The sequence below is a fragment of the Furipterus horrens genome, unplaced genomic scaffold, assembly GCF_987537825.1.
Source record: "Furipterus horrens unplaced genomic scaffold, mFurHor1.1.pri manual_scaffold_7, whole genome shotgun sequence".
Lineage (NCBI taxonomy): Eukaryota > Metazoa > Chordata > Mammalia > Chiroptera > Furipteridae > Furipterus > Furipterus horrens.
Window position 1 is genome coordinate 15,359,636 of NW_028327177.1, and position 144,179 is coordinate 15,503,814.

Below are 144,179 nucleotides of genomic sequence, written 5' to 3' on the forward strand. Positions count from 1 at the left end.
AACTACACTTGTTCTAAAAATAATGTTTCATAGGTAACAGAGTGTACATGCACGCAATCTCTCTCTTCTCTCCCCTTTCCCTCTCCCTCTCCCCCTCCCTCCTTCTCTCTCTCTCTCCATATGTACACATATTCAGATAACCCAACCCTCCATCAGAATAACTCATAGAAGAGAGTGATGAGAAAAGTAGTAAATAATTTTTAGAGGCAGACGATGTTAACAATATTTCAGTTAGGATGTAACAGTAGAAATTTATAACAGTGGGAAATTGTAACTCACCCCACCATTCTTTTGACATTGTTTCTGTAAGTGTAGACTCTGATTAATATGTAGCTTGTAGATGAATAGCATATTTGTCTAAGAATCCTAGGAATTACAGTAACTTCAAAAGACATAGACCTCAACCTTCAGGCATCTCAGCTGCTGAAGATTTGCTGACCTCCAGCCATGGAGCCAGGATGATGTGAAGCTGGGATGACTAAACCTAGAGGATGCACACAGGACCATCACCTGCCTAATCGGAATGGACTGTGCAAGTCTGCCTGTAGAGAACTTTGCAACCCCTTCCCTTGATCTCATTGTTCTGTTCCCTTCTCCCTCCTTATAAAAATCTCTGTCTCCAATGAGAGGTGGAGATTGGCTTTGTGACAGGAGTCTCCCATCTTCTGGGTGGCCAGCATCTGCAAATAAACTACTTTCCTTTACATCAGTACCTGCCTGTCAGGTATTGGCTTTCGTAGCAGCAGGCAGCTGGGCCTGAATTCAGTTACAAGGATGCATGATAGTTTGCCAGCCAACATATTTCTAAATATTTCTTCCTTTTCACCAAAATGTACAATTCTTTTTCCTAGCTGCTCGTTATTTTCAAATGCCCAAATGCTCAAGAAATCAAGTTTTGAGCACTGTGTGGGCAGCATTGGCAAGCAAAGTTAGATGGCCCCTATTCTGTCATACGTAAAAGAAACAGAATGATATAACAGTCATGAGTTAGGAAGGCTGGAGACCCTGTGATAGGTGATAATGATAGAGTTCATTTCATGCAATTCAATTCATTCACTCACTCATTCAACATTTAGTAAGCACCTAGGTGCCAGAAATGGCACCAAGCACTACTAGAAAACAAGGGTGAAATAAAACAAGGTCTTTGAACCCTACCCAAAGAAAAGCCCAGTGACAGCTCTAAATTGTTGTTTCAGGTCATAATGATGAGAGAGAAAAACCCAGAAGCTGTCACGATTAGGGCTGCTACCTCCCTGACCAGCTCTCTGGACTCACCACCATTCTAAGGGGCTGCAAATGTGGACAATAGGGGCTGACACATGGATCTTCTACAATCCACGCCATTCTCTGAGTTTCCCTTTAGTCCCTGCTCTTTCTGAATGTGGACGACTCTCCAGCAGCCGGTATGAATGTTACTTTGTCATATAGCTAAACAGCACCTGCTCCTGTTGCTTACCACATTAAAGATTTACATTTGTTAATTCAGTTTTGGAGATGAAAATATCTCATTACACAGGGATTATCATTTTCACACAAGCAACAAAACATCATTGTAAATAGCTATGCAAAGTGATGAACATTTGGAAGATTTACCTTTTTAGCATTTACTACCTGTGGGAAGGTTTAGACAACTTGTAACGTTTTGGAAACTAAAGGGAACAGATGGCATCTTTCTGGCTGCATCAGGGAGTGGACAGTGAGCTGGTAAGATCTTCTTGGGATTAATTTGTGGGAGAAAAATAAATAAAGCATTAGCACCAAAATAGTTTGTCAGTAATATTTTTCCTTTAAAGAAACTGGAATCAATTGCATACCATTTCTTCTAATACATCTAAACTGCAGAAGTATATTTTGTTCAATCCACTTGGTTACATGAATAATTCATGAATATGTACTGTATACCAACTGAATGTATAAATACTTTTTAAAAAACCACTTTATTGAGATAAAGTTTACATAACACAATTCACCCATTCAAGTGTACAAATTGACTTCCGGCCAAGATGGAGGCATAGACAGACACGCTGCATCTCCCTCCACAACTAAGAAGGAATACAACTACCTCAAAACTAGAAACAAACATAAGTTCCAGAAAATCAAACTGCATGGAAGTCCAACAAACAAAGATATACTCATCCAGGCAGGTAGGAGGGGTGGAGCCGGGGCAGAGAGGATGCAGTGTGGTGGTGGCAGCAGCGGTGGCAGTGGCAAGCCAGTGGAGAGGATAATTAGATGTTTTAAAAAGCCAGGAGGGACACCTGGGGAGCATTCCCAGCTCCTCACTGGACCTCGAAGCTCACAGTTCCAGAACCAGGGAAAATCAAGCCTCATTCCTTCTGACTGTGCAAATCAGTGAGGGTTGGAATGGAGGCAGAAACTGCTGGTCTCTCAGCAGTGTCCACTTGTTTAAAGGGCCCCCATGGTCCTAGAACATCCACAGACTCACCCACTCTGGGAACGATGGCCAGGGCAGCAGCTAGAGGGTCGCGAGTCTAGTGTGGAAGTGGGACAAGCGCCTGGAAAAGGGGCGAGTGCTGGGCTGGCAGCATTGTTCCCTCTCGGACCCCTCCCCCACATATAGTGCCACAACGTGGTGAAACAGGTTGCCTGTGCTGATGAATCCCTAAGGCTCTGTCCCTTATAACAGGAGTGACAGTTCTACCCAAGACACAGAGGCAAACAAGCACAGGAACCTGTCAAGATAAGGAGACAGAGAAGTATGGCTCAAAAGAGGGAACGGATCAAGGTTCCAGTGGGAGAACTAAGTGACGAGGAGATAGCCAGCTTAACAGATGAGGAGATAGCCAACCTAACAGACACAGAATTCAAAACACTGGTGATAAAGATGCTCACAGGCTTGACAGATATGCTTGAGTACAGCAGACGCATAAGAGAAGAAGTGAAGGCTATGCTAAGTGAAATGAAGGAAAATCCACACAAAACCAATGGTGAAGGGAAGGAAACCGTGGTTCAAATCAATGATTTGGAACATAAGGAAGAAAAAAACAGTCAACCAGTACAGAATGATGAAACAAGAATTGAAAAAAATGAGGAGAGGCTTGAGAACCTCTGGGACAATTTTAAATGTGCCAACATCTAAATCATGGGGGTGCCAGAAGGAGAAGAGGAAGAGCAAGAAATTAAAAACTTATGTGAAAAAATAATGGAGGAAAACTTCCCAAATTTTGCAAAGGAAATAGACATACAAGTCCAGGAAGCACAGAGAGTCCTGGACGAGCTGGACCCAGAGGGGACCACACCAAGACACATCGTGATTAAAATGCCAAAGGTGAAAGATAAAAAGAGAATCCTAAAAGCAGCAAGAGAGGAGTGGAGAGTTGCCTACAAAGGTGTGCCTATAAGACTATCAGCTGATTTCTCAAAAGACACTTTGCAGGCAAGAAGGGACTGGCAAGAAGTATTCAATGTGATGAAAAGCAAGGACATACAACCAAGATTGCTCTATCCAGCAAAGCTATCATTTAGAATGGAAGGACAGATGAAGTGCTTCCCAGACAAGGTAAAGCTAAAGGAGTTCATCATCACCAAGCCATTATTATATGAAATGTCAAAGGGACTTACTTAAGAAAAAGAAGATCAAAACTATGAACACTAAAATGACAACAAACTCACAACTATCAACAACTGAATCTAAAAAATAAAAAAAAATCCAACTAAGCAAACCAGAATAGGAACAGAATCATAGGTATGGGGATCATTTGGAGGGTTATCAGCTGGGAGGGGGAAGGGAGAGAAATGGGGAAATGGTGCGGGGACTAAGAAGCATAATCGGTTGGCACAAAATAGACAGGGGGAAGTTAAGAATAATATAGGAAAGGGTGAAGCCAAAGAATTTGCATGCATGACTCATGGACATGAACTAAGGGGGTGGGATTGCTGAAGGGAAGGGGGGTACTGGGCAGAGGGGAGCAAAGGGAAAGAAATTGGGACCACTGTAACAACATAATCAATAAAATATACTTAAAAAAATGAAGTGTACAAATTAAATGGTTTTATATATTCGCATTGTTGTATGTCCACTGTATGGTCACAATCAATTTAGAAATTTTGTATTACCTTGGAAACCCTACACTCTTTCCCCCTGCTACCCAGTGTGAGATATACATTAACCTACTTTCTGTCTCTATAGATTTGCCCATTTCGAACACTTCTTGTAAAATGGACTCGAACATGATCACTTGTGACTATTTTCACTTAGCATAATGCTTTCAAAGCTTATCCATGCCATCGTATCAATAGTTCATTTCTTTTTAATTGACAAATAATATTCCATTATATGTCTATACCACATTTTTATATCCTTTCATCAGTTAATGGACATTTGGTTTGTCTCCACTTTTTGGTGTTATAAATAATGCTGTTGAAAATTTTTGTGTATAAATTTTGTGGACATATGTTTTCATTTCTCTCAGGTATACAAATACACCTAGGGATGAAACAGATAGATAATATGAGGCAACTCTATGCTTCTTAAAAAATATTTCTGTATTTACTTTAAGAGAAAGGGGAAGGGACAGAGAAAGAGAGAGAGAGATACATCCACGTGAGAAACATTGATCAGTTGTCTCTTGCATGTCCCCGAACGGGGGACCAAACTGCAACCCAGGTATGTGCCCTGACTGGGAATTCAATTGGTGACCTTTTGGTTCTCGTCCGACGCTCAACCAAGCCATACCCGCCATGGTTCACTTCTACGTTTAAGCATTTGAGAAACAGCCAGACTATTTTTTGAAGCAGCTGCACCATCTCACATCCTCAGTAGCACTGTGTGCGGCTTCCAATTTCTCCACATCCTTGACAACACTCGATATATGCCTTTTTGTCTAATTATAACCATCACAGTGGTGTGATGTCTTTTCACCTTCCCAATAATTTTAGTAGGAATGTTTTAGAAAGAAGAGAAAGAAGATGGGTGAGACAGTGTTTTATAATGTTTAAAAATTATCTTAATGCTTACGAGGCTTTTTTTCTTTTTTGTTTGTTTGCCTGATCCCTCCTTAACTCTCTTTTGAATAGTACCCCATTTTGTCCCCTTCTATAAATTGTCTTTTATCCAGTATCGGTCTGCATAATTTGAGTAGAGCCGACGCCTTCCTGCTAGCTCCAGAAAGGACACGAGTCAGGCCTGGCTAATTAGGACCCTTAGATCAGGGTCTAGTTGGGAAAGAAAAGGCACACCAGTTATGTGAAGAGGGAGAAGTCAATGTAAACAAGTATTAATTAGGTACCAAGCTGTTAATGGGTAACTAAATAGGTAAAAAGAAAACTCTTAAGAACTCTGGCGGTAGCGACTGTGGGAAGCAAGGGAAGGGAAGAGGTTAGAATTCTAAAACCTGGAAGCCTGGACAAGGAGCCCCGTGGAGCTGAAACCTTTGAGGAGGCAGGCTCTAATCCATTCGTGTTAATGTGTCTCAGCTCAGAGGGGCCCCGTGGGTCTGGTACCCAGACAGAGCTCAGGGGGAAAAAAAAAAAAAAAAAAAAAGGCTCCAGCCAGCTAGGGCTGCTGTCTGGTTCTCTGTTGGGGGTGGGGAGGTAATAAAGCTGTTTCTGTTACAAATTGGCTTTAGAGACCATTGGTAAGTAACTGCTACTGCTGGAGTGAAGAAGTGACGCTCACAGGAACCGCTAGCTGTCAAGGAGTCTCCCGTAAGCTCCCGGGAAGAAGCACGTCCTCCTTTCTCCCTCCACCCTCCTTCCAGGTCCTGTCTCTGGCGCCTCTCATTGGCAGCACCTAAGAGACAGCAGCTGCCACCAGAGAAGCGTGGTTGAGTTCCAGCTCCAGCATCACCATGGAGTACAGAAAAGCAGGCTTAAGAGCTGGCATGATGTGCCCCTCCGGCTACTCAGCATCCTTATGCAACGTTCTATACATTATTAACTTTCATGCAACAACTTGTTTCACCGAGCAAGATGCAACTCCTTCATACAAAGGAAGATATCCTCACCTTCACAAAATGAGATGCAAAGTTAACCTCAAGTTTTTTTAAAAGGACTTGTATAAAATAACTAAGGAAAAAGGAGCAATAACAGTATGTATGCATAATGATTCTATATTATATTGTGTATTATGTATATGTATGTTTATTTGTATCACATTAATACCTAAATTTTATGCATTTTACCATATTGAAGTATCACCTGTGTATATTTCACCTGCTTTTACCACTTTGATTTGTTAATCCTAACTCTTGCCATTATTGACAAATGTTCTTTCCTCACAGGAACTACAGAACTATATGTATTCACTTTTTTCTCCAGTACCTTTACCTGCCTTTAAAAAAATGTTCTCACTGTTCAGAATTCATAACAGAATCATGAAATGACAATCCAAACACTAACCTGGCTTGCCAGGTAATAGCCTGTGTTTTATTCCTGGTGTAAAGCTCTAACTCCTCTTTCACCATAAAAGCATCTCTGAATTAAACTGAGAATGACATTTCCCTACAAATAAATTTGAATTGTCTCAAATATTTAAAAAGTCATTCATTTAAGCCATTAATTAAGAATTTAGTCATGATGTACTTCATAGCTGATCATATTTTGAATGGTCCAGATTAAGAACCGCTGCTTGAAGGTGGCTCGAAATCAGGAGCTACTAATCAGTTTCCACTTTTCAACAACTTTATAGGTCAATCTTATAGTGCAAAAACAATGTAATTTTGGCTCGATGAATGCTTAAAACAATTGCAGAAGGGGCTGAAAAAGACAAGTTTGACCATTCAATTCCTAATTGAATTGACTCTTTAGACACTTTTTAAGTAACATATTCATAGTCCATCTTAAATAGTATTTTGTAGTTTTTGCAAGTTAACATTTACATCTAAAAGAAAATCCTCATTAGACAAATGGAACTCCAAAAAAACAAATAGCCCCTCCCCCCACCCCCCACTAAACAATTAAGTTCTCCAGGGAAACTGAAATGATTTTCAACCAAGAATTCATCATCTTGCTAGGTTATCAGTCCAACAAATATAAAGGCAGACACACTAGTTAAGCCTCAAGAAAATGTACTTCCTACACACTCTGCTCCACTAGAGGAAAAGAGAAAAAACCAAGAAGAATCTAGGAAACAAAAGTGAAAAGGTACGTCTCTGGATAAGGGCAAGGAGTACTTCAATGAAAGCTGAGCAACATGCAAAGAAGAAAAACTTTCAACATTGGAAGATAAAAGGCTCCAGAAGTATCTCCAGGGGTAAGAAATGACTTGATATTATATGGAAAACTATACTTTGAGGTCCTTTACGGAGTTATTCAAGTATGTGGCAAGATCAAGTCAGATACTAAAATTGGTTATTATGAACTTCTGGAATAACAAAAAACAGTATAAGAAAGAAATCCAATCACAGCAAGCTACTTGGTTCAGTGGATTATAAGGTGTATAGTCACAATAATAAAAATATTGAATTTAGTATATATTATATTGGAAAAATGGTTGAGTAACATAAGCAAAACTTCCCTTCTTTCTGGTAGAAAGTCAATAACGGATGGATCAAAAGGTAGCAGCCTATTCATACCATTTGGACATATAAAAGTAAATTCTATAACCCCTACATGAATTGAAAGAGGAAGTTTCCTCTGAATGTGAAAGGGGGACAACTACTTTTTTATTTTTTGTCACAAGCCTTCTGACACTATTGGATTGTTTAAACTATTTATATGTAATGTTGCGGGGTGAGGGGTGATGATGAGACAGAAAGATACAACAGTTCTACATCAGCAAACAATCTCCTAAACCCATTCATTGCTTTGTTTTTTATTTACAGATAATTTTAGGCAAAGGCTATAAATCAATATTCATTTACAAAAATAAGTTGTTTTTTTATCCTAAGCATTCCAGTTTTAAAAAGAAATTTACTTTTCATGTTTGAATGTCTTTCAAAGTACCCAAAGGATTCCTTATCCCTCTGCAGTCTCCTTTCCAGAAAGCACTTTTGAGGTCGATCTGGTCCGTATTCTTTTTCTTTTTCTTTTCTTTTCAGAGGCAGAGGGTTTTGTATCCTGTGCTTTTTTCTTTTTCTTCAAACAGCTAAGAGGATTGGGGCCACTTATTTTCTTGCGCTTTTTTCTTCTTCTCTGTTCAGGGTTTTTTACTAAACCCTGTTCCTCTTTGAGTTGCTTGATACTTTGCTTCTCATGAACGGAGACAAGCTGACCTGACTCTACTGCTTTAACAAAGGCGACCGTTTTGGGAGAAGGTTTGTCCAAAACTATAGTGTTCTGAATAATAAACATAAGAGGAACCCCAGGCCTTTTCTTTACGTTCATGGACAAATTCTGATCCTATTAAAAAGAAAAACAGAATTATTTAGTTCGAATATATCAGTTAAATTAGATGCCTTAAATAGGTTTCTAAGAACATCAAGAGTTATATTAAAAATAAAAGAGATCACAGGTTCTATTTTTCAAATTTTTATCTCTCACTAGTAGTACAATATATTTTATAACAAATAAGGGAAGAGAAACAAAAAGTATTTTTTCTGCTGATCTGAGCAAGAAAAATAAGTATAATTTTGACTGATTTACAAAAAAATAATAACATTAGTACTCACTATCCTTTTGCTCCGAAGTCACTTGTTAAAAAAAAAAAATCAGGTGCCTACACTTGTACATAAGGATTTCTCGTACCAAGAATTAACCAGTCAAATGCAACTTTATTATGCAATGTGACCAATAACATGCAACTCTATTATATAACCTATATATTTATGGTTCAAGACAGGGCATTCACACTGGACAGCTATTGTTGTGTGGGCTGCTGTCATTTTTTAAATCTGACAATCTAAAGGAAAAGAGGTCAGTGTCCCTGACTAAATAGTCAGATATTGCAACGGTTGAAAATTGCTCTTCTGGGACCTAGAATTACAAACTAATGCAAAGGTCATCATGGTGGGTGGTGTCCCTTGCTTCTGCTCTAAGATGTGCTCCAGAGAGGGTTAAGAATGCTCACAGAGGTTGAAGTAATAGAAATAAGGTAGGCATTAGCTGACTCAGGTTCTAGATTCAGCTTTGCCTTTAATTATGTAATGTTAAAGTTCTGAAAGCATATTTAAGCAAATCTGTATGAAAGTGAACTTCTTCATTAATAGCAGCCCCGAGGGTCTCTCTTCCGCTGCCTCCAGGTCATTTTAAAGGCCTGAAACAGGTCCATGTTGCTGGTACAGTTTCAAATAATATGGGACATGACTTGTTAAAAACCAGTAAGAAATGCAGAAAGGGGAAAAAACATTTATGAACATAGAACACAAAATCTTTGCTCTACTCATCTTCCCTTCGCAAACCCAAAAACCTATCATCACATCTCTATACCGATAGTTTTTATTTTTAAACAGGGAACTCCAGCAATTAAGAAGAAAATCAATATGCTTAAAGCTTTCAAATTCTCTAATGACAAATGCTTTTATTGACTGCAAATTAACTTAAAAGCTAGTAATTTAATAAAGTCACAACACTTTAACAAACCACTTCCACTATCTTTTTTTCTGATTATAAATAGCTCCATATGAAGTATAAATAGAAATTATTAGGGTGAAGATGGCATAGGCAAGCCTCTTTGCACAACATCAAAATTACAATTGAAATATAGAACGACCATCACTCAGAACCACCAGAAATAGAGTTGAATAGAAGTCTGACAACTATGGAATTAAAGAAACTATATTCATCTAGACTGGAAGGAGGGGTGCAGACGCAGCACAGGCTGGTCCCACACCCTTGTGTGCTGGACAAAAATTCAGGAGGGGTATCTCGGGGGCGAGGTACCAGGCCCCCCAGCCCAGGGTTCCAGTGCCAGGAACCAGCAGGGATTGAGTCAGTGGAAGAAACTGCTGGAGCCCCAGGCATTTCCTCTTAAAGAACCCACACACGGACTTATCTACTCAGACTCACTCCCTCTGAGCTCCCGCACTGGGGTAGCAGCTTGAAAGGCACCAGTGGTGTCCAGAGAGAAATGGAAGTGTCTGGCATCAAGGTGATAGGAGGCCATTGTCCCTTTTCTAAACAATCCCCGCACAGAGCCAGCAAGCTGCTGCCATACCTTAGACTCCATCAACCTGGCTAACACTGTTTGACTGGTTTCGGAGATCCCCAGACACTCTGCACCACCGAACTTACTGGTCCACCCAAGTCACTTTTCCATATGAATGGCTGATCTTGGCTCATGCTTCACAACTTTCTAAACCCTATCAAATAGGCAACCTTCTAAATCCTATCAAATAGGCAAGTGCCAGCCTCAGTGAACTCTCAGCCCCTGTACCACTTGCTAAGTGGCCCCAGGCCGAGCACTAGCAGCAGCCAGCCTAGACTCACAGCTTGGCTTTACCTGGGACTCTCCAAGCCTAGCAAAAGTAGCAGCCATCTCAGATTGATTTATAGCTCAGGCAGGGTGGCCCCAGGCAAAGGACAGGTGGAGGCTGACCTTGGTCTGCACTACCTGGGAAACCCCAGGGCCAGCACACCCAGTGGACAGCTATAGGCCACGTCAGAGCACCAACACCCTGCCTCTGTACAGCTGATCCTCCATGGAAGGCAAAGGTTGGTGTTCAGTGCTCATAGGTGGACAGTCCTTGGAGCTGACTGGCTTGGGTAAATGCCTCCCATTGATCTGCCAACAGCAACCAAGGCTCAACTCTAAGAGTAGGGTGTAATCAGCCCACACAAAGGAAACACCTCAAGTACCCAGCTTGGGTGATAGGAGAGACTGTACCAAAGGACCTTACAGGACACCCACTACATTATGCCAAACTCCCAAGACACAGAGTCACAGCAGCTCTACCTAATACATAGAAACAAACACAGGGAGGCTGCCAAAACGAAGAGACAAAGAAACATGGCCCAAATGAAAGAAAAGATCAAAACTCCAGGAAAGGAGCTAAACAAAATGGAGATAAGCTAACTATCAGATGCAGAATTCAAAACACTGGTTATAACAATGCTCAAGGAACTTAGTGAGGACCTCAGCAGCATAAAAAAGATCCAGGCAGAAACGAAGGATACACTAACTGAAATAAAGAACAATTTACAGTGTTCCCTCACTTATTGCGGGCATTACGTTCTAGACGCCCCACCCCCACCCCGCACGAAGTTGGAACCTTACATTTATTCTACACTCTTAAACCTACGTAACTTTAACAACATACGTATACAGTACTGCAAAATCCCGCGATACAGTGAGGCCACAATAAATGAACCGCGATACAGAGAGGGACTTCTGTATAGGGAAACAACAGTCGAGTGAGTGAAGCCAAGAATCAAATCAATAAGAAACATGAGGAAGCAAAAAACAAATCAGAACAATAAGAAAAAAGAATCCAAAAAAACTGATAGTGTAAGCAACCTCTGGGACAGCTTTAAGAGGTCCAACATTTACATCATAGGGGTGCTGGAAGAAGAAAAAGAGCAAGAAATTGGAAATCTATTTGAAAAAATAGTGGAAGAAAACTTCCTGAATTTGGTGAAGGAAATAAACATGCAAGTCCAGGAAGCACAGAGTCCCAAACAAGCAAAATACAAAGAGGACTACACCAAGACACATCATAATTTAAATGCCAAAGGTTAAAGCTAGAGACCTGGCTGGTTTGGCTCAGTGGATTGAGCGTCGGCCTGCGAGCTAAGTGTCGCTGGTTTGATCTTCCAGTCAGGGCACATCAGAGAAGGAAAACTCTGACTCCAAAAAACCTCCGCTGCCTTGCGGCATACCTCTTCAGGGGAAAGGCTAAGGGAATAAACCCCGACAGAAAATCCAGAGCTGGAGTCCCTAAGGCGGTTTGATGTTGTAGTCAACACCGGCAACTCCTGCGGCGCACCTGAAGCCAAGCTGTATTGACTCCGTCTTTCCCTTGGACCCTTCAGCTGCGAAGAGAGGGGGGGTCTGCTGCATGGGCAACAGCAGACCCTCCATATCACCCTGCCCAGGCTCTGTAGCTTCAGCTTCACTGGAGAGGACACTCCAGCGTCATTGCAAGATGTCGATTCAACACGGGAGGAGACAGATACCGTGTCACTCCCGAGTCGGACTGCACAGCCATTCTCGGCGGTGCAGATAGACTCTTAAGAAGCTACACCATCGTCTCTCGAGACGGACGGCTGCCGATGACGACGAAAGCTAGAGAATCTTAAAAGCAGCAAGAGTAAAGAAGTTAGTTGCCTACAAAGGAGTACCCATAACACTCTCAGCTGAATTCTCAAAAGAAACTTTGCAGGCTAGAAGGGACTGGCAAGAAGTATTCAAAGTCATAAAAGCAGGGACCTACAGCCAAGATTGCTCTACCCAGCAAGGCTAGCATTTAGAATCGAAGGGCAGATAGAGCTTCCCAGATAAGAAAAAACTAAAAGATTTCATCATCACCAAACTATTATTATATAAAGTGTTAAAGGGACTTAAGAAAAAGAAGATCAAAACTATAAACAATAAAATGGCAAAAATACAAATCAACAATCAAATCTAAAAAAGACTAAGCAAACAGGTATAACAGAGACAGAATCATGGATATGGGGAGGGTTTTGATGGTTGCCAGGTGGGAGGGGTTGTGGGGAATGGGTGAAGAGGTGAGGGGATTAAGTACAAATAGGTAGTTACAGAATAGCCTTGGGGATGTCAAGTGCAATGTAGGAAATGGAGCAGCCAGAGAATTTATACAAATGACCCATGGACATGAACAATGGTGTGGGGATTGCCTGAGGGAGTAGGGGGTTGCTGGGTGGAGGGGGGCAAAGGGGAAAAATTAGGACAACTATAATAGCATATTCAATAAAATATAATTTTAAAAAAAGGAATGATTAAAAATTGACTCATGTTAATAGTATCACCTGTGATGCCACAAAATAATGATGAGGATTTCCATCTTCAACCATGGAAAGCAGACATTCTGATCCACACACTGCATTCTTGAAGTGGGAACAATTTCGAGTCTGGCATTTCTGTGCAATCAATTTTGCCCCATACAAGTCCTTTCCCAAGGTTTCTAACTCTTTTAACACACACCTGAAAAAGAAAATGTTATTAGCAGGTCATTATTTTAACAGAAACATATTGCTTACATAAAGCAAGTATAAAAAATAATATTAATATTTTTTAAAAATAAAACTATACCAATACAATCTGGCTTTGGTTGCCAGAAGTCATATAGTAGTCATTCATTTTTAAAAGACTTGGAAAATTCATAGACCAAGTGAAAACAATAAAAATAAGATTAAAATTTACTGAGTGTCTATTATGTGCCAGGCAGCACGCTACTCGATCTTTACTTAATTTCTTGCTTAATCTCAAAACGGTCATACGAAGTTAGGCAGCTTACTTTAAAATTATACTGATTACAGAGTACCCAATTCTGTGAGATTTCGAGTAATATGCCCAAATTCAAATTAATAAGTGATAAAGCTGAAATGTGAATCCAAGTATTGGGCTGACCAAAAAGTCTATTATGTTTTTTCTGTACAATGGCTCTTGGAGTGCTTAGATGCCTTTAACTTTATTTGAAACAATTTTGTTAGCTTGTATTGTCATATCACCATTCTTTAAAAAAACTTATCAAGCCCTGACTGGTGTGGCTCAATGGAATGAGCGCTGGCCTGAGAACCAAAGGGTCACCAATTTGATTCCCAGTCAGGGCACATGCCTGGGTTGCGAGCCGGGTCCCCAGTTGAGGGTGTGCGAGAGGCAACCACACACTGATATTTCTCTCCCTTTCTTTCTCTCTCTCTTCCCCTCTCTCTAAAAATAAATATTTTTTTAAAAAAAGCCTTCTTTATCTGTTAATGATTCACAACAAGAATTGACAGACTATGCTTTAAAATAAACCACCAATAAGGAAGGGAAAGGATAAATGAAACAAGGCTGTCCGTGTTGATAATTGTAAACACTAGATGAGACATTTCATTATACTCTTCTACTTTTGTGTATGTGTGAAATGTTTCAGAAGTTAAGTTCTTTAGGAAAAAAATGCTATAGAATATCATTTCCCGCAGTACTTCTCAACCTTTTCTGTATCATAGCACGCTATTAAAAATGCTCCTGTTTCTATGGCACACGGGGATAAACGGACAGACAAGCTGCTTATAGCCAGAAGCAAGCAACTCAGGGGCCCCGGCTCCCCACAGACGCGTCTGGCAGCCCTGGACACTAAGGGGATCAAACATGTGGGGTACCTATGACCGAGGGAGCACCGCCTGAGGTCGTGAATATGGAAAGCTGCTCCCAGGGCCGCGTTAGGGGAGAAGCACAGGCCAGTGACACGCGGTGCACCGCGAGAGCGCGTTCTCCTGCCTTTGTGTGTATCTGTAAAGAACTGAGTGTACGACACAGCACGTGTTAGCAGTGGCTCCTCACTGGGGCAGGGATTATGGGTCAGTTGAACTTTCTTTTCTTCACGTAAATATTTCTTAAAGTAACATTCTACAATGAAAAAGAAACCTACTAAATTTTAAAAACAATGTCCTTCATGATCTAGCCTCAATTGACCCTTTCACCATCTTCATTTCCAAATACACTCTGTACCCTAATAATCCCTTTCCCACGCACTTCACAACTCCATTCCTTTGTTCCAAAGGTCCTCACCACAGGGAATGTCACTTACCTCTTTTCTGTCACCCAACATAGCCCTTCCCCTGGGAACTGAACGGTGGCTGGACTCAGATGCTACGTCCTCTGGGAAACCTTCCCGACGACAACCTCTCTCCCTCCCACACGCACCAGGTTCTGTCCTAAGTGTTTGCACACTGAGGAAATGTGGAAGTGAGACCTGGGCTCAAAGCTCACCGACTGCAGGCTGACAGGTGCACTTTCTGGGCCGAGAGGGCTGCGAGTTTGTCCTGCTCACCAAGTTATCCTCAGTGGCTACAGCATATGGTTGGTAACTTAAAAAACACAGACGAATACACGAATGGCCTTGGGCAGTCGTCATCTCAAGGCCTGACTCATCTTTTTGAGAAACAAAGGTGTCACCTCACAGGGCAGTTGTGAAGCTTGAAAATTTTAAATTTAAATGAGGAAGAGCCTTGCAAATAACCACCACCATTTAAAAGGAGTAGGTTTCGGATCCCAGCAAATGCTCCAGAGCCAGCAGACCTCCTCATTTGATACTTCAGTGACCTTATAAGTAGTTATGGTCTCTTTTTTGCAGATGAGAAATCCAAAGCTCAGAGGTTAAAAAAGTCGCCCAAAATAACAGAGCCAGTAGGACTGGGACTAAGTCTTAAGTCATAGCCGCGGACTACAAAGCACGTGGTCTTAGTCGCCAGGCTAACGACAAGGGACTATTCCAGGACACTGTATAGTGCCTTCCGCCTACATTGTAGCTATCACTCCCCTGACCTCCCTAGAGCAACAACTTGCCTGTCAACTCCTCGTGGACGGGGCGCCTTGCACCTCGTGGGCTCGCCAGGAGGCCTGTGAGCTGCGGGCTGGCCTCTACCACACCCGCGGATCCCCCCAGCCCCCGTCCCAGCCCCTGTCCCTGCCGGGCGGGCCCACCTGGTGGTGCACAGCTGTGTCTCCCCCATGAGGTAGCGGGGCAACTGCTCTCGCAGCTGGATGCGGCCCCGTAGCGCCGCCTGGCAGAAGGTACCATCTAGCAGGATCTGGTACGGCTCACGGACTCCGAAATTGTTGCGGAAGAAGCCGAGATGCTTCTTGGCATGTTTCTGCCTCGTGATCTTCATGCTTGGCTTCCCCGGACTGAAGCCACGGGATCACTAAAGGCCGCAAACACTCCCTTCACCGTAGGTACCAGCGATGCCGGCTCCTACCGGAAATGAAGCTCCCCTGGCCCCGGAAGCAAACGCCCCTACTCGCGGGCCTTGCACCCACTTTACATCACGATCAGATGAGCGCGCGCCTCACCATGTCTTCCGCGCTTTAAGGGGCGTGCCCTGGAGGGCGGAGCTTGCGCCTAGGCAGGAAGTTCATTGTGCGCACGAGCTCTCTTGGGGGCGATAGTGCGTAGTAGTGGACCAAAGAAGATTTAGGCTGCGTTTAGCGCATTAGCTAGTGAGCAGTGAGCCTGTCGAAGATTGGCTGTGTAACAGTAGTTAGTGATAATATTAAGCCTTAACTTGTTACAGGCACTATTCTATGTTATTTCCCCTATATTAGTACCTTTAATGATTATAATTCCCAAGTGAGGGAAGAAAAAGGATCAAAGTAAGATGGACAACTATGACTGCACAGGTTTGTACTGATTACCTGCCTATAAAGAAGTTAAATATTAAGTACCTTTACAAAGAGCATGTGGTTGTGGAACTCAAGTCTCTTGCCGTAAGTTCAAATGTTCTTGCTAACTCGGCCCCACCGGTCCCCCATCGGACCTACCCTCAATCAGGAGTCAAATGTCAGGGCAGTTCCACTGCTTTGCATCTCCCCCTCCACTTAAGACCAGCCTAAATCTCTCACACTGGGTATTCTGAGAGGACCTCTCAAGAACTTCGTTTTCTGAGTCAGAATCCTTAAACTAGAGCCCTAGATCTGCCCCTAACCCAAGCCATTTTGATTTTGAACAATTCCCCAGGAAAGCTGGGTTCAGTTTTCCAAGTGTCAAATTGTTAAGAACACTTTTTACGTCTATAGTTTCTGAGGCAGGAAGACTACATACTGGGTTAGCAACAGGAAGGTACAGAGCTGATTGAAAGTCTAGAAATTAGTTGGTCAACTTGATTAATGAAGAGAGAGAATCAAAATTTCGAGTTCCCCAGTGTCTAACTGCCAAGTACCCACTTCAATTCAAGGCAAAATAACCGAAGAATGGGGAGTATGGAATTTTGCAGTTTTGTTCTGGCCTGGAATCTGTCCCAGATCTAGTTTTGGCTAAAGATTGAGAAAAGAAACCAACATAGAAAAATGATTTACAGAGTGACTGAGATGTATTATTTGCACTTGGGGGTTTTATATGAAGATACAGATGTATGAAATTGGAACTAAGATGTTCTATAATATCCTGATTCCCAGCGCATCACTTAGATGACCGCTTTCATTTAATAGAAAATGGGTTTAGGAATTGGAAGCCATGAAGAATTGTTGTAGGATTGGGTTCATGGTTCTTGAGTATAATTATTCATTGTTTTCCAACTTGAATCCTCTCTTGATCCCTTTTTGCCAGCCCCACTCTGACTATACACCCACCACAGAAATTATACCACTCTAGCCTTGTGAAACAGTTAAAACATTTATAAAAAGAGGCTCACAGACTTATCTGCCAACCCCATCAAGTTGGCCACATTTCACTACTTAGAAAAATGTGGTCTGGAACTAAGAGTTTGAGTCATATTCTAGTTTTTTAAAAAATTAACTATCGCATAACTGTTTTTCAGCTCTGTGTTTATGGCAGTGCCATTTGCATGCCTGACCCTTATTTTGAAAGCATGAAGACAGTTTATAATGCTGAAGATCAAGTTTAAAACTGACTTTTCTATTGTAGCAGTGTTTCTAAAAACATGATCCTGGGACAGGCAGAGAAAGGTCTTGGTGTGCTTGTTTATAATACCCATTTCTGATTCAGAATGAGTACTGAGGAAGAGGGATACTATTTAGAGAGGCAGTGACATTTATTATAATCTCCTGAAGTCATTATTATGTACATTAGTGTTTCTGAATGACCATTTGTAGTAAAGCATCACTGTTTATCCAATGCAACATTTTTATTAACTGGTCCACTGAACAATTTTTGGTCTGATGCCAAATGACCTAGTAAGACCACAACCAAGGCAGAATCCAAACAGTGCCATTATTGGATGACATATTTGGATATAAGTTTAAATGTTAGATTTTACTTTGAAATTTTTATATTATTAAAATTTTTAATAGTGAAAAAGTTTTTGACCTTATAGTGCAGGATCAATAATGTCTCAGCACTGGTAGCTGCTAACTTTTTTCTCAGGTCACTACAATGGGCATTTTCCATGCCAAACAGACATTCAGCTAGGTAGTCAGGGGATTAATTTATTTTTCTTCATTTTTTCATACTCTTCATATTCTTTATTATGTCTGGATTAAATATAACTTATAATGTGATGTGGTTATACATGATTTAGGAGTTTTTTTCTTTATGAAATTTTGATGAAGCCCAGTTGACATGAGAATGATTTTTTTCTCGTAAGGTGTGACTAATTCCCAAAAAGACCTTTTCATGAAAGAGTCATAGCCTAAATGTCATTAAGTAAACATTAAATTTAATTCATAAAGGTTATTTGTCTAATTTCATAAGTGCTAAATACCATATAATACAGCAAAGATATATATTGTGATAGTATTCTGCCTTATATTATATTTGAATATTTATAAACATTTGTTAATATCCCTTAGCTCAAAAAAATACAATATTCTTCCTAATGTTATCTAGCTAACATACTCTCTAAATAAATAATTTCTGTTACTAAATCATTTAAATGTAGGAAAACTGATTTATATTGATGGCCTATTAAGTTCTTCACTAAGATCCCCTAGGATAAACTCCATCATGGACTCACTTAGTGCTAATTTTCATATATAATGTAAGGTTTTTTTGAAGGTTGAATCTGGAAACTGCTACATTAAAAAAAAACTTTTATGTTTTCAAATTACAAAAATAACACATGCCTATAATAACAAGTGAAACAATGGAACAACACAAAGATATTCATCTCCTCTCCCCTTGCTCAGATAATGCAGTTGACAATTTACTGTGTATTCCTGAAATGTTTCCTTATTCATTTACTTACACAGTTGACCCTTGAATAACTCTGAGTGTTAAGGTTGTCGATCCCACACAGTCCAATATCCGTGTAAAACTTTTCACTCCCCAAATTTTAACTATGGTTATCCATTGATACCCGCAGGGGACTCCCCATCCCCAGATCCAAAATCCACACATGCTCAAGTCCTTTATATAAAATGACATACAAGAGTTGGCCTTCCACTTCCATGGATTCCCAAATGCAGATGGAAAATCCTGGTTTTGATCCACAGTTAGTTGAATTTGTGAATTTGAAACCTAGGGATACAGAAGGCTGACTATGTATTTATTGGGAAAGAAAAATCTGCATACAAGTGTACCTATGCAGTTCAAACCCGTGTTGTTTAAGAGTCAACTATTTATCATTTGCATAGGTATAGGCACATATATATAGATATTTTTGTCATTCTATTAAAAAAATGAACCATATTTTATCACATCTATGCCTCCCCCTCAACACCCTAAGTCAATCAGCATAGTTCTCATTCATTATTTTTAATGACTGCATGAAATTTCCCATAAAAGCACCACATAATAGATGTGGTATACACTGTAAACTGCCACCCAATAGCCCTTCTCTCCTGTTTAGTAACAGAATCCCGATTTTATTCTGGACAGTAATGTGCCCAGAAATAGAGAGTCTGTTTCCCAGCCTTCTGTGTAGTGGCGTATCGTTGTATGATGAAGGCCTAGCAAAGGCTATGGAGGTATGAGTGTTACAAGGGACTTCTGGGACGCTGCTTACAGGAGGCTAACTTAGCTTGGTGATGGGCACTTTTTTTTTTTAACCTCCTTCTCTTCTGCTCCCTGGAATTTGGATGTGGTGAATGGAACACTAGCAGCCCATTTTATACTGTGAAGCAGTCTTGAGAATGGAGACCATGGGCTAAGCTGCAAAGCAGATAAGAGGAGACTGGATCATTTGTTATACTATGAAACTATCTGTGCAAATCCAGACTTTCTGCCTCTGGACTTGTTTTTACATGGGAACAAAAATAAACTTCTATGTTGGTTTCAAAAATATTATTTTAAGTTTCTTTTCACTTTTGAGGGTTTTTTAAAAGAGCTGTATTAGGTTTACAACAAAACTGAAAGGTACAAAGATTACCCATATATTCCCTGCCTCCACATATGCATAGCCTCCCCCATTGTCAACGTCATGCACCAGAATGGTACTTTATTTCCCTCAAGGACAAACCTACATTGACATATTAAATTTCTTTTATATGCAGCCAAAACCAATCCTAATAGATAAAGTTAAAACTACTTGCCAGAATTAGAGAATTTTATACTGACAGATGTCTTTGCAAAAACTTTGAAGTTGGTTAGTGTTTGCCAATACAATTGCCCTTCCTTTGAACAGGTTCAAAACCCTGGTTTATAAGTTTTCTGTAAAAGGTAGAATACTTTCTCAAAGTAAAATAAACTAAATCCTTTTTATATACTCTAGAAGCTATCTTGACATTTGTTTCTTTTGAAAGTATAAACAATTTGATTTGAAGTGGGTATGTCAGTGAAATGTATCTCCTGTTGAGAAAGTTAGTGAAATATGAAGAACTCCAGCTGCTTGGGCAAAGGAAACATCAAGGAAATAGTGTAATTAGTGACAACAACCCAGTTGTCAATTAAAGAAAGCAAGCAAGATTTTCTTTTGGTCCAGCTGTTGCAGCAGCTCTTACTTCTGGGTAAATGACAAAGGAGAAACTAGAAAAAAAAGTTTCAAAGGATGTCTGTTTGTCAAAAATATATTTCTAAGCCAGATAGTAGTCAAGAAGTGCCCACCATTGGTTATCAGATGACAGTCATCATATGGCTGTAACATGTTGCTATAATGGTTTATTTGAATGAAATGACACAGAGAACAATAGTGCTCTCCATTGGATTTACTACAACATGCTTAAAGGTATTAAATAAAGTGGTAACAAAAACTGGTAGAGAGGAGCAAAAAGTTAAGAAGTGGCAGCAGCATGCAAAATGTTTGATGCATAACAAATTGCCATTTGAAATTTAATTAAATAATAATTGAAACTCATGGAGGTGGTCATATGGTATGGGGGCATATCATTTGACCTTATCAAAGCATTTTAGAAGATTAATGAATTCTTATAAAATTACTCTAGGTAAGCAAATATTATTGCTATTATTTAAAGGAGTTTAAAAATATAAAACTATGTCAGATTATGGTATTAAAAGGATTTTCTAAAAACACTATTTATTGATATAGAACAAAATGTTGAAGACAACCCTTTCACTCATGGTTATATATATATATACTTAAGCAGCAGGAGGACTTTAGAGCAGAAACTGAACTCCTGGAGGTGAGAAATTAAACAGGCTTTTAATAATCCAGTAGAATATTATTTCAAAGTCCCGTATTTATAATTGAGTTTCACCAATATGAGTCATTATTTTTATGATGTTATAAAAAATAAAAGTCACTCAGAATCTGTACAAATGTTTTCAATGCAAGATCACTTTGTTTTAATATTGGTTGTAAGTCATAAATCAAAATACTGGGATGAGGAGGTCAAATGTTTTTTAAAGTATTATTTTAGCAAACATATAGAAAATATTCATGCTGTGTTGCATGTATGAATATTTTTTCTTCTTATTGGTTCTCTTTTCACCCTCCACATTGTTTCTTTTATAATACTGAACAAATCACTTAGCCCTCCCAAGTGTACCTCACATAGTCTCATTGTGCCTAAGTACACAGAAGAAGGCATGCGGCTTAAATTGATACCAATTAGACTGAAGAGAAATACTTTTTTCCCCATGGTTGGGGGGGAGATTTACTTTTTCTTGCAATAAACATTTTTTTTTTTTAAAAAGTGCATTGTGTCCATTGCTACTGGCTGGTATTTTGAGATTATGGAGTAGTCAGTCTGTGGACAGAACTAAAACATTGCAGAAGACAGAGTCAAGAGAATTGTAAAGGTATGGAACTGGAATCTTTATGCTGTTTTATTTGGAGTAGGCTTCCCTCTAGATATTTAGTTGTGTGATAGAGTACATTCCCTCCTTGTTTAAAATAATTTATATTGTTCTTTCCCCCCTTGTTTTTGTTACTTGTAGCCTGAAGCATATTAACTGATGGAATATATGTTAAATCTAGGCAAACAAAATGTATTTTAAAAATGATAGTATTACCTGCATAATACCTTGTTTTAAAGAAATTTAAGATGTTCTCTATATGCTCTTGTTTTATCCTAGGTAACACTGTGAAGACTGGGATGCACAAGTAGCTGTTGCAATTAGCTGCTTTCATCCATCTCCCAAAGGTGTCTTTTCCACTCTAGTTAAATCTTAAGCAAAATGTTTAGTGTTTTAAGCCAAATAATTTTCTTTGGTCAAATGAATATTTATGAACTTCTAAAAAGTATAGTAACTAAATCCAGAACTTTACTTTTGCCCTATATATATGTTGTTTCTTCTGGCTCTGCTTATGTTTAATTTTTGTGTCTTAGACCTGGCTCATTAATTATGATGGCACCATATATTTCTTGGGGAGGTGGAGATGGGAAAGTTACTGCCATTTCCTCCCATTTCCATAGAGTAGGAGTTTCTGATCTCCTTCTCATGAGTGAGTAGTGTTGGAGCGTATACTTCCTGCTTCTCTCTGCATCCTGTTAACTTGTGACTCCCTAAAGAAGGAGGGATTAACCTAATGTTTTGGAAGATCCAGTGAACATCACATAACAGTATCTCCTTCTTAAGAGAAAAAAAGATCTGTGGGCTCCTTTTGTAGAAAATAATCAACACAAGAGCTAAAGCCATACATCCCTTCCAGAATCTCTTGCTTATTAACATTTATTGGAAATAGGGCTTTCTTGCTTCCTTTGTTTCTAATGGGTACTAGAGAAGAACCAGCCCTTGGTTGTGTACCATGAATGTAGTTACTACACAAAGGGACAGTAAATAGAAAGGTCAGATAACCTTCCATCCTTTTCCTTCACACTAAGCCTAGAACAGATACGAAATTGGTCTCATGAAGGTTGGCTGGGAGTTCTGAGCAGTAGTGCTCTGTGTCTATCTGCACAGCACCAGGAGTGGGCTCAGCTCAGATCCAAGACCGTCAGATGTTCAAAGGAACCTTACCTTCCACAGAGGTCTGGAAGGAGGCAACAACTGAATGGGAATAAATTGACATTGAAAAAAATCCTTTGGCTCATCTAAATACCCAATAGGAATAAAGTGACATTTTAAGAAATCCTTTAGCTCATCTTTGATGTCTTGACTCTTTCATTTTATTGCAGTCAAACAGATTTTGGTTAAGTGTTAGCCAAGCAAGGAAAAGCAGCTCCAGTACTGGCTGGTTCTAAGGTGTGGAATGGTCACAGTCTGACCCTCACTGAGATGTGTTCTCCTAGTGCGTAGTTACTATGCCACAAAAGCAGAACCAGTCAGACTTTCTTTCTTCTTTTTCCCACTCAGGTAGGGAAGGCTCCCCCAAACAAAGAATTGTACAAAGCCAAAATGTCAATAGTGTTAAGGCTGAGAAGCCCTGCTCTAACCTCAAGCCTGGTGCCTCTTCCTAATGTGAGGTAGAGACTTTCACTGTGTAATGAAGAAGACACTAGAATAGTTTGGTTCTTCAAAATGGTCTTATATGTACTATGCTAGGTTCAATCTATTCATCTCACGTAACTCCCAGTTTCATATCAATTCAGAATCTTGGTAACATTAAGAAGTTTCAAATAGTTTTAAACCTATAAACCTTCTTAATTCTTGGGTAATGGCTATAATAGTTTTATATTTTAAAACAACTTTAGATATTATCAGAAGCACTAGGAGTAAGTCAAAAGTCTAGAAGTAATGTTATAAGACTAATGAGAATTGCACAATAGTGTAAATTGAAGTAAAATAACAAGCACTGAACGTTTATTGGTATATGCCTTGTTTAATTGCATTAGTAAATTTTGACAGTGGCGTGAGAAAAATGTTTTTCTTGACATTCCTCCCACAGTGGTACACAAAGTTCTGTATATGATGAAATACTGAAAGTAAACATCCTCCAGATTCCTTTAAAAAAACAATTCTTTAAATTTGTCTAGGGTTATTTTTCTCTTTTCAGACAGAATTGAAACATTCTTACCTTTACCTGTCCATTTATAGCATAGTTTACAAAATATTAACTCTATAAATGTGAAATGTTTTAAAAATTGGAGTGTTATCATTTTTGTTTATTTTTGAAACAAAGTTTCAGAGTGCTATTTTATCATGGCTCAGAGCTTTTTAGTTCCTTTCTCAGTTTCTCTCTTTTTTTGTTAACAGATGAAGGAGACTCTTCAGATGATGCTTCTAGCAGTGACTCTTTACTTAACTGGCTTATGTCTCCCAAACCAACTGAAAATATGACAAATGAGCAAAGAGAACAACAACCTTGGAGAGACGTGAGCCAGCTGAATCCACCCAGAGGAGAAAATATGAAAAACAGCCAAAGTCAAGTGACAAATCCACAATCTGTGTCAAGATTTACAAGACCACGCAGATCAGAACAAAGGAGAACTGGAGCATTAATGGAAGTCCCCCCTACCATAGGTCAGAAAAGAGAAAGAAGCAGAAGCCCAGACAATAGCAGAACCAGAGCAAGAGTTGAAAGTACATCACTTCCACGTTCACTTGGTCCACTTTCACAAAGACCACATCTTAGTCCATCATCTTTGAAGAGTGATTCTATAACAGACCAGCTTAGCTCTTTTGAGCACACTGAAAATGTGACAAATGGGCAAAGGGAACACCAACCTGGGAGAGAGGTGAGCCAGGTATGTCACCACAGTGAATTTAGATTCACTGATCTCAGTTTCAGTTCATTGTTAAGTTTACACCTTAACAATGGGCTTCCAAATGCAGAGGAAGAGTACATACCATCAACAAGACTTCCCAAAGGAGGAAATATGAAACCCAGCCAAAGTCAAGTGAAAAATCCACTATCTGGGTCAAAATTTACAAGACAACCCAGATCAGAACAAAGGAGAACTGGAGCATTAATGGAAGTCCCACCTACCAGAGGTCAGAAAGAGAAAGAAGCAGAAGCCCAAACCACAGTAGAACCAGAGCAAGTATTGAAAGCAGGTCACCTGCACAGTCACCAGGTGAACTTTTACAAAGGCTCCGGCACAGTGTATCACCTCTGACTTTTGAGCAGTCTTTGGTACATGAGACTGAGAGATTTTCTGGAATTCAGCACCATGAAACATTGAGATGGCAAATAACTGGACCTGAATTGCAAAAAAGGGTTCTTTTTGCAAATTCTGAAACAAGGAATGCCATACAAGGAGAATATTCTCCAGACACAACCAGTGATGGTGAATCTTGTAAACTGAGACAGATGAATCCACCTATATCCTTCTATTCTGAAACAGGACAAGATCATCCCATAGCATATTCTGAGAGAGAAAGCATACCTAGTAGAACTCACATAACATCTGAGACACCAAGTCACACTGTCAATTTTGAAAGTGAACAAGGAGAATGTAGGCATATGTTTTCACATTATGACCAGGCAGATATGAGAGCTTATGTCAGTACCACTGGAATTCCCATTCGTAGGACTTTAAATACTGGATTAAATGATACAACATCTGGTGCAATTCCAACATGCACATTAAGGCCGACAATGACAGATTTTAGTGACTTAAATAACCTTATGGATAGTGACGGTGACAGTGATTCAGAGCTTTGTCTCTCATCCCCAAGTCAAAACATGGAAAGAGCAGAGTCACCCAATGGGAGCGACAATTCACATGGTGGTAACAGTTCGAAATCCGATTCAAATTCTAGCTGGGATTCTTGCTCATATTTCATATTGACTTCTAGTTCAAACTCTAGTTACGTGTCTAGGTCCAGTTCTAGTCCGATGTCCAATTCCAGCTCCAGCGATGAAAGTTCAGAAATTCACATGTTGTTGTTTGAAAGCAGGGATGATGGATTATCACCGCACTCATCATAATCTGGAAGTGACCATAGATCTATGACCCTTACAATATCTCCTGAAGGTCACTCTTGGCCTTCCCCTGATCAGTTTTTTCTCTTAGATGGCAGTGATAACCATCCTACAGGACTCAGCAAAGCACAGATTGACAACCTGCCCATAAGATCTTTTGTTAAAAGATCTTCTGATACATTAAATGTCTGTGTCATTTGCATTACAGAGTTCACAGAAAGAAGTCAGCTTCGCATCCTACCTTGCTCCCATGAATTTCATGTCCACTGCATTGATTGCTGGCTTTCTAGCAACTTTACCTGTCCTATTTGTCGCCAGAAAGCAGTAGATTCTGGTGAGAGAGAAAATTCTAATTGAGATATGAATTCTCAGCTCTACAAACTGTTATAGTGATGGACAAACAACAGTCACCTGTTTTATACCCACTTTTGGAGTGATGCTTAAATATAACAATCTGAATTGCATTATGAATCTAAATGTAACAATATGAACTGAACAATTAGTTTTTGAAGGAATTATTGTACTTTCCCCAATTTGTTTGAGAATAAAAGAACATATTAAAAAGTCAAATGATATTGTCTTAACTGACAGTAAAAACAAATTTCATACTATAGCAAATCACTGACTTTCAAGAAAACATTAACAGGTACACTGGGTTGGGATGATATTTATCCCATAAGAAAAGTGTCTTAATATGATACAATCCATCCACATAGATCCTGGTAGTCTTATCTAGTCATGTAAACCCTAGACATCTATCTCATAGCCATGTCCTATCTTGGATGTGCATGCAAAGAAACAGGAACCCAGCCACAAAAATTAAGCAATTTAAGAAGTTATTGGAGTCACTCACATGAAGAAGTCATGTTACATTCATAGAACGGTCTAAAAAACTTTGAAAACTTTCTCTTCCTATCTCTCGCTAGTGGCCACCTCATTACTGCCTTGTGAGGGTGAAAGTTCAAACTCTACATATCTCCACTACCATGTGCAGAGAACACATTTGTTGGGACTTCTTTTTGGTGTATACCTGTTGGTGTTTCCAGGTCACTGGACTTCAGCTCTGAGCCTGGGACATATGTAGCAAATTGAAACACTGGAAAATCATCACTGTCTTGTTCCTTGGGTCCCAATGTCACTATTTGGTTTTCCTTCTTTCCACTTTACAGAGTCTTCTTATTTTTTTCTATATATAACGTCCAGGGGTTTTGATGTACTTATTGGGAGGAATAAGGAAAAACGTTTCTACTTCTCAGAAGTCTGGATTTTGAATACATTTTAAGATGGAGCCTATACAAGTTTCTGATATATCAGGGGGTGGGGTGAGAGGGAAACAGAGGAGTCAAAGATGGCCCCAAGGGTTTGGGTCTTATTAACTGTTAATAGAAGAATAGAACTGTCATCAAATGAGATGGGGAATATTGTGAAAACACAATTTTTGGGGTGGTGGAGGAGTTGGAGTTCAATTTTAGAAAGTTTAAGTTGAAGGAGGCTGTTGGACATTTACGTGGAGATGTTGAACGGGCAGATGGACATGCTTGTGTGGAGTTCAGTGGAGAGTTCTGGGGAAATATAAATTTGGGATTCATCAGCCTACGTATGAAGTTTAGAGCCTTGAGAATGGATGAGATCACCATGACAGGAAGTAGAGATAAGGGGACAAAGGTGTATAAGGACATAAGCCTGATGCTACTCAATATTAAAAGGTTGGGGAGGATTAGAAAAATCACCAATGGTGACAGAAGAAAGGAGCAGCCAGTGAGACAGGAAAAACAAAAACAAAAACAAGAATCCAAGTGCAGGAAGTCACATTGCTTTTAGGCCCCTTCTAGTTAGGGTGATATATATTGATCTATTTCAAATTCTACTTCATGGGGGTTTCAGTCTCTCTCTCTCTCTCGCATGCATGTGCACACACTCGATTTCCTATGCAGTTAGGTCCTTATAAACCCATTGTAAGTTAAAAATATAAGCTGAAAATGCATTTAATAAACCTTAACTCATTAACATCATAGCTAATCCTAGCCTACCTTAAACATGCTCATAACACAATATCCAAAAGGTGTTGGCAACACAACAGTATTGGTTACTTATCTTCCTGATGTTGAGTTTGACTTGGGGGCTGTGTTTTGCTGCCCTATCCGGCATCATGAGAGCATCATACCACATATTGCTAGCCTGGAAAAAGATCAAGATTTTAAATATGGCTTTTACTGAATGCATATCACTTTTGCATCATTGTAAAGTCAAAAATATCTGAAGTCAAACCATTATAAATTGGGGAAGTCTGTATTTATACCTCTTGGCCGTGGGATGTTTTGTTTCATGCAGAGGGCCCACATGCAGTGTCTTGAGTCAGGTTGAAAGCACCCATGTAGTGTGATTAGCATACGTGACTGGAAAATCTTAGTGGGATATTTCCAAGGCTAAAAATTGCAAAGAAATATAAAATTTTACTTATTAGTTTTATTTTTACTAATATTGGTATTGCAATTTAGAAACAAAACTATGTTATACATATACAGTAAAATAAAGCAATTCACAAACGTATTTTTGTTTGTAAGTAACCTGGGTGCTTTCTGGTGCTTATCATCCCAGCTACTCAATGGTAGGCACAAACTTCCAGTTCTGGTTCCTCCATGCAGGATTTTCGTCTTTCTTCTTCTCTTTTGTTTTTGATTATCTTTCTTACTGATTTCTAGAGTAGTTCTACTATAGTCAATCTTCAATACTTTTAAATTTGTGGAGACTTTCTCTGTGGTCCAGGTTGTGGTCTCTTTTGATAAATACTTCATGTACACTTGAAAATAATGGATATTAGCTTTTGATTTTGTATCATTAAAAATTTTCAGGTGTAATGGTTTCTGTTCCCAGATTGTAATATAATACCAGACTCTCACAACAAAAAACTTCAGAACAGGAAATACCCTTCATTGGTGTAACAACTTTATCAGTTCTGCCTAGGTATTTATTGAATGATCAAACATTTCAAAAACAAGAAACAGGCAAAATGTATTTGGAAACAGAGAAATGTTGTAAATTCCTTACCTAAGATGGCTTTCTAAACTGGCAAGTATTCTTTTCAAGACTTGAGATGTGTATTTCGAACTTAAGTTAAGCATGATTTTTAGGGAATATGTTCTGCATCAACATTTTGCATAAAACAAATTCTTGGTCCTTTACTTATGTTAGTCTTACATGAAACTAGTGGCAGCAAAGGGCTATTAGTTCTTGCAATTCTGACAAAAGTTCCCATGTTTTAATTAATGTCTATATAAATGGTTAGAGACATTACGTAAAACTACATAAGACAAAACGCACTGCCAGTCACCAGTAATTGACACAGTGAGGTTGGGTAAATCACGTCTGTTTCCTAATACGCCTAACGGGAGTTAGTGAGACGCCATGGTGGACGAGACTGGGAATTGGGACTAAACAAAAAATTAGCGAATTATAATGTTGTTATGACCAACAGCCTAATGGAGACTAATTAAACATAAAATGAAAAACATTTTTAAACGCCTACTTTTGTTTAAAGCAGTCTCTACGGAAGCCTCAAACGCATAAAGGACCCCGTCCCGTAACGAGGTGAGGGTGGAGAAGAGACGGGGGAAAGAAGGCGGGGCCCGACTCCAGCCTTTTCTCGCCGCTCCGCCCCTCGAACGGCGCACGGCGCGTGACGTCACGCGGAGCTTGTATTTCCGCTTCCGATTTCTCACGTTTTTCTTTCTTCCTGTCCCACTGGAAAGATGGCGTCCCGCAAGGAAGGCACCGGCTCGGCTACCCCGTCTTCTAGTTCCACCAGCGGTGCGGCAGGGAAAGGCAAAGGCAAAGGCGGGTCTGGAGATTCGGCCGTGAAGCAAGTACAGATAGATGGCTTGGTGAGTGGGGTGCGGTCTCCCCGGGCCCACGTGGGCAGCGCAGTCCCCAGCCCGGGCCCGGCAGAAGCGCTTCTCAGCAGCCTCCCGTCTGGGCTAGATGATGCTGGGCCGAGGTTTCCCCCTAAAACCCTCCTCTGTCATCTCCACTTTTTGTTCGGGAGACGCAACAGCCTTTCCCTTCGTCTGACGGAGGAATTGAAGGCTGAGAAAGGGGACCGAGGCTAAGGGTGTGACAGATTCTTGGGGTCTCGTTTTGAGATGCTTGGGAAAGGGGACTTGCAGAAAGAATTTTCTGGGTGACAAGTAGATGACCGAGGTGTCAGGAAGGACCTAGGACTCTAAGGCTTTTGGAAGGGGAGAGAGAGCCAGGTAAACTATATTGCGTCCCTGCTGGGATGTGACATCTGTAACTTCCGAAGTGGAGATTTAACTTTGAACTACTTTTGAGCCTGGGCTTCATTCAGCGCTTTACCTGGAACCGCATGCTGTAATGGGAGTAAACATCTTTGTGTTGGCTGCTGCTGTCCCCATCTGTGAGTGCTGGCGTGCCTTAGGGTCTGGGTTTTGGATTCCTAATATCGGTCTCTGCTTGACGTAATGTAACAGTACTAGGTAAAAGCGTACCTCTGGAGCCAAACTGCTTGGATTTGAATCCCACCTCTAGTTAGCTGAATGACACTGGCCAAGTAATCTCTTTATGCCTTATTTTACTCATTTGAGTTGTTTGGAGATTTAAAATTGGCAGGATATGTTTTGCTAGCTAGCACAGTATCTGGGATGTAGTAAGTTTCCATTTTCTCTTATCTGCTTGCTGTTATTCTTTGTAAGTAATTATAGTAGTAAACTTTCATTAAGGACCACCTCTTTGCCTTAATTATTATTAATATTCTGATAACTCCCAGATTTATATTTCTTGCCAGATTTGATTCTTGAATGCCATTTGAATACCCAGCTGTCTGCTTGACATCCCTATTTGCATAGGCACTTCGAATTTAACATGTACAAAATAATAATAGTGACTTGTCCCCCTCTTTCATCTCCCCACTCATTGGTATTACCTTAGTCTCTCCCATTTTAGTAAACTTACCATTTACTCATTTAAATAGGTCAGAAAACGGAGGCATTAACTTACATTTGTTCTCTTTTTTTCTTTCACCCTCAACATCCAGTCCCTCAGCACACCCTGTTGCTTCCACCTCCAAAATATGTCATTCACCTGCTTTTCATCCAGGTGCCACGTAAAATACAGACTTCTTACTACAGTCATGAAGGTTGTGCTACCCTTGTCTTTTTCTGCAAACACACCTCATACGTTCTTCTAGGCTCCAGTCAGTGACCTTTTAGTTCTTTGTTTTCTGTAACTGAAATAGTCTCTCAAGTATTCCTGCCCTTTCCGCGTAAATAACACCATTTCAAGAAAGGCCTTGCCTAATAACTGACAAAAGCAGGCTCCTCCCATCACTCTCCATTGTACCAGCCCGTATTTCCTTCGTAGCTTTTTTATTTGGTCTTAGGCCCTCTACCACAGTGCAGTCTACTAAGGGCAGGCAGGAACTGTGCTTTTTCACATGTTCTTCCCAATACTGAGTCTGTTAACCAAGAGCAGTGGAAGGAAGGAATGAGTAACAAGACTTCATTTTATTTTTATACTACTCCTAGTTTCTGTTCCGACAATCTTCTTTAATAGATTATTTTAATGGTATTTTGAATTGTTGTCTTAGCCCTCTTCAGTCTGTTCTTCATACTTTTATTAAAACAATAAGTATGAAAATTCAGATCTTGTTAACTGTCCTTCTTAAATATTTTCAGTGACTTGACAATGAATTTGTGGTTCACTAGATGTTGTCCTTGCTTTTGTGTCGAGGTTTACTTTCTGGTATTTCCAGGCTTCCTAGAAACTGTAATTTTAGCCACACAGAACTACTTGGTAAGCTGGATGTTTAATCACATTTGTTCCTGGCACCATGATTGTGGCCAAGGCCACGTTTTCTTCTTGTAGTCTTGAATCTTTTCTTTCCTGCATTTGGTCCTGTTTATCAATTACTCTGTTTCTTTAATTTTACCTTTTCCTTAACATCTTAACATTTTCAAGAGTTTCCCATATTAAAATGTTCAGCTCTGTCTCTTAGCGCTCTGTGTTGTGTTCTTAATCACTACCTTTTCCCTCTTGAAGTCAGTGGTTAAAAATTGTCAGTATTAGCAGTCTCCACTATTAGAATCTGGCACCACCAGTTTCCAGACTTAGTTTTTAGTTTTTAAAAAGGTCATTGATAACATTAGCAAAGAAGTGAAAAAAAAAAGAAAATGCCATACATGCAAAATAGTGTCTGTAACACATAATTTAAATAATCACAAAATATACATCCAGTCACCTGCCGTTCAGCTTGAGTAATAGAACATTACAAACATCCTGAAGCCCCTCCCCGTTTCATCCTTTTTTCCCATCCCTTGTCCCCACCCTGTTACCACTATTGTGATCTTTGAGTCATTAATTTCTTGGTTTTTTAATAGCTTTACCACAGAGTATTCCTAAACATTTTGTTTAGTTTTGCCTGTTTATATCAATACATAAGAATGTACTAAATCATAGTGTGCTCTCCCATGTCTTGAGTTATAATATATATACGTATCTCGCACCATGATTGAGATTAGTCCATTCTAGAATGAGCAGTTGTAATTTGTTCATTTTCAATACTATATAGCATTTCATTGTATGGATATAACATACATTTCTTTATCTGACTGTTAACGGACAATTACGTGGCTGTTTTCCTTGTGCGAAATCGTCCCTCTCAGTCAGCTTTTAATTGTCCATTCCATTAGACATGTCAGTGTGTCTTTTACTGTACCCTGCACAGAATCAGTGCTCAGGATATCCTTTTGGAATGGAGGAGTGAGTCTTCACTGTAGTCAAGTGGTTTCATTGTTCCTAGACAAAATCAGGCTAATTTTTCCTATCGAACTTAAGAAAAACCCACTTTGTTCCCCCAAACCAGGTTAAATCTTACTTTTCTTACATACATTATACTTTCGATAATTTACAAAGTTTGATCCGTGGACCAGTAAGACAAGCAGAATTGGCCTTGATAACTTGTTAGAAATATGGAAATACAGTATCTCAGAATCTCAGGCCCTTCTTCTGGTTTCGTGTATCAGATGAGTTATAGCATGTTAATGTTTGGGAAGTACTGCTCTGGTCCACATTGATCTCTTCCTTTCTCTAAACTTTTTATCATGACGACTTGTATTGTTCATCTTGGCATGTGATCATACACTGTTAATTAATGGTTTACTGTTCATGTATTTTTACTTTCTCACTGATGTTAATCTGAAGGCTGACATGTAAAACGCTTTTGTCTTACAAAGTTCCAGTGCTTAAAATCCACCCATATCAAAATCTATTACCTTTTAAATTTTTTCTCCTTTATGTAAAAGATTACCTTATTGTTTAAAATTGTTAGCTACCTCATCCCTCCTTGGAAGTAAGGTAGAGAATGTTAATAACTGAAAAAGTCAGTTACATACACTTTTCTGTCATCCAGATGTCAGCTCAGATGTCACCTCACAGGGACCTCCTGACAGATCTACAGTGTCCTCATCTGTTCACTGACCATTATGTCATCACCCTGTTGGGCCCTTGTTACTGTCTGAAATTCTCTGTTGTTGCTTGTTTGTCTTCTCACACTAGAGTATCAACTTCCTGAGAGCAGGACAAATGTCAGATTTGTTCACTACAGTTTTTGAAAGTGTCTAGATCAGTGACTGAAACAAAGAGCACTCATATTGTGAATGAATTATTACAGTCCTGTGGTACAGACATTTTCTTGAAAGTGAATCCTGAGGAAACTGGGCTAGTAAATGCTTTATAGAAGTTACAGTGTGGTGGTAAGAAAAGAGCACAGAGTGAGGCTAGAAGACTAGTTAGCTTTATAAACTTGCTTATATTTCTTTGTCTTTTTAGGTGTGAGTATTTTATTTGTAAGAAAAACAATTGATGTTAATTGAGCATCTATTGTGTACAGGACCTTGCGTAGAAAGGTTTAATTAGATTATGTCTGATCCAGGCAATTGCTTTGGGGTAGATGGTATCTCTGCTCTACTTACCATATGGTTATTTGGATCTGAGAAAATGTTTGTTAAAGCGCTTTCTGAACTGAAATGAATAATTCACATTTATTAAAGCTATGATATTTGTTGCTATGTTTTTGGTGTGTGAAACAATATGAAATTATAGAGTCTATATACAGCTTGTTAAACTCTGCAAGATGGAGCTGTTGTTCAGAATCTAGGCTTACACAGACTAGGTTTGGCCTGTTATTTTACTTCTTTTAAGTATTTTTTTTATTTGTTATAGTATTACAGTTGTCCCAATTTTTCCCCCTTGCCCCTCTCTGCCCAGTACCCCCCTTCCCTCCAGCAATCCTCCCCCCCCTTAGTTCATGTCTGTGGGTCATATATGTAAGTTCCTTGGTTTCTCCATTTCTATACTATTCTTAACATCCCCCTGTGTATTTCGTACCTATCATTATGTTTCTTGATCCCTGTACCTTTTCCCCCATTCACCCTCTTCCCCCTCCAGCTGATAAGCCTCCAAATGACCTCCATATTTATGATTCTGTTCTTGTTCTAGTTGTTTGCTTAGTTTTTAAAGTTTTTGTTTTTAGATTCAGTTGTTGATAGTTGTGAGTTTGTTGTCATTTTGATGTTCATAGTTTTGATCTCCTTTTTCTTTAATGGGTCCCTTTAACATTTCATGTAATAATGGTTTGGTGATGGTGAACCCCTTTAGCTTTACTTTGGGATGGAAGGGCCTTTTAATGTTTTAACAACAACAAAAAATTGTATGGCCCTTGGCTCCTTTCATTTTATGACTTTAGTTGAAAATAGGTTGCTTCACATGTGTGACTAGTTCAGTCATAATTTGAAACTCTTTCAAGCATCAACTTTTACATTTTAGCCTAAATTTTAAGTTTGAATCTCTCTGAACTGTATTACACCAATTTCTGCCTCTTTAGTCAGAAAATGTCGAATACAGCTTAACCATAGTTTGATGCCTTATTATTATCATTAAGAACATAATTTATTATCCATACTGGACAAAGAGTCCTCAATCCTTTGGGGTACTTATATCTGTTTATTTCTGTAATAAATGTCCCCGTCTTTGAATTTTAGGCACTTTGAGTAATTTATCTTCTAGATGGTTGCCTTTTCTTTCTGTTGTTGTTAAATTTATCTTTTATCTCCCTTGATGTCTAGCTTTTCATTTGCTATGGTTGGGAAACTAGATAAGCAGTCTATTTAGCATTATTCCTAACAGGAGACTAAGTACACTCTGAGTGAGGATTAAATTAAGTATGCAGTCTGACATTTTAACCACTTAGTTATGTTTTTTGTTTTGGCAAGTAAAATCTTACTGCTAAAATAATAGCTTTTTATAGTAAATAGAAACATTTGACATACATTATGTTAGGAGCTTCAAGAGCTGATAAAACCAATATTGGCCAGATTAGACATATGATTCAGTCACTCATAGAAACTGAATGACCTTTCAAGGACATAAAGTAAATAGATACTAGAGCTTGGACTCAGATCACCTCTTGCCATCTTGATTCCTTTTGCTTTCCATTACTATAGCTGCTTTGTACCTTTTAAGGACTCAATAAATGTTAGCTATTATCCTTTGCCAGGTACTGTTCAGAGTATGTTAGGTATATTACAGCATTGAAGCAATATGACAACTCTTGGATATAGGAACTATTATTATTATCTCCATTTTACAAATGTGGAAACTCAGGTATATATAGATCATGTAACTTGATGAACGTCAGGATAGGGGGAAATAGGTGTTCACAAAATAATTAATCCAGTGTTCCTTCCTCAAGCATCGGTAAGTATATTTTCTAAAACTTACGTCTCTTACAGATTTATAACTTTAAAACATCTGAGAAAGCTAATATATCAGAATTTTTGTATTTAATAATCTCATATTTTAGAAGATTTATAGCTAAAAGAAGTCAATTTAGTAAATAATCTCAAGTTTGAAAAAAGGAAACCTTTTAGCCCATGGGTCACACAAATTAAGATCTTGGGGAATTAACATTGAAGAAAATAGAATGTATATTAAGGAAAGTTGGAAGTACTGGTAGGTATTCTTAATCAAGATAGTTTCCCTGCTTTAGGTAGGTAAACCTAAGTCCATCTGACTTTTCCATCTCAGGATGCTTCCAAGATTTGGATAAACCCTGTGGATATTCGGGCCATTGTTCCTTTCCCTGAAGGTCAGAGGGCTTACTGAAATCTATTGTCTTTTTAAAAACATTTTCTGACACTGCTTTCTGTGTTCATGGCATGTACATACAGCATAACGACAGGCTGTACTGGTGTTATTTCTCATAGCTGTCTTGGGATAATTTAAGGAGCCTAGCATGCATGGCATTTCTTATGGAGGAGATGATTTAATTAGCGTCTCTGGGCCTTGCTTTCTTTGACTTTAATATGAGGATAATGCATGGCCTTCTTGGTGTAATGAAATATATAAAATTTCCTAATGATCTTTAAGCATTGATGATACAATTTTAGTAGTTGGTATGGATTTTAATGGTGTTAGTTACAGTGGAATTTCAGACTGGATGTTTTACTAAGTAAATGGAATAGGATAAAAATTTTTAACGTGAGACAGCGTATCTGTCCTAGATGAAATGGGGTGTTGTACTCCTCGAATGTGCCTGCCTACTCTGACATTAAAAGGCGGCGATGCGGGGTCAGCATACATCAGACTACTGGTTTCTTATCTTTTGCTTTCTTGTCACCTTTGGTTTCAGCTAGTTTCTGTAAAAGTATGAATTCTGATCTTTAGCTTTATACCCAGGAATTCATGAGTTTGGCCAACCAACTCTAGGTTTTTTAAGTCTTGGCAGCATTTTTCTGGACTTTTAGCTCAATCCTAGCCCCGATATTAGGGAGAAAAGCCTCTATAGAGCTTTGAAGACGGTCTTTGCCAGTTCTTATTTTTGTGGTCAAATATTTTCATTTTTTTACTTTACCAGTTCTACCTTAGTTTCTGTGATAAGAGCTTCTGACTTCAACACTTAGATGAAAACTTGGATGCATTTGCTTTTCTCTTGGAAACTATAATTTTGTTTTTGTAAAATATTTAAATTATGGTACTTGGATATTATTTCACTTGGCAGTATATGAGGAAATATACTTGAAGGAAAAATATGCTAAAAGCTTTAGTTTTTCTTGTAAGCTCCTATTTGTAGAAGATCATTCTATAAAATGGTATATCCTATAACTATTAGATTTAATATCTATAAAATGGTTATATCTTGAAAAGATTAGATCTAATATCAAAGTGCAGTGTATTTTACATATCCATCTGTCTGATGGCAAACTGTATTGTTTTATTAAATTTGAAAAGGGCTCAAATGGATACTGCTCTATGCTAGGGTACTGTTCTGTATTTTGTTGATGTCGGTACCAAGCCCAAGAATATGAGAAAAAAAATTGATTCAGCAGAGGAATGGTAACTCAGTCAAAATACAAAACGTTTTACTCTTTGAGTCTAAATATTGGCTATACTTTGGCATAACATTTTAAGGTTTTACTTTCCCCCAAAATTACATGAATGTCATAGGTGTAAAACAAAAACCGTATAAATAATTTGTAAGAAAAGTTTGGAGAAATCACAAAAAACCCAAAAAGATAATTAGCTAGTGTATAAACTCATAACATGAGGGTGGGTAGCACCATTACGATTTGGGGCTTTACTTTTCTCTTGTGTTTGCTCTGCTTTAGTAAACACCTAGAGCTGACGTTAATGGGTTAAAGGTTATGCATGTTGTTAAGCATTTTTAAGCATGTTGCCAAATTGCACTCCAGAGTAGTTGCATATGTGGTACAGTTTTCGTCCTCCCCCACCTCAGAGTATCGGTGTGCTGTGCCGTATCTTGGCACCACTGGCAACTGAAAGTTAGGATTTTTAAAAATCTTAGTCTTCATTTTAAATATTAAGTATGTATATTAGTATGCTTGGTACAGTGATTCAGTTCAGTAAATATTTCTTGTCATTTAGTGATAACACCATCTGCCCAGTTACCCAGGCTTCTGGGATCATCTTCTCTTGTTCTTTAGAATTTCCCTTGGATTCTCTTTAGATCTACTTAGTTTTTTAGTTTATAACTGTATTGTCTGTACTCTTTTTCTCGTGCTCTCCTTCCTGGTTTCAAGACGTTTATTTGCATATTAAAATTGTGCATTCTAATGTTTGAAACCATTTTAATCCAAAGAAAAGTGGCAGTCTGTAAACTGCACGCTACAGCCTGCAGGACATCTTGGACTGCTTGGTTTTGACTCTAGATTTCACTGTGGTCCCACCCAGCTCCTTCCTTCCCCAAAAGCCAGCGCTGTTCCTTCGCTGGCAGCCGGACAGGCCGATGGGGACGCTGGTGTGGCCATCAGTTCTCTGATGTGCAAAGCAGCAGCTCGGCCATTTAAACTGGTCCAACCTCTCAGCAACTTACAACGTTGAACAGCTAAGAGAAGTAAAATCAGGCGGTGCTGTGGAATGTGTAGTGCATATTGGTGGTGCGAGTATGATTTTCCTGCTTGCTTCTTCATTTCAGTCATTTCTTTTGAAGGCAGTGCATTTTCCCCTTTCATTCTGTCTTCTTCAATTTCCATTTATGGAATTTCTCAATCTTAGCCATAGTGGGTTTGTCAGACGTGGTTGCGGAGGAAGCGGAGCCAGGTCCACGAACAAGTGGAGTCTGAGCTGCTGCTGAGGGGCTGCTGCAGAGTCTTGTTCTTCTATCTGCACTAAAAGCCTCATGTGACTGGTCTTATAGCTTCCACTTGGTACTTGACCATTACACACAATGCTGCTGAGGAAATAATCTCAAAGGACAACTGTAGACCGAGAACGTAAAAACCTTTGGAAGTTCCCATGACACAAACTCAAACTCTATAGCCTGACTTTTAAGATCATCTTTACCTTTAGTTTTTAGCCTCCAAGTAATAGCTCGTAGATACTGTTTTCAAGTTTGGTTTAAGGGTAGTCTTTAAAACAATTAAAACCAAGATTTTTTTCCTTTTGGATAGAAGAAAGCCCCTGTTTTATATTTTGTGCAGAAATGCCTACTACTCAGTTTTGTTTTGAAGGACCTTGTTAGGGAGAGTGAGAATTCCCCCCTCTACTCTGTTTTAGTTCTTAGAGCTGGACTAATAATAAAACAATAAAGTCTACACAAGACAAATAAATTGGAGAAAAAACGATTTAATACATGTGCACAGGAGAATCACAATATGAAGCTCTGATCATAAAATGCAGCTCAAAGAAGTGATTGAACCAGATACCTGTTAATACTTTTTTAGACAGACAACGAATGTGTGAAGAATTGACAGGGCAAGAAGGCTGGTGCTCAGTGGAAAGGAATTTAAGCAAGATTTGGTTACTCAGTGAGGCATCTAAACAAAGTTTGGGCTTGGGTAGTAACTTAATAAAGTGTTTACAGAAGCTCTTGGGCTCTGGATCTCTTAGCTCTTGCGATAAGGTTGTCTCTCAGCCTTCCTGGAGCGGGGGCGGTGGGGGGGGCTTTCACATGGAGGGATTTCTTTCCTGCACTCAAGGAGACAGGGTCTGGACCAGCTGCTTGTCAAGTAACAATTCAAAGTGATCAGTATGCCATTGTAGGGCATTTTGGAGTGGCCTGTCTCAGACCCCAACAGCCTCTTCAGGGGAAGGAAGGTGAGTAATCACCTTCAGCAATTACTTCTTCTACTGGAAAACTGAAGCCCTTTTAATTTATTAAACCTATTTAATTAAACACAGCCGTTATACTGGATACTCATGATACACAAATCAAAAGACAAAAAAAGAGTACGTAGTGAAAAGAAACTCACTCTCACCCCCGTCTTCAACACCTGTCTTCTCAGAGGCAGTCACAGTTCCTCTTGAATGCTTCCTTCTGGACCTGGTATAGCAAGCACTGCTCCTGTTAAGGAAGCAGAAACAAATGCCCAAATCATCTTAAGAGTTTCTTTTTTTATTTTAACTTTTAAAAGATTTTATTTATTTTTAGAGAGATGGGAAGGGAGGAAGAAAGAGAGAGAGAGAAATCCCACCTGTTGCCTCTTGCCGGCCCCAAGCTGGGGATCTGGTTTGCAACCCAGGCATGTGCCTTGACCAGGAATTGAACCAGTGACCTTTCAGGCTGGCGTTCAGTCCACTGAGCCACACCAACCAGGGCAAGACCTTCTAATTATGCAGTTGTCTGTGCTGCTGCTGCTTTTTATTTATTTATTTATTTATTTTTTGGGGTTGGGGGGATTGGGGTTGGGTGTGGGCCAAATGGGTGAAGGGAGTCAAAGGTACAAACTTACAATTATAAAATAAATAAACCAGTGGTGGTGGGGGGGACTGTAATATACTGTAGTCAATATTGTAAAGCATATTTGAAAGTTGCTAAGGGAGATCTTAAAAAAATATTGTATCTGTATGATCACTTATATGACATATTGAAAGAAGTCGAATACAGGGAAATAGAAAGTAGAATGGCAGTTGTCAGAGGTTGGGAGAGGGAAAAGGAGAGTAGTTTCTGTTTTGCAGGGCGAGAGTTCCTAGAGACCCCGTTGCACAGGAGTGTGAATATACTTACTGCTGCTGAACTAGACACAGAAATTCCTAAGATGGCAAATGTTTTATTGCTTAAAAAAAAAAACTACTTACAAATACATGTAAACTATTGATTTTACAAAGATTTCAGATTTCCTACCAAATTTTTTGGTCTCCCTAGTAAAGAGTTCGATGGAAGTATTCCTTTTTCTAGTTGCTATGTGTCTTGATTTTCCTCTCTAGAACTCATGTTTCGGGAGAGAGGGAGGGGTGTGTGTGTGTGTGTGTGTACTGTGTGTGTTAAAGTGTGTGTTAAAGTGTGTGTGTGTTTTAATTGAAAACCCCCTAAAATATAGGGGAGGGGCTGGGGCTGGCCCTTTGGGCTGGACTCCACAGGTCTCCCAGAGCATCAGGGTCTGGTGGAGGGGAGGAGGGGTGGTTTGGGGGTGCGTTGCCAGACCACGCTGAGTGGATCGAGTGGCAGGGAGACCCGTGCATTACTGTCAGTGGTCACATAGGTGCCTACGCGTGCAGAGGTTGTGGTGGTCCACAGTCAAGAACCAGAGGATGGACGAACCTCCCTGCATCTTCCACCTGGAGCAGCTGGAGCTCTTGGTGTGTCAGCTCTCCAAGATGCCACTCAGATGCTTCTGAATTTAATAAACTAGATGTGTTAGGAAGAAGATAGCTAGCTCATAATAGTTCTGAAATTTTTTGTTTTGTATGAGAAAAGAAAGAAATTTTGTTCCAGTTAAGCCTGTTCATCACTCATTTTATTTTAGAAAAATTATCTTCCAGCTACATGTGGGAACACTTGCAGATTCTTTATGTGTTTAGTTGTTAAAGTAAAAACTTAATGTTATGAATTACACATCATTATCAATTAATATTTATTGCGATTGTACATTTGTATGTTTGATTGCATCATTGTACTTTCTCATGACCAATTTTTATGATGAGGGCAGTGCTGTTTTGTTGAATTTCTTGAGGCTGCATTGCCTTTCTCCCCCCTTTCCCGGCAATTATTAGTTGATTTAAGTTTAAAATTGTGGGCCATCAGTGAGCATTAGATCCAAGAGAATAATAATTAAATATGCTTTTTCACCTGAAATATTATAGAGGTGATATTGATTAAGTATATTGGAGCACTGTAACTAATCCCATGTGTGTCAGGAGCAAAATATCTTTTTTTTTTTTTCCCCTATTGAAGTTACTTAAAATTCTTTCATGTCAAAACTTAACAGCAGTGATTTAAATCCTGTTTATTATTTGACTTAGCCAGTTATGAAATGGAACCCTTATCCCACTTGAGCCATAAAATGTGTTAAATTTAAGACTAATGCTGCTTTCTGCTTTTTGAATTTACATTTTGGCAATAACTACCTTCTTTGTTCAGTGTTACAGAAGAAATGATCTAGGCTTAACCAAATAAGAAAACTGCCAAGTTCACAGATCTGTCATTGAAAGATGCCAGAATTAAATGAAAGTCTAGATACTGATTTTACAGAATATGCTAAGGGGAGATTCTGTGGCATTACAGTTTCTTTGAGACTAAAATTTTACAGTAATAGCTGTTCTTTGACAGTGATTGATGTGAGAAACTCAGACTGAGGACCTTACCTCCCAGAATCTATAATACTGGAATAAAGCCTGCTGGGAACCATGTATCCTGCCTGACCTCTTGTTTAGCTGGCCAGCAACTGGTGTAATTTGGGCTTTGTCTTTTCATCTCTGACTTTTAAGAAACTCTTGAAGTGGATCTAGTCTATTTATAGCAAGGATGATGTCAGGTGGTTGATTTTTAATAAATATTTAATAAGTTATATCCTCTGAGGAATATACTGAACTTTTTGGGGAGACAAGTCTCAGTGCCATAATGGTACCTTGCATATTCTCACTAAATATCTGTAGGATAGATGAATCGATGAGTAAATGAGATGAGGTGAAATGTTCATTGTAATAATAGTAGTTGTAACTATTTACTGAGCAACTAACATTTACAATGGATTTAATATGCACTGTGCAGTATTATTCAATATCGCTACTTTGGATGTATTACTTTTTAATCTTTGCAATAGTACTAGGTAGGGAATGACTGATCTCTACAGGAGATAGGTGAGGCCCAGATAGCTAAGGTAACTTGCTCAAGGCCGTGGAGCTGACACTCAAGACTTCTGGATTCTAGTGCCCGCCTCTCGCAACGATGCTATAGGATTTTTCTGTTGTGCAGACCTGAGATTCACATTTGTGTATGTACTCAAAAGAATTAATGTTAAACTTTTACTAAAGTTATGTCTCTCACTTGAATGTTATTTTTTCACAAATAAAGATTAATTGTAAAGTTGTGTTCTAGAGAAGTGGGAAATAGCAGATCAAGGTTTGTATGTTGGGGCTTCTGCTGGGCTCACTCATGGATAAACAGTTTACTGTTTTACCTTTGTCTTATACAGCTTCTGATTTAAAGTGGGGTCCTGCTGCTGAAATTAGTTTGTTTTTACTTCTGTAAAAGTACAATGTTCAGAATAAAGTCCAAACAGAATAGTGGTCTGACCCCAGCCTAGGAGCACGCCCTGAGAGGTCATATGGAAATAGTAAGGGGTGGTAGAGAAAACTGTGGAGTTGGTAGCCACACATTTTGGTGCTCACATCTATTGAAATAATAATCTGTTGAGATAATTTTGAGAGACTTCCTATCAGTGACATAAATTAAGAAGTGTTTGATTATAAAATCTGAATGATCACCTTCTGGAATTGGGAGAAAACTGTCTACATCTTAATATTACAGGTTCTGTGAAGCAAGGCAACCCAAAGTGTGGGTATGGTTCAGGAGCTGTGTACTGGTCTGCACGAGATAAGCACAGGATTGAGGTTAAGTATTTAGAAACTTTTATAGCAGTTTGATATTGCTGTGATAGCCAAGAGTGTGATCCCTGGGCTTGTTTTTTCTGCCTTAAAACTTTTTTCACTTTTCTAGTAAGTAATTTTTGTATTACTAAAATACTGGTCTGTCATGGACTGGAAGAGGATGAGTTCTTCACCACTGATGGCTTGAGAAGCACTTATAAATGATTTTCATACCTATTTTAGCTCATAGCATCTTCCTGTAGAGTCTAAAAATATTTAATAGAACTGTATCTAAAAGACAGTTGATCACAAAGTACTCAGTTTACTTTTTTATTAGTTTTAGTGGTAAAATGTTTTAGTAATTTCAGCATTTCTTTATTTGTGAGCTTTTTAAAAAGATGAACAGGTAGATTCAGCATTTGCTTACTCTAGATGCATGCTACAGGTTGCAATCTGAGCATTCTCTGTGAACTCAGTGTTAGAAAGGGAGGTTAAAAGTGATAGCTGGTGATAGTTCTACAATGTAAAACTACTTTGTTCCTAATCATTTCAGCTGGGCTTTCCGCAGACCCTTTTATGTGTATTACAGGGACAGTGGGAAACCTGCTGCTTTTCGTGGTAAAGATTTATTACTATCATCAGTTTGCACAAAGTTTAAATTGGTATTTTGCTGATTTACTCTTGGCTTAGGTTCGGCGTCTTCTCTTAAACAGATCTCTCTGCCTGTTGAAAACTAGTCTATATATACAGAAGTTACTTCTTTACCTCGTTGTGTGTACATAGGCATGTTTTCTGGTAATTTGTATATGTGTGTGCAGTAACAAATGTGAGTAGAGTTGAAGAGTAATCATATCAACAAGAGATTAGAATTTAAAGTCATCAGGTGCTCAGGCTTAGAGTGTGTGGATTTTCTCTTTTTCTTCTTTCAAAACCACTCATTCAGCTTCTATCTATAGTTTTAGCATGCCCAAAAGATCATGCTAAAATCAAGATATATCCATATCATTCTGTCAACTCAGTAGTAATGTCAGAAAAGGGAATTATATTACTTTATTCTTGATGAAATTCCATGTAGTAAATTGCAGTGATTGCTGTATTTAAAAATATCATTCTTCAATTTTTTTATCTGATATTTTTTGAATTAAAAACAAATACATGCTTACAGGTAGAGGGAAAGAGACATCCATGTGAGAGAGAAACATCAATTGGTTGCCTCCCGTATGTGCCCCAATTGGGGATTGTACACAGGAGTAGGGTGGGGTTAAAGTACTTCAGATTGGCATATTGCAAAGTCTGAAAGTTTCTGTTGTATTTCTTAAATAGTTGACTTTTTAACTCTGAACTTTGAAAAGTTGCTACCTTTATTAGAGGAATTTTGGGTGGTAGCTTCATAAAATTTACCAGCTAAAGATTGACCCTGATACTAGTATTAGAGATATTAAAAGCCATAGTAAACCTTTTCTGAAAGGACTTTATTAATATATTATGTTTCATAATTCATCAACAAAATTATTTAAAATTGTTAGACATAGTTGTTTTTGCCAGTATGTTGCTGAACAGCAAGTTAGGATCCTGCTGCTGCTGCCACCCTGTAGTCAGAATTCCAGTGGCAAAGGTTTAGGGATCAAGGAAAGGAGTCTGTTTTTCATAAGCTTCACAATTTTGGAATGACAGCTTTCCATGAATTAGTCACTTAGGCCTATCAGTTAAGGCTAAACTAACACCTGGGTTCTCCTATCATTTCTCTGTTAGTTTTATCTTTATAAGGTTAGTTTACAAACTAAAACAACATAGTACACAAAAGCTACACAATTCCAGAAGAATGGCAGACATCTCCCTCAGTGCTCACTCCCTCTAGATCACCCAAGGAGTAAACCTTCTAGCCTCTCCCAGGCCAGCCGGATCCTGGGCTGTGCCTGGCGCTCCTTCCCATCCAAATGCCATCCTTTTGAGAAATGCAGGCAGCTGCACCATGATCATCCTTGAGGAAGAGAGAGAACCCCTAGAGCCAGAGCCCCTGAGCCAAGAGAGCTCTCTTTTTTATTTCAGAACTTTTAGTCCATAATTCCACACGCTCTGGAGGCATTCAGCTTCTCAGCCAGTCCCCTCCTACTAGACGGTTTACCATTGCCTCCTCCTACAGACCTTCCTTCTTCCTCCCCATCTGATGAGATCTCTCTGTATCAAGTAGATTGGGTTTATTATATAAACCAGTGATTTTGGTAAAAACATGAAAATGCACTACAGTAGTCCCTCTCTATATCGTGGTTCACTTACCGTGGCCTCGTTGTATCCACGGGATTTTTAAAAATATTATACTTACTTATTGCAGATTTTTCACTATATCGTGGAATTTTGCGGTACTGTATACGGATGTTGTTAACGTTACATAGGTCTAAGTGTAGAATAAATGTAAGGTTCCTACTTTGCGGGGGCGTCTAGAATGTAATACCCGCGATAAGTGAGGGAATACTGTACTCCCTCCTTAGTGTTCATCCATCCCTAGGCCTTTTGGTTCCCCTGAAATATAACACAAATACTAGTGTATTTACTTAACCTATTATTTAAAATCCATAGTTGGCAAATAATTTCTTCTTCACCCAGGCCTTCATAGGGCTGACTGCTTGCTCTTGAGTTCTCTGCTCAGGTGTTTTCTCAGAGAAAGGCCTTTCCCGGATCACCAGGTTACTTCCCTTGCATTCCCCTTTTTATTTTCTTCATAGCGCTTTTCACAGTCTGTAAGCACATTATTTTCATAAGTGCCATTTTAGAATAGTGGTTCTTAAAGTGTGAGAATCCCCAACACTCTCATAATGGGTCTCTGAGGTGAAAACTATGTTTATAATATATGTAAGCATTATTTGTCATTTTTACTCATTCTTTTGTCAATGTTTAATGGAGGTTTCCAGATGCTACATGATGTGATATAAAAGATCGAATGCAGAGGTAGATGTGAGAATCCAATATCTTTTCTTAAACTAGACATAAATAGGGTTTACAAAAATGTAAAACAGTGTCCTTTATACTGATTAAATTATTTTTGAAAATGCAAATGTTTTACAAAAATGTGAAACAATGTCATTTTTGTATCCTGATTCAGTTTTTTGTTTTGGAAAATAGTTAACTTTTCATAAAAATGTAATTTATGTTAGCATTTAATGCATTTATTATTGCTGTTTAAAATAAATACTTTGAACAGTTTTCTGTTTGCATTTCTAATATGTAAAAATACCAGTATAAAAGTTCTTTGGTATCCTTAATAATTTTTACGAATGGCCCTATGACCAAAAAGTTTGAGACTTGCTGTTCTAAAATATGAGCTCCGTGATACCAAAGACCTTCTTTGTTAGATTTAGTTTCATTTTTCCAGGACCTTGTAGGGGCAACTGGCCTTAAATGTCACTAACAAATAATATCTGGATGAATGGATTAAAGATTGAACAAAGTAATTTGAAAACAGCTTCATTCTCGTGATTCTGGGCAGGATTTCCAAATCTTTCTGTAGTAACTGGTTTTTGCAGACGTCATATTTGATAGAAGATTACTCTTAATTCATCAGACATCATAATTTTTACTTTAGCCAGATTTAAATTGTTCCCTAGTATGGAATTGAAAGCTTTTGATATGATTTTGATAGAAAGGTCTTAGAGATTCTACTAAGTGTTCTTATTTAGGGAGGATGGAAGATTTTATTCATCATGCTTACTGACTCAAATTTTAGGTTTACTGACTGTTGGTATAGTTAATTTGGATATTTTAGATTGTTATTTATATGTTGTCTTATAATGTTAAGAATACTTTCAGTCTTAGAAGTGAAGTCCTTTCTTACTTGTAGTCTTTTAAAAAAAGCCTGACACTTAATGCCCATCAGTAGATGAGTGGATAAAACAACTGTGGGACATTTACACGATGGAATACTACTTGGCTGTTTAAAAGAAGAAAACTTTACCCTTTGTGACAGTATGGATGGACCTGGAGAACATTATGCCAAGTGAAATAAGCCACTTAGAGAAAGACATATACCACGTGGAATCTAATGAACAAACTGAACTAACAAGCAAAATAGATACAGACTTAGAGAGAGCAGGAAGTCAGCTAAGAGGCAGGGAAGGAGGTTAGTGGGTAAGGGGATTAAGCAAAAAGGGGAAAAAAATCATGGACATGGATAACAGTGTGGTGATTGTGGAGGCGGGCGTGTATAAGGGGACTAAATGGTAAGGGAAAAAATATAATTAAAAAACAAAAACAAACCTGGCACTTCGCGTTCATTAGAAATTCCAGAAGCCCTGACTCGTGTAGCTTGGTTGGTTGGGCATCATTCTGCAAAGCCAAAGGTCGCTGATTTGATTCCTGGTCGGGGCACAGACCTGTGTTGCAGGTTCCGTCTCTAGTCAGGGCACATAACAGAGGCGACCAATCGATGCTTCTCTCTTTGTCCATCCTTTCCCCCTCTCTCAAAAAATAAATACAGTTTTTCTCTAGGTAGTTTCAGCAGACGGGACATCTGTTTACTATCTTGAAAGCTGGGATTCTTTGCTAAGATCTGACCAACTTGAGACTACGTAAACCTCAGAAAGCTGGGAGACAGTTCTAGAGACAGCTAACCCATACATAGAACAATACTTACTCTGCAGGGCAAATGCGGTAGCTTAATAAGCATTAAGATCCTGAATATGACAGTTTGGGAGAGGTAGGAGAATTTGGTAATTTAAAGTTCTGCTGGAGAGTTTCCATCCCTTGAGGGAAAAGTCTTCCTTTAACCACTGATTTATAGGATAAAGGAACCTGGTCAGCATTAGTTGATACACAAACTTAAACATGGGGTCAAGCCATGAAACTTAAGTCTCTGCTACAGAACACTTGAATGCTTCTCAGATGGAATGCTGGCATGACCCATTCTCTCATTCCTGGAGAGGTTCTTCTAAATAGGGCTTGGGTACCTCCTATTAGGGGATGATATTTATGTTTTTATAAAGAATATGTTCACTTTTGGGTCTGTATATCTCAGTGCAGTCACTTTTCAGCAACGCAGAGCGTCTTAAAGTGGGAAAGGGAAGTTGTGGTTTAACCAGTTACCTGCATTTAATCACCTGAGGAGTTAGAGCGAAACAAAACAAAAAAGCAAGGCTGCTCCATACCCCCTCATCAAAAGTTAGAATGAAAGAGTGTTAGAATCACCAGAGAATCTGAAACCAAAACTTGCATGAGACAACCCCCTGGTTCCAAAACCACAAGAACAACAAAACAGTATAGGAATCCCAGCCTAGATCAGTTAACCCTTGAGTTTCAGAGATTGGGTTCAGGCATCAGTCTTTTTTCTTGTTTTGTTGTTTAAATACTGATGACTCTTCTGTAGTCAGGGTAAGAACCCTCTTTATTTTTTAAAAAAGCTCCTCAGGTCATTTCGATAAGCTGAGAACGAGCTGAATATGGGGGATAATTTATGACACTTATAAACAACATATAATATAGGAGCATGCTTTTGTTTTGGAGAACTATTAAGCTTTCCCTGTATGTTTTTAGGTAAGAACAAGGAGCATGACATCAATAAACAGGATTAATTAAAAGTGTATCAGCACTGTTTTATGGACAGAGGCATGTGATTGGCTGGAGGGGGAAAAAGATGGTGTGCAGACAGAAACGGGACTTTCGTGGCGGAACATTCCCATCTTGTGGCCTGTGAGCATAGTGCTGGTGGTGATTAAAAGCTGTATTGCATTCTTGCAACTAATGGATGTTTCCTGTGGATGCTGCTTGACTTCTAGTGATCAGGGCACGAAGAATTGGACCTCCGTTCCCTGTAGTCTTGTCTCACTCCCTCACCCTGTAACTCGACACTGAACTCCCTGCTTCTGCAACCTCCTTACAGTGGTTTCTTCCAGACCTGTTGCCACTGCATTCTGTCTTGTTTTAGCCTTGTTATTGTAAGCATATGGGACACCTGAAGTTCCTCAGTTATTGTGAAGTACTTTGGAGTCAGAAGTCAGGTCTCACCTTTTGATTTAATGTTAGATTACCTGTTTCGTCATCTGTCAAAAAAAGGGGAAAATAACATTACTGACTTCACATTGGTTATAAGAATTGAGTCATTGCATGTAAGACACTCACTGGAGTGCTTACCATATCATAAGTGATCGATACATATTTACCATTCATTCTATCAGCAAGTATATTATGTGCCAGCAGTACCTATGGTAAGTGTTGTAGATGTAAAACATTTCTTCATGAGTAAATCACTGACTCTGTCTCTTATAAATTTCCATAATCTATGGAATGTTTTGGTGTATATAGTAAATTCCTGGTCATGTACGTAGAATATCAAAACCTCTATGTCAATTAGCTGATCAGGAATTTCCTTTTAACATGTACTGTTAAGTTTTAATGCAGTTCCACTACGTTATTGTTGAACAAAAGGATTGAGATTTTAGTGTTTATGTAGGAAATAGGAAGACCATAAAATGTCAAAATTAAGAATCAGCTTAGTTTTGATAAAAATATTTTTTCCTGAATGCTTTATTTCATCAGATTATATTAAAATGGCTAGATCATACATATTTTAGTTGGAAATTATTTTAGTGATCATCAGGCCTTTCCTGAAGGCTCTCTATTTTGAACCTTGAGCGCTTGTTTGGAGTTTCTAGCAGGGAAGCGCAGCTACTCATATACCCTTGACCGAAGACCGGTCCTCTCCTCTAGTTGGGAAAGTCGTCCTCTTTGACCGAGCGTGCAGCTTCGGGAGGGATGCACATGAATCGGTGAGGGAGGACGGGGACACCTGCCTAGCCAGCCAGATCAGCCGAATCAACCCTGGCGATCAATGGGGTGACAGATGTCGCAGTCAGATTGCCCTCACATTCTATTTTGGACAGCTATAAATGCTAGAGAGAATTCATCCTTAAAATTGAAAAGTTCTTTCCTGAAACTCTCACCTCTGGTCCTAAGTTTGCCTTTCAAAGTAAGACACATCCTCTAGTGCCTCACTATTTGGAAAGTGGTCTTTGTGACTATCTGACCTGGAGAGAAATTTTAATTAATTGAGCTGGCCCTTGTCACAGGGTTTTAAGCTTTCTTTCTTCAATTATCCCATTCTGTGTATATGCGTCCTTATTCATATTGATTATCTTTACCAGGTAGGTAAAATACTGCGCTTTTCCCATCTCTCAGCTGGGTAAATTCGGTCATTGTAGAGAACTGAATGTTAACAGTCAGCGATGCTGCAAAGTGAGATAATTTCTCTCAGAGCCCTGTGCTTCTGTTGATGCTGATAAAAATTGTATCAACATGGTTGGCAGGCATATCAAGCTGCCATGCTGTTTGGTTACATTGTCCTCGCCCCCAATCTCTTTAACATTCATTTTTGTTAAGAGTTGAGGCAGTGTTATGATAACCTGATTTTTAAATTTAATAATAATTTTTTCTCCATTTTTTAAAATATAAAATAAGGTTTTGGGGAGTCTTGGCATCTTCATGAAACTATGCTGTATCCTAGTCATCATTACGTCTTTTTGCACAACTGGGAATCGGCTCTTTAGGAGTCATTTTCAGAATTTGTCTGAATATCTACACTAAGCTCATATGTTTTCTAGCATCTCTCTCATTTACTTTGATTTTAACAGTGGTTCAGTGATTGCATTAATAGGGTTAAGTATCCAGGAACCTAAGCAACTTAGGTTGGTAGGTGTATTTGTAATAATTCTTTATTAGTTATGTTTATCCCTTCTTAATCATATTCCTTCTATTTTTTTAAGTGTGAAAATAATTGTCCTTGGCAAAGAGGTAAGTGGAATAGGAGTTAGTTTAGCTTTCTTTTTATTGCCAAAATCAATACTGTTGATCATTTATTGAACATTTATTATGTGGTAGACCCTGTGCAAAGTATTTACTGTACATTGTCTCGTTTTCAGTAATGTCAGCAGTGCGATAAAATAACTCCATTTTGGAAGTTAGAAATCTGAGATTTAGGAAGAATAAATAGCCTTCCTAAGAGCACAGCTAGTAAATGTTGGAGAGCTAGAACTTATAGCCATACCTCCATGACTGTTAAAACCCATATTGTATGTTTCGAGAAATAGAAAGGTCCTCGATACAGCAATGTTTGTATCCTTTTGTGCACTTTCTTGGGATTTTACAGTTTTGAAGGTTTGCCAATCTTACCAGTTGGTGTTCTTTCACATTAAGCTCTTTTCCCTGCTGACTGCTTGCTGTCCTTATGAGGTCTTATGGGTGTAAAATGATTTTGGTGTAAAGTATTCATCATAACGTTTTTGCTTCACATCTATTACTAATCTGTTTTTTAATTATTCAGTTACTGCTCTGTTTTTAAGGTGTATATACATACAAGCTTTGGAGCTTGACTTAGTTTAAATCTTGGCTCTACCACTTCTTGGATGTATGGCCCTTAGCCATTTATTAATTTCTCTCTGCTTCAGCCATTTATTAATTTCTCTCTGCTTCAGTTTTCTTATTTTTAAAAAGAATATAGGAATACCTATGATTCAGTAATACGCGTAAAATAATTAGAATATTGCCTGGCACATAATGTTCAATAATTGTAACCTGTTGTCATTCATTAACTGGCTATTGTTGATTAATTTTTAACAATAGCATATTTGTTTAAATGAAAAAATAATCAGTAAAATACTAATTATCATTTTGTTGTTAGACTTCTTTTTCCCTCTGAGAACTTTTATTACATTTTAGACTATGTTGCCCTTTAGTCTTCAGGTCATGAGCTTATACTAAACAATTATACTACTACTTTTAATAAATACTGTGTGCAAAGCACTATTCAAAGCACTTTACATATATTAACAACCTCCAATTGTAGGAATTTTTATTAATGATTACTGTTACTGTGAATTTTTAAAATAATAGCCTATTCAGCTATACAGTGGCTACCTCTTTATCTTTATGGGAATGTTAAAGGAGAGAGTAATATAAGAGTTATTCCATTAGAGGTTGTTTGGTGTATCTTTCTGGTTGAGAAAAATTAAGCAGTTCTGTAGTCTGGGTTCTCTTTGTGTTCTCTTGCTAGTCAGATCCTTCTTGAATACATGTTTCAATTGTTGCTTCCTCTGACTAAGCAGATGCTCTGTTCATGAACCATCTTGAGGTGTTGAGAACTTGTCAGGGAAACAGTTCTTCTTTCAGACATTCATTAATTGAAGTCTTTTTATTTCTGTCTTATTGATGGTCCTTGTATGTCAAGAAATTATCTTCCTGTAAAGAGAGGTTAACAGGATCACTTCTATAAATAACCTCAGGTTGAGGTGATATTGGTTGCTTTGACTGGAAGAACTCCTAGATGCCACACCATCAGGGAGCCTTGATTTGAAAGGCGTAAGTGCTGTACATGGATGTTTTTGACATGTCTTCAAACTCCAGGAGTTTCACATGTATTTTTAGACTGTGTGCGCTCTATTATTTGTGTGAGGGTAAAGAAAATGATTTGTAAGAAACTTGATTAGTTCTGTTATATAATTTTGTGGTTTTTGAAACCCAGTAGTATAGTTTATTATTTTTCTTTGAAATAAAGTAAATGTAAACTGTAAAAATAGTGTTTAAGCTCACGTCTATATTTTCTCTTAGGTGGTATTAAAGATAATCAAACATTATCAAGAAGAAGGACAAGGAACTGAGGTGGTTCAAGGAGTGCTTTTGGGCCTGGTTGTGGAAGATCGGCTTGAAATTACCAACTGCTTTCCTTTCCCCCAGCACACAGAAGATGATGCTGAGTTTGATGAAGGTAAGGATACTCATCTCAGATGTGTCTTTGCAGTGCACATAGGTGGTTATTAATATAATTTGCACTATACCAGTTGGTTATTGATACAATTCTCAACATAACATTTGATTATCTGTTACTTATCAGGCTAGGCTAGGTCACTCGATCGCTGAATTTCTTCTTTTTTTTTAATCTCATTTTCTTTTTTTTTTTATTTTAAGGTATATTTATTTATTTATTAAACATATTTTATTATATTTTATTTATTTTGTTTTTAGAGAGAGGGGAAAGGAGAAAGAGAGGGAGAGAAATATCAATGTGTGGTTGCCTCTTAGGCGCCCCCAACTGGGGACCTGGCAGTGCATCCCAGGCATGTGCCCTGACTGGGAATCGAACCAACGACACTTGGTTTGCAGGCTGACGCTCAATCCACTGAGCCACAGCAGCCAGGGCTTGATCACTGAATTTCTTGAAAAAAATTATAAAGTTCTCTGGAATGAGGATGTAGATGAAAAACTTCCTTAGTTTTGCCTTTACTAATTTGTAATTAGTAATTCTTTTTTAGTAATTTGAATAGGAGCTGTACTAATGTTAACCTTCCCATTATGAAATCAGCTTGCCAAATAACTTACCTTGTGAAGGAGAGGGATCATAATTACGTGTCTATTTTTTTTTTTTTTTTTTGTCTGTGCCTCGCGCGGCTGTGGGATAATTATGTGTCTAACATTGATTTTCATCCATGATATTTTGACTTAATGTTTATGAAGAGATGAAACTGAGCTATCTACTTAAGAAAGAAGATTCTTTTCAAGCATTTTATTTTTGTGCTACAAGTATATTTGCTTTGTTAGCAAAGGCCAATAGTTAAAAACTCACCAAAGGCCAAGAGCAACAATCTGGAACATTAAAAAGAACTATCTAGTTGAAAAGAAGTTCTCATTGTTTGAACTCTCAGGTCTTATTTTCTTTATAACTTTTATTTATTTATTTTTATTGTGGTAAGAACATAAAATAAAATTTACTTTTATAACCATTTTTTAACTGTACTGTATAGTAGTATTAACTCTGTGCAGATTGTTGTAGAAGAGATTTCTACAACTTTTTCATCTTAAAAACTGAAATTCCATATTCCTTGACCAGCTACTCCCTTTTTTCTCATCCTCCAATCTCTGGCAACCACCATGTCTGTTTCTAAGCGTTTGACTGCTTTAGTTACCTCATATGCATGGAACCGTGTGGCATTTGTCTTTTTTTCACTTAATGTTCTCAGGGTTCATCAATCTAGTAATATATGATGGGATTTTCTTTTTTCTTTTTTAAAGGCTGAGTAATACTCCATTGTGTCTATATGCCACATTTTCTCTACCCATTTATCTGCTGATTATTTCCACCTCTTGGCTATTGCAAATAATGATGCAAATAGCTCTTCAAGATCCTGTTTTCAATTCTTGGATGTATACCCAGAAGTGGGATTTGTTGGATCATATGGTAGATCTGTGTTTAAGTTTTTGAAGAGCTCTCCCCCTATCAGTGCTCAAGGATTCTTATTTTTCTACATCCTCACCAACACTTGTTATTTTCCATTCCACCCCGCCTTCTAAGAGGTATGATGTGATATTTTACTGTAGTCTTGATTTGCATTTCCCTGACAGATAGTGATGTTGAGCATCTTTTCATATGCTTCTTGGCTATTTGTATGACTTATTTGGAGAAATGTATTCAAGTTTTTTGCTCATTCCTTAGGATTTTTGTTGTTGAATTGAATAAGTTCTTTATATATCGTGACCATTAATCCCTTGTCATACATATGGTTTGCAACTATTTTCTCCTCTTTCATTCATAGATTGCTTTTTTGCTATGTTGATTGTTTACACTGCTACATAGAAGTTTCCTAGTTTGATGTAATCCATGTTGTGTATTTTTGCTTTTGGTGTAATATCTAAGAAATCATTGTCAGACCAATGTTATGAAGCTTCTTTCCTATATTTGCATTTAGGACTTTTATACTGGTACCATACTGTTTTGGTTGCTGTTTCTTTGTATTATGTTTTGAAATCAAGAAGTGTGAGACCTCTATCTTTGTTTTTCTTTCTCAAGATTATTTTGGCTATTTAGGGTCATATGAGATTCCATACTTTAAGAAGCTCATTAAAAGTGTTTTAACAACACTGAGAAGGAGAAATATCAATTTAGCATTAAATAATAAAAAAATCGCTGGAAATTATGTGCTGTGTATTATATGTGCATTGCCTATAATCAGTTATTAGTCTGCACAGATGAAGGTTTTTATAGTTTGATTTTCCAGATTAGAAAACTGATGCTCAGTAAGACAAATAACTAGCACTTAACTAGGAATTTGGAGAATAGGGATGAAAGTTTATGGCCGCCTGTTTCTAAATTTCATGATCTTCTCATCATAGGGTGTTGCTTTTCGACATTTAGTGAAGTGGAAGCCACTGATTAAAGGATATGAAGTGCAGAACACTGTTTTTCTGTATCTGAAAATCTGCTTTTTGGGTAGAACAACTAAATATGTTAAACATTTAAAAAAATATTTTAATTGATTTTTTTAGAGAGAGAGAAGGAGTGGGGAGAAAGAGATAGATTTGTTGTTCCATTTATTTATGTGTTCATTGGTTGCTTCTTTAATGTGTCCTGACCAGAGGTCGAAACTGCAACCTTGGCATATTGGGACGACACTCTAACCAACTGAGCTACCTGGCCAGGGCTAAATTTGTTATTTCTGATTTATCTTAAGAGTTAATAGGATTTGCCAGTTTTCTTATACATTTGAAAGATCGAAGCTAGCACCGTCTGTTTCTTCATTGCCTTATGTAGGAATCTTGAATTTTAGGTTCTTCCATTTATCCATTTATTTATGTGAATGGGCATTAGTATGTAATCACTATTGTATTTATACCAAACCTAGATAAAAGCTAAGTTTTCTGTTACATGGACATATCCTAGAATAGAAGAATTTTGCATGTTATTTTAAGTTATGCTAAAGGCCCATTGTTTTGCTTATTGTTTTTCTGTGATTATATGCCTGCTCAAGCTAGTATTTTTCAGGGAAGGAATTTTTGTTGTTGTTGAGCAAGTACCAGGCCCGCACTTGATGTTTATTTTCTCATGGATTTTCATCTCCCTGGGAGGCAAGCACATACAGTGGCCCCGTTTTACAGGCGAGGAAGCTGAGGTTCAGAGACGTGACAACTGTTTTAAGGCTTTACAAACACCGGCTGGCCCAGCAGGTCTCTCTGACTTCAGGGAAGGCTCTTCTGCCTTCTCCCTTATGGAAGTAAAATACTCACCAAATATTTCATAATTTTATTAATTACATAATTTTATTTATTTTAAATTAATTGTTTTTGTGTCTCATGTAAAGTAGAAATTTTTCATTTGTGGGAGTCGGCAAATTTCAATTCGTGCACCTACTTTTGCATGTAAAGTTTTATTGGAACTGTCATGCCCATTCATTTCTGCATTTTCTGTGGCTGCATTCCTGCCACAGTACTGTAGTTGAGTACTTATGACAAAGACCATATGGGCACCAAGCCTGAATTTTTAAATGTCTGGCCCTTTAAGAAAGTTTGACCAGCCCTTTTTTATATGTAACTTTTTCTTATTGATCCTCTCTCATAAGATTGAAGAATAAGGTTGTAGTTCTTTCTTTTCATCATAAATTGGTGACTTTTTGTTTGTTTATTCTTTATTTATTCTACATGTTTCCCTTAACATTGACTCAGAGTCCAGAATGTATTGTGGGCACTGGAACACAAATGTTGATATTACTGGGTGTCTGTTTCATTGGTGCATCTGGAAAGTATAAGGATAGGTAGCGCTTGCTTTAACTGAAGTGTGTTTTTCCTTTAAGAAAACCCCCCACATATTGAATTGTCGCTGTTTGGGGGAACTGTCTATAGAGAATAGGGAAGAAAAGCGTTTAATTCATGGTTGCAGACTTATGATCAGATATAATGGAAAGGTAATGGTGGGAGGCCAATGAACTTAGATGGGAATCCCAGTTCTCTGCTTACCTAGGATACGTATGACTGAATAATTTCACTTCGGAACCATTTTTTTTTTTTTTTTTTTTACTTTGTAATATCTTTAATTTATTTAGTGCATATTAATTGCTCACTTACTGAGTATTGGAAACAAAGTTGAAGGATAATTCTTAAAAGATTAACATTTTGTATAGTGCGACCTTAGATTATGTTAAATAGGGTGATCAAAACCAAGGAAACTTGGGGCATGAAGTTTTTCTTGTTTGTGTCTGTTCGTGAATTCACATTTTGTTGTTGAACATGTAATAACTCTCCTTTGAGTGGTTTAAATCTTGATACACTTTTATATTTCAGAATTCATTTTCTAGTTGAACATGAAATAAACTTGCTCATGTTAGAGAATACAGGCTTTTAAAAAAATGAGTAGAAAAACTCATATTAAAATTCCCATTAGAGGGCACTATTACCAAGCTTAGGAGAAGTGGAGACTAATTTGTTTTCTCAGACATGCAACCCAAGGCTTGCTAAAAGGGAAAAATATTTTCATCTGATAAGATTCAGATACTCTTTTATACAACTGAATTCCTTAAATATGTTATAAAGTGCACTGAATTAAACACAGATCCAATAACTCACTGTCTTGTTTTTCAGCAGACTAAATCAATTTAATATCGTAGGTGATATAAGAAGCCTACTTTATTCTGCATCAAGAGCCAAATCCATAATTTTCATATTTGGAACGGACAGATTTTTTATTTTGCTCTCTTTAAGTCAGTCCAAAGGATGCTCCTTGGCTTTCAAATAAGTTTCCAAAATGAAGCATGGAGACTGTATTGTACCACTAAAACTGCAGTTAGGGGAGTGAATTGATGCCTCAACTTAGGTTATTAATGTGTGCAGCATTTGTAATTACTGAAATAATTTCACACATTGAAGTCTCTCTCTCTCTCTCTCTCTCTCTCTCTCAGACACACACACACAGAGTCATTGTCAGGTATTTGAAATTTATTTTCTTTTTTATTGCTAAGTTTGGTGTTAGAGCAAGAAATACTCTTGCAGATTGTTATATACAATTATTTTATCATTAAGCTTCCTAAAGAAAAGCAGTGGTATAGTCTTAAACAGACTCTTCAAAGGCTAAAATGTGAATTGGCAAAATGTAATTAAAATAAAATGTATTCAGTGTAATTTTTCACAGCATAGGTGTTATTTCTTGTATCACTGGGTTCAGAGACAGTAAATTTGTGTAGTTATATTATTTGCAATACTTTCTACATAAGTAAGCTATATTTTAAGTTGAAAAAAAAAATCACTGCTTAATTTACTTGCTTTCTGAATATTCACCTTTCTTCTTCTTAGTTTGCCTGCAGCCCACACCCAGGGCAAAATTGCTTGAAGCCTAGCTGATGCTTACTATTTCCTCTTTGTATTACTTTTGAGTTCAGGGAAGTGTTGAGTCAGGATAGAGAAAGATTTTCATTTTTTTTTTAGACAGATGGGGACATTTTGTGAAAAGACATTTTGTGATGTTTACTTATTATTTGTATTATCATCTATCTGTATGAATAGTCAGTGAGCATTTTGATCTGTTTGATATTGGTTTTTAAAAAAATTCTGTTTCATTTATTTTTTTAAAAAACTTTCCTTAGTAGAAATGTTGGATAAATTGGATAGTTTTGGAGTGTGTTTTGAAACTTATTAGTGAAGTAGGAGCATGTTTACCTTGTGACCTCATATCATTAAGTGGAAGTATGATAAAATGTTTCAAATATTTCCCCCCCAAATTCTCAGTAATTCATTTTAAAGCTTTTATCCAGCAAAGTATGTACATTGAGTGGGTGGTGAAAAGATACAAAGTCAAATCCTGGTTACTGTTTTCAAAGATTTTAAGTCGGAGAGACAAGTGTCAATAAAGAATTGGGGAAAAGATTTGATGAAGTCCAGAAGGACAAAGGAAAAAAATGGCGAGAACACCCAGCTATGAGCTACTAATTTTAATTTCTCTTGGACTGGGTTGCCTTCAAGCAGGGGACGGGAGGGTGAAGTTTGATTTTGTAGGTGGATGTCAGTTGCCTTTTAAAGTAATTTTTAAGGAAGTTATGTCTAATTCACATTTCTAGATCCTCATAAATAACCCAAACATCTCTAGAAAAAAAGAACAAACTGATATAGATTCAACTTTTCATCCTTATTTTCCAGAAATAATTGTGTTTCTTCATAGTATTTTTCAAATTTTGTTGCCCATTTTTTATCCAGTAGAGAAATTGTTTTTTGAGGTCTAGGCTCTTTTGATATATGAAAGGACTCCTGACAATAATTTAGTGACATGTTTGTACATACTTGGGACCTTTGCTGCACTTAGCTCAACTTTAAATATTTAGTAAATATTTTAAAATATTTCATACGTTTTAAATATTTAATGGAATATTTTGTATGTATTTCATTTTAAATGAAACATTGTGTTAGGCAGGTAACTGGAGAGAATCTGTACACTGAATTAGGATATAATTCTCTTGGGGACTGATCTCTTTGTTGTTTATGCTAGTGTTTTTAAAATGTTAAACCATTCACATTTGATGATGTATTATTGACTATTCAGGGCAATGAACTTTAGATTTTGCTTACATAGATTATTTTTATTGCTCAGAAAACCTATGGTTTATGATTTGAAACTGACCTAAAACCTTAAACTTCCTTTCTATGTTCCGTTTTTGGTTTACTAAGGTGATCAGAATACAAGAAGTAAACTCCGAATGTGAAGCACCCACCCGTGTTTGTGTACCTTTTTTTCTTTCAGTTTGGGTGTCTCAAGATAAAATCTAGCTTCATTTTGAAAGCTTGAAAAATATTTTTGTGTTTACTTCATGTTTTAAAATGTAGGGTTTTTTTTTTCTTTTTCTTTTAACTGAGTTGAGAAACTCTTGCGCATGGAAAGATATACTACTGAAAATGTGGTCAAGGTAAGATTTTTCTGCTTAAAGAAATTAAAGTGCTTTACACTAGACCCTCCCTTGGTCCCTAAAGTATAAGTGCTATGGTTTGGAGAGAAGCCAAGTAAAACCTGTTCAAATTTTGTGCAGACTTAAAGTAATACTTTAAGATTTGAAAATTACAGGTGGATATAGTACTTAAACAGTATTTAAAATTCCAAAGTTTCCCAAGTCTAAAAATGTAATCCTTAAATTACTATTCCTAGCTGTTTAAATTTTAATTAAATAAAAAGTGTCTTACTTTTGAACAACAACATTAGGAATAGTTATATGAATTTACTTCTAAACTTTAAGGTAATCACCATTACAAATGGACTGTTTTGGCACTAATTAAATGCCATAAAGCTACAGTTATAGTGTGTGACCAAAGATCTTTGCTGTTTCTGGTTTTGTTTTTCTTTTTCTTTTTCAAAAATTGTCCTAACCAACACAAATTCACACTTGTTTCTTATCTTAGAAGTGCTACCCAGCTTCACTCCACAATTAAATGTATCACCTAATCTGCAAGTTTTGTAGATTGATAGAATAATTATAATTAGATATGATGTGTTGGTGCTAATGCTGAGTTTTCCAAACTGCCCTTTATATTAAGAGTGGTACCTTAGTCATGCTGATGAAGTATTCTCTTTGTTTTACATTCATCTCACTAGGTGCAAGTTTCCTATCTCTTGAAACTTTTTATCTGTTTGAGGTTACTCTTCATGGTTTACCTATTATTAGTTTGAGTGGTGTTTTAATACCTTCATCTCTTCTTTCACTGTGAGGATTTTTTGCTGCCTTTTTATTGGTAATTATTCTGAGTACATTTTAGATGCTTTCTGACATAGTTGAAAACAAAGACAGTATGTATTTTGACTTAATAACAATATAATGGTGTAGGTCTATAATGCAACCCTGCATCTCCCCCCATCCTCATCCCCATTCACATTCACAGTTTGTTTTCTCTAACATTATTTACAGAAACCCTTTCTTCCCTGCTTGATTGGTGAGAGGATTGCACACTTATTCCAGTGGTCTTTGCGGAAATATGTGTCTAGTTTCTGTTTGGTAGAATTGGACAGGTGATGACCTCGTGGAGACATCTTTTGGTGGCAGTTATAACCCCACAGCCCGCAGCAGTGGCTGGGAGCCTGGCAGTGGAGTCCCCGCCGGGGCTCTGTGGACTGGTGGCTTGCTGTTTGTTCGTAACCACAGCAGTGGCTGCAGCCGCCCCTGCTCCGCAAGCCCCTGGAGCTGCCAGGTTCATCTGCTCCCGCTTTTCTCCATTTGTTTCTTCCTTCCTTTGTTCCTCACTTATCAAATCAATATTTCTCCGGGAACTACGTGCCAGGCATTTCCACTGGCCATTGCACACCTATATCTGCTGTGGCTATTTTCTGAAGTGTTCTTTATTTAAAGAACTTAGCTGTTCCAAGCAGTGTATTTGACTAGAAGCATAGGAAGATTTGTTAGCACATTATGTTAGTGAAGTCAGATTAGTATAAAGGGAAGATTATGTTGCTATTCAGATGAAACACATTTTTGTGTAGTTGGAGAATGCTTTGGGTCTACAAATGTATATCTGCAAATCTGTACATCTTCAAGCTTGTAATTCAGAGTGATTCCATTGTTTTTAAAAATAATTTTGTTTCTAAAAAAATTACAAGTTTATGTTTTCATTTTCATATTAGAAATATTTTGTTTTTAGTTTTTAGCTCACTTGGCAGTGATTCCCCAAAGTTTAGTTTCTCTGTCAGTAATTGAATTTGTAAGTAAATGTACTCAGCTTTAAAAGTGTATTACCAACATTCTTTTGGTAATGCAAATTATTTCTGCTTAATTTGAAAATTTCTTCTTTTCCTCCTCTTCTTACCACTCCCACTACTACTCTTACCCTGAAAACACAGATAAATTAAAAAGATTCTGTAGTAGAAAAGAGTGAAAGACTGTGTGAAGCATGGTGATATATAATGCCTTGATGGGTATTAACTATTTTCTCTGGTGATAAATGAGGAATTGGGATGGTATAGACATAACATGAACTATAAAAATCACTGTAAGCCACCTCTGGGTTCCTTCCCTGCTCTTTAGAAAGTATTTGACATGACTGACAGTGAGACTCTGATGTTTTGTCACAATCCAGATCTGTATTTTTTCCCAAATTGTCCCTCAAACTGTGGGCAATCTGATAAAATTATAGTAGCCAGTTCTGTATATATGAAATAATAATGTGTACACACAGACCACAGTAGCTCACAGTTGAGTTCTTAAAAATCAGTCATACATATGAGTATACAGATCTTGCAAATTTTTGGAAAGGCATTAAAGGAGGGAAATTTACACTGAGTACAGGCTAAAGTTCTGGTAACGTTCTGGCTTATCACTGATTGTCACAAGTGAGTCTCTCCAGCCTCAGTTCTCAGTTTTGTGGAGTAGTCCACAGTTGGAGCTCCTGTAATTCTTCCCGCAGGTGGGAAACTGGAGCCCCGAAGACCCAAATTCTAAAATTAGCGGGAAATCTTGAACTAGAAACCCTAACATACTTATCTAATATGTAATTCACCACAATTTAGAAGGGTTGTCAGTCATCCCAGTATTTTGGCAAAATCACTGAGTGATGCAGATGCCTGCAGTTGTGACTTGTAGGCATGTGCACTTACTTAAGAGGCTACTTTTTGGTGTCAGCATTTACTGTAAGCACAGCTGGACTTAAATGATTGTTGAATTTAACACTGGCTTCAGAAAAGTTTCTTAAGTTATGTGTGTGTATATACCAGGTGCTAAATAAAAATAAAGGGCAATTTTAGCCTTCAGCTCAATAGAAAATTAGTAGTGGTTGAGTATATATAGTTCACTCAGATACTCTAAACCCATTTAAACATTGCACATTAATACAGCCTCAAGTACTTCATTACATGGAATAAGAAAACTAATTGGACATATAGATTGAACTGGGTAGGTTCAGGGAGGAAAAATATATTCTTATTAAATGCCACTGAATGCAATTACAAACAGTTTGAATAGATGATTTAATTCGACTTAAGAATTCAATGTCTGATTAATGACACAGGAAGACTGTAAGCAGATGACTTAAAAAGACAATACTGATAAAACCTGTCATGTGAATTTCCTTCTTTACACAGTATGGTTAAGTGGTCTGTTGTGCCGTGCTTCCAATCTGCTGGGACTGCCATCTGCACAAGCAGAGCAAACGGGAGGCGGGCATGGAAAGGAAATGGTCAGTTAGCTGTAAGGGCGCCACTCCGGAAACATTGAGCAGTTATTCCTTTGTAACCAGTACAGCTAGCTCTCTGTACCCTAGAGGTGTGCAAAACATACCCTTCTCAGTTCACCTTTTCAGATCTCCTGGTACCTATGGTTGAGACCAACTGGGAGATCCAGGGACAGGAACTGTGATCATGTTTCCCTTATCTTATTTTTCTCTGTTTTTCTAGTATAATCTTTTTGCTGCTTCAGTGTTTGGCACCATTATTGAGGTAGATTTAATAATTCCAATGTTTTTACTTTGCCTAAATGGAATATTTTTGGAAACAAATTATGATATAAAATAAGTCTTCTGAGAAATAACTTAAGTAGTTTTTAAAAAGTCAGTGAGACCTGTAGATGGGAAAGTTGCTTTGAAATCTTACCAAGTTATAACCAACAGGGAACTATATGATGGAGAAGTTGTGTATGAGTAAGAGGAGGGCCTGGCAGAATCTATCCTGTATACCTTTGTCACTGGATACATCTCATTTGGATCTGTGGTTTATAATTTGTAAAAAAGTTCTTTTTGTGTGCATATGGTTACCTCTTTCAGGTAAACATATGAGCCCTTATAAAACTGTGTTAACCATGAGTCATGTGGTACCTCCTCAGGAATTAACATAACCTTATATAGATGACTAATAATACAAAGCCACTGTGGTTTCTGTGGTTTTACCAACCATGGCTCCAGTTCTAAAACATTTAAATCGAGACCTGCTCTCCCTTTAAAAATGTTTTTGGACAAAGAGTTGTCTTATCAGAAAACTTCAGTAACTTAAGCAGATCTATAACTGAGGGGAATTAATAACAGAAAGTTTTTGTTGACACCAGGAAGTAGATTAAATAGTGCAATTGTGGTAATGAGTACCATATATGATAAGCCTGAGCCACCTGGGTTTTATTAGACTGCTTGATACTTTGATCACAATATTATTTCAAGACTTGTCTATTTAAATTGCTAAGTTTTCTTGTCATTGTGATTTAGATCATAATTTCTTTCACTGCAAAGAGATTTAAAAAAAGAAATAAATAGGTTCTGGCCAAACCAAAAATTCTACAGAAGTACAAGTTAACAACTAAGAAAGCCATTCAATGAGGTAATCTGTTAAACATAAACTTTAAAACTTTGAAAGTTTAGAAGTTGATATCAGGTTTAACTTATCTTCTCTTTAGTTTTTGCTTGGATCATAATTACACTTTTGTTTATCATGTGGTAGTGAAGTACTATAAGAATGGTATAATTCAATTAATGTTTGATATAAATATTTGCATTTAAAATATATATCATGTTTTGAGAATGTAGTATGCTATTGGTTTCCTTTTAACTGGTATTAAGTGGTTTTGATGAACATCTTTGAGAATTTATGGAAGGATTTTTTAACTACTTCAGTCATAATGAAAGAATTATACTAATCATAGAATTTAATTTGTTTGATAAATTGTCCTACTTTGTCTTTGAACTTGAAATTTTAAACTTTAGTTAGTCTAAAATAGATGAATGAAATTTTTAGACATTAAAATCAACAGACTGTCCTTCTAATTTTCTTTACTGTGCAAGTAGTTTTTTACAGGTATTTAACGGTATCTTTGTTACATAATTAAGCAAATGTTTTGGCTTGGGAAAATAAATTTTCATTTTGGCTAGTAAAGGGAGGACAGGGGAGATTTAGTAATTTAAGATATTAAATTACTATTAGCATAATATTAATAATCATTAAATGCTATTTTGAATATTTACATGTAAAATGTTTTGTACATTTATTTATATGCTCGTTAATTTTCAGTTTTGGTTTTTTGAGTATTCTCACAACTGTTGTAATTTGGCTTGAAATTCTCATGTCCCAGTGTAACATAAGCCTGCTTAAAGGCTAACTTAAGATGTCCTTCTTTTAATGATCTGATTTTCTCTTGGCAGTGAAAGGAGTATACTGAAGTGACAACAGCCTTTTTATTTTCCTCGCTAAGACAAAGGAGAAAAGTATTAAAAATAGGAAAAGACTTGACCATTGGAAAGATTGTGAGCCAAGACTTTGAAATATTCTTAATTTTGGAAAATAGGGTAGTAGTACTTTTAGAGTATGTAACTCATTGATTGAGGAAAGATGAACTCATGTAAAAGGCAGACTCATAGATTTAGGAACAAGCATGGGATATAAGCACAGAAAAATGAGGAGATCTGTCAATTAGAACAAAGACCTAGTTCTGGGAAATGGTCTGAAGTAATAATAATAGGGTCAGATTATGGAAGGCTTTGAGTGCTTGGAAAAGAAGCTTAAACTGGAAGCAGTTGTAAGTCATCCTAAATTCACCAGCAGAGGTATGATAGTATAAAATCAATACTTTGTGGCCAGAGGCAGAAGAAACAGCTGGATAATGAGGGTTTGAATGAAATATGGGTTGTTGCAATAAAAATGTAAAGGTGAATGCTAGGGAGAGAGATGCAAGAAATGGCAAAAGACTGAGTTCAACGGTATACACATGTTTTGAGGGTTTGATTTCATGTATCAAATAACCTTAATATCTGACATATTCTGGAAGAATTAAGTTCTTTTTTTGTTATTTCTTTCCCTCTTAAATCATTTCTAAAAAGCACCTGTTTTATAATAATGGTGTGTATGGTAGAGCAGATGGGTATAGAGGATGTAAGCTGTTGATAACCACCAGAGGGATTCCTGCACGTACAACAGTACCAGCTTTACTAAAATATTAAATATTTAAGGTTTTCAGTCAGCGAGCTGCTTGGGCTGTTTTGGAATTACATACATTGTTTGGAATAGTCAATGTGTGATATAGATGTGAACTGATATTTTTAGGGCTGTCTCATGAGAGAGAATCTTTATTCTCTGGAAATCTGCTTCACTCCTCCAGCACAATAATAGTCCATTTACGGGATGGGGTGCCTTAGACTGCTGCGCCCTGTCTCAAGGATAGTTTTTCCAACTTGTTGGAGCCATTCATTGATTGAACAGGCCTTTGCCAGCTGTCTTGGGAACTTTGCCAGATGTTGCTAGATAACACGATGAATACATGGAGGAGAGAGACAACAGACAGTTAAACAAATAAAATATTGACACCTTGTGCTAAGTACTGAGGAAGAAATAAACAGATGCTTTAATGGGTTGTGCCCACCTTTAAAAGGTTCTTTGAGAGAGTCTGGTATGGAGGTATACGAGGGGGGATCGGAAAATCTGGAATTTATTTATAAAAAATTGTGTATTTATTCTTACATGCTTAAATGCCAATCACATTCAAAGTACTCTTTGATGCAGTACACCTATTTAGATGTTTTTTTCCACTGATCAAAATAGTTTTTGAACTTGTTGACTTTGATGCCTTTTGTTGCTTCTGCCGTTTTTTGTTTCACTTCTTCCATGTCAGCAAAATGTTTCCCCTTGAGGGCTTGTTTCATTGGAGAAACAACAGCAACAAAAGTGGCTTGGGGTGAGATCAGGTGAATAGGGAGGGTGGGGCATAGGGATCCTGCTGTGTTTAGTCAGAAATTGCTGACTGCACAGCGTGGTGTGGGCAGGTGCGCTTGTAAATCACCCGTCATGAAATGGGCAAACGCATTGAAAGAGTCTTAAAAAAAAAGGACTGAAGCTGGATGCAGCCTCTCACAACGCCAGCACGTGCACTGATCACAGCTGGGTTCCTAGAACGCTCACCTAGTGGGCGAAGCCTGTAATACAAGGGAGTCTTCCCGGTATTCAACTGAAGGATAAAGTGAACTTAGTTGAAGGTTAAGAGCTGGCTGTGTGAAGAGCTAGCAGTAGAGGAAAACCAAGTGCACAGGCCTGTCCTGGGATGGGAATGAGCTTGGCATTGTTCAGCAACTCTCAGAAAGCTGGTCTGTCTGAATAAATCCTGCTAAGTGAGAAATTAGGGGGCTGTGTCATTAAGAGCCTTATGCCACAAAGCAGCAGAGGCTATGGAACTGAAGGGTTTTAAGTTCTATGTAGTAATCTAGTTGAATTGATGACTGTCATGTTCCTTATAATTTTATGGCTTAATCAAGACTTTTTTTCTTAATACTGCATTTGCAGTATCTCTGGAAAGTGAGCTTAGTGATTGGATTAATTGGAAATAGTGTTTTTCAAAAAAAGTTTATTCATACTACTAGATAAGCTTTGTAAATAAATTTTTCTAACATCTTTATTTTTATTAAATTTTTTATTTTGGTATTAATATATGTTATGTATTATGTGCTTTAATATATAACTTTTCACACAAATAAAAATTTTTCTTTACTTATATACTACACCAACTTTTAGGGATCTAAATTGTACAGGTGGATTGAGTCCATCTCTGGCAGAATCTGAGTCAGATGTTGGGAACATTCATTGCAGCTCATCAGCATTTCAGTATCAGGAATATTTGATGTCATGCTGCACAGTGTTACTGGCATTGTTTCCACTGCAAAGTGCTTTTTGCATAAAGGGACTGTCTGGAATTTTATATTTGGAGTATATACAACTTTGACCACTGTCATAGAGTATGCTACTGGTATGAGAGCTACATATTGGCATAGAATCTATGAAATTACTTAAACGATGAAGAAAACAATGATTGAAATAATTTACTTCAGAATAGCCTGAATAGCTTTGGTGTTCTCTTGGATCTTTGAAACATTTCAGCTTTTAAATTATTAAAGTTAGGAAAGTAGGAATAGATATATTGAAGTGTTAGGGACAGTCCTTTGATTACCCTTTTATGGAGTTCTTAAACTCTTGTTTGAGTATTGGCTTCAAGAATCTCTTCTTATTTGTGGACTAATCTCCCTCTTCTGTGTATGGCATAAAGCAGCAACTGCATATGAAGAGTTTACTATCAGTAAAATAGATATTTTTACTAGTAAGAACATAATAATAGCAAACTTTCTTTTTCCTCTATCTTTTAAACTGGGGAAGACCTTTATAAAGTAAAAGCCTTGAAAGTTAGCCCTTGGATGGCAGTGATCTTGTCATCCGTATCGTTATTGTACTGGTGATGGTAACATTGCAGCCACAACTGGAATTCCTAATCTTTATTGAACACTTCTGATGTGCCAAACATTTTGCTGAGCACTTAGCATGCATTCATTTAATCCTTGTTGGGCACTCACAAAATAAGTACTATACTGCTGTTCCAGGCAGTAAGTGGTTATGGCCAAATGGCTGGTATAGGAGATAATTTCAGAAGAGAAGTCATTTCCACTCTAGGTTAAACTAGTGGATTTGAGCTGCATCTTGAAGATAAGGTGGTTCCTGCTTCTCTTTCTGAGCTTAACTCTTGACACTGCACCCAACCCAAAATCTGTCTTGTTCCTGGTTAGTGGATTATCCTGTTCTCTTTACCTTCCTCCCCTCTCCCTGCTGACTAACTCCTCATACTTCCCGACTGTAGAAGTTATCCTCACACACAGTCCTGGCTGCATGCTCTCATGGGTCTTATGCTTATTCCCTGGTGCTGCTTATCAGACTATATACATTTGAATTTCTTAATTTGAAATAATTTTAGATTTACAGAAGTTGTAAAGAGTTCTTGTATATGCTTCACCCAGCTTCCCTTATATTGGCACCTTATGTATAACCATGGTGCATTTGTCAAAACTAATAATTAGTGTAATACCTTAACTAAACTGCAGGTTTTATTTGGATTTCTCCAGTTTGCTCACTCATGTTCTTTTCCTGTTCCAGGGTCCAGTTCAGGATACCATGTTGAATTTCATTGTCATGGCCTCTTTAGTCTCTTCCAGTTTGTGTTTTTCCTGACCTTGACACTTCTGAAAAGTACTCTTACTTTGTCCATTGTCAATTTAGGCTTGTCTGATGTTTTCTTATGATTAGATTGAGGTTATGGATTTTTGGGAAGAATAAGAATAAAGTGTCCTTCTCATCACATTATCTCAACCTGTGTTAGTACTGGTGGTGTTAACCTTGTCCATCCACTTGGTTTAGGGGGTGACTTCCAGGTTTCTCCATAGAAGAGTCACTGTTTTTCCCTAGCAGTGAGTTCCTAAGTCCAGCCCATACTTAGGAGGGGAGCTAAGTTGCACCTTCTGGTGGAAGGAGTATCTAAGAATTTCTGCAGATATGTGAAAAACAATGCAGTAATTAATAAATATTTTGAGGACTATCAGACTATTTAAATTTGCTTTTCAATTATTCACTTTTACTAAACTAGATGCTCTTTGAGATCAGGGGCTAAGACTAACTTGTTATTTCTTTTGTATGTAGAACAGTGGCATATGGTAAAAGCTCAAAAAAATATTTGTTTGAATGCCTAGAATGGAAAAAATAAGTTTGTGTATTTCATGCAAAACTAAAGTAATTTAACTGGAATCTTTAGATAGTGAAACAGTATTAACAGTGTTTGAATTATGTGACAAAAATTTTAATGTTGTAGTTTTTTTGTTTTAATTTTGTTTATGATTAGTAAATATATTCTTTCCTAATTTTATTTTAACACAATATTTATAAGAAGTCTTTTTTTCTTCTTAGCTTTGAAGGAGAAATGATTAGAATAAAGGATTTTAACAAAATAAATTTAGACCAGACATCTTATTTTATGATTAAAGATAGCTGGTTAAATGTTTGTGCATACTTTATATTTAGAAGGGTGGACTTAACTTGGGAAAGCATATAATTTCCAAGTAAATTAGCAGTGATAGAAAATCCCCTCCCATTTCTCAAAAAGGTATTTAAAAGTGCCAGTGTTATGTTTAACCTAGCTACTGCATTAAAAATGGAACTCCGAACCCTAAGTGTGCTAAATTTAAGTTCCATGTTGGATGCCCATTTTACTTATTGATGCTTTTCTGGCATTCCTTGTAATTGTATGTATCTTTCTTTCTTTTTCTTTTAAAAAATGCTGGTTGATTGCCTAGAAACAAGAACAGTAAGCCATTCTTGCATTTGACCATTGACTGTTTTTGCTAAGTAGTAGTTAAGTGAAGAGGAAATTTTAAGAAGAACTTGAAGACTTTAGGAGATTGATAATTGGGTTTTAATCTTTTGTTTTCAGCCGCCATGTCACCAACACCCCCAAAGATGAATTTTCTCACCTATTTTTTCCCTAGGTAGTGAAGCAGTTTTTGCTGCAATGCCCGATTATCAATGGCTGCTTAAGACTGTTAAAATACTCTGCCTTTTTCTATTTCGTTATTTCCATTAAAAAAGAAATCTACATTGTCATTTGCCTTTGATCTTAAGGGCCCTTGCCCTTTTATGAGAATAATCAGAGCTCCTGTGTGTTCATTTAACTGTTTTGATGAAATATAAGGAAAAGGTTTTTGAGCTTAGAGGAGTCACATGTTGAGTGTGTTACTGATAACAAAAATTGTTGGGAAATTGAACTGTGACTGGATGGAAATGGAAATGAATATCATCAAGCCATATTTTTTTGTAATTCATAAAATGATATAGTTGAGTGGCTTAAGAACAGTGGACCAATAATAACTCGGTTTAAACATTCACACCTATGTGTGTGTGTATGCATATATACATATATGTGTGTAAAAAAATAATATATATATATAAATTCTTAATAGCCCGACTTCTGTCCCTTTCTAAGATGAGCTATTGTTATTAACAGTGTCTTTTCATTTCTCAGAAAAATACTTAAAAAAATGAAATCAAGGGATTGGCAGCATTAAGGAAGTGAGGATTTTTCAAAATGGGGAAGGAGATTCGTGGTAGGGAGAGGATTTGAAAAAGGCTACTTCATGGCCAAAGATGCTGAGAGGTACAGAGTATCTTTTAGCTTCAGTTTCCTCCTTTGTAAAACAGAGACAGTTGATACATCTTAGTGTATATTAGTTGTGACCATTTTGTTCAAGAGTTTGGCCCTTACACCATTGACAGTGGGCAAAAGTGAAGGATGTTTGTGAGTAGTATGACAATGTTATTGGACCATAGGAAGACCAGTCAAAGAATTGGTAATGGGAATGAAGAGAAGGGATAGATATGAGAAATTTGATGTCTTCTGAGTAAAGAGGTAATTTGCGTCAGTGAGTGACAGCTAACTTGACTTGTAGGCTATGCTTGTTATGGTCTGGAAAATTTTGGCTTAAACTCATTTTCAATGAAATGTGTATGGTTTACATCTTTGAATAATCAGCCATGTCAGATTTATTTTATTTTATCAAATTGATCAACTTATTAAAGCTGTGGTAAAAATAACTACTATCGTAATTATTTTGTTTGTGAAATCATATCTATCGAGTAGCCATGATAGTGGCCTTCAGGAGTAGCATTTGAGGCATAGGCTCTGGAATTAGACAAATTTACTGGATTTGAATCTGATCTGGTGTTCACTGTGATAATACATTTACCCTTTACGGTTGTTCTGGGGATTAAGTGAAAATGTGCATATAAAACATAAAGGCAATGAGTGGTAGAAATTGTTATTTTTTACAAGAGCATAATTTTAGGCATATTTTGGGCTCAATTTTGGTCTCAATTTTGGGTTCATTGGATGTCTGGAGGCAAATGAAATGTATAGGGTCTTATCTTCTGCCACAGCATAATTTAACTTAATCAGTTGAAATTATGCTTATCATATTTCAGGATCAAGACTTATTGAGTAGACTAATTCGCATTGTATAATTCAGTGTAAGCAGAGCAAGTCAGAATTTAGAAGATTTTTAAACAGCATGATATTTAATAGGGACAAATAAAGGTTTAGGTCCTGAGGGAAGAAACATAAACTGTTACTAATTCAGTGTGAGGAGGACAGGCTCAGCTAGAGGTTTCCAGTTAGGGGGGTAAAAAAGTAAGTTTGTAACATAGTGCCCTGGGAGCCTCACCTCTTTGTGGTGGCTGTAAGGAGCAGGGACAGTGACTAGCCTACAGGCAGAGAAGGCTGTGGTCATGCTGACAATTCCATTTTCATTTATAAGCTCGCTGGTGGAGTGAACTTCACTTTGTTTCCAGTTTGCAGGAAGGTATTTATGTATTGCTAGTGGAACAGGGGTGGAAAGCCAGCAACTGCCAGCATTTGGGTCTGTGATGACAGCAGTAGGTCTTCGGTATCCCTTATGTATGCAAATAGGCATGTGGCATGTATTTTAAAAATATATAATTTTCTAAAAACCTAAAAATGTCTTCTTTTTTTGCTTTCTTAAAAAAAAAAAAAAAAAAAGAAAAAAAGAAAAGAAAAAACTTTTATCCAGGCCCAGTATTTCCTTTAGAGCAGTGACTTTCAACCGGTGTGCCACAAGAATTTTTAAAACATGCAATACACTGACCTCGTCTCCCTTTGTTTGTGAAATACAAAAATGGCAACAGCCAACACAAGGATGGCTGTCCAGCTTGAATGAATCAAAACTATGCCTACTTTTTTTTTTTTTTTTTTTTTGTTGGATCGGCAGAATATATTTTTTGGTGTGCCACAGAATTTTAGTGATTAGTTTATGTGCCAGGAGATGAAAAAGGTTGAAAATCGCTGCTTTCGGATGACCTGCAACCCCTTGGAAAAGCTGCAGTGAGCCTACTGCTTCTGATTCTGTGAACATGCTGTGATAGGAGTAAGCTTTGTGTGCTCGCCCTTTGTGTTTGGCTGCGTATACCGTTTTTGTTTTATATTGTTTGTTCCTTTCACAAAATTGGTTCCTGTGCTTTTCATTCTGCTTTTGGAGGAAGGTTGTTCTGCCTCATATATTTTGTAGTCATATTTACACTTCATCACTTTTACCCTCACAAATTATTTTGATCGTTTTTTTCCTCAAGAAGGGTAAGTAGCAATGAAATATATGAGTATATAATAGAAATTCAATATCATGCTAACAAAAAAACTATATTGTAAGTATTCTGAAGTCTTAGTCATTGAACTCTATATTTTCAGCAGAAATAGTACATTATTTCAAGAAGCAATTCCTATTGTGCTATGGAATCTGATCCTTGATGCAGCCATGAAATATGCTTACCCTCTGTCAAGTCTTAAGTCATTATTCCTAATAATTATATTAGAGCTAGAAAACTTTGAATAGTGTCAAGCAAGAGTCAGTTCCTAGTATTTGGGGGAGGAATATTTTGTAAGCATTCTATTTTAAAAATTATCGGTTTAATCATATATCTATTTATGTCTATATGCACATGGTTTCCTCTTATATTCTGTAAGAGACTCCGGGTCCCTCAAAGTGGATGAAGAAACTACTCAGACACTCTCCATCTGAGGAAGGAAGGAGGGGGTTTTCTCTGAGGAAAATTGCCCCCGTTTCTTTATTAGCCAGAGTTTTCATCTACTTTCCACACGTGGAAATGCGTAAGGATAACATGCAGCCCTTCCCCAAATGGTAGGGAGGGAAAGAGAAATGCAGATCAATACCGGGTTGAAACATCCAGGTATTTTACACAAGGTCAGAGGCATTTTCTCTTACTTAATCATTCTGTTCTTCACATTTTACCGACAAGGATTTGAGGCTATACAGAGAAAAACAGAGCAGGTTCCCTTTTCCTTTAAAGCCACGTTGTATTTCTTTTCTATCTTTAAAATCCCCTGGAGGGTGGGATTCAGAGCAAGGAAGAAAGATAAGAAACCTGCTGGTTAAGTCCCAAGTTCTCGTTTTTGGGCAGGTCTCCACACAGCGGTCGTCAAAGTCTTTCAAACCACGCCTTCCTATCTCCCACATTATTCTGTGCGTTATTATAGTTATATTATTATTTATTTGATCTTCATTTTATCCCCAGTTTGATCAGTAGGATTCCATTTGGGGTAGCTGTGAACCTTTGCAATATCCCCATTAATTGGTTGAGCATTTCCTTGCTCTATGACATAACATGATATTCCAGGCTCATTTTGGACATTGTATCACAATTATTTCTCAAAGGAGCTTGATACCGTCCTACAGCAGAATGGTATTTAACAGGCAGGAGCTACACACCGAGTGTGCTCCTTGCTGTAGGAGTAGCTTATGCTGACAGAGCTATGGAATGTTTGTATTCGAGTATACCAATGACATACAGGTAAACATGTTCACATGTGTACTTGTGTATTTACCTATACTGAAAACAATGAGTTCACACTGAAATATCCAACTCCAGTGGTCTGCAACAGAGTTTATTTTAGCTTTCTCCCTTTGCATATTTGTAACTTCCTTCTTTGACAGTGAAAATACTGGCCCACATTATAATATACTTGTTTATTTGATTAATTTCTCCTTGACGTGACCAAGCTACCTCTGCTGTTGTTACAAGTTTTCCTGGGCAGATGCCTTTCTCACCGTCCCAGGCTCTGACTCCACATGCCATCCTCATCTCCCACGCCCCCTTCCTCACCCCCACTTGACCAGACTACCCTTTTGTGTGGATTGCCTTACCCTCCTTAACCTGCTCAGATGCCGGCCATCCATGTGGTGCTCCCCACTCCCCTACCTTCTTCACTCTATTGAGTGTCTGGGTCCCTGTGCCAGCCACCCTTTGGTGACCATCTTTCTTACCCTGTTTAGGCTTGGACACTGTTTTGGGCCATCGCAACCCCTGCCACCCCCACACCCCCCAAAAAATGTAGACCTTTTCTTCAGGGAAAAAAAAAAGTTCCTATGCAGTTAGGCACAAGCCTTTAAAAAGATTAACTCTAGTTTTTCAGACCTTTGTATCAGGTGATATTTTCTTGTTGCTGTCTAAAGGCAGTGTGGGTATGATCATGTGATAAATGGAGGAAGTATGGAGAGAAATGTTTGTTTTTTCAGTCCTTATTACTCTGCTGGAATACACCTCCAGGAGGTAGTTTCAGCTCATCCTTCCTTTGAAGGATTAAGCTGACTATCTGCATCACATAGTATCTATTTTATTTGAACATAATTTAATTTTAGGAAAACTCTTAGGGAGAACTTAAAGAGAACTTCTCAACAATAATTTACATATAGGTCAAAAATTTCAATATAATAACGCAACACCAACAAAAATCTTGAAAGAACTAAAAGAAAACATGAATGAATTATTTAACGTTCAGTCTCAGATTAGGTAAGACTTCCTGTGTATGAACATAGAACCCAGAGACATAAAATAAATAGTTGATAATTCAAAATAAAAATAAAAACGTCTGTATGGCAAAGTGAAATAAAATATTTGCAATTCAGCAAATATTTTTAAAAATTCTTAAGTGATTCTTACAAATTAAGTGGGGGAGGGAGGAAGAAAACAAATAGATCACGGCCACACAGTGGGCCAAAGGCGGTTCAGACAGTTCACATGGAAAGATTTAATAGCAGTTAAATATGCAAAAAGATGTTTGACGTTAGTCATAAGGAAGGAAATGCATTTTAACATTATAACAAAATACCAGTTTCCACCCTTCAAATCTGCAAAGATTAAAACGTTTTATAGCACCCTGAATTTGACAGGCATTATGTGGGAAAACAGGCATTCATATATTGCTAATGGGTGTTTTAAGTTGGTACAAACAGAATGGAGAGAAACTTAGCGATAGCAAACATGGAAATGTTTGCTCACAATACTTTGAAATTACACTTAAAGGAATTTGATTTATACATCTTCCTACGCCTATGTGAAGTGTTATACATAGAAGAGTATTGCAGGAATATGTACTACAAAAAGATTGAAAGAACTTAATGCCTACAGTAGGAGAATGATTAAAATACTATACATCCTTTCAGTGGGATGCCATCCATCTATACAGAAATATGAAAAACTATATGAAGAGGTGTGGAAAATCTCCCAGAGATATTTTTAAGGAAATACTACCATTTGTGTTGAAAATGTGAGCTTATGTATCTTTCTGTGTAATAGGCTTGTGTATGCATAGACTATCTTTTAAAGGACACATACGTAAACTGGAAAGAGTGACATCTGTATGAGCGGTACAGGATGATAATTCTGTGATTATCTCCGTAGTCTGTTAGGGTTAGTTAGATTTGATAGGTCAAGAAGGTGGTGCCTGAGTGGGATCCTTGGGAGGATTTCAGAGGAGGTTGTTAGTCCAGAAAACAAGACCTTATGTGCCAATGTAAACACTGAACATTGGGAAGAGGGAATTTTTTTTTTTAAATGTTTTTTCTAGCTATTAGAAAAACTCTGTTGGGAAAGCAGTAATATAAAGTAATTGTGTCTAATCTACCAAACCTGAAAATTCAAAATAGAAACTATATCCCTTTTTTAAAATTAAAAGGACATTTTTTTTAAGTTTATATTTTTTAATAGAGCTATCTGGTGGTGTTTTGAGACACTATTTAAATGATTAAAGAATACAGTGTAGCAGATAGGAAATGCAAGATTATTTACTAGTGTTAAACAACAAACAGAAAGAACACTTGATAGTACATATATTAGGAGTGTCCCTGGGGCTTTTTAAGCACATCTTCTCCCCTACCAAAAAATTGGTTTGTAGAAAATGGGGGAATGAGTTATAACCAAAAGGTGGCATTTTGGTCTTGAATTGGAGTCCTCTATTAGCAGCACTTTTCAAAGTGAGGTATTTATGTGCATTGTGGATGCAGTGTATAAATGGGTTATTTATAAAGGGAAAATGAAAATTCTTTAACATTTCCTGATTTAGTAGTTTGACCAACATTTCCTCTCATTAGGAGTTGTCATCAAACTTAGTAATGTAACAAACTACATTTGAACTTGGCTATTATTCTTTGATCTAAGAATATTGGGAAACAAATTTTAACAACGAAGTTTACCTGAATAATAAGCATTGGGGTTCAGTGTATTTTCAGAGACAGCACCAGCACCAATTTTGGTAACAATTACTAAGGATTTAATCATGATATGTGTTCATATTGCTTTCACATTTTATTTGCTAATCAGAGCCTTTAATAGAGTCTTTATTACTGAAAATAAAGCAATCTACAACAACCAGATCAGGGGCTAATACATTTAAAAATTGTTGAGAATAATAGATTTCATATTCACTTCATGTAGCAAAAATACTTCAAGCCTTTTCTACCTGGTGTTTTTGCTTTTCTCCTTATTTAAAATGAGTGAGCAGAACCAATCTTTGAGCATTTGCTGTATCTAATTGTATTAGACATTGAAAATTATAAGAAAAGTTGGTTATAATTAGATCACCATGTAAGTCAGCCTAGAAATGGTAGTTAGGATCAAAGTAATGTTATAGCAGTATGGAAGAATTAATAAATCTGGAACTCCCTTTCCAGGTCTGAAACATGTCTGCTGTAGCAATCTTTCAGTAAGTTGCCTCAGCTCAGTGATAACTTCTTTTTAAACTTCTTTAGTTGTGGTTCCCCCCTGACCCCCAACCCCCATTCCCAACAAGTGCTTTTGATGGAGTTGAGGGATAAAGGGTTTGAGCAGCTGTTTTGCTTTTTAATTGTATCAGCCCCCTCTTTGGTGGTTTTAGATTGCTGTGTTTTCAGTAGTAGAGTGAGTGGTTTTGGTAGTTGCAGGCCAGTTCTTTGCTTTTGCCTAAGGCCAGATGATAGGAAGTGAAAGAATAAATGCGAGGCCAGCGTGGAGAGGGTTCAGGCTGGGTATCTTCTAAGAACAAGTACAACTGACTTCTAAAAATAATTGTGAAAGTAGAAGTGATTTCAAACATATTAAAATGATAGTGATTATTGTGGATAAGAATATATTACCATTTGTGGGAGGAGTGGTATGACATTATCACCAGAGTCAGACCCCTTGGATTTTCCGACATATATTCATGTTATATGTGCGTTCCATGGGTGCCTTTCATTTTACCCATAATGGTTTTAATTAAAGTACTGGATATCTGACTTTCAGCGTGATAGGGCCATTGGAGTTTTTAATAAATACATGCACGGTTTCTAGAGTTCTTGATTTCTGTAATAGGAATACATTGGTTTTAGTACTGTGTGTCATTGATGAACTCAAATATAAACTATGTTACTCAGCTCTTTAATATTACACTTATTTTCTTTGTTCTAAAAGATACTCATTGTAATTAATCGTGGGAGGAAAGAATGTAACTTCCTGCATTCTGCTGATGGGCATGCTTATTTAATTCAGAAATACATACTCATTTACAAATATAATTTGGATTGTTCTACCATCTACATTTTTCCTTCTAAACTGATAAGGCTAGAAAAATTGCTTTCACTTGTATTGATGAATTTTACACATTACTATATTTTAACACCTTTATTGAAATTTAGTTCCTATGCTATGTAATTTACCCGTTTAAAGTGTACAGCTTGGTGATTTTTAGTATATTCACAGGTATGTACAGCCATCCCTAGAATCACTTCTAGAATATTTTCATCAGATCATGAGTTCTGTATCCTTAAGCTGTCATCTCCCTGTCTCCCAGTCTCCACCTCTATCTTTAAGCCGCCGTTAATCTACTTGTGTTTGCATAGAGTTTTCTGTTTCATACATTATATGCGAATGGAATCATAAATTGTATGGTCTTTTATGTTTGATTTCTTTCACTTAGCATAATGTTTTCAAGGTTCATCCATATTGTAGCATGTATCAATACTGTATTCCTTTTTTTTTTTTTTTTTTTGGTATACATACTTTTTTATTGTGATAAAATACATATAGTCGTCGTCGTCGGCAGCCGTCCGTCTCGAGAGACGATGATGTAGCTTCTTAAGAGTCTATCTGCACCGCCGAGAATGGCTGTGCAGTCCGACTCGGGAGTGACACGGTATCTGTCTCCTCCCGTGTTGAATCGACATCTTGCGATGACGCTGGAGTGTCCTCTCCAGTGAAGCTGAAGCTACAGAGCCTGGGCAGGGTGATATGGAGGGTCTGCTGTTGCCCATGCAGCAGACCCCCCCTCTCTTCGCAGCTGAAGGGTCCAAGGGAAAGACGGAGTCAATACAGCTTGGCTTCAGGTGCGCCGCAGGAGTTGCTGGTGTTGACTACAACGTCAAACCGCCTTAGGGACTCCGGCTCCGGATTTTCTGTCGGGGTTTACTCCCTTAGCCTTTCCCCTGAAGAGGTATGCTGCAAGGCAGCGGAGGTTTTTTGGAGTCAGAGTTTTCCTTCTCTGAATACATATAGTAAAATTTGTCATTTTAACAATTCTGAGTGTACAGTTAAGTAGCATTAATTAAATGTTGTATACTCATTACTACTATCAATTTCCAAAAAGTTTCTCATTACTCCAGACAGAAACTTTGTTCCCAGCCCCTGATATCTTATTTTCTGCCTCTATGAATTGGATTTTTTCCCTAGGTATTTCCTATAAGTAGAACCATAACAGTATTTGTCCATTTGTGTCTGGCTTAGTTCCTTTACCATGTTTTCAGGGTTCATCTACTTGTATATTGTAGCATGTATTAGAACTTCATTCCTTGTTATGTTGTGGATTATTACTCAGCCATCACTAGGGATGAAGTTCTAATACACGCCACAATGTTTTGTTTATCTATTTATCAGTTGGTGGGCTTTTGGCTATAATGAATAATGCTGGTTTAAACATTTGTACACAAGTTTGTGTAGACATTAGGTTTTCATTTCTCTTAGGAGGGAATTGCTGGATCAGATGGGAATTTTGTGTGTGTGAGGAACTGCCTGACTTGCAAAGCAACTGAACTATTTACACATTATTTTTAAAAACCTAGATACTCACTAATTCTGAGCTTTTTTTAAAAAAAGGCATTACTTCCCATATTCCATATAAAAACATTTTTATTGCAAAATATATTCACAGGTGAAGTACATAAAACAAATAGCTGGATGAATAATTATAAACCAAACAGCCACATAACCACTACTTAGGTCAAGAAATAGAACATGGGTAGCACCAGCGGATCTCCCTGAGTGTTCTCCCCGATCACATCTGCCTGGGTCCCCCGGGCAGTAAGTAGTATTCTGGCCTTTCTGAAGCTTGATCTTTTAGAGTTTTACCAGCTCTATTTCTATGCATTATGAATTTAGCAAATGTAATGAGAGTATATGCATTCTTCATGTCTTGCTTTTGCCCAGCATTGTGCTTATGAGGTTCATCCCCTGCAGCTTCTTCTATTTTTTTCTGCATTCAGTTGTATGAATATTTCATGTTATTTATTTGTTCTGTTCTCAGTGAGCATTTGGATTATTTCCAATTTTAGTGTGAAGTTTCTATATTTTTTTAAAGCACTGCACGTGTCAAAACATTTTGTATGCTAAAATTGGCCCTTTACAACCCTTATTTAAGATTTGAATACCAGAGAGATTAGATGCCATTCTGTTTTTAGAGCTAGCACTTGAGAAGAAGACATTTCACTACTAATATGTTTGTGGTGAGTTTGACAGTAGTTGCTTGTTGCAAAGTTTTTGGAACTTTTCCCTTGGTATTCTAGTGTTTCTTTAGTTTTTCCCAGCAATGTGGATATCATATAGATAAACGCGAGGGAAATTCTGTGTTAAATTGGGCTGACTAAACATGGTATTTATCTTTATATTTTATTGGTTTGCATTGCTCAGTAACATTTTACTGTGTTTCATTTAAGCTGTGGTCAGAATGTGTCTCTTGACCTTCTGAAGTACTTATTTTTAACTATCCTTAGCTTGTATTAAAAGTATATGCTGGCAGTAGTCAGACCTGATTCATTCTAGATTAGTGTCTTGGGTATTTTAGGTTTTTTATTTGAGTGAATGATTGCTTTTGTGACCAAGTTTCTATTATAAGTATCTTCAGATACTTGAATCATGAAGCATAAATAACTTGGCCACCCTCATAGTTAGAAGTTTATCAAATTTAGGTGGCTTACAGTAGATTTGAGGATTATTCAGAAATGAAAGCAGTCATGGTAAACATTTTGGAAACGATGCAGTTTTAAAACCTCGTAAAAATGCCCCCAATTGAACAAATGTCTCCTACCCCTTCTAAAAAAATTAGGGTAGTAGACAAACACTGTATAAATCCTATCAAATGGCTAAATCAGTTTCTCTTAAATTCCTACATTTATTTGTCTTTAGATGATATAGTAACAAAATAATGTAATTATAAACTGTACCAGTTGTTTATTTGAAAACTTGCAGGTTTCACGGTAGGTTTGTGAATTGCGCTGTATCTGTTTGTGATTTGTGTGTCTTGCTGGAGCTCCAAGGTTGGGGCAGGCAGGATGTGGATTTCTAGCCCTTTCCTTGAATGTGCAAACTTGGTTGATTCTTATTAATTGAAATTGTTTTGCTATGTTCTTTTTTTAACACTGTATAAAACCTTAAATGCCTTTTGGGTTTTTGATGTGTCCTTGATTGTACCCTTAGTTTTTGTATGAGCCCCCTTTAAAGGTAACATGTTAAGTTGTTTAGCATATTCCATGTTTTATGTTAACTGCTCAGTCTGTTCACATTAACTTCAGGTTTTCATTATCATATCTTGCCTGAATTACTGCAGTTGCCTCTTAATAGGTTTTGTTGCCCAAGTGTTTTCCTTTTTAGGCCATGCTACACTCCAAAGAGATGCCTTAAAACAGAAGTCGGAGAATGTCACTCCCTTACCTAAAGCCCTTTTCTAGCACCTCAAGTCTCTGAGGCCCTTTGAGGCTTGGCTCAGGCCCGTGTTTCTGCCTTTTTTCTTGTTCTTTCTCCAGTACACATCATATAGTACGAGACTGCTTTTAAGAGTTCCCTGAAAATTCTCTTTCACACTTCTGTGCCCTTGCATAATGGTTTGGTCAGTCTAGAATACTGCTCTCACTTTTTCTGCCTGGCAAGCTCTTACCCATCCTCAAAACCTAGGACAGGTTTTGAACTTCTTTTAAGCTTTTTCTAATACCCAGTCCCTGTTGTCCCCTTTGTGGTTATTCTGCACCCTATCTACCGTTGAATTTCTACCATGGGACTTTCTTACCTGCTGTGACCTGCTTGAAGGCAAGGACTGAGTCCTAATTCAAGGCTGGCTGTCAGCTCCTACCTCCGTGCCTAAAAATAGACAGATGTGCTTAGGAAATACTGGCTGAGATCATCTGGAGCTGGAGTTGGGACTCACTCTGTAATGACTTTGAATATCTTTTTACATCCTCCTGTTTTTCATGTATATGGATGATTTGAGCCCATTTGGTCACTCATCTTTTATTTTCCAGGATATATAGACTCTATTTTCCTTTCTGATTAGTAGGTAGTCAAGATATCCACAGAATCACCACAAAGGTACAAAATTAGCTCCATAGAGCTTATCATTGACTTTGAACTTGGTATAAAATCAGTTCCTGATGTGATGATAAATGTTTTATATTAAGTAATATGGTTTTAATTCTGAATATGGAATCCAAAATAAGCTTCATAAACAACTTTTGTAAACTATTCCCTAAGGCTTTTGTGATTAGTTGTTTCATCCAGTAGTGAAGAGGCAGAAATGGGAAATCAAGTATTCATTCTTTTCATTGATGACTTCCTGTGTTTAATAGTAGGACTAGCCTGTAATAGTATTCTTTTTTTTTTTTTTTTTTACTGTCAGTAAAGTTTATTGTATTAAAATGCTTGGTAAAATCCAGTGTCTCTTTCATGGGTACTAATGGAAGTAGCTGATAGTGTGAGGTGATGGAAACATTTTATTTCTAAACACTTTTCAGTTTGCAGTTGATTTTTGTTACTCTAGGGGACTGATCTTTCACAGCTGTTAGAAAATGTAAGTGGGTTCCTCTCCTGCTGTGCAGATCTTTTCCTTGTTTGGGAACCTTTCATGGCACAGTAGGGGCTTTTAAAAGTGTCACAAATGTAAGGCAATTTATACTGCAGTAAGCATGGAATTTTGTTGTTGCTGTTTATAGCAGAGAATTGAAAGTTAAAAGTAAAGGGAGGAGAAAGGTGGCTGAGCTGAGCATGGTGCGCATATGAAAGCAGCTTATTTTGAGTTAATAATGCCATCTCTTCTGATCATCTGTACTTTCTCTGTTTTCCTTTTTTCTTTATTCTACTCCAAATTGTCTTATTGATGATTTGAAAAATAAAAGCAGAGTAGATTGATGAATCACAGACAAGAAATAACATACATCCTGTCTTGATTAATATACTTGGAGGAGGGATGTAATCAGCCATCAGCACATGGCAGAAGCACTCTATTGAATAGGTACGTGATTTGAACCCACGTGTGTACTTATTATAGAACGATTTCTGCAAGTATTCTGTGAGGCCTGGGTGTTAGCACGTTGCTGAGAAAAAGAAAGCACTCTGTGGCTGAAGATGTGCCCTTAGTGCCTTTTCATTCTCCGTTATGCTTTACCACTTAGCGTGGATGGAGATTACCACTATCACACTGGAATGCTAACCTTAGCAGCAGATGTGGTCCCGAAGCATGTCACACATTCCACCAGATGTTCCATTTCTCTTTAGGGCAAACTTCTGGTTAGTTTCTTGTTTCAAACACTGTAAGGAATCCGAATTTGAAGTTTATTTTAGACATACTATTGACTGGGCGATTTGCATAATATCAAATACGGTTGCTGCACCTACATTTATAAATCTTTTTTTAGTTGGTATTGTTTCTATATTCTGTATAAAAAAGTTTGGGAAATCGATATATTTCAAGAAGTGCCTCTTATGAAAGAAACACTAGTTGTATTCTTTGTTGATTGTGCAACAAATATTTATGATTTATATGCTCCTTCCAAAAAGGCATTTGAAACAGCTATGAGCTTCTTGCTAATTTGACGATTTAAAACATTTCATAATTGAAAAAAAATTGTAGATATTCTTAATCATAACATCTGCAGGATGTTGATTTATAAACACTGTAAAATGCAGTGTTGTTTTTATGCTATGCATACTTCCTGTAGTGTATGCTTATAGTTCAAAAGAATTATTTTCTTATCTATTTCCTCCAATCTTTGATTTTTTAGCACTAGTCATAATTCTGAGTCTGGAAGAGATTTCACGATATTCCAGATTTCTGTGTTTTTCCTTCCCATCAATAATGGCCTAGCAGTTTTATGTGGCATTAAGGAGTGTTGCTTTGAAAAAAGAGCTGTAGTGTCTAAAGAGAAATGCATCATCTTGTTTCTTTGGAATAATAGGAATAGAATAGCCGCTCGGTAATTTAAAAACATGTAATAATTGCAGAAGGGGAAGAATCAATGTATCTTTTCATTTGGGATTGCTTTATTTGTGTGTGTTCTACATCTTTTCTTTAGGATATCCAGCAAGAACAGTTTTATAGTGGGCGTATTTCGGAAGATACACTCTCTGTTCTTCCTATTGTGAATAAAGTATTTTGGAAAAAGCCCTCATGTCTGTAGCACTTCCACTGGTGAGAATTTGATCATTTCCCTTCAGTTTCATTGTGACTCTCGTCAGTGGTTGTAGCATAAATACTTCTCTTTGAGATTAAAACACACAACAAAGACAGGCTCTTTTTATTAATAATCAAATGGAAGGCTGTAGACTTGTCATTAGTCTTTTTTCCAGATAAGGAATTATTAGAGACAGGGCTTATTTTCTCCTTTTAAACTCTTCATTTAAAAACTTTACTACTATAGTAGACAATTCTCACACTTTCGTTTTCTGTAAAATAGAGATAGTAATTGTACCCACATCATAGAACTGTTGGGAGGATTATCATAAATATATATGAAGTATGTAAGCTAATAATAATTATAGACTATTATTAGTCATCTTGTAGCTTAAAAGAAGAAATAAAGATAGCTAAAATGAAAAAATACAGCGTATATAACCTGCGTGAATGTTTGTTAGCAGTTACAAAACAAGTATCTTCGTAATAACCAGAGATTATCTTTTTGCATTTGCCCAGCTTTGATATTGTTTTCTTATAGTCCTTTCTGTAAATACTGACATAACCATTTTTTAATTCAAAAATCTTTGTGATTCATATAAAAAATTTTAGCTCATGTCATCTATCGCTATGCACGCACACCGTTGCCAAATTGAGAAAGTTACGTAGAAGCTGGTATGGACTGAATGTTTGCATCCCTTCAAAGTTCATATGTTGAAGCCCTAACCCCAATGTGATGGTACTGGGGTCTTTCGGAGGGAACTAGGGTTCGATGAAAGCATGAAAGGGGGGCCCTGGTCCAATAGGATCAGTGTCCTTATAAGAAGAGATACCAGAGAGCTTGCACCCTCTTTCTCTTTCATGTGAAGACGCAGGAAAAAAGCCGGTAAGCCAGGAAGAGAGTTCTCACCTGGAACCGAATGAGCCAGAACTTTGATCTTGGGCTTCCCAGATTGCAGAGCTGTGAGAAGATAAATTTCTGTTATTTAAGCCACCCAGTCTATGGAAAAATGTTATGGTAATCCAAATAGAGTAATACACAACTGAAGCTCTAAACTGCGTACACTAAGGAGATAAATGCATCAGATAGGGCACTGCAACAAGGAAAGGTCCGCGGAACACGCGGGGTGTGGCTCGGACCGCCTTTTTTCCGGATAGGAGATCAGGTGTCTGTTGAAAGTGTTGATTTATGACACCATTTGTAAAATGTTATTGTTTAGTACATGGTAGTTACTTGGAGATATTTTGACCTTAAACATTTATGTAAGTTTAGTTGATTTTCTCTAAATAGGCACTTCATGTACTAGTCATAATTTAGTGTCCGATGGTTATCATCTAAGCAGAGGTCTCTATGGCAAAGTTCATGCGTCACAACCATAGCAAACAACATATCGCAACATTTCATTTTTATATATCCTCTTGGTTAGGTTGTTCAAGAGAAGTAACAGGCAATTGGAAGGTAAGTCTTTACCCCCCACCCCCCAACCCCCAGACATTTCCTGCCCAGGTGGCTTCATACTGCTCTGCATAGCCTTAATAAAATTCCATTTTAATTTTGTAGGGAAGGTAAGATTATTAGGTATAGACCAATCACTTAGAATAATTTTTACTTTTTACCTTTTGTAAATAATTTAACCAGAGCATGCATCTCTTACTGTCTTGACACGTAACCTATAGAGTATTTTGTGATGGCATTTGAACTGGGCTGCCTCTGGAGTTAGAAATATGTTGTAAAAGAGTTTTTCATTTGGTTTTGAAAAGTCCTTGGAGAAAGCGTCTATAACATTACCTCATCTATGTAGCAGTAAAATAGAAGAGAGACGCTTGGAGAAAACATGGTGGCAGTGAAATCAAAGAAAATGTGTATCTGCTAATTATTATTAGCGACTTTTTACGGACTCAGATGAGACACTGTTCACTTAAATGAGGCTTTTGACCTCTGTGTTTTGGCCTGGTTACCAGCCTCCCAGTTTCCCAGTGAGATGCCCGAGGAAGCAGTCTTCCCATCTTTCTTGTACTTTCTGACTCAGTAGCCTTCACCTGATTCTGAGTTTTGCTGAGAGCTCAGTGTGGCTTGATCTCCTCAGTGTAAGGGACAGTTCTGCAGCAAATGGACCTGACTTTTATGCTCTTTGATCATCTCTCTCCTGGACCCTCTGCTGCAGGTCCATAGGAACATCTGGTTTACCTCTTTAAATGCTGCTCTTACTGAACTCAAATTCTTGCATCTCTCCTTTGCTTTTTCTTTCCCTATCTTATCTATATCTTTAAACTTAACTATCACTTTTGTGAGCATGTGAACTTTGTTATGAATTAGAGAACAGAATGTACTCTATTTGAACTTTTAACCCTTGCTAAGGTTTTTTCTTTTTTTAAAGTGAGTTTTGGATTATAAAAAAATGGATAGAACAATATTGCAGAGAATTTGGAAAAGAGGAAAAATCTATCTTATGTCTAACACAATGGTGGTTAAAAATTTGGTGTTTTTCCTTCTAAGTTTTTAAAATAGGCTTTAAAATTTTTAATGTTCTTTTTGTATCTGTTTCATGTTATATTGCATATTATTGTGTTATTGAATGATTACCACTGTTGAAGTGGTACTATAAATTTTTGGTATGAGCATATCACTGCTAAATTAGGTTGTTTCTCATTTTTTGTTATTATAAACAATTTTAATGACCAATTAAAAACATAACTTCTTTTTCTCTCAAATTTTGAATTATAACCTTCTTGCTGATTTTCAGCAAAGGAAGCAGAATTACAGACATGAACATTTTTATGGTATATTGCAAAGAATGTGAGCTTGGTAGCTGGAAGTCTCCCTTTGAGTTGTGGTGGTCACTTAACTAATGTCTACCTTACATGTGAAATATGGGGAGTATCTGATTTATTGATTAAAATATATTAGGTGCTCAGTAGGTGGAAACTGTTCTTAGTAGCAGCATTTTTCTTTAAAGGTTGTTGCTCTTAGTAATATATGAGAGTACCATTTGAGCATGGCCATATACAAGCTGTACTTTATTATACAAGCTGTACTTTATTATACAAACTGGAACACTTTAGTCCCAAACCAATGCCAAATCATGTGGGACATCAGGACAAGCGTAAACTGAGATCTAGCCACACTGGGACATATGCCATTCTATGATTAATCTTAATTATCGGTGGCATTTTCGTGATTGTTACACATTTTTCAGGTGAAAATTACTTATTTTAGTTCAAATTTATTTTATTACAAATACTGTTGAATTATGAACTGCTTATTTGAATAAGCCTGTTGGAGCAAAATTTTCCATGTAAAAATAATTGTAAATACAGTATTCCCTCACTTATCGCGGGTATTACATTCCAGACCCTCCTGCGAAGTAGGAACCTTCTATTTATTCTACACTCTTAAACCTACGTAACTTTTAACAACATACGTATACAGTACTGCAAAATCCCACGATATAGCGAAAAATCTGCGATAAATAATTAAATATAATATTTAAAAGAATCCTGTGATACAGTGAGGCCGCAATAAGTGAGCCGCGATATAGCGAGGGACTGCTGTATTATGTTTATTTTTCTACAGTGTAGTCTTCTCAAAGAGACCTAAGTGAATTAGCTATGTGATGTCGAGTCATCCTTTCCAAATACAGAGAGAGCTGTATACCATGCTCATTGAGGTTTCTGATAACCTGGAATCTTTGCAGTGTTCTAGACTGTGTTCAAGATTTTTTTTTCTCCTTTCCTTGATATTAATTACTCTGGGTAAATTTGCATCTTTTATTTTTCCTTTTGTGTACTGTAAGAAGAGCTGTTACAGAATTCATCTGAATCTTTTTTAACAAGGACTTACTAAAGCACCGACCTGGGCCACGCAGTTTACTTGGTACTGGGGATACAGCAGTTTCATTGGGAAATTGTGGACATAACAAGGGAGTTACAGCTTTGTGCCTTTGTGAAGGCAGCAGGATAGTCACAAAGTAGAGCCACTTAACCTGAACTTTGGGTAACCTAGAAAGTTTCCAGAAAGAAGGGACTTCTGAGCTGAGACCTGGAAGATAAGTAGTACAGATCTAGCTTTCCTGTTGCCTGCCGTGTACATATTAGTGCTGCTGTATTAATGAATTAATGCACAAGTCAGGCTTGTGGTCCACCCACCTCCTGCCCTTTCTGTGATTAGTAAATAGCGGCATACGCAGAGTCAAGTGTATGAAATGGTATCATTGCTGTAATTGGTCCCCAACTTCAGGCTCTCATTTGCATGTTACCAGTATTTCTAAACCTTTTAAAAGTTCTGCCTGTTCCTGGGCTATATCACACATTGATAGTAGTGAATTTTGTAAGTTAAATCTTAAAAGGGACATTTCTAGAAATTTCACTTTTCTACCCTTAAATTTCAAGCATTGAAACCATTGTGTTCACATACATTTTACATATTAGGGTATATGATTGATTTTGACTTTCCTAGAACACTTTTCTACATTTTATTGATTGAATGATTGATTATCTCCCTCATGATTTTACTGGGGTGACATTGGTTAATAAAATTACATGGGTTTTAGGCATACAGTTCTAAAATACATCATCTGTATATTGTATTGTGTGTTCATCACCCCAAGTTACTTTCTTAGTAATGGTTAGGTTCTTAAAGGCTGTACAGTACTGTAAAGGATAGTGAGTTGGTCACTGTGATTCAGGTAATAGTTTAATAGGGTAGTTTGTTTTGATTACATCAATTGCACTTTTTTGTTGTTGTTGTTGTTGAATTTGGATTTGTAATTCTTATTATTGTGTTGTAATCCTGCCTCAAAAATATGGGGGAAAGTGGTTAATTCAGTTATAAAAATAGTCACATAATCACCACATCTCAGAATAATATCAATGTGACAATTAAACAGGACTCCAGTGCCTAACACAGTGTTCTGAGGAGAGTTGGGATTCGCTCCCGGAACACTGGGCAGCGTTTGGGGACATTTTTGGTTGTCACCCCTTGGGAGTGTACTCCTGGCGTCAGGTGGGTAGAAGCTGGGATGCTGGGAAATATTTACAGTTCACGGGACAGGCCCCCACAACAAAGAATTTGCTGGCCCGGAATGTTAGTAGAGCCCAGGTTGAGAAACCGTGGCCTCAATGGATTGTAGGTCTGTGTATGCTGGGAATGAGAATCTAGGGATGTGATGATTTACACAAACAATTGGAACTAAGTGTGAATAGGAATTACTATCACATATGCCTGGAAACAGATTTTACTGACTTCTTGAGTCATTTGCCCCTAGTCCCCAAACTTTCTAGTTATTTATGAAACTGTGAAATGGTGGCATAATGCCATCAAAACATTTGTGTGACTTAAAACGAAATTACAATGGCATTTTTTGGGTATATCAATAAAAGTTTTTCCAGAATAAATGTAAAATAATACTTTCTCAAGAATTATTTCCCAAAATAAAACAAAATAGTTGTTTTGTGAGTTATGATAAAGGCTGGAAAAAGTGTGTTGGGATCGGTGCTGATAGAGGTTATTTTTAGTGAGAAAGGGGCGCTGGTACCACAAAGGCCACTTGCCCACTGTTCGCTTCATTGGCTCTAGAATTCTTCACTCCCCTCCTGTTTTTGCACCTGAACATCTGTGAAATTGGGATGCATTTTTAATGCATGGTGTCTTATAATTTACATTGCCAGCCCTCTGTCTTTTTTTACATTCAGTGGAGTTTAGACTTGAAATAATGTTATTATGCTTTCTAATCCTACTTAGTATGGAAGGAAATAGTGAAAATAATAAAATAAAAATTTCAGTATCTGCATAATATGCCAAGAGAGAAATGCGTGGCAGGAGATCGGGGGGCCTGCTACTGCCTGTGAGGAGGAAGATGCCTGTGTGAATCTCTGACATGGGAGAAGAATTATGTTTTTATACATGCTTTAGGAGATTGTCAATGCCATGCCTTTAAATAATTCACTAGTGTGGCATGTTTTAGCTAAACATATAGTACCCTGAGTAGTATATCTTGTTAGTGAAAGTATTACAACTTTTAATTTTGAAGTTGCGATTCTGGGATGAGTACATCGAAGTACTGCAGTAGGAGAGGATTAGCTCCAGAGCTAGTCCCCAGAATTTCCGCAATTGAAATATTAATTTTAACTAAACTGTGTTCTGTTCCTTGGACAGACATTTAATGAGAAATCTCCATTATTTTGGAGTCTATGTCATCCATGTATGTAGGATCCTCTGACAGCAAAATGCTTGATACTTTTCCTCAGGACTATGAGCCCGATTAAGGAGCTTCTAATTTAGTAGAAATAGAAGGAGAAAAGAAACCTCCTAGCCATACACCTATAATCAAAGTCGTTCATCTATATGCCATATGGTAAAATCCTCAAGGTAGATGTAAATCATCTCTGTCAGAGATAAACAGTTTTGTTTTCAATCTACTAAAACTTGTATTTATATAATTAAAATTAGGATGACAGTTTTTTAAAACTTGAAATTGGTGGTTTTCATGAGTGTCAAATGTCCATTAAGTGAACTGTAGATAATAAAAGTTTGAGAGACAGTGTGCCAGTGTTTGTCTGAAATAAAATTTTAAGTGTTGGGAGAAAAATCTAATGGCCTGTCACCAGCCTCCCCCTCCTCCTTCAGGGTCAGCCTGGGGCCTGTTTCCTGTGTGGGGAACCCCCACCTGCTCCTCGGTCTAGAATTTGTCTCTCTTCTTAAACTGTGACCCTTGGTACTGCTGGCCCTCTTCTGACCATTTGTGCTCTTAGGGTTCTAGACCGTATTTTTAGTGAAACTAACTTTTTTCATTTATTCATATAGAATATTAGCACCTGAAGGCACAACGGAGATAATTGATTCAAATTTCAAAATTTAACAAAGACACACATGGAATCTTATTTATGGAGGATTTTTATCTGGTCCCTGCTTTAACTCCTTTAAAATGTCAGATTTCTCTGCAGGGTAATCATTACCATTTGACTATTATTTACTGTTATCACTGTCACTGTGTGATAAACATAAACATAAAAAATCATTTTTTTTCACTTGAGATAAATTTATAAGTTGCTTGATATTAACACTGTATTTTTAAGTGAAGTTTCATTATTTGGAGGGTTTCCTCTGCTTTATTGTATAGTTAATGGCAAAGCCAAAATGCAGTTCAGGTCTCCTGCCTTCTCAGCCCGCAGCTTTTCTTTTGCACTGTGTTATTTTACAGGGTAAGAAGCCGGGCCTTTGGCTTCCAAGTTTGGTGTCTTGGTTGTTACTGAGAGAGTCTGTTCACTCTAAAGGCCCGAGAACTGGATGCGATTACCCAGCCTCTTTTTTAGGGAACATCAGGCATTTGTGTCGAGTCGGGGATGTCACCCTGTGTGTCCTCTGCAGGAGCGCTTTCTGTCTTCACTGCGCTGTGCTGGACAGCACCTACGAGTCTGGCACGTTCCATGTGAAGGGGAGAGTGTATGCATTTGCTCTCAAGATGTTTCTTCCCCAGAGTATAATGGGAAAGCATGTCTGTCTGAGTTGTACTCTTCTCTGCGAGGAGTGGATTGTGTTCTTTGGGGATGAAGAAGGCTTTTGCTGTTGTCTAGGTGATGGTCCCTGGTTTGACAATGCTTTGAAACATTGCAAATGCTCTGATTAAACGTAGCTTTTCAAGCAAGTATTGTTTGATCTGCCTTTGCCCATTTTGAAAGTCCTTGGCCTACACTGCAGGCCAAGTATCTTTGGACAGTGCAGTGCAGGAGAGTTTTTTTGGTGGGGATGAGGTGAGGGAGACCAAGAAGTTCAGTCAAAGGAAAACAAAGCTAGCCCTTCCCTAGACAGTTATTTGTGCTTCCCTAAATATTTATTTATTTGTAGTTGTGCAGTTTATTTTAATTTTTATCAGTGTAGCCCATAGAGGTTAATTTTATTTCAAACATCTGGCAGGATCCTGCTTGCCAGTTGTGGAAGGAAGTTATTTGTCTGTTTTGTAGCCTTCCAACTCTTTCTGTAGTGTTTCTTGCCTTTCCAATGATTACACCCGGCGCACCCCCCCCCCCCAATACACTGTATTTTATTTTCCTCTCTAATCCAGGAGGCCCTGTACAGAAAAGCATCTTCAGGAGCTTCAGATCACTTAATGACAATTTATTAGACATATAGCTTTTAGAGATCTTGAAAGCTTCAGAAGACAACAGGATTGCTAAGTTGCTTGAGGTTGGTTTTTAGTCTGTGACTGTAGAGCTTTTACCTCCAAGGAACATTTTTTACAGCAGAGTACCTTGTGCTAAGTGTATATTTATAATGTCACATTTTTGCTAGAAACCCACTTTTCCAACCAGTGTGCTGAAAAAAAATTTTCAGTTTGCAGTACTTGACTATTTAGTCAGGGGCACTGACCTCTTTTTCCTTAGATTGTCAGATAAAAAAATGACAACAGCCAACACAATAGCTAGCTGTCTGGTGTGAATGAATCAAAATTTTACCTGTTCTTTTTTTTTTTTGTCAGATTGGCAAAAAATAAAAAATATGATATATTGGGTTGGCCAAAAAGTCTGTTTAGCTTTTTCTGTAAAATAAAAGACATTTTTAATTTTCAGCAATAACTTAATTGATTTGGGTATTTTGAGTATGCTGGCTATCTCCCACGAGGTATAATGTTAATTGTTCTCAATTAATGTCTTGATTTGATCGCTATCAACTTCAACTGGTCTGCCCAACCATGGAGCATCGTCCAGCGAGACATCTCCAGCACGGAACTTAACAAACCACCATTGACACGTTCGATCAGTCATGGCACCTTCTCCATACTGTACACCACACAAATCTTTTCTTGCGTTTTGGTTGTCTTTTCACCTTTCCTGAAGTAATAAAGCCTAATATGCCAAAAGTGTTGCTTATTTTCTTCCATCTTCAGTATTAAAACGGCTACATAAAAATTCACCACTTTTGGTAAGTTTTGTTTAACACATGCTGATATGACAGCTGTCACAATACAATCTAACAAAATTGTTTCGAATGAAGTTAAGACAACTAAGTGCTACTAGAACCATCTTATGGAAAAAAACAAAACAAACATTTTGGCCAACTCAGTATTTTTTTGGTGAGCCGCAGAATTTTAGTAATTTGTTTATGTGTGCCATGAGATGAAAAAAGGTGGAAAATCGCTGCCCCATTAGGGTCAGCACTCCCGACCTTTAGAAGTCTTGCTTTATTAGGTCCAGTCATATCAGCTTGTGGGAAAGGGCATGTATTTTCTCTTGTGCACCTGGGCATTTTAGTGTTGATCAGAGAGTTTAGGTGAGGCCTCCATGCAGCTCTCCCCACGATGGACTTCCTGTCCTGGGCGGGACAGGAGTAAGAATGACGTTCTGTTGGGAGCGGGGCTTTTCTGTGGACCTGTTGGCCTTGCTGTTCTCGGTGCTGTGTCTGGTGCTACTTGTGCTGTCTGGCTGCCACCGAACTGAATTGGTTACTGACTCACACTTAGTCTCTCCCCTTCTCCGCCACATACATGCAGAGGAATGGAAGTTCGTGAGAGCCAGGACCACATTGGGCTGGTTCTCCACTGCATCCCAGTAACTGCTACTCTCTTGGATCTTGAGGCCCTTTGAGAATTTGGTGAAAGCCGTGGAGCCTCTCTCCACAGGTGCACCTGCCTGTGGTCTCGGGTAAAGGAGACCGCAACAGGAAAGGTAACATGGCCTCCTTAAAAACAAGCCGCAGGTTTTTGTTTTGTTTTTTTAAGTATATTTTATTGATTATATTCTTCCAATTGTTCCAATTTTTCCCCCTTTGCTTCCCTCTGCCCAGCACCCTCCCTCCCCCAGCAACCCCACCCCCCTTAGTTCATGTCCATGGGTTGTGCATGTAAGTTCCCTGACTTCACCCTTTCCGATATTAGTCTTTTTATAAAAAATTAATAACAGTTCCCCCCCTCATACTTAAGACCCTTTGTAATCTTATAAAGGACAATGGGTGAAGGTCTCGAGCTCCTCTAGCTGCTTCAAGCTGGACATGGTCGTCGTCCTACCTACCCTTGGGTCCAGAAGTCCCTAATAAGAGTGGGGGGTGTGGAGGGGAGAGTGAGCCACAGGTTTTCTTACCTCAGATTTATTGTGGCTGCTGTGAGGACTTCCTCTGTATTCCTTCCCCTGTAAAAATAAGTTTGGACGAAGCAGCGCATGTAGGGAAAGAGGCAGGGACAAGAAACATGGATGGTGACAGTGGTTGTAAGTACTGGCTTCTCTGACTCGAACCCTCCACGGTAGCTTGTTTTTTGATCATCTTCATATTTCTACATATGAATTCTGTTTCATGAAATGGATGTTGGAGATTCATAAACCTTTTTGTTTAAGTCACGTATACAACCTCTAATCTCCTCCCTCATTTTTCCTGATCTTTCCCACCCTTCCAACCTTTTCTATAACTCCCATCACTTGATTCTTGCTTCCTTTCCCTTCTTTATGGTTGCAGTTGAGGAGACTGATCTTCTGATCCAAATTGTCCTGTTGTTTAAAGGTAAAAGAAATTATCTGTGGGTATTTGAGGATGCCAGAGTGGATCATTTCACTTAGCAGTATGTGGCGCATTATGAAGCTGTTTGCTGTGTCTGAGTTTAGCTGCTTACCTTGAGTGGGCTGTATTTCCAGTAACCGTTACTCAGTCCCCTGGGTACGATGGCACTGCTTTTTACTCCTTTCCGTCCTCACCCGTTCTGTGCTGTTTTTAAAGTCACCTGTTGGGGAGACGGCAGGAAGTCTACTTCCTTTCTTTGGAAGAGTTATAAATGGAATCAAGAGATAGAAACTTATGTAGTACAAGGAATTTTATCGTTATATACACAGTAATAATAGAACGCCCAGGATTACCTTTTCTTGAAATCTAATTTCTGTTGCTTTTCTCTTTCTTTATTGAATCTGTACTTTATTATACTGAATATAATTAATTAGCTTATAGTTTTTTTTTCTAAGAAGTATTTTTTCCTTTTGTAATCCCTTCTCATGGTAGATTGTTTTTTGATCATCTTCATATTTGTACATATGAATTCTGTTTCATGAAGTGGATGTTACAGATTCATAAACCTTTTTGTTTTAAGTCACATAGACAACCTCTAATCTCCTCCATTTTTCCTACTCCCAATATGGAGATGGAAAAAGGGAATGAGTTTACACAACAATTGAGGACCAGTGTAGTCAAACCCAGTTCTCCAAAAACTTTTCCTTTGGCCCAGATAACTACTGTAACCTGGATAATCAATAGCATTTTTGAACAGTAGGTGATGATGAAAACCTGTTGAGTTCTTCTTGAGGTTATTCAGTGTACCAAGCTCTTATGAATGATTTTATTAAATCCTCTTAACTACCTGATGAAGTAGGTACTGTTTTCTTTCCCATTTTACAACAGAGAAGACCTAAACTGATTTACTTTGTAGTATGTTATACAACTACTGTGTGATAAAGATGGTTTCTTAGTTAGCTTGGGCTGCCATAACAGAATACCATAGACTGGGTGGTTTAAACAACAGGAATTTATTTCTCACAGTACTGGAGATTGGAAACCCAAGACCAAGGGGCCAACAGGCTTGGTGTCTGGTGAGGGTTGTCTCCTTGGGTTGTAGATGGTCACCTTCTCACTGTATCTTTACGTGAGTACTCAGTACTGCCTATGCAAGAAGAGAAAGAAAGAGGAAGTGACTCTGTGGTGTGTCTTGTAAGGGCACTAACCACATTGTAAGAGCCCCACCCTTATGACCTCTGCTAAACCTAATTATTTCCAAAGGCCCACTTAAATACTATTATATTGGCGGTTAGGCCTTTAACATGTGAGTTTGGGGTGAGTCACAATTCAGTCCATAGCAGATGGTTTCAGACCAGGTCAGACACTTCAGGTTCTAAGTAGTCTGGTACCCTCTCCCATGCCCTGCTTCCATGATTTAGGAGCACTGGTACCCAGATTGTTTGGTGATATTGTTAAATGTAGGCAGGATGTCCAGCAATAGAAAATTCTATCAATATGTGTGTATGGTCTCCTTTAATATTATATGTATTACACAATTCTTTGCCCCCTCCACTTCCCCCCAAAAACCATAGAAAATAAGGGTAAGAATAAGTAAGAAAACAAAAATTTTCTGTGATCTCCCTCCCAGGAGAACTATTGCCATTACCATTTTAGCATTTTTCTTTCCAGTCTTCCCCTTCAGGAGGAAGGAGCAAACAGGGTTGTTTACATATTGGCCTTATTGTGATTTATAGTTTTGTATTCCACTATTCTTTCTCTTAGCATCTAATCCACGCCATTTAAATTTTAAGAAACATTCTGAATGACTTTTGCCTTGCAGAAAACAAATTTGAGAGCTACCAAGGAACACGAGTGACAGTGTGAGCTAAGCGTGGGAGCAGTCAAGACTGATGACTCAGAGTGCCCCTCACTGAGGGAGAAAACACAGAAGTAGCAGGTGTGGAGGGTGGGGTTGCTAAGTCAGGTGTACTTTTACTGAGTGTAGTACCCAAGGACTTCCTCCTGAAAATGCTCATTAAGCAGAGAGCCATCTGGACTGGAGGTCATGTTTTAAAAATTGTCATCATCAAGTGGTCGGAAGTTGAAACCACCACTTTCTAGGCTAGGAAATTAAGGTTCAGAAAGGTAAACGTGTTAACTAACCAGCTCCTCTGGCAGCCATATCGAAGAGGGGGTACCTGTTAGAGGATGATGTCACTCTGATTTTACCCGGCTTTAGTAAAGGCAGTACTCAGTAAATGGTTTGAGTCCACTTTTGCCCCCAGTTTTGTTCACTGCAAACAGTACATCCAAAAAGTCATTATTTGTTCTCTGTTTTTAATATTTAATGCTCGCTACTGATGCATCCTATTCTGCTTTTTGAACAATTGAAGTTCGAACTGATAGGCAGGTTCTTACAGGATAAAACTGTTAATTCATTTTGATAGCCCCTTACACCTTTTTGGGGGTTGCGTTAACTTGTGCAAACTGTTTTCTGTGTTATGAAAAGTTCTAATGTGGCTCTTTTCTTTTTGTTTTACATTAAAAACCCATATTTATAGGAAAGACAAAACAAATGTGATTTAATTTTCTGTTATAGAAATGTCTTCTGCCTTTCAAAAAATTACACAATAGTTTTCCTTTTACACCTTATATTAAGATTTTATTTTAGGGTTAAGAACTAGGGAAAGCCTTAGCTACTTTGAGATATGATGTTTTTCTCCCTTTGGATAATGTAAATGACCACGTTTCTCTTTTTGCTTTGATTGCCAGTGCTCAGAGCTAAATTTATATATTTTAATCAAAATATCGATGACTTCAATTTCTGTAGGTCTCCACCTCACCTGCAGTTTTCACATTCTATATTCTAATTCACATTTTCTCTAGTCCCGATTTTACTGATTATTTTATGTTTTAATGCATATCCTTTGTGAACATGGTAAGATGGAGATACATAATTTCCTAATTTGACCTTTTCTAGTTCATTAACAATCATCACATTCTTGAAATATTCTTTTAAAATACTTTAATGAGCATTAATCTGGTACTTGATGTATTGATATAAATATGACAGTGGTGTTATCTGTCCTCTGGATAATCTATTTATTGCATAGCATGAAAAAAATATATTTTTCTAAATCTAGAAATTCTCATTTGGTCTTGTAGTACAGTATCTCTTCACTTATCACGGGCATTACGTTCCAGACCCCCCCTGTGAAGTAGGAACCTTACATTTATTCTACACTCTTAAGTCTACCTAACTTTAACAACTTACATATACAGTACCGCAAAATCCCGCGATATAGCGAAAAATTCACGATAAATAATTAAATATAATATTTAAAAAAATCCCGCGATACAGTGAGGCTGTGATAAGTGAACCACGATATAGCGAGGGACTACTCTATATCATGCTCTTAATTGTTGCAAGAGGTAGCAGTGGTCAGTAGGTTATTCTTGAAGTGAGAATTCTTCATTGTGGGAGGTAAGGGGTCTAAAACTTGGGGTGCTGTGAAGGTGAATTCACTTTGTATAAACAGATCTCAAATAGTACAATGAACTTAGTAGCTGTTCTCTGTCATCCACTTAGGGACATGTGCTTTCATGACCAAGGACATACATGTATATATACTAAGTTCTCATAATCTCAAAGAAGTAGGATCTGTTGGACTTTTTCATGATTTGGGTAAGAAGATAACAATATGAACCTGTTACAGTTTGTACATGTTTCTTTTTTATTCTATGCGAAGAATCTAGTTTATTTCATAGAAGACTTCTTGAGACACATTAAAACCTCAAAAATCTGATTTGCAATAATTTTCTAGTTTTAAAAAATGGAGTGTCACACGCACTCCCATTTCCTTATTCTATCTTGGTATGCAGAAGAGATTATTTGTCTGAATTCATAAACACTTTAAAGAAGAAATTAAACCACTTAGGACAAATTAACTATTCAAAGAATATTTATGTAAGATTATTAAGAAAGTCATTATTTTTGTTACTCCTATTTAAATGGGACAGGTTAGTTGCTAGGTAGAGTAGAACTTACATTGGATGCTTCCTTGTGAAAAATTGAACTGTTATCACACTTCTTAGGCAGTCACAGGGGTGTCCTTAATAACAGATGTGCTAGTTGAAAAAAGGATGAATATGTGATATGGACTGAGTGAAGAATAATATGGGAATTTAAAGAAATGTGTATATTCTATTGTTCTCTCCACCAACGAAGACTCTTATATAATTCTTCATATAATTCTTCTTCCAAATGCACATTCTGTTTGCTTAAGTCTACATCTGCTACTAGCTTTGAACATTGCCTGAAACGTATGTGCAACTTGGCAGAAACTCTGATATGAAGAGGAAAGCACAGGATAGTTTGTCTTGTTCAATAATGGAGCAGAGCCTTCACAGTTCCTAGCCTTCCAAGTGCTCGCTGATGTCCCACGGTGCTGCTTGGGAAGAGTCTCGTAATTATTTTTTTAACAGTCCTGCAAACAGGTTAGCCCTTGTGCCAGCAGAGTAAGGAGATTTTCATGTATTTCACTTCCCTGTCCTGTTTGTTGAAATCATTGATTTCTTTCAGAGTTGTGGAGTTTTGTTTGTTTGTTTTTAAAGCCATCTCTTGATTGGACTTAATTTATTTCTTTGCTGCAAAGGATGTGTAGTGTATCTAGTCTCTGTTCCCTTTTTTGATGTGTCTGTTACAGGTCATCTTTGATCTGAGCCAGTTCTTAGTTACAAAGTAGTCTTGGCATAAGTTTCAAATAGTAACATAGAATGCAGTGTTTTAGGAGTTTGATTATATATTTATGTTATTGACTTAGACATGTAAAAATCTTAGGTGGTTTTATCACTTAAAACCTTACTGGAGTGCTAAATTACTGGTTAGTTAATCAGGTACATGCTGTGGTTTCTGAAAATCTAGAAATTGTAGATTTCTGTTGTATCTGTGTGTTATGCTTTATTGATTCAGAAATAATTTACACTTTCCCAGTAAGAAGATATGAAATTTTGTAAATGGGTGGTTGCCTGGGCTTTGGAGTCAGAGAATCGAAAGTCACATTGAGTCCTGCCACTTTATAAGCTGTGGTAAATTGCTTTTCTAAAAGGATTTCAATAATCGAAGTTAGCTCAGTAGAGTTATTATGAGGAATAAAGTCAGATAATATATGTAGGCCGCTCAGCAGGAAGTCTGATGTAGTAGGTGCTCACTAGGTGCTAGTTTCTTTCTTGGTGCTTAACTGCACCCTTTCCCTTCAGTTTATACTCTTTCTATAGTTTTTAAATATAATTTTAGAACATTTTAAACTAATTTGTTATTAAGACAACAGGTCCATTAAATTTTCAAAGTTTAAAGTTTAAATTAGATTACTTTGTCCTTTAAGAGTTCCCTAATAAGACATCTGTAAAACACCTTTTCTCCTTAATCTGACAGAGCTTTAGAGTATGTTTAACTCCCTACCTTCTGCTCATTCCCAGTCTAACCAACTGTGGCAATTCTTTGTTCCTGTTTTTCAGTGAGAAATTGTATTTCATGAGGGCTCGCTTAAAATAATGAAATCAAAAAGATAATTTTTAAAATGAGGGTGAGGAATTGAAGATGAAAAGAATGCTGGCTAATTATTCTGCTTTGTACTGAAAAACTTCTAATCCATTGACCTACAGAACTCAAATCTCAGACTCCTGTGTGGTTGTTTGGTGGTGTAATTCCAGATATAGCACTTAAATATAAGACAACATATTCTTGTCATTGTATACATATTTGAAGATTAAAGCAAGAGAATATCCAACAAATGTTGATTTTTGAAAGGAATAGTTATTGGGCAGCCAGCCTCGGTTAAAGACAGTTTTAACTCTAGGCAATTTAAATTGTACTGTTTTGCAAAATGGCTATCTGGAAAAAGTGAATATGAATATCCTGGTGCCAGATTTGGAACAGTTCTTTAGTGTTATAAACCAGGCTCTTCTTTGCTTGGGAGAGGCTTAACCAATTAAGACAATTGTAGAGGTCGAAGAGATTTATAAAACTTCAGCTCATTCTTATAATCCTTCCAAATTTTGTAACACTACCTTAATTACGTCTAAGTGTAGCTTTTGTGTTAGAACTTTGAGTTGGTTTAGGAGTAACTACCAATTTGCCTTTGAAATTCATTTGCTCTCTGCTATTTCTCCTTCTTTGATAGTGTTAACTTTTTAAACTACGAAGGTTTAAAAGGTTTGTGCCTAAACTTTTCACTACATAATTCTGAGCCCTTCTGCTGAATATTAGCATAAACTTTAAAATAGTGCCTCCTCCAAAAACTTTTTCACCTTGCTTTTTATCTTTGGGAAATTCCCCAGGATTATTTAGGCATTAACTCAGAAGTGAGTATCATTGGTTGAAATTGGTGCTTGGGTTTCAGTTAAATAAGAGAATTTTAGAACAAAAGTGAATGAGTGTCTCACCCTGGACCAACTTTACAAAGTTGCTTGTAATGCTTGTTTCTGACTTAATTGATTTGCGCTAACTCAGCAATGTGGTGTTATTACAGCCCTTTCTGTCAAAGGGCTTCATTTTTTCTTTTCCTTTTGTTTATTTTGAAGTGATTCTCTTTTTCCTGAGGTGTGAGGCACTCCCAAGATAGGAGTAAACCGTATCCCTGTCTAGCCACATCTTTTACATCCTCCTATTAACACTCAAGCCCAGGAAAGTGAGGCTGGCTGGCCATGAGATGGAACATAGCTCTAGCTTCCACTTGTGCAGACCCTGTGGGCTGGGACACAGCATTGTCACCTTCCCTTATTTTTTGTGTGGAATTTAATGGTACATCGCCCTTTCATGATTTTTTCCTTGTCTCTGCTGCAGGCCAAGGGGGTAGATAGGTGTGGTGGCTCAGATCTGGTGATTAATGATGGCTGCCCGGAAGCTTGGTTTTGAGACAGTTTAGTGAGGTAGTCTGCTCTATGTTTCTGAGCTCTACTTAGGTTTACCAGGAGGCTTTTGCAGGGTTTTGTATTTTTTGAAAACTTGGGTTGGAGGAGGAGGAAAGTCTGTGTGGGTCAAGGGAAACAAGGACTACACATCAGAAGGACACAGACCTCAAAGTCTGGAGAGAGAAAGCAATTACACTTTGCTTTTTGTGAGTTGTTTCTGGTTCCTTTGATTGTATATAATAGACAAAATATCACTTTTTAAGAATTCTATTGAATCAAAGTGACCTCTTCAAACCACTCAATTATTGGAGACTCATATCAGTAGTCCTGGAAAGGACTGGGCCTCAGTGCACCCCAACTTGACTTTGGAGCTCAAGCACCCCTTGCTTATCTTTTCACAGATTACTTGCAGTCTCTGTGATGTCTCCAAGAGGACATTACTTTATCTTACTTTTTTTTAGGTTGTGCTTTAAAAAAATTTTTCTTTAAATTGGGGTGGTAAGTTCGAATCAACATAGGGAATGTCTAGAAATTTCACATAGAATAGGCCGAACATGTATATTTTGTGTGTAATAGTGAAAGTCCAGTGCATTGTAGATTTTCAAAAGCAATTTTGTTAACTTGCCTCTCATTGATCTTAACTCTTTAAGTTTTATATTCATCTACTATATTTAGGTCATACGAAAACTCTTATGATCTTAAAAATAAATTTTTATTAAAGTCTTGCAAAATCTGTGTCATGATTTTCTAAGCTGTAGAAGAAGAAAATGGAAGTGCCCCCATTCATTCCTAATAACCTAGAAGCTCATCTCTCCATTTCTGTATCCCAATCCCCAGAAATAAATATGACGGAGCAGTGGTAGGTAACTCCACAGGATGGAAGGCCTCATATCCCTTAATTTCTTTCCTACTCAAGAGGAACACTTCATTTTAATTCATATCCTTATGTAGGGGGCTGTAAGGTAGGTAAGATTCTGGATGAAGAAGGAATTTGTAGGGTTGCTATTGATTATACAGTTTTTTAACCTCCTGTACCCTGAAAATGCTATTATAAAATCTATTGTATTCAAGCTACTTGGTGGTAAGACTTAGTAATATTACAGAATATTTTTCAGAGAAATGTTTATTTTTTTAAAATATTAATGCATGCTGGAGGCCCTGCTTTAGTTTATAGAAAAATCATTACTTATGGTTCACGTATCTGATGAATTGTATGGAGTGAGTGCATTCTGACTGGGATGAGCTCTTAACATCTTTTTGTAGGTGGGAAAACTAGGCATCAGAGAAGGGTCATTAACTGGAGAACAAGGCTCCACATGGGAGAAATCTGAGTGGGCACGAGAACCTAGATCTCTAGATTCCAAGTCTTTCCTTCTTTTCTACTATTGCAAGTTAGTAGAATCGAACCCCTGCTTTTGTTATAGCCAACTTGGACATTTTGGGCATATTGACTATTTAAAAATTTTCCTGTGAAATCATGTTTGTACTGTTTGTTGCTTGGTAATCTCTCCCTGTCTCTTCCCTATTCCTTTAAAATGAATGGTGATTTGTCTGGTTCTTCCTATACTTTTCATTTGTAAGTTAAATTTGATTAAATTTTATTAGGCAGATCAGTGATTTTACATTACTTTCAAAGAAGGATGGGATTTTAAAGCATTAAGAGGCCATAGCAATGATTCTGAAATGTATGTGGCTGATACGAACCTGTTAAGCTAGCTGGGAAAGGGGTCTCATGTGCCAGAGAGACAAAAACTTAAGATAAAAGACAATTGACATAAGATTATCACATGAATTTTATCCTGCTTCTTGAGACCATCACATTGTGTATAAAAGGGAAAAAAGACAAACATACAAACAATATCTTGGGTAGTTGATGAACTGGCTGCCATTTTTTATCATGAAAAATAGAACCTTCCTTGGAATTAGCAGATTAAAATGCCTTTGCCTAGTAACAAGTGTTGAAAAGTAAGACTTTGTCCATCAAAGAAAGGTTCTTTTATACTTTATGGTACTGAGTTTTGTTTGCTTTGTGAAACTATAGAGCTATAATCAAGGACATGACAAACATAAAAATTTACTTTTGTTAAAATCTGATTGTGCTTTAGAAATGAAATGGTTATATTTTGAGTTAAGCAAATATATTTACTCAACATAGTTATGCATTCATTATAATAGAAATAGTTTGGATATTATGTTGACTATAAAATTTTCTTCTGAATCACATACTTGCTGTTCATTTTTGGGCTAAATTGCTCTTTTAATATTTTATTGTCAATTTGCACCTATTTTTTCAGCAATAATGCTTTAAGTTTATAATATACATTGTAGTCATTAATTTGACAAAAGCAAAAATCATCCAACCTTTATATTCCATACATGGAGGTTAAAATAAAACTCTTTCAATAAAAAATATTATCTATTGTTTAACACAAAGTAATACAAAAACAAGAGAAAAGAATATTTTTAAATTTAGCATATGCAGCAGGGGGCACCAGATGAAGGCAAAAATGAATTCTTATATTTTAAATCAGCTAAAACTTGTATCCTGTTCACTTTTAAATAGTGTGGTAGTTAATTGTTTCCCTCATAGTTTTCCTTAATGTTTTTAACTTTTCGGTTCTAAAAGCTGTGTTGAAGAAGACATTGATAACAATTCTCACTAATTCAAATGAAACTTTTTATAGCCACCAGTTTAGTAATTACACATTTTTTTTCTTAAACATATGCTACCTTTAGGGTTTTAAAAAGGAGAGTGGAAACTACATCTAATAAATAATTCCTTGTTTAGCACAGGCATTATTATTATGTTTTTAGTACCTTTTCTGCAAAATGTTTTTTCACTGATTAAAAAAAGGGAAAGTCCTAGTGATGTGATTTGAAATGATTTGAAAGCTTAATTTTATTTTCTTAGTATGTGAACCGAAAGAATTTTAAATCTGGAAACCAGTTCCCTTTAGCCAATAAATAGTTGTGTAGAAATTTATTTCAAAAATGGTTTGTTTTTAATATTGGCGGCATCATTCAGTAATCTCCCTTTTATCCCCCACCTCCCCATCATCTAGTTCAATATCAGATGGAAATGATGCGGAGCCTTCGCCATGTAAACATCGACCATCTCCACGTGGGCTGGTACCAGTCCACATACTATGGCTCGTTCATCACCCGGGCGCTCCTGGATTCTCAGTTTAGTTACCAGCATGCCATTGAAGAGTCTGTTGTACTCATTTACGGTTTGTAGGAGTTTCCTGTATTATTCTTTTCTTCCCTTAATATCATTACTACTGCTATTTTTGCTTTCTGTCTTTTTGCCTCTAAGAGCAGCCTGGCAGGCCTTCTCAAGTAAATACCAACCCTGTTTCTGCAGCAGCCTCAGCAGCAGCTAAGTCTAGACAGGGTTTCCTTCTTTCTGTTTATTTTTCTTGCTATCAGAGCCCTGATGTGTACATTTTGGAATGCTGGAGTAGCTGCTTCATTTTTATTCCTCCATCTCCCCTCCCTCATTTGAAAGGGCTGGTGGAACTAGACCAGATGTCTAACAAACCCCGATTGCTAGAGTGTCTGGCTCTGTACGTGACTGACCAATCATAACACAGCATGCCAAGTTTTTTTTTATACCTCTGACAGCAGCGTACAAAACCTGGACTGTTTCTTAACACAAAGATTTTTTTCTTTTCGGCCCATTTAATGGTGTTTCCTCAAGCTCTCCAGACCAGATGTTCTGTGCTGTATCAGAACTGTAGGCAATTTAACAGCTTTATAGCCTTCCCCCTCCCTGAACACTCACAGTTTGCCGTATCTGGCAGACTTGCATATAGTTTCCAGCTGAGAAGTAAATGTAACGTCCTGAGTATCTGTCAGAAAAAATACTAATGAATACGATCAATCTTATGAGCTGCCCCAAAATTGTTTCAGTATGTTAACAATTGGATTACAGTAAAGAACAAGTTGTTAAAGTGTACTTATATTGGCTGGAAACATTGCATCATCAGACCTTGATGAATTTTCCACTTGTTTCAATCTATTTTGGTTTTCATTTTATCACCTGTTGCTAAAAGTTTCACTGTGTTAAGTTTCAGACAACATGAATGTTAACACAGGTTTTAGGCGAATATTGGCATGCCAGAGCCGTTATCATGCAGCAAGTGCTAAGCTCCCTTACTCGTGGGCTGTTGAAGCAGTTAGTTTTGACAAAATGAGTTTGTCTAAAACGAAAAAGACGCTTGTGATAGCGCTTGGACTTTAGTGTTTTGTTTTGTTTTGTTTTTTTAGTCTGCTTTAACTAAGAAGTTTGAACAGTGAATATTAGTATGGATAAATTTTGTTTGCAGGGCTGTTCATTTAAATTAGTTAACTGAAGGACCATATAAATGCATGCAGTGAATTTTAATATTTAATATTTATCTGCATTTTCCTTCTAATTACAACAGATGTGTAGAATGTGATATATTTAATTTTTATTAAGATTACTGGTTCTATCTCAGGAAGTTATGCTAGCTTTTATAAGTAGGATAATAGGTTCCTCCATTTTCACTTCCTATTTGCTATACTGCTTTGAATCTGCTTCAAATTGTGTTCTGATTGTTTATTTTGATCTTCATTTTGCAAAGATTGTATGCTAAGTAACAGAATGTGCCTAGAACCAATGTCATTCAAGCCCCTTCAGTGACAGAATTCTTAGTAATTATTTTCTCCTTTTCTTATTTGAGATCCCATAAAAACTGCCCAAGGGTCTCTCTCACTGAAGGCATACAGACTGACTCCTAAGCTGATGGAAGTTTGTAAAGAGAAGGATTTTTCTCCTGAAGCGTAAGTGTTTGGGGGCCTATAAGGCATTCAGTAAAGGACTGAGGTTTTTCTTTTTAAGTTTTTAGTTTGCCACATTTATTGAATCCTCGGCGATGTGGTAATGCTTTTGCCATGTGGACGGTAGAAGTTTTCTGCGTGGCCGAGTGCCACTTGATCTCGCCCTTTCCGTGTTTAAACTTCTTTATGGAACGTCTCATCTGTTGTTCTCACCAAGGGCAAATTCAATTGGAGTAGGAATTAATTAGCTACTGGGTTTGAAAAAAATAAGTGATTAAATTAAGGGAGATGGAATGATCAGCGGCTGTCAAATTGTAAGCTCTGTTTCAGTTTAGTTGTGAACTGTGTGTCCTATTTTCCGAGCTCCTGTTTCGTGGCAGGGTGGGGAGTAGGGGTGTGTGGATGTAAACATTTTAAGGGTTCGGTACGGAATGTGGCTTACCGGAAATTTTATGGGTGACAGGTATGCAGAGAATTAATTGGTAAAGCTATTTTGTGATCTTACACAATGGCATTGGAATATTTACATTAAAATTTTAAAGAAAGATTTAGAATTCTTTCATTTTCTGTTCATTGTGGGAATATTTTTATCTTATTAAAGTTAGTGCCTTTGACTTCAGGTTGGACAGACAGAAATTTCATTGCTCGTTTCCCATTTGACTCCTTAAATAAATTAAGGTGCAAAGAATTTAAAAAGAAGCCAACTCATGAAGAATTTCTGGGTATGGTCGCTACAACTAAGCTATGAGGAGTTGCATTCTTGCTGTGCTCTGAAGCATTGTATGTGGAATATGCTGAGTAGTATTCTGCTAGTTAATCATTTCAACTCAGTAGGCTTTTAAAATGAACTTTTCAAAAACTTGAGTATTTCTCTTTCCTAGCTATTTATTTTAAATGTTCTTTGATACAGATTATATAGCATAACTTCCTATGGCATTTACATTTTATCATCATTGAAATTTTGAAGGTACCCAATTATAAAGAAAGAATAGTTTCTTTTGCCAAGAATCTTATTTTCTGGTCTTATAGCTCAGACTCAGATCATTTTCATTATTCAAATCATTTGAGTTATGCTTGACTGTAAAATTTATTTTCTCCCTTTTTTAGAAAGTACTAATGAAACAAAGATCCTGGAGAGGGCCTGTAATTAGGGAAAAAATATATGAAATAGTCAATTTAACGTTTACTTCTGACCACCAGCCTAAAGTATTTTTAACATGCTTCACAGATTGAAAAAGGGAAATATCACCTTTGAGCACATGTTTGAAGAAGTGCCGATTGTAATTAAAAATTCACATCTGATCAATGTCCTAATGTGGGAACTTGAGAAGAAGTCAGCTGTAGCAGATAAACATGAATTGCTCAGTCTTGCTAGCAGGTAAGTGGCCCAGCCTAATGAAAAGTCCCTTTTTATCACTTTGTGCGCACAATTCTTTTACTTAGACTCTAACCTATGAAACAAGAAGAAAATTACTTAACCACCGTTTGAGGTTACTAAGACATGTAACAACAACATGTAGTACTTGTCCTGCCCAGGAAAAGCGCCAAACTGATAAAGTGAAACAGAGTGTGAATACTAATTAGCTGCTATTCTAAGAACCCTCTGCTGTCTTTGCTGTATCATTTTTGCTTTGATAAGGTAAGTGCCCATGGGAAGGGTTTTTTAAAATTTGGCTCAGCATTATTTATTATATACACTGCCCTCAGAGGCTTATGGTATTATGTCTGGATGTAATAATGCTTGGGAGAAAAACAAAAATACCTTTTTGTTTAACTGGTGGCACTTGCCCTTGTTCAGATGCAGACTTAGTAGAAAGCTTCCAGCTTGAATTTTCAACTAAAATTAGAGTTTTCTGAACCTGGCACTGTCTTTTGCTATCTTGGACAGTAGTGACATAATTTGATCCACTGTGGCTGCTCTGGCTATCTAGTTGCTATGATTATTTATTATATTGGTAAAATGCTGACTGAAGTGTTCCAAAGCAAATTGTTTCCTTTGTGGAATTACTGTTTCTTTTCCCCTCATTTATTCTCTTAACAGAAATATGAACAGATTCCTATATAAAGCTCTTCTTTGAAGCCCTTTAAGCTTGATAATAGTGATTGTTTCATGGGGGATGAAGGCTAACAGCAGACCTGTAGAATGAAATTAAATGGACAGAGTAGGCATTCAATCAATATTCATTTGCTGAATGGCTGAAAGAAGCAAGGTGTGTTTTCTTAAGGAACCGGTTTGGAACAGAAGCTCGATTCTTTAATCAGATTTCCAGTTGTCCCAGATGGAAGCTTGTACAACAGAACAATATAAGACTCTTCTCCATAAGACAAGTGGGATAAACCCAGAAGGACCAGGGAGCTGGGTGTCTTTTCCATGCTCTGGGATGGCTAGAACTCTGGTTGAGGTGCCACCTTTCATTGTGTGAAAGTACCGCAGAGGCAAGAAAGTCTTCACAGGAGGAGAAGGAGACTGGGTAGTAAAACGTGTGCTCAGTGAGGCGGCCAGGGCGCGAGGCTAATTTGGCACTAAAGAATGTCCTGTTTGACTGCAAACATATATTCATAATAATCCTTTAATTTGTCTCTTTTAGAAGGTCATATTTTTCTTTATTGCTTTTACAAATCCACTTGGCACACCTGTATTTAAAGCTTTGAGCTAAGAACTTTTTTTCAGCAATGCAGTTACAATTTGATGAATTAAGTATATAGTTATATAATAATTTTAAATTTACTACGTGAAAGCTTTTGCCTGTATAATTTATGTCTTCACCTTTTCCCAAGCTTCCTTTATTGAGCATTCAGAACACATGTAGCCCTTTTGTGCTTTCACATTAGCAGTGAGCGGCCATGTGATGTCTGTTTGTCCAGAGCATCAGTTCTGATGGCCAAGGAAATGTTCCCAAATCACCGTAGCTACTAAGATCTAGACAAGGATTTTATTATAATTTTTATCTTGTGTATTTTGTGTGGAATAGGAACAGAGGCCCTTTGCTTTCCATGTTAGTTTAAGGAGGGATTGGTATTCCTGGTAGGAGAGGAAGCAGGAAGCGGCCTTGAGGTGGTGCTTGCGCTGATGGGCTAGTGCAGTGACCCCAACTGATGATACTATTTTAAAAAGCTTTGCTCATTTCAATTTTTAATTTATAACATTAATCAGGCCAGTTGCCATCAATTTTTTTCTAAGAACCGCATCAGAAATTATTCTCAAGAAGCTCCTTAAACATTTTGTTTGGTCTTGTTTTTCACAACCCATATGTGGATACCAGTTCTTTGATTTACCTGATGAATTTGTCTGTGCTGTGCATAAAACATATGACAGTCCCTTTCATTTAAAAAGTTCTAATTTTTAATTTTATTAGATGAAAGTTCTGGTAATGGCTGTTTTGTAACAGCTTTTGTTAATTTTTTATAAATGCGTTACATAGCCTTTAGCTTTACACATGAAAAAACCATTATTATTATTTTTTCTCTTTGAGAAGTAAACGAAGGGTGGGCATCATACGAGGATAACAAGGATAAACTGATACCCTCGCCAGAGCCGACTTATCACTGCATGTCATGGCTGACATCTGTTTAAGGGATCTGTGTTCAGTTCTTTGTTTCCTTGGTAATAAACCAAAAGGCTATTTTATTGAAACCCCTAACAATAACTCCCTGTTTCAGTGTTCTAGTTGAGCTGGTACTGAAAAGACCCCCATAAAATTGCCCTTGGTAATGGACCTGTGATTTCCTGGTATCTGTGAAATAGCTGTGTATTACTGTTAATTCCTTTTGCAAGGACTATTGTGCAGATTTTTGAGTCTTTTTTTTTTAGTACTTCTTATTGGTTATGTGTCTGAAGAGCATTATATAGTTGTTTAAATGTTATGAAACGTGTTTGAAGTCCGCACTGTGCTGGTGCTCTTCCACTATAATTACATAGACCTATAGTACATACTAGTACTTGAAAGACGTTTTTGGTGGAGAGGGTGAGTCTGTTCTAGTAGTACCTTTCTCATTGCTAAGATCAGTGTAGTCAGCCTCTAAGATTTTAAGCTCTGGGACAAATACTGGGTCTTTCTCTGCAGATGACAATAGCTCACCTTCATGACTTTTCTCCACTGTCACTGTGCACCCCCTTCTCACCGCCCCAGTCACCTGGTCCCAGGATTGATGCCGATCATTTCTTCTCTGAATTACTGTTACACTTAAAGACGTAAGCAACTTACTTAACAACTAAGCGTGTTGTTAACTATGGCATTTCTTGTATTTAATGTCAGTTTTAAGGCCACGATTCCTCCACTGGTGAAAATGAAAGGATCGGGGTCTCCCCTTAGGCCACTCCCATCCCTGCCCGTCCTGCCTTCTCAGGGTCTGTGTGACCCCCCCCCCCCCCCCCTTCTTCCTCACGTACCTTCAGTTCCGCTCTACTGGTTCTTTCCTGCTGTGTTTATTGACTTCTTGTTGTTGTTTCCAGTTTTAGAAAATCTTGAAAATGTTCACCTCTTCAGAAAACTGAAAGAATAATGATACAATGAACCCCATGACCCTCTTATCTAGGTTCCCCAGTTGTGTATCTTGCCACATTGCGCCTGCTCTTTGTACTTAAAAACAAACCAACAAACACCCGCATGCTCTTCGTCTGAAAGAAAATTACAGCCATGACTCTTAACCCCTAAAGACCTGAACATGCATCTCAAGGGTAAGGGCATTTAAACACGTTTAAGTCTCTCGTCTTACAGATCAGAGTGAACGAAAGAACATCTGTTGACCTTAATCATGCATTATTATCCGTTTTACTCCACCTTTTGTGTCACTTTATCCCTTTTTAAAAGTCAAAATTGTTAGTAGAGTTTTTTACGTAGAATAAAGTCCACCATTTTAACCATTTTAAAAATAATTCATTGGTTTTTTAATAAACTTACAATATTGTATAACAATCACCACTAATAACAGAACATTTTCATCACCCTGAACAGAAACCCCACCCTCATTAAGCAGTTAGTCCTCCGTCCCCCGACCGCTGGCGAGCACTGATGGCCTTCTGTCTACATGGATTGCCTGTTCTGGACATTTCATGTAAACAGAACCAAGCAGTAAGTGGCCTTTTGTATCTGACCACTTTCACCTAGTGCAGTGTTTTTTAAAAGTTTCACTCGTATCAGTCGTTGGCAGCCGTCCGTCTCGAGAGACGATGGTGTAGCTTCTTAAGAGTCCATCTGCACCTCCGAGAATGGCTGTGCAGTCCGACTCGGGAGTGGCATGGTATCTGTCTCCTCCCATGTTGAATCGACATCTTGCGATGACGCTGAAGCTACAGAGCCTGGGCAGGGTAATATGGAGGGTCTGCTGTTGCCCATGCAGCAGACCCCCCCTCTCTTCGCAGCTGAAGGGTCCAAGGGAAAGACGGAGTCGATAGAGCTTGGGTTCAGGTGCGCCGCAGGAGTTGCCGGTGTTGACCACAACATCAAACCGCCTTAGGGACTCCGGCTCCGGATTTTCTGTCGGGGTTTACTCCCTTAGCCTTTCCCCTGAAGAGGTATGCCGCAAGGCAGCGGAGGTTTTTTGGAGTCAGAGTTTTCCTTCTCTGATGTACCCTGACTGGAAGATCGAACCAGCGACACTTAGCTCGCAGGCCGACGCTCAATCCACTGAGCTAAACCAGCCAGGGCATTCTCGTATCAGTACTGCATTCTTTTTATGACTCAGTACTATTCTGTTGTGTGAATGAAGCACATTTTATCCCTTCGTTCTCAGACAGACATTTGGGGGTTTTGCACTCTTAATGCAGCCATTAACATACATGCACAAGTTGTTGTGTGAGTATGTTTTCACTTCTCTGTAGTATGTGCCAAGGAATGGAATTGCTGGATCGTCTAGTAACTTCGCGCTTAACTTTTTGAGGAGCCGCGAAACTGTTTTCCACAGTGGCTGCACCATTTTTCATTCCTACCACAATGTACGGGTGTTCCAGTTTCTCTGCATCCTTGCCATCAGTCCCCAGTAGACTCTCAACTGATCTCCTGGTTTCTGCTCTCCAGTCTGTTTTCTGCACAGCAGCCCGAGTGGTCACTTTAAAATTTAAGGAACATGTGAAAGACATACAGAACTCCAGGGCGCCGGTCACGTGAGGCTGAGGCGTCTCCTTCATACTGGGTTGCGTGGTGCAGCGGGCGGCTTCCCACCTGCGCTTCTCTGACCTCCCTGGCCTGGTGCTGTGCTCCATCCATGCCTGCCCTCTTCCTTTGTCTGTCTAGTTCTCACCTCTCTTCAGGCTGATTCCTCCTCATCCTTTGCTTTCAGCCTGTCATCTCCCTAAGGAGATACTCCCCCCTCCTTTCTTCCCTCCCCCAATCAGCTGTAAGCTCAGTGAAGACAGAGACCATGAATGTCTCATTCACCATTGTCTCCATTTGCTAACACTGCAGCTAGACGTAATATGTCTTTAAATGAGTGAACGAGAACTCTTTGTAGCTGGTTAATTTTATAGTACCCGTGTAGCAGACCTTACCATGTGGTAGGAGATAGTTACAGGCAGAAATCACTGAATATGGTGGTCGCTGTCTAGCTGGCACATTAGTGATGTACATAAAGTGATACACATTAGCATCACGTTATAAGTAGATTTTGGTGAATGAGCTGCAGTAGAAATTTCTGGAGAGGAAAAGAAGTGGGAATGACTGTGGTACAGATTCTGGGAAGGGCAGGTGGAAAGACGTCCTCTTCCTTCATTTGGCTTTGCAGAATAAATGCTATGGCTCTTTTAGAACCTGCTAGATAGAGACGTCATGTGCCAGAAGTTTGCCAGTCTGTTTGCATGGTTCTTCTTTCTGTAGCCATCGATGTAAGTTCTGGGGCTCAGTTTGGGGGAGGGGATGCTAAGGAAAGGGTTCAGGTTTACTTGGTTGTAAAGAAAATAAATACGCATTGTAGATTTCCTGCCAGGTGTGTTTAACAGTTCCTACTCTGACTGACATGTATATGCTCTGACGGTAAGAACTGAGCTATTTCAGATATGGAAGGTTGAATAACAAGCTGACTCAGATTTGTTCCTCTCCCTTTGCTTTTACGTGTACGTGTGCTCTTACTCATTTAGCAGATGGCAGATCAATTTACTGTCAGAAGTCTTCAGAGCAGTGGCAAAGCTAGAACTTTAAAATATGACATTTCAGTGTATTTTATGTTTCAGCAATCATTTGGGAAAGACGCTACAGTTGCTGATGGACAGAGTGGATGACATGAGCCAGGATATAGTTAAATATAACACATACATGAGGAACATGAGCAAACAGCAGCAGCAGAAACACCAGGTTGGTATTATGGAAGATTCAACAAACAATACATTTCCGAGTGTGATGCTTCTCAAGAGTCATCGTCAAAATGATCTGAGTTATCTTTGATAAAGCATTGATTGTGTTCCTAATATATTATTTACAAGTTGTACTTAAAAATACCTGGCTTAAAGAGAGCCAGTATGTTCTGCGCAGATTGTAATGCCAAGGTTATGCAAATAAGAGTTGCATTTTGAGAAAATCAGAGGCAGAAAGATTCTGGAGTGCCACAGCTCATTTCTTTACTAACTGTAATTGGTTTGGTAGTGGCTCATTGCAGCATAGTTAGCAATCTTCAGTTCATTTAAAAAACTGAGCAATTGTGATTAAGAGCAAGCAATTTTGATAGGAAATAATAGACCAACTGCTGTGAAATAGATGGTATAATACAGATAAAAACCCTGGTTACCTGAATATTCTCATATGCACATATACTGCTATGGCCATTTAACCTTGTCTTCATTCGTGCTGCCTGAAGGCCACATGCTTTTCACAGTTCCCAGAATATTAGTTTTGGGCTGTATTTCTCTGAGATGTTCTTAATTTGATTCATAGATATGTCATCTCCCTAAGGAGATATTGTGGCAGTACTGCTTAAAGTGTCTGTATGTGGAAGTGTCCATAGATGACTACTTTGTGTTCATTAAATGTGCTTTAAACTAAGTATTGTTAGAACTAAGTGGCGCTGAGAATGCTGTATTAAAAAATTTTGTTTAAACATTAGTGTTCATTTAATTAATGAAATTTAAAATACTTTGTTTCTACCATGCTTAGAATTATAAAGACACACATAAACCTAAAAGTATTTTAACTGAAAAAGTGGTGGTAAAGGTGGTGATGGTGAAAATCTCTGATAAACTGGGGAAGAAACTGAAACAAAACGCTACTTAATTTCATTCTTCTGTTAGTTCTTCTTTTGGTTAAAGGCCTCAACTGTGGGCCAGTTGATTCTGGAAACCAGTCTTCAGATATTTCTTCAGAATTCTACTCGTCTTAAGATTTTGAATTTGATGTTTATTTTTACTTACCCATAACCTATATTAAATATAGGAATCTTCGCAAAGCAAGTTACTCTACTTTAGGAAGAACCGTCATTTCCCTTGGCTTCATAGGACTCCAAGAACTAAAAATTTTTATTGCCCACTTTGGTTTCTCATTGCCTGACCTTTTAAGACCGTGTCTGGGATGTTATTTCCCCTACTCTTGTAAGCAATTCACAACTATTAGCTGTTGCTTGTAATTTGAGCTATAAGTTTGTAGGTGATCTGTACCTTTATATATATCCCCACCTTCTCTCCAGAGAATCAGGAATCCAGAGTGTGAAAGTTTTTGAAGCATTATCTGAGCTAATACTCATTCTTAGCTATAGACCTAAAGCGCAGACGGTTATCTGTTTTTGAAAGTAATAGTAGTTACCATTATAATAATAATAGTGATGATGACGTTAGAGAAATATGATGATAACCTCATGAGTATTGTTATTATTTCAGTCAATAGGGATAAAGTTGAAAGAGTTTCCCAGTGTGGTAGTTCATTACTTAGTTATTAAAGTTAGGATGACTTGTACTTGTAATTCTGTCACTGACCCCATTGTCATAAATGGTAAAGTTACTCTCTTTCACTCATCAGTCCTGAGCTGCTTTGACTTTTTTTTAAGCCTCCTGCTTTTGTTTTTCCAGGTCATTAGCTATAGACTCCTAGAGCTCAGAGGGACACTGGAGTTTACAACAGAGGCATTTTCTCATACTGTTGCGATATTTCACCTCTTAGAAGCAAGAGGTGCCAAGGGTTACTCTTTATGAACCAGACTGGGATTCAGAACAGTGGGGTTTTGCTGGTTGCATAAAGTGAGGGAGTTCTTTTTTCCTTCTCAGGTAGAGAAAAATAACCAAATCGTTTTCCATCTGAATTTTAGTATCAGCAGCGCCGTCAGCAGGAAAACATGCAGCGCCAGAGTCGGGGAGAGCCCCCACTTCCTGAGGAGGATCTGTCCAAGCTCTTCAAACCGCTGCAGGCCCCAGCCAGGATGGATTCTCTGCTCATTGCAGGTAATGTTCACCAGTGCAAAATATGGCTGGTTTTCTCCATTTGCTAGAAAGCAGGCAGCAATGAGAGAGTTGAAAGAACAGAAACCATACGTCATAAAAGCGGGTACATTTAAAATGACTGAATGACGAATTTGAACCTGGTTTCTGTAATTTCTGAATTTAAGAATTTGTCAGGCTTTGTTATGTTCAAGGTCCTTTCAGTGCTTCACTGTGTGTTTATATAAACATTTTTGAGATGGCATTATAAACTTTCTAAAATGGCAAGGTTTTATTCGTTATCTTTTATGGAGAGTACGAAAACATTTTTACAATCTCATAGTGCAGAAGGTCCTTTAGCTGAAGCCATTTACTTTGCCCGTTCTCGCGTAGCACTGAGCCCAGGTCTGTGTGTGGGAGTTTGAACTGAATTGAACTTTCAGACTTAATGAAGAGTGTTTGCCTGAGGTTGTGGCAACATGAATGCAACTCTGGATGGACTTTCTCTGGAGATACTTAACATTTAACAGCTCCTTCGAGTGGTAGAGGATCTGTTTCCTACACTAGGACTTGATTTTGAATATGTAACATTCATTTGGGATCTTATTCACTGTAAATATCTTATTTCTTTATAAATGTTATTAAATGCTCTTCGATTCAATCAGCCAGTCGACTTGAGACATTTTTTAGAGTGGAAGTCCTATTCAAAGAAAAGCTGACCTTCCACCATTTCTAGTGATATATTTCTATTGATCTATTTTTAAGGTGGGAGAAAAATCTAACTTCTGTAAAGCTTTCTAGTGCACATGTAAATTAAATTTGGAAAACTGAGGCCCATTCTTTACCTAAGGTCCGGGGCAAGCAGACTTGTATTTCTCATACTTTCAAAAATAATGTAACTATTGCAGCGATTGGACCATTAGTTTTAAGACTTAGGTAGTGATAAAGTTCTTTCTTCACATGGATTCTGAGCTCTGGCTCCTCGTGGCTTTGCAGGAGGGAGGGGTCCTTAATATTTCCAGAGCACAAACTGAAAACCACTCTCCTTGTTCACGACTGGGTCAGGTGGGCCGGGTTAGCTTGTAGTCCTTTCAGCCTGCTCAGGAGAGCGCCTGCTGTTTTCTCCCTTGTACAGTGTTGGTCTGAGTGCATAGTCAGTACCTTCCGATTGATAGCTCATACATTCCTAACTGCTGACTACATTTTTAAAAGTTGTAGTTTTTCTTCTCTCTGTAGTCAAGAGTGGAACATAGCTTGACTTCTAATCTTTATTATCCCTTATTGGAAAAGTACAATTGATTGTTACATCCTTTTGACTCAAAACAAAACAAAAAAATGGTTCTGTATTATGTTGATCTTCTTATTTGCTCAGTGTTCTAGGTCATTTTATAATTTGTGGAACATTATGACTCTCTCACTTTCCCAAACTCACAGGCCAGATTAATACATACAGCCAGAATATCAAGGAATTCACCGCCCAAAACTTAGGCAAACTCTTCATGGCCCAGGCTCTGCAAGAATACAACAGCTAAGAAAAGGAAGCTTCCAGAAAAGGAGTTAACGTGGACTCTCAGGATCACATTGGGGCAACTCCTGGAAGACTTGGAAGAAATACGTTTGCATATTGAAGTCTTTCTAGCTGATAATAAAATATATATAAATAAAACAATCTTGACTGCTTGCTCATTTGATTTGAGACATATTGCATCTAGCTGCTTATTTTTGTTTTCCTCTACCTATTAACTTTCAAAAGATTAAACAATCTTCACCAGAAGCTCAGACCTCCAGGGTCCATCACCTTTGGTACCTCTGAGGTGCCACATCTCATCCACACAGTTCAAGACTGCTTGTCCCGACTGCTGGCCTAGAGGTCCTGGCACCCACTGCGCGCGCTAGCACCTCATTGCTAAGTGCCCCGAGAAGCCCAGGCTTCATGTCCTTGCCCAGGCACCCCGCTCCCCAGGCTTGCAGTCGCTTGGCGTGCTCCCCAAAGGCCCACTTCATCACTTGTTCAGGTAATGGTTGGCCAGCCTTCATGCCCATGGACACAGGGCACAGGAATTTAAAAAAATAAATCACTTTACCAAGAGACTGTATTTTGTATGAAACAAAATTTATTCTGTGTATATTTTTAAATTTAGGGCTTCATGTTTATCTTTTTCATACCATGAAGTAAAATTCAGCTAAAAGCAGGTTTTTGAGTGAGGAAAGCAGATTTGGGAGGACAGTGGTACCTTAGGGAAAAACAAGTAATTTTGTATTTGAAAGCTCGTCAGAGATCCCACTATTTTGTGTAATGCCCAAATCAGATTTAGCTGCTGGTGGAGGCGTGCCTGTGACGCTGATGGTGGTCTTCACCTTGAAGACATAGGTCCTGGGAGGTCATCAAAGGACTGGATCAAGAAGGGCTGAGACGTCTTCTTCGAACAGCATTGTTTTGGAGGCACCATTGGGGGTCAGGGATCAGGCAGCTGGATTGATACCTGGTCCTCTCCCTTTAGTGTGTCCTTAGACCAGTTGCTTAACCTCACTTCCCTCGCCCAGATGAGGTGAGAAAAAGAGACCGGTCTATTAACCCTTCGTGGCGGGCGTGAGTGTTAGAGGAGTTCACTGGGGTAAAGCGCACAGCACTGAGGTTGGTATGTCGCAGGCACTCGGTAAGTATTCATCTCCCCAGTATATTCGGTTATTAGTAGGTTCTTGCTTTTAAAAAGCTCAGGTCCTTGATCATTCTAGAATTCGAATACTTTCTCACACGTGTAATTAGTTTTCTAGGATAAAGTCCTAGAAGTGGATTTAACTGGTCAAAAGGTATTTAAAATTCTAGGGCTTTTAACCTGTATTGCCAAATTGCCTTTTAAGAAAGGCTGTCCTGATTTGTTCTGTCACCCGCAGTGATTTCTTCCTTGAGTGTGACTGTGAGGCAGAGATGTATCGATAAGGCTGGCCGTGATCCCAGCCCTTGTGCATTGTATACGCAGTTGGTTCATTTCCCTGTATTCTCCTCCCCTGGATTTGGAATTGTGTCGTGGAGTTGAACAAAGCGCCCTTGAACTGACATCAAAATGAAGGAAAATAAGTTCAAACATAAGCTTAAGTATTGTTGTCCTTGTGATGTAAGATTAATAAAATTCAATTATGTTTTTTTAAGGAATGATTTTCTTGGTGTAAATTGCATACGATTGTTCAGATACCTATTACTCGGAGTCATACGTGAGTACATGCTTAACAGAAGATTTCAGTAGCTTTGGAATTAGGAGTTACTGTGGTGGGAAAAACTGTTCAGCAAAACATGTCAGTGGGAATTAAATCTCCACAGTATATAGTGTTAGGGAATAGCTTCTGTTCTGCATTTTATTTGAGTGCTATATTCTGACATTTTTCAGGAACAAATACATGTGGTTCATCTATAAATATTTGTAGTTTCTTCAAGTTGGAATGAGAAAACTCATAAACTGAGTACCAGGTCTAATAAATCATTCACTTACCCAAGAACAAAAAAGAGAAGTCTAGTATGTTAACCTAGTAGAAAATTATGAACCAAGGAAATAAAAACATTTGCCATTAGCCCCATAATTATTGATAATACTTTATAAGGTTTTAGAAAACAGCGTTATTCTTAATTACAGATAACTGAGGGAATGACTCTTAGACGGCCCAAAATACCTTTTTCTTTTAACGTTGAGGTAAAGTAAAAACTTTTTCTCATTTTGGAAGCTGGGAAATTGAAACGTGGTTACCTAATGCCACCCTAATTAGTGGCGGTTGTGATTTCTCATTTACAGCATCTAAATATTTCATATTTAGTGTCTTTTAAAATGTTACTACATTGTTCACACTTTTTCTAACATTCTGCAGAAAACCTACATCAGCTTCACTTCCAAATTGTGCTGACATTGAACTTGTGTGGACATCAGAATGTTATGAAGTAATTTTTTAAAAAATTATTTATTTGTTTATTTATTTTTAGAGAGAGGGGAAAGGAGAAAGAGAGGGAGAGAAACATCACTGTGTGGTTGCCTCTCACTCGCGCCCCCAACTGGGGACCTGACGTGCAACCTTAGTCATGTGCCCTGACTGGGAATCGAACCAGCGACACTTGGCTTGCAGGCCGACGCTCAATCCACTGAGCCACAGCAGCCAGGGCCGAAATAATTTTTTATTTGAGTTGTAAACTCCGTTTACATTTCTTATTCAAATTAAATACATAGTATACCGCATATTGATTATTTTTCTGTTCTCACTGGGCATCTTTTGCTATTGTAGTTCCGTCATGGAAACGGAACAGGGGTGCTGAAAGGGATAACGCTAAGCCAGGGTTAGCCCAGATACCTCTAGAGGGCTTATTTTGAGCACACGACTCGAGTGCTTCTCTGTAGGAAGCACAGTCAAGTCCTCAGTGCCTTGCAGAGTGCATTGGTCCATTTCAACAGAGCAGCTCCCTTGTTTGCGATGCATGGAAAGGGTGACAGTGGTCAGTAGGTAAGTAATGAAGGGAAGAAGGGAGATCGTGCGGGGCAAGGAATGCAAAGATGAGGGGAAAGCAGTGGGCGGGTTGCATCCCATGGCCTAAGGCTGCGCTGGAGTAGCTAGACCTGCCTGAGCCTGAACGTCTGTGCGTGGATTGGAACAGGGTTTGATCGGATGCCCCCGTTACTTGAGGCAGGGTGTGATTAGGTGCAGAGCCAGAGCTACTGGGCAGCTACAGTTCATTGGAACAAACAGCTGTGGCCTCATCCCCATCGTCTTGAGCTCCTTTTACATGGATGACCCTATGATGCACCTTAGGCCTGTTTGGTTTTGCAGCTACTGACAGAACCCAGAAGGGCTATACTGAGGCCTCAACAGTGATTTTAGGGGTACAGTCCATGGATGCAGAAATGGTTTCCATGATTTGCAGGGGTTTAGTCTACCCCTGGCATTTCTTTACCTGTATTCTCCTTGTTTTCAGTAGCTATTAAGCCCTGATATCAATCATATGATCAATGTATTAGAGTCACAGTTTGATGTCACGGGATTGATGTCGAGATGGGTTGCATTTTCCTAAAACTGTAAGTTAGGCACCCACTTTCAGTCCTTTCGCTGAATCAATGGCAGGCGGTCTCCCAAAGATTGCACACAGCCTCAGGTCTTACTAACTGCCCTGGAACCCTCATGAGCTGCAGGGGTAGTAGATGGGTGCTGAAGCCATGCTGCTTCTGGGACTTGTGGGGAGTCGTTTTTCCACATTTAGTTCCTTTTCCATGTGCATCCTTGTCACCGCCAAAAAAAAAAAAAAGTATGAGCAAGTTCTGATCTACTGATCCTGTACTATAAAGAAAGTTGATGATTTTCTCTTTTAATCCAAAAAATACTGGTTTCACATTTGGACAAAAGTGAGAGTCTCTCCCATTTCCTCATCAGGTTGTAACAATGCAGGGCAGCCCATTTCCAAGCGTCGTTGAAAACTGAATTGATCGCAGTAGGAAACTATTGCTTCTGGCATTTGTGTCAACAAGAAGGCGTAAGCTCAGTTGTCACTTATATTTCCTTTGGTGATATTTTGTTTCATTGACCCCTCTCCAGGGCACAGCCATTTCTGGTTTCTTCCATCTTCCTTTGTGGACATGGAGGCAGAGGATTTGTTGAGCTTTCAGCAGTGTTTACTGCTTCTGACGGTAAACGGTCCTTGCCTTTTCTTCTTGGACCGAATCCTGTCTTGCTGGTGTTTTACTCCGTGTGTATTGGAAACCGTTCTTGTTCTGTCAACCCCCCTGGGTAATCTTTCCCTACCTTTGTTTATCTTGTCATTTGGCTTTCACTTGCTTAACTCATTCCTCTAGTCAATCTGCCTGTGATTCTTCCCCTTCTCCATTTTGAGGTTTTCAAATTGCATTTCACCTTTTAAAATAACAAGATTTTATTTTATTTTCCCCTGATGTAATCATGCATCACTGAATGTCATAATGCTCTGATCAGGCAGGTAAGTGTCCCAATAACCCCATCTCCTAGGTCACAATGGTGGGGGTCTATTTTTCTCTTTGATGTGTGCAGCTCCCATTTTTGCCAAAGAAAGGTCTTCGTGTGCGTTAAGGGGAAACTAGACCTTTAACGAGATACAGAGAGGAATTGCAGCTGGTGATTTCCACTTCTAGCCCACTGTACTATATATAACAGATGCACTCTCAGGAGGCATTGGGCCAAAGAAATACAAAATGCATGTGCTTCCTTTGTTAAATACCCAGTCTGGCCTTAATGGATGGGCAGTATTGTTTTGGCTTGTAATCTGATGTCCCGTACCCACTGAGGGGTACCCCTATTAAGGAGGTGAAAGACCCTGATACTTGAAGAAGAAAGTGAATAGACTAATTATATTGCATTTGAAACAGCTTTAAAAACCATCTACATTAATATACTGTCTTAACAGTTCACAAAGTACTTGTGTCTTCTCATTTGGGATGGGAAAGGGGCACAAATGGGTTATGAAGCCAATGTGCTTGGTCCTGAGAATACTAACGAGGGAGAATTATCTCTCAGGGATGGTGAGACCAAACTTCAAAAACATTGTACTCTGGCCGGGTGGCCCAATTGATTGGAGCGTCATCCCATACCCCAAAAGATTGTAGGTTTGATTCTTGGTTGGGGCAAGTACGGGAGGCAGCCGATCGATGTTTCTCACATTGATATTTCCCTTCCCCCTTCTTCTCTAAAATCAATAATAAAATGTCCTCAGGTGAGGATTAAAAATCAAACAAAAAACGTTGTGACTGACTGAAGCTAATTAACTCCTGGAGGCAGGACCAGGCCTGGAGCTCAGGTCTTGAGTTTTCTGACCAGCATGTGGCGCAACCTTCTGAGCACAAATCTAGGAAAGTAGTTTGTGTTTCAAGTTAGCTTCCTCTTGGTATGGTATTTTTTGTGATGAACTATTCCCCAGCCCACCCCCAATTTCAGAGACTGATTCACCCCCTAACTAACCCCGCCGCCTAAATACATAGGATCCCAGTGGTGAGTTGCCAGTGTTCGTGGACACCTCACCCAGTCAGTAACCCTTTGCTGATGAACAAGAATGGAGATGAAGGGATTCCAGTGTCCACAGGGGCTCATTTCCTGAGACTATATCTGACCACTTTGTAACGCAGGCCTGAGAAGCCCGGAGAAGCACGGGAAGAGGCCGCGGGACAAATATGAAGGAAGGGCTCTGGGTTCCTCACACTAGGACTCGCTGAGTCCAGTCCCACTCTGAGCCGTGTTTGTATTCCTGCCCTTGGGTCTCACAAAACACATCTGAATCATCTTAATGCTGCCTTTCTTTTCTTTTCTTTTTCCTTCAGCAACTCCGAGTTGGTTTCTGTTGCTTTCAACCTCAAATATTCCGAATCCAACTCATGTAGGTGCCAAGGCGTATTTGCTACCGGACCTCAGTAGATTTGAGAAGCTGCGCCCCTAAGTGGCAATGGGAGAATCAAAGTTACATTGCAATTATATTAATAGATTTTAAAGCAGGAGGGAGGGCCTAGCCTCGTTGCTTGGCCTTGTAAACACCCATTCACAGGCCATGGAAACAGGCACTGAGAGCTTTGAATATTGTTTCCAAAATAGCCTACATCACCTACTCTGTAGTATTCTCAGTGTTTATTTTTCCTTTCCTTTTCCAGTTAGAGTTTACATTCACTATTGCCTTGTATTAGTTTCAGGAGTACGGTCAGCATTTCTTGCAAGAGTTTGCACACGGCACACCCGCACTCCGGTCCCCTGGGGGATGCTGCTCCCCGCTCCCCGGGGCGCTGTGGTGGTGCGGAGGGTGCCCTACGGGCTTTGGAGCACAGAGGTTCCACACTCTCAGGAAGGAGCAAGGGGTGAGGGGCTAATGAAAACCCCTCGCGTCTCCCCGTCGTCACCCTGACGGTTCCAGCTGGGAAAGGCGATGCGAGAGGTGCATGTGCGCTGCCTTGCTGGAGATCGATGGTGCGAACAGGCGGTGGGGGTGTTCTAAATTTGGTCTGAGAAGGAAGCATTTCAAGCAAACAAAATGAAGCGAGGTTCTTTTGACAGTGAAGTTATTTCTTTAGAGATGCAGATGTCAGTTTTAGGAAAGTACAAATCAGCGCTGGAAAAAGAATGCTGTGTGTGTCTGTCAGTGTCAGAGCTACTCCCAACAAAACACTTTGGAAAGCTCACCCGTGTGTCTGCCTCCTAAACTTGCCACGAAATGGTCCGTGGAGTCCATTCCCTCCCCTCTGCCAAACTTACAGAAGAAGAGGAATGGGAGCAATTTGGAGGAACAAAGACATTTGCATTTGCGGTGTTCGTGTCATTCTGTTCATGCTCTGTGAATTCACAAATGTATAGAAATTCAGAAATCATCTGCGGTAGGGGAGGGAGAAAGGGAAGGTGTTGATTTTGCATTTTGATGAATCCCCAGTGTGGCAAATGGGAGATGACAATCTCTCGTCTTGTATCAATGGACTGTAGCAATTGCTGGGTGCTCTGCAGAGTGGTTAGAGGCCAGAGCCTGGTCGTGCAAATTCTCCATGGATTCTGGATGCGTGTTAGCAGTAAACCATGCTCCTGATTTAAAGCATATTGGAGAAAAGATGACTTTTTTTTTTTTTCCCTAATGCTCTTATGTACTAGATGCTTGCTTGCAGGAAGAAAAGTCCAGCAGCCAAGGAAGAAGAGTGGCATTTTCCTTAAATGAATTGAGTGTTGCTTAACCCTGTTGGTTCAGCACTTATGAGTCTTTCGATGTCGAACTTGCAAGTGGGTTTTTGCTTGCGAATGGAGCGTCGCCATGGGATGAAAGTGGAATCATGGAATCATAAACTTACACTTTAAAAATGGTGATCTTTCTGGGTTTTTCTCTGTAACTGTATTAATATTAGAGCACCTCCTGGTGGTTATTCAGCAGACACGCTAGGAATGAAAGGGCAGGAAGTCCCAACCCTTCAGGGGCCTCCCCAAGGGCTGTGCTGCTGTAAGTGAGGCCCCTGGAGGAGTGTTCCCTGTGAGCTTGTCAGAAATGCAGATTCCTGGGCCTCCACCCAGGCTTAGGGAATCAGGAGCCTTGAGGGTATAGCCTCTCCGCCTGTGCTTTTCACAGATGCTTCAGGTGATTCGATGTTCGCTCAAGTGTGCTCTGGTACAGTGGTCCCCGAATCTGGCTGCGAGTCATTATTGCCTGGGGAGTTTTTTCATTTGCCAGGGATGCTTTGAGGGAGACATATTGCTATAAATTATTTTAGAGTAGCCACCTCTATTAGAGGTTAAGGGTAATAGGTCAGGTCATGGACAAGGAAGGGGATTCCAGACAGCAAGAATGATCATCATCATTATCATAATCATCATCACCATCATCATCATCACCACCATCACCACCACCTGGAGAAGGTGGGTTTTGGGGGCTTTACCAGGCTGGAAGAGGAGGTGAGGAGAAAAGGAAGGGGGAGGGAGAAGGGCAAGAACAGGTTCAGAGAGCCTCATATACAGCCTTGTATGAAGGAGGAGCCTTGTATGCAGGTGCCAGGGAAGTGCCTTCCTTATGAGAGTTGCCAGCATTTCACGCCAGGTGCGCAGGGGGCCTGAGACAATAGCAGGGCTTTGTTTACACCTCGAGACAGCAGGGCCGTGCACTTCAGCGATAAGGACAGCAAGTGTGTGCCACTTCGCAGCCTTGCACTGAGCCAAGCCTCGGTGACGTGCGTTCTGTTCTGAAATCTCTGTTAAGTCCTGGCAGCGGGAGTGAGGAATTGTGACAATCTCCCTCCTACCTTCACGCTCCACTCATTCGAGTCAAGGGGTCAGATTAAAAACAAAAAAGAAAAAATTCAAATATGTATTTTTTTTCCCAGCAAAAACGTAACTGCTAAAACACAAGCCCTGTAATTTAGGGCGAAAACATGTTGATATTAGAAAACCATAACCACACTGTTCTTCTCTGTCTTTGTATTCGATCAGAATTATGTGCAGTTCTGTGCAAACACGTATCTCCAAAAGATGCCCTGTGAAATCTCTTGAGAGATTTCTTGTGTGTGAGTACTACTGGTAGAGTGTTACACCAGAGCAGGAAAGACAGTCAACATTTGGTGAATGCGCTTCTTCTCGAGCACCTTGATACAGTTGGCAAGGAGACGTGCGTTGTTAGCAAAGTGCCACGTTTTGCAGGTAGAGCCTGTTCAGAATGGAGACTGGGCGGACTGCTGGGGAGAGCTCATCAGAGGCGCTCAGAGCAGAGTTCTTTCTCGCTGCCGTTATTGCTTGCTTGCTTGCTTGCTACTTGAACTTTTTTATTTATTTTTATTTTTTATTTTTTACTCACCTTTTTTTTTTTTTTGCAGTTTTCTGAAGTCGTCCTTTCTGTAAAAGTATGCATATAGACATTTAGATTTAATTTGTTAACACTTGCCTTTAAAACTCTGGAAAAGTGAGAAGTAATTGGAAGATAGCAGTCGCAGCTGCCTAACCAGTTGTTTCAAAATATGGCACTAAAAGATTAAGTCTGAGGCTTGCTATTTTTGTGCACGGGTGTCTGTCATTGGTTATGAGAGATTTCTAACCTCCCTCCCAAGTTAATGTTTCAGGAGGGGGCAGTGGGGGATGCTTATGGCAAGTTATGGACATACTATTTCTGAAGAAAATTTGCAATAAATGAGGCTCTGACTGTAAACTTTACATACAGTAGCCATTAGTCTCTTGTTTTACAAAAAGGTGGGGGAACAGCTAAGCATATACTGCATGCTCAATTGACCTGCAGCCTCAGATTTTGGATACTGCCATTGGGGAAAAAGGCTGCAAATGGTTTGATACATAAATCCTAGGGAGAATTTGGAACTATTCAATTTATGTTCGTGAACATGGAGTTCCATTTGCCCACGGAGCAAGGGACAGGGGTCGCAAATTGGGCATGCCCAGACCAGGAGTATGGGCCTTCTGGAAAGGGAGTGGGAGGCTGCAGCCAGGGGACCAGGGTGGTGGCTCTTTGAAGGGGTAGAGGGAACGTAGGGGTTTCCCAAAATGTTTTCCAAGGAAGACTAGTTTTGTGTGATATTCATAGATGCCACTTGGGTGGGGGGGGGAACCCCAGAACTTTTCTGGTCAAGTAAATTAGAGAGAGGCTTGCTAAACAACATTAGCCTGGGTTCTTTGCTTCCAGATCACACAGCCTTGAATACACGCAGTGAAGTGGGAAGTTTTGCGAAGCAGCCGAGTTAGTGGCTGTCCTCGGCACGGAGCTGGTGGGTATCTGAGCACTTTCACTTAGCCGAGCGCCCACGGGCCTGTTACTCCTGTCATCCCATTTGTAACATGGGGATAATAGGGTTAGTTTGACCTACATGGCATTGCCCGTATTTGACCTACCAAAAAAATTAGACATTTCATATGGTTCCGCCCAATTCTATCAGCACACTCTGTATGTGTATAATAATGCACACCTCTTAGGATCGTTGGAAGAATCATGTAGGTAGAGCTCTTCTCAAGCATTCATGACCTGGTAGATTGTGTAGGCTGAGTGACCGAGACAATGTGACCACAGAATCCATGTCTCTAGCAATAGATCCAGGACTGATACAGATTCCAGGAGGGGTTGCTAGAGCACAGGGTCAGCATGATTTTTTTTTTTTTCTGTAAAAGGCTAGATAGTATATTATTTCTGAAGAAAATTGCAATAACTGAGACCGTGACTATAAATTTTACATATAGTAGCAGTTAGATGTGTGCCATCTGGTCTCTGTGGCAACTGTTCAAGTCTGCCCTTATAGTGGGAAAGCAGTCATAGACAATATGTGAAGGAATGGATGTGGCTATGTGTCAATAAAACTTTATTTACAAAAAGTAGGCAACTATAGCCCCCAGCTATAGTTTTCTGGCCTTTACTAGACAAAGGAAGCAAGGAGCTATAGAGCTGAAAAGACTGAGCTGGGCCTTTGGAGACCTAGGCTTGTTTCCAGATCTTCACTAAGTTGACTTTGAGCCTTATCTGGTTATCACGTGGCTTGGTATTTTCTGTCCTAATAAACTCATAGGTGAGGACAGCATGGAAGAAGATGCTATGCAGTCCTTGCTGGTGTGGCTCAGTCGGTTGGACCGCCGTCCAGTGACCAAAAGGTTACAGGTTTGAGCCACAGTCCGGGTGCGTGCAAGAGGCAGCCGGTCAGTGCTTCTCTCTTGCATTGATATTTCTCTCTCTCTTCCTCTCTCCAGAGGTGATGAAAAATGTCCTTGTGTGAGGATAATTGGAAAAAAAGCACAAACCTAGGCATACATATGAGGGGGGACCCCAAAAAGCCTGAAATTATCTTCTGAAGGGCAGCTTCCTTGTAGTACCGGCTTCCCCTGCTAGGTCAGTGTTCTTGGAGCCCATCTGTATCAGTGCACCAGTTGGCATGGTTGCAAGAGGCTGCATTTGGCTTCAGTGAATTTTTTTGAAAGACTCAATGCATTTGCCCATTTCATGATGGGTGATTTATGAGCACACCTGCCCACACCGTACTGAGTGTTGAGCAGTTTTTGACCAAAAATGGCATGACCCCCGTGACCCCTCACCCTCCCTATTCACCCGATGTTGCCCTGAGAAACTTTTTGTTTGTTTATTTCCTGGAAAAAAAAAACTTCCTTAAAGGGAAACATTTTGCTGATATGGAAGAGGTGAAACAAACAAAAACAAATGGCAGAAACACTAAAAAGCATCAAAATTGACGAGTTCAAAACCTGTTTTGAGCAGTGGAAAAAATGTCTCAATAGGTGTATTGCGTTAAATGGAGAGTGCTTTGAAAGTGATTGATGTTTAAACATATAAGAATAAATACACAATTTTTAATAAGTAAATTTCAGGTTTTTTGGGTCCCCTCCTCATATAGTATTACTTTACTAGGGCTGTTATTTGCTCTTTTCTTCTTTTGTTCAATAAATTCTTTCTTAGCATCCCCTATGAATCAGTACTTTGGGGATATGATGGTGAATAAGACAGATCTGACCCTCGTCCATATGGCTCATACATTCTCTTGGGGGTATTTATTTTTGGAGCATTGTTATATTATTTAAATGGAAAGTGGTGCAATAAGATTATTGATCCCTCCATTTTTTACATAAAATCCTTTGTCCTGAGTAGAATAGAGCAAGGTAAATGAGAAAGTGAGTTCTTTAAATACAACCTAGTCTGGAAGCAAAGAGAGGGACTTTTCCGCAGTTGCTTACTGAACGGGACTTCGGATGAAGTCAGGCTCAGCTGGTATTTGAGCTTTTGCTGCAGTCTTGGAAGAAGGCTATATTCTGTTTATACAGCAGGCTCTGCTTCCAGCCACAGATGTTTCCGGCACCTGGTTCATTTATCCAGCAGAGGCCAATGCTCATTAAGACTCCCAAGTCCCAGAGGCCAGTTTTATGGGTGGGGAAACTGAGGTACTGAAAGTGGTTATGGGATTGGCTCAGATCACAGCTCTCTGGCAGTAGGACTCTGGCCAACACAACTGGGAGGTCCTAGGTCTCCCTCCCTGGGACTCCCTGACTTTCCAGAGCGCCTGAGATGTCTCAGAACCCTGACTCCAATTAGGCTTAAGAAGTATTAGAGGGCCTCGAGATCCTTCTTCTGGGAGAGAACCCGTTCTGACAAAGGAGAGGCTTGAATCAGGAGACCAGATGTTGGGTCGGGGCGAAGACTTTGGCAGCATCTGCTGTGAGTTGGAAAGCTGCACGTGTCAGAGACGAGTGGGCCAGTGTGGAATTGGGGTCCGTCTTCCTCCTTTCACCGGCCGGGTTCTTCTGTCCCTTGAGTGGCCTGTACTGAGGTTGTCTCTCAGTGGAGAAATATCCTGGAACCCAAATGGATTCCTGTCTAGAAATGGATCCTGTAATATCATTTTTCACTTCCAGTTTTACTAAGCATGTCCAGAGTTGAAGCAAAATGTCTTAACCCTTCTTCCCAGTCTGTGGCGGTGGTCACCAACCAGGAGGGCCGTCAGGACCTCCCGAAGGGGCCCTGGGGACTGGGGGAGTGGGAGTGTTAGGTGTTGCGTGAATAAGCTTATTTAATATTATGGTTTAATTTCATATGTGGAGAATTAAAACAGAGGGTCTGTTGGCTCGAAATTGGCACCTCTTGGCATTTGCCAACAGTGAACTGCTAGGAGTGAAACTCAATCAAATTGTCTAGACCAGTTGAGATCACCAATCCTTCTAAAAATTTTTGAGAGACTGGGTGATTTTAATGTTAATCAAAAGAAGATTTTAATGTTTATTTTTCTTTTAAAAAAAGAGGTAAACCGAAGTAAAAATAGACTCTTTTCTATTTGCCTGGCTGAATCAGCAAGCCCAGAGCAGGGGAGTCTGGATACAGTCACAGCGATAATGTCAGAACTAAAAATATTAAAGTGCCACATCTTTGAAAGGATTGGTGGCCGGCTTTCATCAGGGATAGGAATAGTTAGCAAGTGGGCAAAGCCAGCTGGTTTGGGTTTGTCAGGACCGGTGAGAGCCAAGTGCCAGCATAAGAGCAGGTCTGTCGCTGTGACCACGGGTTCCTGAAGCTCGTCTCCAGCAAGTAAGTCGTGGATGTTCCCGAGTGATATGAGGTCCAAGCTAAGCAGGACTTACCAACTCAGGACGTGGAGGCCAAACTCAGCACCTGGAGCTGCTCAGAGGTTTATTAATTCCTTCTTCAGAAGGTGAAAGGAGGTGCAGGATGTCAGGAACAGAAACTGTATTTATATATAAGAGGTTTAAGCCACCAAGGTTTTGGGGTGGTGGTGTTTGTCACCACAGTAAGACTTAGCCTGTCCTGATTTACTGAACCTTGACATTCTCATCTGTAGGATGGAAGTAAGATTGTTAATCTTACCTCCTGCTTTGTGAGAACTTAACAAACTGATGTTTACAAATTGTAGAGTCACTACCTAACACATGCGAGGGGCTTGATAAAGCTGACTGTTGTTGCTGATGCTACAGTGTTGAGAGCAGCTTTTTTCCTGCTGCTATTGGTATGGTCACTCTTACGATGGTCAGTCCCCTGAGCAGGGGACTGGTATGGATTCTGGGTCAGGGAGGGGCATGTCCTTGAAGCTGGTCCCACAGGATGAGTTAGATTTGCTCCGACTCATCCACATTCTCGCCTGCTCTTTGCCATGCCTGCATTTATTCACTTTGTGCATATTCGTTGAGCACCTGCTATACACAGGGCCTTGTGCCAGCCCTGGGCAAACAGTGGGGAACAAGTGGGTATTACTGCCTCTATCAGCAAGCATCCTCTGGCTCCTCAGGGAAGCAGATGCCTCCCAAGAGAAAAATGGCCAGGGAGCTGGGGGGGGGGGGTGCTGGGGAGAAGAGAGTGCAGGACTGAGCATGGGGTGGCAAGGGTCTCACACTGCAGCCCAGTTCTAAGAAAGTTGTGGCCAGGTGGGTAGGGAGCCCTGATGTGAGGGAGCTTGTCAGGAGTCTCCATCTGGCAGGAACGGCCTGCAGTCAGTGCTGTGCCCGGCCAGTGGCTGGGAACAGCCCATGGGCACAGCAGCTGGGCCCAGTTGTCACTTACCCTCTCTGCGGCAGAGGACCTGAGGGGCACAGTTTGAGGGCTGCCAGTCGGCCTTCACAGGATTTACAGTCTGGAGGGAGCATTAAACAAACAAATCATTGCATACGCAGTCCGTGCTTGGCCGCTGGGATTAGAACTGAGGTATAGGAGGCCATGAGGTTGTAGTGCAGAGAGTCTGCTGCTAGGGAAGGTTGGGAATTCCGCCTTCCTCGCGGAAGGGCTTTCCTGGGGCTAAGGTTGAAAAGACAAGCAGGAGTTGGCCAGATGAAGATGGGCTGGAGTAGTCCAGAGAAAGTGAGAGGCTGGGTTGAGGACATTTGAGAGAAAGAGGGAGAGGGAGAGCAAGGGGGGTGGGGGAGAAGAAGAAGGAGGAGAGGCGGAGAGAGGAAGGGGAGACATAGCAGGCTTGCTGTCTGACAAATTGTCATAGAAATATAGAAATTCTGGGGGCTTAAAAAAGGATGATTTCTGTTCTTTCCTTTGCAATTCCATGGGTGCATTTTTTTTCCAGAAAAACAAAACAAAACCCTTCCCCTAACTCCCTCAAGTGTATACTCTAAGAAGACCCAATTGAGCTGTCGTACATAAAATATCAAGGAAGTCTAGATTTATCTGTTCCTTGGGGGATATTGGAACGCGCTGGCCTTATTGATGAAGACTTTCTCAGTCATTGATACCAAGGCCCTTGCAGTGTTGAGGAGCACTCCCAATCATCTGCATTGCACTAAAAAATGATGGAACGCCAGAACAGGTTATAAAATTAGTCCTGTGAGTGTACCTCAAGGACACAGTATGTCACTTTAATGTTTGGAGACTGACAGTAAGAATCTAAGCATGAGGCTGCTCATGTCCCATCTATCCATTCATCCAGCCAGCCCTTGCTGCCTCCCAGCTGGAGGCCCTGCTGAGTCCTCGTGTGTGTGTGTGTGTGTGTGTGTGTGTGTATGTGTGTGTGTGTGTGGTGTGTATATATGTGGGGGGTTGGGGGGCAGTGTGGCTCGGTGCAGGTCTCTGGGGAGATGACAGAGATGCGCCCCTTAATTCAGAGACACACAGATTCTTGCAGGTGGGTGCTGAGAGGGGCCAGGACAGATGGACAGCTTCTGCATTTCCTATGAGCCCTTTTCTGAAATCCATGGCTTTTCTTAAACCCTAGAAACCCTAGCTGATTTCTAAAATAGGTCAGTGTCCTTAAACCCTTTTTCCTTTCACCTAACCCCCGCAGCTGGCCCCTCTGACCTGGATCAGCAAGGACACCTGTCCTCAGCGTCTCAGATGATTCTTGGCCTCTCGGGACGGGAGGCCCCCATCTTTACCTCTGACATGGTCTGTTTCTATTTAGCTCCCTTGCCCCTACTGGACACCTGCCTTTTCCTCTTTGCCCTTAACTATATTAGCAATATGCATAAATCTCAGCGGCCGTCTCTTGGAGGAGAAGAACGTTTCTACTATTACTTAAAAGAAATCAGTTCTGCGTGATGAAGCGTTCAATTCCGTTTTTGCCCGTTTGTGTGCCCGAGGAATGATGCTTCTTAGATTAGAATTTGTCTTCCGCTGTATTAGCATCGAGTGTTTCAGCGGCTGTTTCGGGAGGGAGGCGTGCTCTCGCCCACGCCCCCCCCGCGGCTCATTTCCAAGTCTCTGCATCTCCCTGGGCGTCTGCCGCATCTGCCGAGGCCAGAGGAGCCGCTGACAGTGATTGGCAGGAAGTGTTTCCAAGATTAAATTTTTTTTTTTTTAATGAAAAAGAAAGGAAAGAAGAAAGAGAGGGAGAAAAGCAAACCAATTAAAAAAAAAACAAAACAGAGAAGTTTTGCTGAAGAATGACAGAGTGAAGAGACCTCCGCTTGCTCATTGAGATTGTACGGCCCAAGCTGCTGGCCCTCGGAGTCACAGCTACCAGCTGGCACACACTGGATCACCCGCATGACACTCATATTTGGAACTGATAAATCCTGTATGCAAAGTGCTGACGGGTGTGTCTGGCTCGCATTTTTGAGTCCCTGTGTTCTTGGCTTTTAAGCATGAGAATCCCGGGGGATTGCAAAGGGAAGCGGGGTGGCTGAGGGGATGTCTAGTTCCCTGTAGCATGCCCCACCCTGTAAATTGTGGTTTAGACACAATTTAGGAGCCAGAGTGCCTAGATCCAGACAGGCTGGGAGGGCCACCTCTTACCTTCTTGTCACTTGACTGTCTCTCTTCTCCTTTTGGGAAGAGAGAAGTCTTAGGCAATGTCTACACAGCGTTTGAGAATCCGTGTGGGAATAGTAAGCTCCACAGAATGATTTTCCAGGTGCTGCCGGTAGATGTCTTTTGTGACTACTTGATCCTTCTCAGATGGACTCCGAAAATGCCCCCCGCCCCCCGCTGTGAATGCATCCGTGTTGGCTCCCCCTGGAATCTCATGGGCAAGGAAGTTTGTGGCCCCTGCAAGGCCCTTTAATGTCCTTTTGGTGATGTTTCTCTAATGTACACCTTATGTACCACGTGAGGTGTCAAGTAGGGTCCAAACAGGAGAGCCTTTGTGAGTTTTTTTTTTTTTTTTTTAAAGATTTTATTTATTGATGACAGGGAGAGGGAGAGAGAGAAGGAGAAAGACAGACAGAGAGAGACAACTGTCGTTGCATCCATTTATGCATGCATTGGTTGATTCTTGTACGTGCCTTGACAGAGGATAAAACCCGCAAACTTGGTGCTTGGGGATGACACTCCAACCTACCCAGCCAGGACCAAACCCTTGAGGGTTCTTAAGACGGGGGATTAAATTCAGGGACTTGGTCAAACAGTTAAAGAAGAGCTGAGAAGCCAACAAGGGATGCCATGACCGCCCAGAGGTTAGCAAGGAGAAAGGCATAGGTGTAGGGACAAAGGTCACAGGTGGGGCCCCTGTTACCTGGCAGAAGCAGAGACCACATGGGCCTGTCCAGCCAGAGCCACTGAAGACATAGAGCTTTCTGAGTGAGGGACGGAGGGAGAAAAATAGCCTGGCTTTATTTTCCTCCTTCCTAACTTCTTAGTCTGCTTTGGCTGCCATAACAGAATACCACAGAGTAGGCAGCTTAAATTTAAGACAGACATTCATTTTCTCACAATCTGGAGGCTGGAAGTCCAAGGATCAAGGTTCTGACAGGGTTGGTTCCCGGTGAGGCCTTTCTTTTCATATGGCCTTTCCTCTGTATGTGTGTGGAGAGAGAGAGAAAGAGAAAGCTCTAGATCTAATATCTCTTCCTCTTCCTCTTCTTATAAGGACACCAGTCCTATCAGAGTAAGACCCTACCCTTCTGACCTAATTTAACCTTTATTCCCTCTTCAAGGCCTTATCTACAAATATGGTCACATCAGAGTTCAGGGCTTCAACTATGAATTTTAAGGGGACACATTTAAGTCCATAACACTTCCTGTCTCCTCCCAGGGCCTCCCAGGGGTCAAGCCAGTGGCTGACATGGGAACCTAAGAAACGCAGCCCATCGAGATCCTGACCTGTGTGATATGGAACCAGACATGCGGTCAGCATGTGCTGAATTACGTGGGGAGTGTCTGTGAGTGGTGGGCATATACTCAAACTTCGGGTTCTGTGAGCGGAGAATGGGGCAATGGATGCTGGTGGACAGCCCAAAGTGTGTACCTCAGAGTGATATTGAGTCTCTGCTTCTGGAACTCACCATGTCCCTTGCCTTGTTCATGTTTCCTCTTTGCCTGGAGCCTGGCTCCCCCTTTCTCTTTACTACCCTTTGCCTGGCTGAGTTCTCGTCATCAGTGCCCTCCCATCTACAGATTCATTCTTTCATTTTACGTGCCAGGCATTGTTGTTGGGCTCTGGTACAGAAGAACCGACCAAGTACCTGGCTGCATGGAGTTGATGTTCTGTTTGGGGGAGGGACAATAAATAAATGAGCAAATAATAGTGTTTAAATAAAAGTGGAGAAAAGTCAGTGTAAGGAAGACAAGCAGTGTCAGAGGCACAGCAGTGTGTCTATTTTATGCTAGACTGTCCAAGTAGACCTCAGAAATAAGTACAGCTGACCCTTGAACAATGTGGGGGTGAGGGGTGCTGACCGCCCCCACAGTTGAAAATCTGTGTGTAACTTTTTACTCCCCAAAACTTAAATATTAATAGCCTAGTGTTGACCAGAAGCCTTACTGATAACATAAACAATCTACTTACATGAATTATCTTCTGGAGGGTGAACCCCTTGTAGTATAGGCTTCCTCTGCTGGGTGAGAATTCTAGAAACCCATCTGTATCAGTGTACCAGCTGGCATTGTTGTGAGAGGCTGAATTTGGCTTCAGTGAATTTTTTTGAAGACTCTTTCAATGTGTTTCATGATGGGTGATTTACAAGTACACCTACCCACAGTGTGCTGAGTGTTCAGCAGTTTTTGACCAAAAACAGCATGACCCCTGTGCCATACCTTTCCTATTCACCTGCTCTCACCCCGAGTAACTTTTTTTGTTTCCATGGATGAAAAACGTCCTCAAAGGGAAACATTTTGTCAGTGTGGAAGAGGGGAAATGAAAAATGGCCAAAGCACCATAAGACATCAAAATTGACAAGTTCAAAAACTGTTGTGAGCAGTGGAAGAACATCTCGGTAGGTGTATTGCATCAAATAGAGGGTACTTTGAAGGTGACTGCGGTTTAAACATGTGAGAATAAATACACATTTTTTAAATAAATAAATTTTATTTTTGGGGTTCCCCTCATTTTTGTATGTTATACTTATTAATTATTGTATTCTTATAGTAATGTAAACTAGAGAAATATGTGTTAAGAACGTTATAAGGAAAATACTTTTATAATATTTATTGAAAAAAATCTGCATTTCAAATCCATGTTGTTCAAGGGCCAACTGTAGGATCAAAGCAGAGAATTTAAGGACAGCAGTCAGAAGGGCTGTGATTGGCTGAATAATGCCTCACCCCAAATATGTTTATATCCTAATCCCCAGAACCTGTGACTAAATTACCTTACATTGCAAAGGGACTTTGCAGATGTGATTAAATTAAAGATTTGAGATGGGCCAGTTTTCTTGGATTTTCTTGGTGGACCCAATGTGATCACACAGAACCTTTTTAGAGGGAGGTATAAAGGTCAGAGTCAGTAGGAGGAGAAATGATGAACAAGGTAGGAAATTGGAGCAATGTGAGGAAGAGTTAGCTGTTAAGGAGTACAGGCGGCCTCTAGGAGTTGGTAAAGGTAAGGAGGCAGATTCTCCTCTGAAGCTTCCAGAAGGAACACAGCTCTGTGGATTCCTTGAGTTTAGATTTCTAACCTCCAGAATGGTAAGAGAATCTATTTTTGTTGTTTTAAGCTGCTCAATGGTAATTTGTTACAGCAGCAACAGGAAACTCATACACACGTAACTGGGGGAAAAGTGTTCTAGACAGAGGAACAGCAAGTACAAGTGTCCTGCAGTAGGAAGATGCCTGGTATGTTGATTCCATTTACTGATTATTTCCACCATTAAAAAATTCATTTACAGTAAATATTTTATGAAACAATAGTCATGTGATACACATTTTCACCTCTACCCACACCCTAGCTTGCCTCACGGTTAAAAGTCCTTGTTTGTGTGTGTGTCTGTCTGCCCCTTGGACTACAAGCTCCTTGAGAGCAGGGCCTAGTTTTTTTGTTGCTTTGTCATCAGTGCCGGCACAGAGTAAACACTTAAAAAATGCTTCATTTTGGAAGTTGAAGACTCATCGGGAAACTTCTAATCTGTGGAACCACGTGGTCTCCCTGGGTCTTTATGCAGCCACTGTTGCCTGGATTATGGATTGGGCAGAGAAAGATATGGGGGCATCAACTGACTCTTCTCATGACTTTCAGAGTACTGAGCTGAGGTTCTGACATATTTGATCAGGTTCCCTTCTCATCCATGGGCTAGTAAGGCTTGTTCTTTGGGGGAGAGGAATGTGAGTGGGGTCATTCATTAATGGTGATGAGGATCAGGGACCACTGTTACAGGCGAGGGAAGACCTAGACCCTCAAGGTCACCACCTCATTAAACATTTTGCTGCTTAGTTCCTGTGTAATCCTTTCTGAGCCCAGCTGCCATGGTAACTGGGAAGTTATCACAATCCTTCTGCAGGTCTGAGGATGTACTCTCCCCGCCTACATCTCCCTGGGGTGGTCTCTGGCTCTTGTCTGCCTCCCAGCTCAAACACAAGCTTCACCAGCTGGGGAGAGGTGCTTTCATCAGAACCCTTGGAAGCGGTTCAGGGGTCTGTACACTGATTTTCAAGCTGTCTGCTCACCAGCATCTTCATTATTTCACACTCCAAATACTTGAAACTGCCACTGGGCCACCCTCAACTCCCTGAAGTTAACCATTGGCTTTGAAAATCCAGCTGTGCTCAGCATTTCATTGAAGATTACAGATGCAGGCAAGGAGGTGGAAGCTCCGAGGCGGACAGTCAGTGCTGGAGGAGGGAGGAAGGGAAGGGGTCAGAAGGAAGATGAATGTCTGGGTGTGCATGCAGGGGCCGCGGGTGCTGGTAAGAGAGAAGGACATCAGGAGAGAAAGTGCAGAGGTACAGAGAAGGCGGGAGATGGTGTCAACGCTGGTTGTTAGGACAGAATGGGGAGAGCGGGCCCACAGGGAATGGGGAGATGGGGTGAGAGGCGGGAGGTGTACTTGTGTGCATGTGCATGTGTGTTTGTGTGTTGGGGTTGCACTTAGAGATGGAAATTGGATGGATGCTTATGGAGTTCTAGACGCAGAGTGAGAGCATCTAACCCTTGTTATCTCATTTAGACTTCCCCTCAAGTGTGTATGTGTAGCTATTATTATCCACATTTTATTGATGAGGAAATGAAGACCCAGAATGGTTAAGAAGCTTGCCAAGATGACACATGACAAGGTTTTAAGTGGTAAAGTCAGGATTCAAAACCAACTCACCCTGACTGTAGACCCTTGGCCCACATAATATTTAACTTAGAGTATCTTCAAGTTCTCAGCACAGTGACTGGCACAGAGTTAATAAACCCTCAGAAACTAAACTGTTTTCTTCTTCCTCTCCCTTCCCCATTCCTTCATCATTTCTTCTCCTCCTCTTCTCATTTCTCCTTCATCACTTTCTCTTTTTCTTCTTTTGTTCCTTCTTCTTTTTTTCTTCCCTCCCATCCTTTTTTTTCTCATTATTATTTATTCTTAGAGTTTGGAAAACATTATATCAAGCCTCTTTGTGGTTTATTCTAAGTCTCAACTCTAAGTCAGGATCTCAGCAAGAAACAGATGACATAATCATATTGGGTAAATTGAGGAGTCTTGAATAAAGGAACTATTTATAAAGCCTTGGGAAGGATATAGGGAAACCCCAAGGGTTATAGCAAAACTCTGAACCTAGGAGCAGTAGTTACCAGTAATACTCCAAGGTCTGAAAGGGCAAGAAGAGTGTATTAGTAAACTTTTTCTGTGATAACAAACAACCATGTGGTAATGACACCCAAGGATTCCTATATAGGTTGGGCATCCTCATCCATGTGGCTGCTTGGACCCAAGGCTTGGAATCTTCTCATAGATCTTACCATCTCTGTTGGAATGGGGAGAAGTCTAAACTTCATGCTCCTCCCCACGAAGCGTTAGGAATTAGTTCTGCTTTTCAAAGAATGACACATTATTTTTGTTTAATTTTTTCCCCCTATGTGACTGTTTCTTTAGCCAAGAACCTTGGAGGAGAGGAGGAGCTTGGGAAGGAGATTTGGGCACCAAGTCTCACCCCCAAATCTAAGGCCTTTCCTTAGGCTTTGCCTAATTCTCAGTGGCTTGTGATGACAAACATTCATTTCTGGCGCATGTTACCCAAAGGTTGGAGACTGGCTGTGGTTCTGCTGGAACCTTCTGGGTTCCACTGGATTCATTTGGACTCCATGGGGCTTAGCTTTGTGTGGCTGGTTTTGCGGAGCTCATGTGAGGGCCCAGGCTGACCCAGTCTCCGGCTGGGACATGCTGGTCTCATGGTGGAGTGCCCTCCATGCGAAAAGACACACACTGCTTCTGCTCTGCTGTAATGAATGTCATAGCTGCTTGTGGTCCCCTCTCCAAAGCAAGTCAAATGGCCAAATCCACAATCCATGGGATGGGGGTTATACTCTGCCTTAAGAGAGGAAGATCTGTGCACACATGATGCGGTCTGTGGGAAGGAGGGAGTAGTAATGAGCTGGGAGACAGAGAGCGCTGTGAAGAGTGGTCTGCCTGACAGCAGCGGTGGCCATGCATCCAGGGTGCAGCCACCATGGAGTCAGGACACTTAACATCTGCCGGACTCAGTGCCCCAAGCCCTACTCCTTCCCCCCCAGTAATGGTCAGTTCTCCTTGTGCCCATGCCCAGCTAGAAGCCACAGGCAGGGGAGCTTATTCTGTGTCTTCACAGGTCAGTTTCCTGGGCCAGAGAGCCTGCTGGGAAACATTAGAGTGAATCTGGAGAGGCAGATGGAAGATGATTTGGTTCTTGCTCAAGGGCATTATAATCTGATTTATAATAAGGATATTAATATTTGCAGAAAATGTACCACAAGCATTTCTTAAAAACTAGCAACTCCTCATTCTTAAGAAACTTAGGAAGAATTCCAGGCTGACGATTCATGAAGTTAAAATGGGGGTTGGGGGGTTGGGGGTGGGAGTAAGATGATAATAAATCTTCCTTGAGATCAGGCTTTAAATTGAGAGGAAAACCCTTTTGGGTGACATGAGGCATAACCTTCAACAGTGAATAGTCTAGAAACTGTTTGCATCTGACCGTTCCGAGTCCCTTAAGTGGTTTCCCGTCCAACATTGTCATTTATCTTGAGATAATTTACTTTTTTGTGGTAAGTTGTAATGTTTTTTTTTTTTCTTCCTTAGTGAGTCTGTGATAAAATAAACTCACCAGACTAAGATGAATGCCATCTTATTAACAAGTGTCACTTACAAGGGAAGGGAGCCAAGCTGGCCCAGTGAGAGGCAGAAGAGATTTGTATCTCTCAACATCAATCTGGACAAGATGCTCATCTAGGCATTTATGTGTTGATGTATAAGCTCTAAATTCTGAAAGATCTTGAGCAAGATGGTGATGGGGCCCAAGGGACCTCTGTAATGCCCTGTATCTTTCTGTTAACCTTTCTCTCCTCAAACTTTTTCTAGTTCTTCAGGACATGGTTTCCTCATGTTTCCCCTGCTTGTCCAGATACCCTAGACCAGCGGTTTTCAACCTGTGGGTCGTGACCCCTTTGGGGGTCGAACGACCCTTTCACAGGGATCGCCTAGGACCATCGGAAAACACATATATAATTACATATTGTTTTTGTGATTAATCACTGTGCTTTAGTTATGGTTGGGGGGTCACCACAACATGAGGAACTGTATTAAAGGGTCGCGGCATTAGGAAGGTTGAGAACCACTGCCCTAGACCCAAGGACCTGGATTTCCCCAACCGTCCTACCTTCTATAGGGGAGGAGAACGTGCAGGATCTTCTCCCCATGGCCTCACCTCTGCCCAAAGTGGGGCAAGAATTCTGCCTGCCCTTCCATTGCTTAGTTCACCCATTTCCTAGCTGCCTTTGCCTCACCCATCAAGAGAAGAAACTACCAGTCTGGGTGGTCGAGCCTGAGACATGGATGGAGCCCATTCTCCACGTTCCCTCTGCCTGGATCTTGTGTCAGAGATAAAAATTCTCCTGCGGGTCCTGCTCCCACATGGTCATGACACCTAGAGGTCCCTGTTACAAGCTGGCCATCCTCATCCATGTGACTGCATGGCCCAGAAGCTTAGGGTCTACTCACAGCTCTCACCATCTTGGTTGGAATGGGGAGAAACCTAAACTTCATGCCTCTCCCCATGTTATCTTAGAATCCCACTTCACGGGAGTGTTAGGAATTAGTTCTGCTTTTACAAGAATGATATTTTGTTTTCATGTGATATTTTTGCCCTGTGTGACTGCTTCCTTAGCCAAGAACCTCACAGGAGAGGAGGAAGTGGGAAGAAAACTTGGGCACCCAGCTTCACCCCAAATCTAAGCCCTTTCTTTAGGCTAAACTTAATTCTCCCTTCCCATTCCTGCACAGATGCAGTTGAGTGGATTCCGAACAAAGGACTAGTATTAAAAGCACTGTCCCAGCCTTGCCCACAAATTCAACTCAGAGATGAGACTTTGGCTGAATCATTCCATTCATGCCTTTGAATGTTTTCCATTATCAGGCAGGGCTAACTTACAGCTAACATAAACAATTCTGGCTATTTTTAATCAGACAGGGAATTAGGTGCTCGTAAAATCCATAGGTGGCTGGCTGGAAGAGTGGGCTGAGCCTTTGGAGCGACTTCCCAAACAGCACTGCAGAAGCAGCCCATCTGCGGAGCTGCCATCTCAGCAACGGATGGGTCTAGGAACACACCATCTTGACAGTGACCCAGGGATGGATCGCAACGGCAACCATTGCCTCCAAAACTATGCCACGGCTTCCAGATCTTCATCTGCAAAACACAGACCTCGCCTACTCTGTCTCTTTCTTCCATGAGGTTCGTGATTGGACATTGGGACCTCTGCCATTATTACTGCAGGACACCCACGAACCAGCCTGTCAGCAGCAACCAACAGCACGAGGACCTGAAATGAAATCTTTGGGGGGCTGTGACTCTCCTGTGTGTCAGTGGCCTCTCAGCTGTGTTCCCATGGCACTATTTACATTTCTTCTTCTTTCATCAAGGTTTTATTTATTTATTTTTAGAGAGAGGAGAAGGCAGGGAGAAAGAAGAGGAGAGAAACATTGATGTGAGAGAGAAATATCAATTGGTTGTCTCTCACAAGTACCCCGATAGGGGACCGAACCCACAACCCAGGCATGTGGCCTGATTGGGAATCAAACCGGTGACCTTTTGCCTTGTGGAATGATGCCCAACCCACTGAGCCACACCAGTCAGGGCATACATTTCTTTTTTGTTAATTGTTATTGCATCATGATTTGTGCCGTCCATGCCTCCTCTTGGATTAACCTTGAATACAGAGCTGTGTCAATTTCATTTTTGTGCCTACAATGCGTGGTCATCAAATAAATATTGAATAAATGAACAAACAACTGTTTCAGCAGTTCAACTTTCAAACCTGTTTGTGTTTTATGAATAGTTTCATTCTGTGTGTGGCTTTAAAAATATTAAATATGTCCCTACTAGGGTTTGAACCTGTGACCTTTTGGTTTGCAGGCTGGTGTTCAATCCACTGAGCCACACCAGCCAGGGCACATTTGCTGTTAGAGCCCACCTCATAGGTCATATGAGAATGAATGACAGATAAACTCGGAAAGACCTTGTTTGGCATGTGATGGATTTCAGCTAGTGCTCCTAAGAATCTAAGAGCAACCGGCTGCCTTAGTATGTGAGGAACCTGCACTCAATTCTATGTGAACTCCTTAAGGTGAAGTCCACAAGAGGCAGGGAGATAGAAGAGGAGAGAAACACTGATGTGAGAGAAAAATATCGATCGGTTGCCTCTCACAGGTGCCCTGATAGGGGACCGAACCCACCACCTAGGCATTTGCCCTGACTGGGAATCAAACTGGTGACTGCACTCAATTCTATGTGAACTTCTTAAGGTGAAGTCCTGGAGAGGGAGGGCCCTCAAACTTGCTTTTCATTTCCACGTGCCCACTCTCAGCACCCAGTTCTCTCTGGGATATTCTGAGGAAAGTCAGAAGCTTTCATGTGTAGGAGAGGCCCTTTAATTCCTGTTAAGAATTAAGAGAGGAGTACAGCCCAGAGATAGTAGAACCTGGTGGGTTTATGGTGTCTTGTTAAGGGTGTTCTGATTTCTCTGGTCTATAAAAAACCCCATATAAACTATAAAATAAAATATTTACATTTTACATACCTAGAAATGCTGGGTGGGTAGAGTGAAGTGATTTGGTACATTTCCAAATCCACGAAGCTTCGGGGATTCTGGTTTTGCTTCACCTGATGCAAAGCGATACTTTATGCATTTCACGGAAAGCACATTTTTCTGCATAAATTATTCTTAGTTTGGTGGGGAGTCGGGGGAACTGGAGGCCATATTGGCTCTGGAAGAGTTTAAATAGAGGCTGCTGTGGCACTTTGAACAGTCGTACAAGCTTTTGATAACCGGAGCAGAGGGGGGGGAAAAATATATATATATATACAAAACTTATTTTTCTGTTTATACAAAAAGGAATTTTAAAGTCATGTAACTTCTAAAAATTTCTATTTGCAGCTGGTTAGCTTTCTGAGCTACCACAAAGACAGAGCTAACACCCTGCTAGAGTTTAATCATAGACTGATAGCTGTAGCTTGGAAAGGGGAAAAAAAGGTTTGATTTAATAAGCCGGCAGATAAGTCAAACACCCACAAACGGCAATTTACAGCTGCAAAGGGCAGTGTTTTAAAAATCACGCTGGTGAATTATATGTTTCTGAAAAAGTAACTATGTCTCTGAAAAATTATGTTCTTTGGTCACGCTTTAGACAATATTTTTTTGGCCGACTTGCCTCATGAAGGTTATAAATAACACAGTCCTTTCTCCTTTTATTTTCCTAGATTAGCTAGTTGCTGCTAGCTTCAGTTTCCGGGCTGCATTTGAACTGCGTTCTGTTCAGCTGCAAATGTACTGTCCTTCCTCCTCACTGTCACCTCAAGGAGACCTTGTGGGGTGTGGCTTACAGCTGCCTGTGTGGGAGCTGAGTGGTTTTGGGGGATTCTCTCTTCTGATCCAGTTCCCGTCTCTCTCCCCGAATGACTCTGCAGACCATCACACAGAAAGGAAGCATAGCTAGTTCTTGTTTTTCATTCACAATGTCATCAGCTTTTCACTGTAGACCTACTATGTGTAGAGTGTGATGCTAGCTGGAAGGGATGTAAACTACGGGTGAGTCCTTTGCTACCTTCATGCTAGAGGAACATCCATGTTCTTCGTTTGCTTCCACTTACACGTGTGGCAAATACAAGTGTGCCCTGCAGAGGCCACTGGCTGAGGCACTTTGTACTGCTATCCCAGGCTGTGCATCTACTTGGAAGAAAGGCCATCTTTGTCTGATTTACACAGAGGAGCTTCATCGGCTAGTGAAGGGCCCTGGTTGGGAGCACTGGGGACCCATGGGAGAATCTTCATCTCAAGGAACA

General features: G+C 39.1%; 2 protein-coding genes across 2 annotated transcripts; one reads left to right on the top strand and one right to left on the bottom strand.

Annotated features, from left to right (window-relative positions):
* Nucleotides 1-7,917: 7,917 nt before the first annotated feature.
* Nucleotides 7,918-15,783, bottom strand: UTP23 (UTP23 small subunit processome component). The gene is made up of 3 exons (XM_090282750.1): nucleotides 15,488-15,783; nucleotides 12,826-13,000; nucleotides 7,918-8,301 (listed from the first exon to the last, which is right to left on the bottom strand). Exons 1-3 carry the CDS (start codon nucleotides 15,673-15,675, stop codon nucleotides 7,918-7,920), a joined length of 747 nt encoding a protein of 248 aa, XP_090138876.1. The 5' UTR covers nucleotides 15,676-15,783.
* A 13,597-nt stretch (nucleotides 15,784-29,380) lies between these two features.
* Nucleotides 29,381-117,242, top strand: EIF3H (eukaryotic translation initiation factor 3 subunit H). Its single transcript, XM_090283430.1, has 8 exons — nucleotides 29,381-29,546; nucleotides 52,591-52,747; nucleotides 104,502-104,669; nucleotides 106,146-106,245; nucleotides 107,471-107,620; nucleotides 113,408-113,528; nucleotides 115,465-115,597; nucleotides 117,008-117,242. Exons 1-8 carry the CDS (start codon nucleotides 29,415-29,417, stop codon nucleotides 117,103-117,105), a joined length of 1,059 nt encoding a protein of 352 aa, XP_090139556.1. The 5' UTR covers nucleotides 29,381-29,414; the 3' UTR covers nucleotides 117,106-117,242.
* The last annotated feature ends 26,937 nt before the right edge of the window (nucleotides 117,243-144,179 follow it).

Bases quoted from the DNA above. Each gene is read 5' to 3' on its own strand.
- EIF3H (XM_090283430.1), top strand. From the start codon at position 29,415: ATGGCGTCCCGCAAGGAAGGCACCGGCTCGGCTACCCCGTCTTCTAGT. The intron at 29,547-52,590 runs GTGAGTGGGGTG...ATTTTCTCTTAG, and splicing joins AAGTACAGATAGATGGCTTG to GTGGTATTAAAGATAATCAA. The intron at 106,246-107,470 runs GTAAGTGTTTGG...CATGCTTCACAG, and splicing joins AAGGATTTTTCTCCTGAAGC to ATTGAAAAAGGGAAATATCA.
- UTP23 (XM_090282750.1), bottom strand. From the start codon at position 15,675: ATGAAGATCACGAGGCAGAAACATGCCAAGAAGCATCTCGGCTTCTTC. The intron at 13,001-15,487 runs GTGGGCCCGCCC...TTTCTTTTTCAG, and splicing joins ACACAGCTGTGCACCACCAG to GTGTGTGTTAAAAGAGTTAG. The intron at 8,302-12,825 runs GTGATACTATTA...TCTTTTTAATAG, and splicing joins ATTATTTTGTGGCATCACAG to GATCAGAATTTGTCCATGAA.